Source organism: Nicotiana tabacum, chromosome 4 (assembly GCF_000715075.1).
Source record: "Nicotiana tabacum cultivar K326 chromosome 4, ASM71507v2, whole genome shotgun sequence".
In the NCBI taxonomy this organism is placed as follows: Eukaryota; Viridiplantae; Streptophyta; class Magnoliopsida; order Solanales; family Solanaceae; genus Nicotiana; species Nicotiana tabacum.
The window spans coordinates 54,784,625-54,928,803 of NC_134083.1; the positions used below are offsets into that span (position 1 = coordinate 54,784,625).

The following is a 144,179-nucleotide window of genomic DNA, read 5'->3' on the forward strand; positions in this document are numbered from 1 at the left end:
TTTCTTTTTACTAGATATTCTTTTATGGTCGTATCAACTCTTCACCCTTCGCATGTTATACCAATTCGATGGATCCCACCGGTGGTGGAAGGTTTGGACCGGTAGGTTCAGAAGATCTTGGATATCACGACGCGCGAAACTCGTTTGTGGAAAGAATTGGCCCTTAAATACGGGTGGAAGGCAAAAAATTATGGTAATTTTAGTTTACCTTGCTTCCATTTTTTTGTATATGGAAAACTTGGTTGAACCCTTCTGACTTGTTCATGAAATTAGGTCTACCTACGAGCTCTGTTGTTGTCCCCGAGGAGGATATTTTGGCTGATCCTGCTGATGCAGCGAGGCTGCTTCAGGAAGCACTTACTCGAACAGGAATCTCTGGGCCTATTTCGTGCACAAACACTTCTTTACGGAGTCCCCGGCCGAAGGATAATCAACCAAAGAGAAGACATTCCTCCGCAATCGGGAAAAAGAATTAGAGGGCAAAGACTGATGCTCCCGAGTCATCTTCGGTGGCGATGATGACTGGTCCTCTTTCTGGGTCGGTCATAGACACCGTGATGATTGATGAAGATGAAAAGGAAGCTAGTGATGAGGGAGCTTCTCTACATAGAAGGCGATGATCCTTATTATCTCAACAGGATGCTCGACCTGTTGAGATAGTTACACCAACTGAAGACGATGTCTCGGCACTTTGGGGAGAATCTGATTTGGTAGAAAATGCCAACTCCCGTTTTCGGGCCCCAATTGTTGTAACCGGTATTGCGGGGCTAAGTACCGGGTCCTTGCCGTCTTTGGTTGGCGATAATCCAACAGCCAACACTGCATTTAATGCAGCTGCTTCTCACTCTTCAACTTCATCAGCTTCATCTCCACCTTCACCAACACTAGCAACTGTTACATCACTTCCATCTTCATCCACTCTTCCACCAACAGTTGCTACATCACCTACATCGGCCGCATATGACCATGAAGAAGGTGTTCCTATTCCACAGTCCCCAGTTCATAGGAATTTGGGCAAAATTATGCTGCCCTTTCTGAAGATCTACAAAGGAGGAGGAACGTTGCTCTTTCAGTCCCTACCGAATGCAATTTGCTATCCTGGCCGGTGAAGCTTGCTAATTATCTGAAGCCTTTGGCTTCAGAAAAAGAATGGGAAAAGATTCAGGCACTCTCGGGAGAGTGCTTGTTGAACAATTCCATGCATAACGCCGCAACAGCACATTCTTTTCTTCCTTCATTACTTCTTCTACTTTTGTATGAATATATTCTAACTTTTACTTCTTCTTGTATTATAGGCTAACTTTCTTGCTTCTGAGGGCATTCAAAGGTTGATTTGTGAGAAGGAAGAACTTACTTCTGAACGAAATCAACTTTTGGTAGAATGAGACCAAACAGTTCTACGCCTCTCGGAACTGGAAACCAAAGCTAATGAGGTCGTTGTTTTGGAGGCTCGTTTGCAGCAAAGCGAGCAAGAAGTGGTAGCCCTTAGCCAAGAAATTGGCCCGTTGAGGGTTAGATTTGATGAAGTTAAAGCCAAATGGGCTGAAGTCTAGGACACCGTTCTTGCTGCAACCGAGCGCGAGGTTGCTATTGCCGAAAAAGTAACTAACTTAGAAGTAGCCTTGAACTCCAAAATCAAAGAGCTTGCTGCTGTGGGGTAGAAACACGCCCAACTAGAAGAGAAGTACAAGAAAACTATCGAGCATAATAGGCTCTTTAGTTCAACTATCCGCAACCTTGACGTCAGCCTCAAATATGCTAAGTCCACCCGGGAAAGCCTTTCTGCCGAGGTTACCCAACTCAAAGAAGAACTTAAGCGCCGAGCGGCTTCCCTCGTTGTTGAAAAAACTTATGCCATGTACAACATGAGGAGAAAAACCTTGGAGGAGGACAAAGCTGGTATCATCGACTTTGATGCCGAAATTCCTAAGGCCAGAGAGCTTGAGTTAGATGCTAAAAATGGACTCCTAGTGCAGTCTGATGCTACTGGTTCTTTTGGTTCCAGTTTCGAGTTTTCGGGAACTGAAGATAGATCGGAAGGTGACGATGCTGAAGATCAAATTGGGGAAAACGTCGAGCCATCAGTGGACCCACCTACTTCTCCCGAAAATGCGGACACTTCTCTTCCTCCTAGCTCTAGAGGTGCTGCGGTTTAGATTTTCTTTTCATTTTCCCATTTTGAACTTTTACCATTTTGGCACGTTCTTGTAAATAAAGACATATTTTTGCTCAAGTATTGTTTTAGTCTTACTTTTGTTTGAATATCTATGCAAGTCTTTAATCTTTGCATTTGCTCAAGAATTCTGCGCATGTTTTCCTATTCGCGCTTTACTATGTGTAGTCTCGAATGTGTTTTCCTCGAAGTACTTTGGTTCCAAGCATTATCCCTTTTACGTGAGGGTTTCTATAAGTATTTGCGCAAGTTTAATTTTTGCGTCCTTTTAATATGTGGCTTCGGGTGTATTTTTTCCCGAAGGCATTTTTTATTTCAGGCATAGATTCTTCCATAACCAACCCTTTATCATGAGGGTTTTTATAAGAGAGGGCCCTCTTATGTTTACGGTACTCTTGAAGAGGACGTCTTTTGTTCATTACGGCACTAACATTTGAAGTACTTGTATAACTTTAAAATAACAAAGTTTATTCATCCTTCAGACAAGAAACAAGATAAAAATAAAAGGATTTCATTTTATTCCTTCTATTTTCAAAAAATACATAAGCATTTGCTATGCTGAAAAGAAATTGTCATTACTTGTGGCTATCTTATACAACTTATTTCTATGGGGCTGGCTGTGTAGTCCCTGGTCTTGATGATGCATTTTGTTTCCGGATTTTTGTTTCTCGGTTGATGTGGCAGTCATTGTTGTCGTATCCTCATATCATTCCCCCCAGAGTTGGAATGCGAAGAGTGCGAATTTGAACACTGGAAGTCTTGTATCTTCGAAAATTCCACTAATTAATTGCTAGATAATCCTCAACTTGGTAACATAACTTTACTTCCCCTCAGGAATTTATGCTATCGAGCGAAGGAATATTTAACAACCCTCTAGTGGTTTGTTTTCGTGAACGGTTGGGTAACCTTTGTTTGGTAGCAAACTTAACTTCCCAATGGGAATTTGCTATCGAACCAAAGATTATCTAACCCTCCCCAATTGTAAGCTTTCTTGTTTGCCTTGCTATCAAAGGTCTTGTTGCTGTTGTCTTCATAGTATGCTTTCTGTTGCTGCCTCATTAAAAACTTTACAGAAAAACCCAATCGGGACAAAAACTGAACGAAGGGAAAAAGAGTGCAGCACATACTTTCCGTTTGAATAATGTTCATCTGCAATAATATCTTTTGAGGTGTGCCACGTTCCAGTTGCTAGGCAACTTGTCTCTATTCTGGTTCTCTAACTCGTATGATCCTTTCCCGGTGATAGCTGAAATTCGGTACGGACCTTCTCACGTTGGACCTAGCTTCCCCTCGTTGAGCTCCCGGGTACTTTGGGTTACTTTCCCAAAATAACGGAAGTTGGCTCTTCGATTATAATATCGCTCCATTCTATGTTTTTAAGCTGTCATTCTTACATGCGCCAAGTCCCTGCGTTCCTCAAGCAGTTCCAAGTTGATTAACATTGTTTCGTTGTTCGACTCTTCATCTGCCTGAAAATATCTCAAAGTGGGTTCACCTACTTCCACCTGGATTAAGGCTTCAGCACCGTACACAAGGTAAAATGAGTTTCTCCTCTACTCGATCTGGCCGTTGATCGGTAGGCCCATAGAACTACGGGCATTTCATCGGGCCATTTGCCTTTTGCCGCTTCAAACCTTTTCTTGAGGTTTTGAATAATCACTTTGTTTGTTGACTCCGCTTGACCGTTTGTACTTGGATGATAAGGGGAAGATGTGATCCTCTTTATCTTCAAATCTTCGAGGAACTTTGTAACTTTTGCACCGATAAATTGTGGCACATTGTCGCATGCTATTTCTTTTGGTATTCCGAATCTGCAAATTATATTTTTCCACAGAAAATCGACCACTTCGTGTTTTCCGATCTTTTGATAAGGATCTGCCTCCACCCATTTAGAAAAATAGTCAGCCAAAATTAAAAGAAACCTTACCTTTCCGGGATCCAGTGGTAGCGGTCCGACGATGTCCATCCCCCATTTCATGAATGGCCATGGGAACAGAACCGGATATAAGGGTTCTGCTGATTGGTGTACTAGTGGTGCATAGCGTTGGCACTTATCACATTTTCGTATGAAGTCTTTGGCATCTTGTTCCATGCGAGGCCAGTAATATCCTGTCCGTACCAACTTTAACTCCAAAACATCTGCGCCCGAGTGATTACCGAATATTCCTTAGTGGACTTCTCTCATGACATAGTTCGCTTCTGACGCTCCTAAGCACCGGGCCAGCGGGCCTTGGAAGGATTTTCTATACAATTGGCCTTTATTGAAGATATAACGTGCAACTTTGGCGCGTAACACCCGTGATGCTTTGGGGTCTTCGGGCAACTTCCTGTGCTCGAGATAGTTGATTATTTTATTTCTCCAGTCCCAGACCAGACTAGTCGAATTTACCTCATAATAACCATCTGTATCCAGGACTGAGTTCATCATTTGCACTACCGTCCCAGATTTCAAACCCTTTATTTCCGTTGATGATCCTAATTTTTCTAATGCATCCGCTTCTACGTTATCCTCCCTCGAGATATGAGTACTTGACCACTCCCAGAATCGTGCCAAAAGAGCCTGGACCTTTACCACGTATCGTTGCATACGTTCTTCTTTGGTATCAAAGATCCTGTAGATTTCCGGTAGCAGAACCAATTTGTTTAACCAAAGAATTAGATTCTCAGTCAAAGCCTATTTTTAGAAGTACTCGGGTTACTGATAATCAAGTAATTCAATATTCTCTCAGAAATAAGAAAGGAAATTAGAATAAGAAATGACAAAGTAATCAATAGAAAGCACAAGAAAGTAGTTATATTCCAATAATAATCAGAATGTGTCTGTACAAATGACATTTCTTTCCCTTATATAGAGGTCTTCAAGTACAACGTATTTTCCCTTTTAAGACCGAGTCATTATGAGCATTAATGACATTAATGAAATGTTATAATTGGTAATCGTACTGTTCGTGAAGATTCTGTAATGTTTGTAATTATCCACGCTCATTAATTGAAGATCCATAAATCTGCCCTTTTTACTGTCATGACTGGTGCCTCTTCATATAACTTAAAGAGACTCGAGCAATCATTTCTTTTCACCTCGTAGGTGATTTGTTCGTATTTGCTGCGACTCGTGTCTCTTTTAGTGCTCCTCTCCAGTTGTCGCTTTTCTAGTGATCCACGTGCCTTACCATTTCAATCACATAATTAAATCCACGTGTAATATTTATTTTTACCAATACAGATAGCCCCCCACTTACCAATTATTCAGCAATTGAATATCTGGGAAGTGGATCACATTTATGGCGAGAATGTTTTTGTCGTCGTTTCTTATATACCATTGCATCTTCCTCTGAACCAATTCGTCGTATGACACTTCTATTTAATGTATGTTACAAGTGACAATCATCGATTGGTTATGCAACTCTTCAGCGGATTTTAGGGCTTTTTTGCGACTGCATCAGTCACGAAGTGACTGTTTTCATAATGACGTTTCCACCATTACCCTCTTTACATGACTGTTGCTTCTGTTAAATACATCCTTTGCCTTTGATTTTACAAAAAACTTTATTCAGTGTTCTTTATTCACAACTTACTTTTATTCTTCATTACGTACTATTTCCCCATACAACTATGTCTTCTTCAAATCCTGATCCTCGAAAAGTCGTCATAGTAGATGAACTTCCCCCTTCTTCCGCTCCTATCAGGAGTAGGAGAGGTGGTAGGTTACGTAGTTTAGGGTCAGTGTCTGTACGTGGTTCTCCTTCTCAACATAGTACTACTCCTCCATAATCTTCTAGAACTAGAGCTTCTTCTTCACATAGATCTTCCGCTAGAAGTAGGGATTCTAGTGAACCGCTTCGTGAACCTACTGTCGACGAGATTATTCCCGCTGAACTTTCCTTTTTCACTGATAGAGAATTAATTAAAAATCAGGTCATTTCCATGACTTCTCACGATCGTGCTGATGTTTACCCTTCCCAAATTACTGAGGGTTTAGTTTCTATTGTGCGGAGAGATTGCTATTGGAAATTTGACTTCCCGATTCTGGTCCCCCATGAAAATCAAAGGATCACTTCCTTTAAAGCTGGTTTTTCATTTGTGTATATGTATCCCTTCACATTAGGTTTTAGGCCATATATTGATCCAGTTATCATTGAGTTTTGTCGTTTCTTCGATGTGTGTTTAGGACAGATTGGTCCTACTACCGACGAGATTATTCCCGCTGAACTTTCCTTTGTCACTGATAGAAAATTAATTAAAAATCAGGTCACTTCCATGACTTCTCACGATTGTGGTGATGTTTACCCTTCCCAGATTACTGAGGGTTTAGTTTCTATTGTGCGGAGAGATTGCTATTGGAAATTTGACTTCCCGATTCTGGTCCCCCATGAAAATCAAAGGATCACTTCCTTTAAAGCTAATTTTTTTTGTGTATACGTATCACTTCACATTAAGGTTTAGGCCACCTATTGATCCAGTTATCATTGTGTTTTGTCGTTTCTTCGATTTGTGTTTAGGACATATTACTCCTATTGTATGAAGGGATGTGGCATGCCTTAGATACTTGTCAATTTTGGCTTCTTTACCCTTCACCTTTTACCATCTGATTCATCTTTACTCTCCCAAATTATTTCATCATGGCTGAAGACGACAAAGATCGTGGCTGGTATGCTCGATTTGTTGCTGCTCCTACAAATGGGTTAGTAGGTGAAAAGAACATGCCCTTCCCCGAGAAGTAGAACTTGCACGTAAGTCTTTCTTTCAATCTTTTATTTTTCTTCTTTTTTTGTGAAGAACTTGTAATCTAGTAACTGTTTTACTTTTCTTTTTTAGCAACTATGGGAACTGTTGAGGAGATTCCTGATCTCCGTTGTTGGGTAGAGAAATTGTTAACCGTTGCTCCTATGGAAGAAAGGTCCTGGAAATACCTTTCAAACAGATTTGGATGGAAAGTTAAGACTCACGGTAACTTTCTCTTTCACTTTCTTCCTTACTTCCATGTTTATTTTGGAACTTATTAACCCCTTTCTTTGTTAGGGTTTCCCATTCGAGGTGTGAGTGCTGCTTCAATCACTGCCTCGAGGCTCGCTCTATCAAAGGCTCAAGAGATAATCTTGAGTTCTTCGTCAAAAAGAAAAGCTGATAGACCACAGATCTCTGAGGATGAAGAAGAACGGGACGAAGGCTCGTTGGTTCATAAGCCACGGGCTAGGAGATGGGTCATTTCAGATGACGAAGCTACTCCCCTTCCTAGTTCTGTTCCCATGTCCGAGCCTGAAAATGCTACCTTAGTGAGTTCTGATGAAGATACGCCTGCTGCACCTCGTGACTCTACTGAACAAATCTTTTCTCGTGGGTTTGATGAAGAAAGCTTTGGCTTTATATCTGAGGAAACGCCTCTTGCCACTTTTCATGCCTCTACTCCGATTGAACCTCAGCTACCCATTCCTGCTGCTGCTGCCACTATTCCGCCCGTGGTTATTTTGACTTCCTCGACTGCCCATACTGTTACAACTTCCCATGTTGAAGTTGGTTCCTCCGGTAACAGTAGGGCAATGAAACAAGTTACCATCGAGATTCCTGAAGATGGTAATCTTTTGAAGAAATCTGGCCAAGCTGATGTATGGCTGAAACCACTGATTGGCCCAGTTGAGAAGTCAAAACTGGAAAGTCACGGCTTTCTAACGTGGATGAATGATATTGTGCATTCGTCTTTAAACGTATAAACCTTGTCTTTTTATTTTATGTGATTTCTCTTTTACTGGTATCACATTCCTCTTTTCATTGCGTAGATCAATCTCATTGGAACGGAGATGATGAAAAGGATCATCCACACAGAGCAGTTGATGAATGATTATCACGCTGAGGTGGACAACTAGAAAGAACAATTCGAGGGGCTTCAACTTGAGATGGAGGTTTTAGAGGAAGAAAAGTGCACCTTAGAGCAGCAAGTAAAGGTTATGGCAGCAGAACTTGCGGTTGAGAAAGCCTCATCCAATCAGGTGGGCAATGACAAGAATCTTGTCGAGTCTTCATTTGCTGAGCAGCTTTCCAAGGGTTATGAAGAAATTAGGAACTTAAAGGATTTGCTAAACCAAAAAGAAGCTTACTCTGGGGAGCTTGTTCAAATGCTCAAGCAAACTCAAGAAGATCTTCGTGTATCCTTGGACAAGGTTTAGTTTTTAGAGAGATCTCTTTCCCCCTACAAGCTTCTTACGATGCTGCCATGAATGAGAAGGATGAATTAAGAGCTGAGGTTAAGCAGTGGAAAAAAGATTATGAGGCCCTTGAAGATAAAGTCGCTGTTGATTTTAGCTGGGCTTTTTTGAACACTCGCCTCGAAACGTTAATGGAAGTAAGCCAGGAAGGCTTTGACTTAGATGCTGAGATTGCAAAGACTAGAGAGACGATTGAAAAGACCCAACAGAGTCAAAGCTTTTCTTCACTGAGGTTGGCATTCCCGAGGGTGATGAAATCGCTCCTGGTGAGGCTGTTGTTCAACCTTCTCCTGCTTAAGTTGCTCTTCCTTCTGGTGATGATGCCACTCTTCATCCTACCGGTTCAGATTCCGCCCCACAGTGAAAGTTAAAAGTTTGAAATGTTTCTTTGTTTTTTTTATTTTTCTTATTAGTGGAACATTTGGAGATTTACCCCTCGTCCCATTTGGGGGTAATGTTTTGGAAAATCTTACCCTTATTCCGTTTTGGGGTTTTTTGTATAAGACAATTAGGTTGGAACTAAGTTCATACTTAGTTTTAGCCAAGTTATTATAATATCATCTTCTAAGTTTTTGTTCAACTTCTATGATATTTTATTCCGAGTTTCTGTACTACTCTTTTTTTAGGCATTAAAAATGCTTCAGTACTTCGTAACTTTTTGAAACAAGCACGATTTATAAAAGAGGGCTCTTTTATAAACGACACTTAATGAAGAAGACGTCTCAACTTCATAATGGTGTAAACATACGAAAGAAGAAATAGGAACACACACGTTTCTTTGAATAACTTTGAGGAAGTTTTGTATCTTTCGAACTTTCAAATTGTATAATACTTTACATGTATTCAAGTATCATCTATAACTCTTTCGTAACTGTTTTCTTTACAATAGATTTTACAAAATTCAAGGGTATATCTTGAAACCCATGACTAAATATTGCCATTCGTAAGATTTAGAAATTTATATCCACGAGTATATTTTTCATAGGTTTTTGAATCAGGCTTGCATTTTTGGCTCTTGACTTTGCTCTTAACTTTCAATTTGTTGGGTATACCATAGGCTTGACTTGAATTCTGACTTTTTCAGTCTTCTTTGCCTTCCTATATATATATATATATATATATATATATATATATATATATATATATATATATATATATAAGTGGACGGAAGTGTTTGAGATTTGAAGTATGAAATATCGAGCACTTGATTATTCCTTCCATGTGGTCCATTTCCTGAAAAGGAAAAACATACGGGACTCAGAGGTATATATAATTTAGATGATGACTGCTTAACTCTTTATATTTCCATCAGAAAGGTTGCAACCCTAGACCAGGAATAATGTTGCTTCCGCGTGTCTTTCAGGTCTAATATCATCATTTGGTGTAGGCTAGCTTTTTGCCTATCATCTAAAATTGTTAGTATAATTTTAATTGTTCAAAACAAAATTCGTAATTGAACGATACCTGACCGTGGGTATTTATTTTGCTCAGAAATAGTATTTTTTTAAATGAACAACATTCCAACTCGAGGGTAAAACCTTGCCATCCATGGTTTCTAACTTGTAGGCACCTTTTCCAGCGATACCTCGAACTTTATAGGGTCCTTCCCAATTTGGATTTAACTTTCCTGCTCCGGTTGTTTTCATTGATTGGAAAATCTTTTTAAGAACGAAGTCCCCAATTTTGAAGTACCTGAGGTGAGCCTTTCTGTTGTAGTATCGTTCTATGATTTGCTTTTGTGCTTCCATCCGTATTAAAGCTACTTCTCTTCTTTGTTCGAGTAAGTCCAAGTTTGTTCTTAATTCCTCATCGTTCGACTCTTCCGTTGCCAATGTGAATCTCGTGCTTGGTTCTCCTATTTCAACCGGGATTAAAGCTTCTGAACCGTACACAAGCGAAAATGGAGTTTCTCCCGTGGCTGTTTTTGTTGTGGTTCTATAAGCCCATAACACTCCTGGTAATTCTTTAGGCCAATTCCCTTTTGATATTTCTAGTCTCTTCTTCAAATTATTGATGATAATCTTATTTGTTGACTCAACTTGTCCATTTGCCACGAGATGGTAAGGTGAAGAGGTTATTTATTTGATTTGCCAACTTTGAAAGAACTCCGTGATTTTTGAGCCTATAAATTGTGGGCCATTATCACATACGATTTCTTTTGGAACTCCAAACCGGCATAAAATGTTTCGCCAAATGAAGTATTTCACCTCCTTTTCTCGTACCTATTTGAAAGCTCCTGCCTCTACCCATTTTGAAAAGTAATATGTTAACACTAATAAGAACTGTACCTTTCCTATAGCTTGTGGTAAAGGCCCTACTATATCCATTCCCTATTACATAAATGGCCATGGGAAAATAACTGTATGTAATAACTCTGCAGATCGATGCATATTGTTGGCATATTATTGACACTTATCACATTTGGCTACAAAATTTTCCGCATTTTCTTCCATTTTAGGCTAGTAATATCATGCCCTGATTAGTGTTTTAACTAAGGATCTTCCACCTGCGTGATTTCCGTAATGTCCATCATGTACTTCCCTCATCACGTACTCCGTTTGATTGGGTCCAAGGCACCTTGCTAAAGGACCGCCAAATATTTTTTGATATAAATTATCTCGAATTAGGCAGTAATGAGCAGCTTTTCGTCGAAGCACATGAGATTCTTTCTTGCCTTCAGGTACGATCCCGTACTACAAAAAATTAACAATCTCGTTTCTCCAATCCCAGGTTAAATTATTAAATCTTACCTCATGTTTATCCTGGTCAAGTGTTGAATGAAATAAATATATTACAATAGCATTTTATTCACGCGTTACTTCTGTAACTGAAGCAAGGTTAGCCAACGCGTCTGCTTCTGCGTTTTCTTCCCTGGGTATTTGCACGATCTTCTATGATTGGAATTGCCTGACCAGTTCTCGTGCCTTTTTCCAAGTATTGTTGCATTCGTGCCTCTTTAGCAGTGTAAGTCCCCTGCATCTGATTGACTACCAGTTGAGAGTCACTTTTAATCATGATTTGCTCTATGGAGAGTTCTCGTGCTAGTTCCAAACCTGTAATTACAGCTTCATACTCTGCTTCATTGTTAGTAATAGGGTAACATTTAATTGTTTGTCTTATACATTCACCTGAGGGTGGGATTAAGACAATACCTAAACTGGCTCCTTTGACATTTGAAGAGCCATCAGTAAATAAAGTCCACGTACCTGGATTAGCTCCACTAAAAATTTGTAATTCCTTTTCTACTTCAGGAATTATGTTTGTATTAAAATCTGTGACGAAATCTGCTAAAACTTGAGACTTTATTGCTGTTCTAGGTTGATAAATAATGTCATATTCACTTAGTTCTATTGCCCACTTGGCTAGTCTGCCTGGCAATTCTTGTTTATGCAAAATATTCCTTAATGGATATGCAGTTACTACGAAGATAGGATGTCATTGAAAATATGGTCTCAATTTCCTAGCTGCCATGACTAATGCTAAAGCTAGTTTCTCTAGATGAGGATATCTAGTTTCAGCATCTAATAAAGATTTACTAATATAATAAATAGGAGATTGTTTGCCTTTGTCCTCCCTTACTAAAACTGCACTTACAAATAGTCTTTCTCCATCCCTTAGTTTAGACAGTAGGGGAGGATTTGTTAAGTATGCCTTCAAATCTTTGAGGGCTTGTCGACATTCCTCAGTCCATTCAAACTGATTTTGCTTCTTCAATACTGAAAAGAATTTAACGCTTTTCTCTGAAGATCTTGAAATGAATCTTCCCAAATCTGCAATCCTACATGTCAATCTTTGTGCCCCTTTTTGCTTATGAGTATATCAGGTATTTCTTCAATAGCTTTATCTGTGCAGGATTTACTTCAATTCTTCTATTAGATACGAGAAAGCCTAGAAACTTACCTGAAGCTACGCCAAAAGCGCACTTTTCTGGGTTTAGTTTCATATTATATCTGCGGAGGATCTCGAAGGTAGTTAAAAGATGTTGAAAATGATCTTCCACTTGTGTAGATTTAACCAACATATCATCAATGTACATTCCATCGTCTTCTCCAGGTGTTCTTGGAACATCTTGGTCACCAATCTCTGATACGTGGCTCCAGCATTTTTCAAGCCAAAAGGCATGACTTTGTAATAATAAGCCCCCCTGTTTGTAATAAATAAAGTTTTTTCTTCGTCTAAGGGGTCCATTTTTATTTGATTATAACCAGAATACGCATTTAGAAAGCTTAATAATTCGTGGCCTGCGGTATCATCAATCAATTGATCTATATGCGGTAACGTGAATAAATCCTTCGGGCATGCTTTATTTAAGTTAGTGTAATCCACACAAACTATCCATTTACAGTTCTTTTTCGGAACTACCACAGTATTAGCTAACCAACTAGGATATTTTACCTCGCGTATTGAATCGATCTTTAAGAGTTTCTGTACCTCTTCATCGATCACTTGATTTTTGAATGATCCTTACTTCCTCTTCTTTTGTTTGACAGGTATGAATGATGGATCTTTATTTAATTTATGAGTCATCACCTCCGGAGGTATACCTGCCATATCTGAATGGGACCATGCAAAACAATCCGCGTTAGCTTTTAAATATTCAATTAACTTACCTCTCCTATCTAGGTTTAACCTTGCTCCGATATGAATTCTTCGATCTGGCCATTGTTCGAATAGTGGAACAACTTCAAGCTCCTCAATCGTTGACTTGCACCCACATCTTTTTGACTTGCACTCGTATCTTTTTGACTTGCATTTGTATCTTTTTGACTTGGCCGTATCACCGAATTGATGCTCCTTGAAGTTTGTCAATCTCCTCGAATATGTTGAATTCCCCATTTTGAAGGGAATTTGATAATCTGATGTAATATGGATGGCACAACATCCATATCATGAATCCACGGCCTCCCAAGAATCACATTATAGGCCATATCCGTGTCTATCACTTGAAATTTTATTTCTTTGATGCCCCCTTCTGCGTATGTACTTAGTTCAATCTCGCCCTTTGTAATAACGGTTGAGTTATCAAACCTAGATAAGGAATGTGCTTTTGGAACTACACGATCGCCCATCAGCATTTCGTTCACCACTCGTAATAGAATGATATTCACAGAGCTACCTGAGTCAATCAAAACTCGTTTTACATCAGTATCATGTATAAGTAAAGATATTACCAGTGCATTGTTGTGAGGAATCATTAATCCATCGGCATCTGCATCATCAAAGGTTATGTTGCCGTCTTCCAGAGTTTGGCGAGTTAGTTTCCTGTGAGTTATTATGAACTTTGTTGTTTTTCTCACGGCTGTATAGGTTATGCCGTTGACTTCTTCTCCGCCGTTTATTACATTTACTGTTCTCTTTGGAGACGAAGGTTTTGGGGGCTCTTGCTTATTTTTCATGTAATCTTGTTTGCCTTTCTCGCTGAACAATTTCGTCAGATAGCCCTGCTTCAATAAATGTTCCACCTCACCTTGTAATAATCTGCAGTCTGATGCTCTATGGCCGTGATCATTATGGAACTTGCACCAAAAGTCTGGGTTTCTTCTATTTGGATTTGATCTCATCTCTTTAGGCCATCGTACCTTATCCCCCATGCTTCTTAAAACAACGACCAACTCGGAGGTACTCACGTTAAAATTATAATTCCCAATCCTTGCGTTTGTATTAGCATCTCTGTTACGTTCACCTCATTTTTTTCTGAATCTCGACGATGACGAACCTGAATCTCTATTTGTGAACCTGTGATCAGCCCGCATGTTTTCAAATTTGGAACGAGCTTCTCGCCCCGAAGGTCCCATATAAGGCTCGTACCTATTCTTACCGAACCTCTTCTCAGATTTTGACCGCCTCGAACCTGTTTTTTCTTCAACCCTTGACTGAGCTACGATATCGTCTTCGATCCGTAACTTGGTAATGTACCTATTATAGACATTATTCCATATCGTGGCAGGGAATTCTTGTAGGCTCTCTTTAAGCCTCCTCGTAGCTTCTGAACTTTTCTCGTTTAAATTGCTTGCAAATGCCATGGCTACCCAATTGTCAGGTACTCTTGGTAGCAACATTCTTTCACGTTGGAATCTATCTACGAATTCTCGAAGCAACTATGTATCTCCTTGATTTACTTTGAATATATCCTCCATTCTCTTTTCAACTTTTTGTGCACCCGAGTGTGCTTTTATAAATAGATCTGCAAGCTCAGCAAAAGAGTCAATAGAATTTTCAGGTAAAAGAGAGTGCCATATTAACGCTCCTTTAGTAAGTGTTTCCCCAAACTTTTTTACCAGCACAGATTCAATCTCCTGCTTGGTTAAATCATTGCCTTTTACTCCCATGGTGAATGCAGTAACGTTGTCACGTGGATCGGCCATTTTATCGTATTTCGGGATATCAAGCATTTTGAACTTTTTGGGAATTGGTAATGAAGTTGCGCTTGGTTTCCATGGTTGTTGTGAATATTTGTCGAAATCAACTCCTTTGATCATAGGTGGTACGCCGGGTATTTGCTCAATACGGTCGTTTTGTTCTTTCACCTGTTTCTGCAAGGTTAGTATTAAAGTTTGTAAATCAGAATTATTAGGCGTACCCGGTCTCCCATCACGTGACTCGTTGGGAGTTCCTCCGCTTCCAGAATTAGCCAACCCTGATCATGGAATTTCCACATTTGCAGTATTGTTTGGTGGAGGTGTGGGTGGCACAGCTGGTAGTCCACCCACGAAAGCCTGGAGAGCATCATTCACGTACTCAGTAATTAACTTCTTCACAACATCCTACTCGACAGTTTGTTCATTTCCATATTGTTTATTGTTATGAGTAGTGGATCTTTATGGTGATGCTTCTCTTGTATTGCGTGGGGTTCCTTGAGGTGACAGAACTGGAGTTCCTTCCACTGGCTGGTTGTTGTCATTGACATTCGACATGATTCGGTTAAGAGAGAGTGATTTGGAAAGTAAGAGAAGATTATCAGATTCCCGGCAACAGAACCAATTTGTTTAACCAAAGAATTAGTTTCTCAGTCAAAGCCTATTTTTAGAAGTACTCGGGTTACTGATAATCAAGAAATTCAATATTCTCTTAGAAATAGGAAAGCAAATTAGAATAAGAAATGACAAAGTAATCAATAGAAAGCACAAGAAAATAATTATATTCCAATAATAATCAGAACGTGTCTGTACAAATGATATTTCTTTCCCTTATATAGAGGTCTTCAAGTATAACATTTTTCCCCTTTTAAGACCGATTCATTATGAGCATTAATGACATTAATAAAACGTTATAGTTGGTAATCGTAACCGTTCGTAAAGATTCTGTAACGTTTGTAATCATCCACGCTCATTAATTGAAGATCCATGAATCTGCCCTTTTTACTGTCTTGGTTCATTCCACAGGTACCTCTTCATATAACTTAAAGAGACTCGAGCAACCATTTCTTTTCACCTCGTGAGTGATTTGTTCGTATCTTCTGCGACTCGTGTCTTTTTAGTGCTCCTCTCCAGCTGTCGCTTTTCTAGTGATCCACGTGCCTTTCCATGTCAACCACATAATTAACTCCAAGTGTAACATTTATTTTTACCAATACACAGCTGCGAGTCACATTTGATTTCAATAACCTCGGAATCAAGTCCCCGGGCCAATTCCAGCCCTGCAATCAAAGCTTCATACTCTGCTTCATTGTTAGTTAAAAGGATCGTTCTGATGGCTTGCTTTAAGGTTTCCCCCGAAGGAATGATTAAGACTATTCTGAGTCCAGACCTCTTTACGTTGGAAGCTCCATCCGTAAATAAGGTCCAAACCCCCGATGTCGATTTCGATACTATTACTGCCTCCTTGGTTGCCATAGGCAGTAGTCCCGGACTAAAATCGGCCACGAAGTCAGCCAAGACTTGCGACTTAATTATAGTCCTTGGTTTAGATTCTATATCGAACTCACTCATTTCGACGACCCATTTGGCCAATCTGCCCAAGAGCTCGGGTTTTATGAAGGATGTTCCGCAAAGGAAAAGTAGCCACCACAACTATCGGGTAGCATTGGAAGTAGGGCCTCATCTTCCGAGCGGCGACTACGAGAGCTAAGGTCAGTTTTTCCAAATGTGGGTAGCGAGTTTCTGCTCCCGTTAAAATTTTGCTAACGCAATAAATGGGAAATTGCATACCTTCGTCCTCCCGGACTAAACCACACTTACCGCAACTTCTGAAACCGCGAGGTAAACTAGCAATATTTCACCTTCTTTTGGTTTTGAGAGCAATGGAGGGCTCGATAAGTACTTCTTCAGATCCCTCAGAGCCTGTTGGCACTCCGATGTCCATTAGAAATTATTTTTCTTTTTTGAGCAGTGTGAAGAAGCGATGATATTTTTCCAAAAATCCCAGAAACTTGTGATACCAGAAATCCTAGAAACTTACCAGAACTGACCCCGAACGCGCACTTCTCGGGATTAAGTTTCATGTTATGCTTCCTCAGGATGTCGGATGTTTCTTTCAAATGCTTAAGATGGTCACCTGCATTCAAAGGCTTAACGATCATATCGTCTATATAAACTTCCATAGTCTTTCTTATTTGCTTTTCAAACATCTTATTTACGAGCCGCTGATAAGTGGCTCCGGCGTTTTTCAACCCGAAGGGCATTACATTGTAAACAATATGTACCAAAATTTATTATAAACAAAGTTTTTTCTTGATCTTTCGGGTTCATCTTGATTTGATTGTATCCGGAGTAAGCATCGAGGAAACTCATCAACTCGTGTCTGGCCATGACATCAATCATTTGATCGATATTTGGCAGTGGGAACGAGTCTTTTGGGCACGCCTTATTAAGGTCTTTGTAGTCTACACACATGCGAAAATTATTGTTCTTCTTACGAACTACTACTACATTGGCTAGCCAATCCGGATATCTTACCTCTCGGATCGAACCGATTTTAAGCAAGCAGGTTACCTCTTCTTTGATGAATTTATTCCTGGCCTCGGCAATAGGGCATTTCTTCTGTCTTACCGGAGGTACGTTGGGATCCAAACTCAGCTTGTTCATGGCTATTTCCGTCGGGATACCTGTCATTCCATGCAAAACAATCAACATTAAATTTAAGGAATTCAATAAAACCAGACCTGAGCTCCGGGTGCAGTCATGTCCCCAGATGGAATTTTCTTTCTAGGAATTCCTCGAACAATGCAACTTGCTCCAGTTCCTCTGCCGCGGACTTCGTTGCATCCGTATCTTCTGGAACTTGGAAATATCTCGGCACCTGATATTGTTCTGACGACTCTGCTTCCGAGCTAACTCCTTCTAGCTCAGGAGTAGGTGCCAGTTCCTGTAATTGCTATGTCGTGCATTTCTTCCCTTTGCTACTGGAAACTGAGATTGCATTCATCTTCCTTGCTTCCGGTTGATTACCTCTTATCTTCTTGATTCCTCCAGGCGTCGTATGTTAAGGGTACAACTTTTATCTTGTGTAACCATGGCCTTCCCGGGATGATGTTGTATCCCATGTCACTATCTACTACTTCGAAGAGAGTTGTTTTCATTACTCTTTTAGCATTCCTGAGCAGCAAAATCTCTCCCCGGGTCATCACACTCGCAAGGTTGAATCCAACAAGGAGATTTATTGTCGGAATAATGCTTCCGGTGAGTTTAGCTTGCTCCAATTCTCTCCATTGTATGATATTAGCCGAACTTCCTGAATCCACTTGAACACGTTTAATCTTAAAATCTAATACATTTAAATAAATTACCAGTGTGTCGTTGTGTGGTAACAATAATCCGTCTACGTCCTCCTCCGTGGAAGTGATATCATTTTCCCGAAGTCTTTTACTATGAGTTATTGATACTTTCATCTTCTTCGCTGCTGAAAAGGTGACCCCGTTAATCTCATTCCCTCCGAAGATCATATTGATCGTTTGGCATGGGGGTTCTTCTCCTACTTTCGAAGGTTCTGCGTTGTCTCTGTTACGACCATAATTGTTCTTAGCTCGGTCACTCAAAAATTCTCTGAGGTAACCATTCTTCAATAGTGTAGCCACTTCTTCCCGGAGGTGCCGGCAGTCCCCTGTCCGGTGACAGTTCGTCCCATGGTACTCGTACCATAAGTTGGGATCTCTTTGGCCGGAATCGAATCTCATAGGTCTCGGGAATCATGCTTCTTTAATGTTTCTCATGGCTGACACCAACTCCACTATACTGACGTTAAAGTTATATTCCGATAAATTGGGGTAAGAAGGATCCCGAGACCCCGACGTCTCTTTATCTTGGAGTGATCTATTGTTTCGACCACGATCGGTCCCTTTGTCAACGATGAATTTGTTTGCTGCCCAAAAGTTTCTGCCAAGACCTTCGGTCCGCTCGTAGGGCAAAAACTAGCCCCTCGAAGTCCGTCTGTCCGCGTCGTAGTCATCCTTTGATTTTTCTCTGCTCTTCTCCCGTCCTTTGGCCAATGATGTGGAACCGACCTGGTCATATTGGATCCTTATCTTTGACTAGTACCTGTTGTGGACATCTGCCCAAGTTGTTGCTTGAAACTTAAGCAAGCTCTCCTTCAGATTCCGGGACACGTCTAAGCTTCTAAGATTCAATCCTTTGGTGAATGCTTCAGCTGCCCATTCGTTCGGGACAACCGGGAGCAACATTATTTCTTTCTGGAATCAGGTGACGAACTCTCGTAATAATTCAGATTCTCCCTATGCGATCCTGAATATGTCGGCCTTCCGGGCTTGTACTTTTCTTGCCCCGATAGTGCCTGCTTCAGTTCCATCATAACATGATCCTGCCACGTGAGATGGTCTAGAATGATTGCATGTTGCTCTTGCAGGACCCTCACCGCATCCACGACATGCTCCTCATCAGCATCATCGGGAGTTGTATCCTGAACCTGTCGAGGGTATTGTATGTCATGCACCGGCATGGCGTCATTCTCCTCATTGTGGGTGTCACTGATTGGATCCTCGAAATGAGGCTGATCCCTTCGAATTTCAGGATTGTGCGTGTTTTTAACAATGTTATCTGCCATTTTTTATAATTTTTTTCTAAGACAAAATAATCAAACCGCGTTAGTAAAAAAGGCAATGATCAATTTAATTGCACGACTGTCTAGGCCCCATGGTGGGCGCCAAACTGTTTACCCGTAAAATGATACACAATTGAATTTATACGTGATTTCTAGACAAGTGAACTAATTTGATCCTGAAATAATTACAATAATTGAAGAAATATACAATACTTAGCTTTGAAATGTAGATGAAACAACAGAGATGTCAGTTCCGGGAATAAGGTTTTCAGGCACAACAATGATGAGATCAAAAAGCAAGAAAGTAAGATTGCATTACGCTTTGTATAAAATGTAGTATAAGTTTTGCCAAAAAATTCGTATCCATTATAATGATGAGCTCACTATTTATAGCTATGTCTAGGGAAGGAGGTCCTAAGATCGTGTCCTCCTTTAATATCAATTATGAGGGTCATTGATGAAGACGTAACGGTGAACATAAATGCCAAATTCTCTGTAACGGACCGTCGCTCTTAGTGCTGCAGAATATTTTCTATTAAATGCTACCGGACACAGAGCATTTAATACACCTTTATGAACGTTATCATTTCCGGTGACAAGCCAAATGAATGCGTTCGGTCTTTGGCCTTCCCCGTCTTGGGTTCCACGTGTCCTCCCTTTATACGGCCACGTGTCATATCATATTTCACCCTATATACTAACTGGATTGGATTGGTAGTAACATAAAAATTTTGAGTAGTTTTGGAGTTGAACAATAATGGATAACCAGACTTCAATATGTGTGTGAGAGAGATAAATAGAGAGGGAGAGAGTGTATTTTTTAAAAAGATGGCACAGTTAATAGAGTTTGCACTTACTGTATGAGTTGTACTCCTTCCATTCCTATATACTTGTCTTGTTTCACTTTTCCTTGGTCAATTTGACTAATATATAAAGCTAAATTGAATAAAATTATCTCAATATTTTATAATTAAAACTATATAATTTTCAATTCTTCTCATATCAATATAGTAAAAAAAATACATATTAAATTTTGTGGTCAAAGTTCATGTAGTTTAACTCTCAAGAATCGATAACTAAATGGAAACGGAAGGAGTACTAAGTAGGCGTTTGGACATAAGAATTGTAAAATTTCGAAAAAAAATAAAAAAGTTTTTCAAGTGAAAATAATATTTGAAAATTAGAGTTGTGTTTGGACATGAATATAATTTTGGGTTGTTTTTGAATTTTTGTGAGTCGTCTGAGTGAAAATTTTGAAAAATAATTTTTTGAAGTTTTTCAAATTTTCTAAAAATTTCAAAATTCATTTTCAAGTGAAAATTAAAAATTTTATGGCCAAACACTGATTTCGAAAAAAGTAAAAAAAAAAAAATTCGAAAAAAAAGTGAAATATTTTTCATGGCCAAACGGATTCTAAGTACTATAGATGATAAATTGTTCTTTTTCTTTTTGTCGTTGAACTCAAAGTTGGTGACAGAATAGAGAAATGAAATTTTGGTACGTTTGTGTGGAAAGGGAAAAAGAAAAAAAATAAGCAACTTTTTCGTCCATTCTGTAGAAGTCGTAATTAACTGCACTTTGCAAATGCCTCAGCTTCTATGATCACCTCCCAAACACCTATTACTCAGTCTAGTCTTGTTTGAAGAATTGTCCCAAATAGCCGCCCACCTAATTATTTAAATTAAAAATAACCAGTAAAAATATAATATTTGCATAATTTATATATTATATGTGTATATTAATTGTGTAGATTTTCCCAGAAGTTAGTAAGAAAATCTTTTCTCGATACCAAAATATATGGTTCATTTTTCATATGTCTAGAGTCAAAGATATAACTCTTTGGCCAATATCTTTTACAGCAATTTAATGTTATGTAGAAATGGAAAAATTAACCTGTAGTATTTTCAATATGAAAAAAGAAATAGCAATAGTGCTTTCAAAGCAATTTTAGCCTCTATAATATTTTAAAATGAAATACTTATCTACATTGAATATCATTCTAAATAGATTGGTCAAATATTAATTACTGGAATGCTAAATGTAACAAAAGTTTGGGAGTATAAACACATCACTACTTTTCGTACAAAGTACAAACAAAGATTGACTATTCATTACGTAATAGTTGGACTAACTTACTATGCCCAAAGTATGAAATTAAGTGAGTGTTTGGACATAAAAATTATAAAATTCCGAAAAAATGATTATTTTTTTCAAGTGAAAATGATATTTGAAAATTAGAGTTGTGTTTGGATATGAATATAATTTTGGGCTGTTTTTGAATTTTTGTGACTGATTTGAGTGAAAATTTTAAGAAACAGTTTTTTGGAGTTTTTCAAATTTTCGAAAATTTCAAAATTTATTTTCAAGTGAAAACTGAAAATTTTATGGCCAAACAATGATTTCGAAAAAAAGTAGAATTAATTGCGTTAAAATGTTTAATTTTTTCTTTACAAGTTTTAATACTCAAGTTTAAGGACAACAATATCGAGTAATCGAAGCATTTTTTTTCTTCTTCTTTTGAACGTGAAATGGGAGGAACTAAGAGAATCAATAATTTCATTTAAGCTCATAAGAGAAGGTTTTTGTAAAACATAAACGAATTTTAACAATTAATTTTGCATGAAAATGCAATATCTCGTTGATAAAGTGGGTCGGGTCGCATCCGGGTAACCGCAGCCTCAATGCAAAGGTATAAATAACCAACAACTGCAACGTTCTATCCATTTTTGAAATCTTTGAAACGGCGGTGAGATTTCTCTTGTTAACGTTCTTCAGCGTCACTCTCTCTCTCTCTCTCTCTCTCTCAAAGCACGGAAGAAATGGTATGTCTTTTCAGATTTCTTCACTTCTTGTGTGATTCTTTGATCAATTTTCTTACTAGTACTAATTAATACACCAAGAAATTTAAACTTGCTCCAATCTTAAGTAAATGTTTGCATTTCTGCAAATTCTTCGATTTCCTTCTACTCCATATCTTTGCATGTCCATTTACTTTTTCCAGATTCCTAATTTATAAGAACATATTATGGCGTTTGGATCTGAATGTATTAAGCGTAGACTCAAAACATGTCTTGGCAGTTTATTTTGCGAAAGGCAATCTGATCATCTTTTCAGTTTTATTCTCTTTTTTCCTCTGATCCATTCTTTCAAAATTATGTCCTGCCAATATGAGTTTCTTTTGCACTTTTTTTTTAACATTACATGTTTTTCCTCAGTATTATAGATGTAAATGTTCAGGCATGGTCCGTCCAACTATTTTACTCCTAGTCCTTGCTGCAGGCTGATGCAGGGAATGGATTATTAAGTGAAAAAAGAATTCCAGCAAAACGTAAGCGTAAAGATGTTTCGAATTGGGATACAGCATTTTCTTGTGATGTTCAGAAAGTAACCAAAACAAAACCTGCAAGAGAAGTGAAGAAATCTTGTTATCGTAGCCCTTCTCCTGTAAAAGTTTCTCAAAAAAGGAAAGTCAGTCAGCTTAGTACGAGTGAATTTGATTGGATTGATACGATCAAAGAATGCCCAGTATATCATCCATCGAAGGAAGAATTTGAGGATCCCTTGGCTTATGTGCAGAAAATTGCTCTTGAAGCATCAAAATTTGGTATGTTGACAACTCAAATCCTATTTGTTTCGATGTTAGTATACTTATGTGCAATGTATGTGAAAAGTTGTCGCAGATTCATGAATATAATTTGTTGTTTTGATGTCTAATATACCCTCTAATTGCAGTGTGAAAAAGCTTTAGTGCAACATATGTGTTATATACTACTAACTTTTTTCACTTTTTATTCCTTGAGGTTTCAACCGAGTGAACTATGACGAGAAAATTTGCAACCCTTAGTAATTTACTATCTCTTTATTTTTTTAAAATAATTGATTAATCTAGTTTTATTTTGTTCTAAAAATTGGTTAAACTGGCCATCAATTGGTGATAAGTGCTTACAACTTGGGACGGAGGGGGTGTGACATTATGCTTTGAAGGTTATGAACTGCATATGCTTCCTACAACTCAGGGTGAGATTGGCTCTAGCAGATTGCAACATCATAACGGTGTTTATCTTGGGAGACCGTATTTCTGCTGCCTGTTTGTCACCTCTTTTTGGAATGATTAGGAACCAGAACAGCTCAATAACACACTTTTAATCTATTCTCTATATTCTGTTGTTTTCTAACTGTAAAATGGTTAAGTTGAACTTGTTTTGCTTCACTTATTGTGCTGTGGTAATCATACATTTTTGTCCATCTTCTGCTGATTGACAAGAGTGAGTCGCTCTAGTGGTAAGCACTCTCCATTTCCAACCAAGAGGTTGTGAGTTCGAGTCGCCCCAAGAGCAAGGTGGGGAGTTCTTGGAGGGAGGGAGCCGAGGGTCTATCGGAAACAGCCTCTCTACCCTAGGGTAGGGGTAAGGAAAGGACTGTACAAACTACCCTAACTGTAAAATGGTTAAGTTGAACTTGTTTTGCTTCACTTATTGCCCATCTTCTGCTGATTGACCAGCATTTTATTGAATTTATAGGCATTTGTAAGGTTGTCTCTCCTCTGGGATCTTCTGTTCCACCGGGAGCAGTATTGATGAAAGAGCGAAAAGGTTTTAAGTTTACCACTAAGCTGCAACCTCTGCGACTTGCTGAATGGAATAACAACGATAAGATCTCCTTCTTCATGAGAGGAAGGTACTATATATAATAAGTGATGTTCAGCAGAATAGCCAAGTATCATCACAAAAATGGTGGTACTTCTAAGTTTTATTGCAGCACAAATCACTGCTATCTTAATGTTGGTCATTATCGAAATTGTCTTGTTACTTCTTTTGGATTATATATGGTTGGCATGTGTCATGAGTTTTTTTTGTGTTCCAGAAATTATACTATCCGTGATTTTGAGATAATGGCAAACAAGGCAACAGCTCGTAGATACTGTATATCTGGATGCCTTCCTCCTGCATATGTGGAAAAGGAATTCTGGAAAGAAATGGTACATGCAAAGAAAGGGATGGTTGAGTATGGAATTAATATAGATGGTAGTGCCTTCTCAAGCACTTTCAATGATCCTCTTGGAAGTAGCAAATGGAATTTCAAGGTTCTACATAAATGTTTTCTGCTAGTTTTTTAACGTCCTTCTGCATTCTTCTGTTATCATCTTTCTTCATTGTTATAGATGGACAACATCCTCAGCTTGATGCTACTCATGGATGATTTGAACTGAATTGGAGTTCATATTTTACTATTTTGCGTGTTGCTTCCTTTAGTGCAAGCCCCATTTGATTTGCAAGTGTCTGACTAATCTACATTTTCCTTTTCATCCAATATCTTACTGTTATTCATCTGTGCAGATACTACCTCGGCTGCGAAGATCCACATTACGCTTGATAGTAAACGAAATCCCGGTAATGTATGATTGTATATTATAGGAACAATTCAGCATTATAGTAAATGCTTTAATGTTTTTGATACATTTATTTGTTTCAGGGAGTAACTGAACCCATGCTATACATTGGGATGCTATTTAGTATGTTTGCGTGGCATGTGGAGGATCATTACCTCTATAGGCAAGTCATACTATGGTTACCAACATTCTCTTAGATGTTTCATCCATTTAATCTCTTCAAGTTTTCTTGACTTTTGCCTTTCTCAGCATTAATTATCATCATTGTGGGGCGCCCAAAACTTGGTATGGAGTTCCTGGGCATGCAGCTGTTCAGTTTGAGAATCTTATTCGGCATCATGTCTACAATGAGGAAATTCTATCAGAAAATGGGCTCAATGGAGTCTTTAACGTTCTTCAAGAGAAAACAACAACGGTTTCTCCAAAGATTTTGCTGCAATATGATGTCCCCGTTTACAAGGCTGTGCAAATGCCAGGGGAGTTTGTTATTACCTTCCCTAGAGCATACCATTCAGGATTTAGTCATGGTTAGATCTTGAAGCTCCTAGTCTAACCTGAAATTAATTTTGGGGGATATTACTTTGCCCATACAACTAATTTTCCTTGTTCCTGCAGGCTTTAACTGTGGCGAGGCTGTGAATTTTGCAATTGGTGAATGGTTTCCATTTGGAGCTGAAGCATGTGAACGTTATGCTCTTCTTGGCAAGGTTCCAATTATTCCTTATGAAGAGCTCCTATGTGCAGAAGCAATGAGTCTCCCAGAGTCTTTAACTCACATACCTTATTGCTCAGCAGATTTAGTCTCCCTTCGTTGTGTAATGACTTCATTTTCATGCCTATTGAGATCGTACCACCATGCCCGCTGGTGCTTGAAGAAGTTTAGAACTTCACTTAGAATGTGTTTAAAACCTCGAGGATCATCCGTCTGCGTCCTCTGTAGACGACTATGTTACGTGGCATACATTGAATGCAAATGTTTCGATGGTCCCATATGCCTTTTTCATGGTACCTAGCTAAACACCTCAATGCTTGCTAACATTTCCAATGAGCTTCTACTTTAGAAAATTGCAATTTGATTTACAAGCAACAGGTTCTGCAGGTCGACGCACCATAGGACTTAAAACCTGTTTGCAATTTTTGAGAAACATTTGATCTTTTTTTTTCCTGGTTCCTCCAATCCCCATATCCTCTTTCTTTAACAAAGACAAAACTTTATTATGCAGATTTTGAATCTTTTAACTGTCTGTGTGGAAGTAGCTGCAGCCTCTTTGTTACAGAGGACATTTCAAAAATGGAAGTTGTTGCACAGATGTTTGAGGCTGAGGAAGGAATGCTCTATGAGGTTGAGCAAAAAATGAAGTCTGAACCTTACTTGTGGATGCAGACCTTATCTTCGTGCGTGAAAGGAAAATATAGTCCATATTGCGAGGTATCAATTCTTGCTGAATCCTTGGTGACCAACTTATTTATGTAGCATCATTTTGCTTTCTGGTTTACAGTCTCATGAGCGCTTTACATAGTCTCATGAGCGCTTTCTGATCTCAATATTTATACTTGCCCTTGTCTCTGCCGGACAAGCTCTCTCTAGTTGAAACTCTCCAAAGTTATCAATTCAAATAGCGAGAAGCGAAACAATATATAGTTCATATCACGAGTAAAGAAATTATTGCCTTAAATGACATCTAGAAGTTAGAGGATATCTGTTTGATGCATTGCAACCTTCATGACTTAACAGATAATGCCAATAAATACTCAAAACAATGAGGCCACTTGTATAAAGATGTCCAGGATCGGAAGAACTTCTGCTCTAGACAAGCAAAGGAGGAATAAGAAGAAAAAGGTATAATTTTTTCTCGGTGTCACCAAAAATACTGTACTTTGATCTGTTTGGTGTACCAACATGCCCACAATAGTATATTGAGCATTTTAGCAGGCTGTAATCCTTTGGATTCTGCTCTTTCTGTTTTCAACTTCTGATCTGATGAAGCTATTTTCATGTATTTGATAAAAAGTTGAGTTCTTTGTTCCTTTTGCACGCTTTGCAGGTTTATATTTGTTGGGCCACTGCATAATGCTGTTTATGGCAATCTTGTCTCTTAGTCTCATTTCATCAATATATAATCATTTTTTTTCTCCTTGTCTATAAGTTTCCAACTAGTTTGGAATTGATGTATAGTAATAGTTGTTGTTTTTGTTGTTTCTTAGCTAGTTTGCTTCAGGCACTTGCTATTTCTTTATCAAGATATTAAATAAACTGTGAAGGACCTATATATAAACCAAATGATTAGGTGTTTATGTGGAGATTATACAGTCAGTTAGAGAAGAGAAGTTGCCAGTTAGATTACTACTGCTAGGAGTCTCACCCTGTATTGATGAACAGTGTGACAGAGAATCAATCGAGCGTGAAAGCGAAGGAATGTATCCCTGGAGCTCTATGCTTGTCAACACTCAACAGCAAGAAAATGATACCACGGAAAATAAAGTCTCAAAGATATAGCTCTAGTACTGAAGACGACGGACCATCATTTTCTAAAGGTAAATGCAACCGATGCAAGGAAGTAGGTGACACCAAATGAGAGCCATAAAGCTTCACTAACCTCAATGTAACGTCTCTGTTTATATCAACCAACGTGCCTTTTCTGTTGGTCCAACCATTGAAGGCAAAATATTAGTATCTTGTAACTCTAATTGTGATTTGTAGGCATAATGAAGTTCATATTCACGAGTTTATATTATTTTCAGGTCCAATTCATTAATTTATTGTGTATTTTCGGTCCTTTAAGTGAACGTCACAGCTTCATAGTTGACCTATTGCAGTAGTCATAACTTAAATTATGGTTTCTTCTCTCGTAGTTGCCAATAAGAATATATGAGCATGAATGTGCCATTTGTCGGAAGCACAATTATTGTCCGATCTTCTTTATTCGAAGAAATCAAGTGAGGTACAGACCTCTCAACAACGTCAAATATGTGAAAAATGATGGTTGTATGACTGATTCTTTCAAGCTTTATATAGCCGATGCATCAAACTGATTAGTATAGGTTACATTTCGTTCTTCACATCAGTCATCACGCAAACGACATCAACATCCTCATTCTAGCCAAATGCTGAAATCTTATTTTTTAACCAATACTAGATAGGTATGCCCGTGCAAAGCCCGGGCCCAACACGAAAGTCAATACTATATTCTAAGTTTGCCTCAAACTATATAACTAAAGATCACAAATTTAAGCAATTAGTTTTCATGCTCTGGGTAAAGATAAATTGATGGATGATATTGAAGACGTCAATAATTTGGGATAAATGTATATTTATTTGGCGAACTGACTAAATGAGAAACAAAGGATAGAGAATATGTAAAAAAATCTCTTTTGATTTTTAGATTCTAAGTTCTTGCTTTTTTTCTCCCACTCTTTCTGTGAGGCAAAACCTCACCACACTACACTACACTTCGACATAAGAGAAGAGGATTGGGCGCTTTCTATCTTTGGGATAGGAGTTGGCGGTCTTCTTTAAGAGAACTTCAATCTAATACTCATTATGGATCAACTCATGTTTTCAATCTATTATCATTACGAAGATGCATCACGTCAGGATATGTTGCTCAAATCGAATCATGCAAACATTATGGAAGTTCTTGGATCGTGTAAAATAGTAGTAGTACCAAAGACGGTACGTTATATCAGAAACAGAAAATTGGCCAGTAAGAAGTCACACTGACAAAACTAAAAATATGCAGTCCGTTGGATTAGCAAGATGACTATGGTTCTAGAAAGGTCCAGCTGTTTTAGTGATACATATACTTGATAATAATATCAGTATCATTTATACCATCAACAATTTGTTCTATTTGTGCAAAGGCAAAAATGTGAAAAGTCATACTATTCACTTTCCACAAGAGGAACAAGTTTTTGCAAACAAAATCACTTAACTAATAAAAAATATCACATTGTGTCTCTTATATCACTCTAAACTCACTTGATTAAATTTCCTACACACATGCATCCCAGTGTTTTTCTTAAAAACAACTCAGTCGAGCCACCAATTTTTGAAGTGAAGTCTCAAACACAACCTACAAATAAACCACGAATAAAATATGATGAAATGCAATTTATCATGACTAACCTTTGAAAGGAATCGACATACCCAAAGGACAAATAAAGAAAAGGAAAGGGACATATATTGGTCATAATTATGAAAATAAGTGCGGTATAAAACTAATATATATATATATATATATATATATATATATATATATATATATATATATATATATATATATATATATATATATATATAGAGAGAGAGAGAGAGAGAGAGAGAGAGAGAGATTCACACTTATCAACATGTACCATTTACCAACGTGTAGGGAGAGAATTTATATTTATCATTTTAAAAAAAGCTCCACCAACGTGTTTACTCTTTCAACTTGATCACAACCTATCAACTGATCCACAAAAAGTTAGTCTTTTATTTCATCTTTGTGCATGCGCAATTCAAATACAGAAAGTAACGATATTAATCTCATAATAAAAATCTTGAATATATTGACTGACCTGAGGTTTTTTTGTTTATATAGACTAGACACGCATTTTCATCATTGCACACCTAAGAATTTAGAATGCATTAGAAACAAAAATCAGCAAGTAGAGAATTGAATGATCTTTTGTAAGAGATGGCGAAATATGGCTCTTTTATATAAATCAATATTAATTTTTCTTATTAGATGCAGCAATTCCCCTCAAAGAGAGAATCATATTTATCCATATCCATAAGAAGCACCAGAACTGTGACTTCCTCCATGCTTTTTCTACATGAACTTTCAGATACATTTCTTATAATTGTCATCACTGTAACTGTCAACTGTCCACTTTACCAAATTCTATGCCCTTTACAGTATTTTTCTTAAAACTTTTGGAAATATATTTCAATTGAACGAAAAAAATGACAGTAAAATATCCTAGTTGGTATCTTATTTAGAAAGATATATCCAAATTGATAAGCCTTATGTTTTGAGCACATACGATTTGACATATTATTTGAATCTAAAATCCTTACTCAATATATTAAAAACATATTTTCTTCCCCACTTATCATTCTCCTCTTTAACTGTCCGTAACTACTCTATATATTTTTACTGGTAAGTTATTCCTCTTTTTTTGTGATTTGGACTGCGAATTAGAATTATATTACGTGCCAAAGAAAAGAACGAAAAAGTAAAGTATGTCAATATTTGTTCTTTCAGTTACATCTGAAATGAATTAAACAAATTTTATTATAAAATAGTTGCTCGAAATTAAGAGGATAATTCTATTCATGTAGATTTGCTTGAGGCAACATGTTCTTTTCTAGTAAGTTAGTAGTAAAGAATTTTAAGCATATGCAATATGAATGCGGACACGACATAATAGAATCCTTCTTTAAAGGCATTCCTAATGTGGCTCGTGGCGTGACCGGGCAACAATATCTAGTTTTTAAAAAATCATATCGTGAGTATTTTATAAGCTCACAACCTTCTACATATCATGTTGCCTTAATCAACAAGAGTTAACGTATGTTAGTACATTAAAGATGCTAGCTGAAAATACCCTTTCTTATTATTATTTTCGATTAAACTATAAAATAATTCAAAAACTAATTATCAATTTATCACCTATATGATCTTAAAATCACATACTCTACATCGATTACAACAACGAATTAAGCACATTATATATGCAACTCCTGATAATATTTTAATAATAGAAATACCAAAATAAAGGAAGTAAGAATAAAAAGTTATCATTTCGGATCAATGGATCAACTTCAAACCTCATTCAAAAGGAGATTAGGAAGAAGAATTAAAAGAGAAACAACAGAAGAGACAAATTTTGGTATGAGAAAGAACAAGACTATAAGAGCATAGGTGAGAAATCAATGCGCAAAACAGTCGGGCAATGTAAACAAAAATCTAAAAGGGGATTATATATTAAAATTTTCAATTATCAAAATCTTCACCGGTTTTACACCTCAAAAGAAATCAAAGTTTCAAAAGAGCAACACCTCAATATTAGTAGTCAACATTTATCTTATTAATATAATAAATAAAGAAAAGAAATAAAAACAAAGAAGCACTTCAAAAAACAGCAATTGAAGGGGTTATACCTTAATATTTTAATTCAGCAATATGAAAGCTTCAAAAGTGCTCCATCCCGCAAGAACAAAGCTGAGCGTTTTCTTTGATCGGCACAAGTATTTAGAAAGCAGTAGCACACAATTTTATCATTATTGTAAAACACAATTGCATTTGAAGTCTGATTCCTTCTTGATTCATTAAACCACCGATGTCAAGAGCACAATCTGTCATCGATTTCACCACATTTAGTCAAACTTCAATCTTCTATTTTATTTACTTAATAAGAAATATTAGTCCAAAATGTTGAACAAGTCCCTTTGCATCAGTCTAAGCATAAAGAGTGGAAAGAACTGAAAAGAATTAAAATTACAAGTAAACATAAAAACTTGGCAGATACCTCACCAATTCACTTTTGTCTTAAACTATGGGTAAGAAGATGCTAACCATTAGGATACCGCAGTGAAATAATTAGAAAACAAATAGAAGCAAAGATGAAGGACCATTGGACAAAGTAAAGGTGAGAGAAAGTTGGAGGACTTAGCTGTGGAGGATTATAGATGAAGAATGTCAGAAAGGTTACGTGTTATGAGCAATAAAAATTCAATTAAGGTCAGATGAAATTAAAAATATACCCTTGGTCTACCAACTTCTCTTTTCTATATATTAGATATACACCAAGAATTAGTGAATATAAAATGGCATAATATGGAAAATACCGATCATATGAGTATCATTGTTTGATGGAAGATAAACAATTCCGACCTTAGCTCAGTTGGTAGAGCGGAGGACTGTAGTCGATAAACTCGCAGATAATCCTTAGGTCGCTGGTTCGAATCCGGCAGGTCGGATCCTCATTTTTCATTTTTCCCTTACATTTTTAAGCCCTCACTCCCTCTTCCCTGCCCTCCAGCCACACCAAAATTAGACATACTGAGAGGGAAAAACAGCAGCGTTACTTGAAAGTGCCATGCCACTTTCTGCCTTTTCCATTTGGGGGCAACGTAGGGACTTTCAATTATATTGTTTTTACTAAAAAAAACAACAGGAAAAGAGTTATGAAAATACGAGTAGACCCTAGTTCAGGCTTATTCGTTTAAGTTATATATATCGTCAATTTAAAGAAATTATAAGAAAGCTTATTGCACATATTTTTTGAGTGATCAAATAGTTCAATTTTTTCTACACTAAAGGTTAATGAGATTTGAATTTTTTTTAATCTGAAGTTTATGTTATATAATATTTTTTGACTGATTCAATAGTTCAATTTTTCGTCTTTTGTGTGGACAATTTCAATAAATTCGATTGGCGTCAAAGCTTGAATCAATTTAAAATGACAGGCATGCCATGAGTTTGGTGCAGTATCCAATAAGAATTATTGACAAAATAGAGATAAAGTAGATAATACGCAAACTATGACTATCCCTTACATTGAGAACAAATTGGGCAATTTACCCAACATAATAAGTGTCATGGGCGGCTTTCCAACCATGCCCCATGACCCCTTGGACGCGCCCCGTGGCGTCCTAGCCAGCCTCCCAACGCCCGTCGTCACGGTCGGCCCCGTGGTCTCGGCAGCTCCAAGTGACAAGCGCGCATGTGCCTCTGTCGCCCCACCGATAGCCATCGCCATCGCCCAGCCAACGGCGCCGCGCGCGTAGATAATGCCGCGCGCACAGACCCTGATGCTAAAGACAAAGTTGCTGTTTTGTAGAAGACTAAGTCCTTTTCATTGTAAATATAGAGTAGTTTTGCTGCATTTTCTTTAAGTGTGATTTTTCAGCTTTCATAGGTCTAGTCATGTAACTTTGGTTTATTTTTTTAAGCATTATTAAGGGGGACCAAGCAATCAAAACTTTCAAGCAAGCAAACAATTCTCTGTACTGGTGTCTCTCCCCCCGATACCGTCTTGTTTTTCTGTAATAGCTTTCATTCAATGCAATCAAGCTTTCTTTCATTCTCAATTCTCTTTTCTGCTCTCTTTCAATTGCTCATGACATTGGTTTTCCCGTACGGCACTGACAATCTAGTCTAGCGTACGGAGGGGACCTCAGTTGGCGGACAGCAACCGTACTGACATTGGTTGCTTAGCCTTACGTCGCCCTTCCAAGGAACTTCAGGAAGGCGCCGCGTAACAGTTGGTATCACAGCCTAGGCTCGACATCGGACGAGGGATTACATTGCAATTACCACCATTTCTGACCATGGTGAATTATGGGGATCGCATCGCGACCCTTAAGGGAACGGTTGACGCATTACGGCCCATCATGGAAATGGTGCCTGACCTAAAGACCAGCCTAGTGCAAAGGTTGGACGACCTGGACCGCAGACTGATCCAGGCCGAAGTTGACATAGAAAACATCAGTCGCGACTCTGAAGGTGACCGGCAAACGGCAGCCACAGAGGCAGCTAAAATTTTTGGTAAATTTGAGGTCCTCCAGCAGGAGCGTGCCGAGGATTTAGCCAACAGGGAACAAGAGGCAGACAGGGTGACTGCCATGCAACAAACTATAGACAACTTGACAGGCCAGCTCAATGTTGTCAATGCTGCTTTACAAGGCCTACTTCGAGGAGGCGGAAACCAATTTGGGGGTGGTGTGAACCTCGCCCCTATGGCACAAAAGCTGAAAATTTCTGAGCCAAAGCCATACAGTGGAGCTCGGAATGCCAAAGAAGTGGGAAACTTCATTTTCGACATCGAGCAATACTTCAATGCCGTGGGAGGCCTAGAAGAAGCTAAGAAGGTAGCAACTGCTGCCATGTATCTTCAGGGTGATGCCAAACTCTGGTGGCGGGTGAAGTACAAAGCCATCAAGGCTGGTGAAGATGCCCTTGAGACATGGGCAGAACTGAAGGCAGTCATACGCCTACAGTTCTTCCCCGAAAATGTTGAGTACAATGCCAGGAGAAAGTTACGGGAGCTCCGCCAGACTAAATCCGTGCGAGATTACGTGCGGGAATTCTCTGCGCTCATGCTGAACATCCGTGACATGGGGGACAAAGACAAACTCTTCACCTTCCTGGAAGGGTTGAAACCTTATGCCCGGATGGAGTTGCAGAGACAAAGGGTAGACACGTTGCTTAAGGCAATCCAAGCAGAAGAGTGCCTTGGGGATTACCAAGTAGAAGCCCGGAAGGATAGGCCTCAACAGCCTGTCCGAGGAGGATACAAATGGGGCCAGCCAAACACTGGTGGCCCTAGCAGAAGTGGAGGAGACTAGAGTGCACCCAAATCCAAGGCTCCCTCTTTCGGTAGTACTAGTGCTGCATCTAACAACAATGATCGGGGGAGGAAGCCCCCCTCAGGATGTCGTCATTGCGGCAGACCACATTGGAATAATGAATGCCCACATGCACAGATGAACGCCCATCAAGCTTTTGAGGATGGGACGGATGACGACGCCGATGATGCGGACCAGACCGAGCCAGTAGGTGCATTCAATGCAATTGTTGGCTCCATTTCTGAGCCCTTAGCGGGAACCAGTGCCGGTATCCGCAAGAAGAAGGACCCATGTCCAATTGCCAGGAAAGGAAATAAGAAGGCGAATTTGAGGACTCCTCCTCATCAAGAGAGGACCTTAATGTTCATTGACATGAAGGTAAATGGCAAGCCCATTCAGGCAATGATAGACATGGGTGCCACCCACAACTACTTAGCCTCGACTCAGGTGGAGCGTCTTGGACTAGTTGTAGGAAAGGGCAAAGGTCGTGTGAAGGCTATCAACTCACCACCTCAACCAGTGGGTGGAATAGCCAAAGAAGTACCAGTGAAACTTGGCCCTTATGAAGGAAAGTTCAACCTGCGCGTAGTGATCATAGATGACTTTGAGTTAATAGTGGGGTTGGAATTCCTGAGACAGACCAATACCATGCCCGCACCGTATGCAGACATGCTACTGATGATGGGAGCAAATGGGGCCAAGCCCTGCATTATTCCGTGCATTCCCATGAAGATGGCAGCCGAGAACATCTCGGCCTTGCAGTTGAAGAAGGGGTAAAAAGACATGAACCCACGTTCCTGGCTACCCTCTGCATGGAAGATATAGAATGCTCATCGGGTCCCATTCCTGCACCCGTGAAGGAGTTGCTTCTGGAATTTGAAGACATTATGCCACAAGACATGCCAAAGCGCCTTCCGCCTAGGCGAACTGTAGACCATGAGATTAAGTTGGTGCCGGGTGCGAAGCCACCTGCCCGGGCGCCGTACAGAATGTCACAACCCGAACTCTCCGAGCCTTGGAGACAATTGACGGAAATGCTAGACACAGGGATCATCGTGCCCTCCAAGTCCCCATACGGGTCCCCTGTGCTTTTCCAAAAGAAACATGATGGTAGTTTACGACTCTGCGTGGATTACCGGGCTCTAAACAAATTTACCGTGAAAAACAAGTACCCTATTCCGCTAATGGCAGACTTGTTTGATAGACTGGGTGGTGTGACGGTATTCACCAAAATAGACCTGAGGACAGGTTATTGGCAAGTTCGGATTGCAGATGGTGATGAGCACAAGATGACCTGTGTGACAAGATATGGGTCGTACGACTTCCTGGTTATGCCCTTTGGCTTGACTAACGCGCCAGTCACATTTTGCACCTTGATGAACCAAGTCTTCCGAGAATACATTGATGAATTTGTCATGGTTTATTTGGATGACATTGTGGTATATAGCCAGACACTGGAAGAACACCTGGAGCATTTGCGGAAGGTCCTAGCCCGATTGCGGGAGCACGAATTATATGCGAAGCTATCCAAGTGCTCCTTTGCTCAGAAACAAATTGACTTCCTCGGACATGTCATCGAGGAAGAGAGGATCGGGATGGACCAGCAGAAGATTCAGGCCATTACAGAATGGCTGCCTCCTAAGGATATCCATGCCTTGAGGTCGTTCCTTGGTCTATGCAACTTCTATCGGCGTTTTGTGAAAAATTACTCCCTCATTGCAGTGCCGCTGACAGAACTTCTCAAGAAGGCCATCCCGTGGGATTGGGGCCCCAAGCGGGCAGAGGCCTTCGACGCATTGAAGATGGCTATGTCTAGTAGCCCAGTCTTGGCCCTCCCTGACTTGGCCAAGCCATTCGAAGTGCAAACGGATGCCTCCGACTATGCACTTGGTGGAGTATTGCTACAAGAAGGGCATCCCGTAGCGTACGAGAGCCGGAAACTGAAGGATGCAGAGCGGTGCTATGCCGCCCATGAGAAAGATTATTGACTGTCGTTCATTGCTTACGCCTTTGGAGGCATTATCTACTAGGAGCCCCATTCGTGGTCAAGACAGACAACACAGCCGTTAGCCATTTCATGACCCAGCCAAAGCTGAATGGTCGACAGGCTAGGTGGCAGGAACTCCTAGCGGAATTTCACTTCAACCTGGAGTACCGAAGTGGAAAGACCAATCATGTTGCTGATGCACTCAGTCGGAGAGCTGATCTAGCATCGATGTGTGTACTCGCCGCCCTAAAGGAAAGCGAAGTAACCACCACCATAAAAGACCAGATACAGGATCTACTTATCAAGGATCCTGCTGCACAGTATTTGGTTGATTTGGTAGGACAGGGCAAGACTCGCCAGTTCTACACCGAAGATGGTTTCCTGAAGGTGAAAGGGAATCGACTTTATGTTCCTAAAGGAGGAGATCTGCGACGGGCTCTTCTTGCGGAATTCCACGATACTTTGTGGGCCGGTCATCCTGGCGAGGAACGCACCATGGCATTACTTCGCCGTGCATATTATTGGCCTCAAATGGTCGATGGCGTCGCTCAGTATGTGAAGACTTGTCTAGTATGCCAGAAGGATAAGTCAGACCGTTTGACGCAGGCAGGGCTCTTGGAACCACTAGCTATCCCAAAAAGACCTTGGGAAAGCGTTTCCCTGGACTTCATCACCGGATTGCCCAAGGTCGGAGATCTCACAACTATCTTGGTTGTGGTGGATCGGTTTTTCAAGTATGCTACCTTTATAGCAGCCCCACAATATATATCAGCAGAAGATACAGCTCGACTATTCTTCTCTCATGTCGTCAAGTATTGGGGCTTACCTAAAGACATTGTTAGTGATCGCGACTCACGCTTCACTAGCAATTTTTGGACCCAACTCTTTAAGTGCCTCGGGTCAAAATTGAGTCATAGCTCAAGTTTTCATCCGTAATCTGATGGCCAGACGGAGCGATTCAATGGCATGCTAGAGGAATATCTTCGGCACTTTGTGACCGGATTGCAGAAGAATTGGGTGAAGCTTCTGGATGCTGCTCAACTGTGTTTCAATTCACAAAAGAGCTTGAGTACCAACAAAAGCGCTTTTGAAATTATTACCGGACAGTAACCGCTACTCCCACACACAGTGAACGCACCAAACATGTCAAAATCTCCTCGGGCCGCTAGCTTCTCAAAAGAATGGAAGCAAAATTTGGAGATAGTGCGGAGCTATCTTGTCAAAGCCAAAAAGCGGATGAAGAGGCATGCTGATCAGAATCGCCGCTTTATTGAATACCGGGTGGGAGATAAAGTGATGGTCAAAATCTCAAAGTAGTACTTGTTTGCAGGGGTCCATGACCCTCGCCTATTGCAAAAATATATTGGACCCTTGTCCATTGAAAGGCGCATTGGGAAAGTTGCATACCGTGTGGATACCCCAGCTTGGTGGAAAATCCATCCGGTTTTCCATGTCAGTCTCCTGAAACCTTTTCGGGAAGATATGGAGGATCCTTCACGAAGCCAACTCACAATACTAAGTATTCGAGGCCCCAATTCAACCTGGAAAAGGCGTGCTGAAGCTATTCTTGATGATCGAGTGATTCACGCCTCAATAAAAGATCACTAGGAGTTCTTGGTGAAATGGCAGGGATGTGATGCATAGGAGAATACTTGGGAGAGGGGAACAAACCTCAAAGCCTACAAGAGCCTGATTGATGATTACCTTGCAAGGAAGGCGCCGAGGACGTCGCCAACTCAGGTGGGGGAGAATGTCATGGGCGGCTTTCCAACTATGCCCCATGACCCCTTGGACGCGCCCCGTGGCGTCTTGGCCAGCCTCCCAACGCCCGTCGCCACGGTCGGCCCCGTGGTCTCGGCAGCTCCAAGTGACAAGCGCGCATGTGCCTCTGTCGCCCCACCGATAATCATCGCCATCGCCCAGCCACAGGCAGATGCCAACGGTGCCGCGCGCGCAGACCCTGATGCTAAAGACAAAGTTGCTGCCAACGGACTTGTTGCTGCTTTGTAGAAGACTAAGTCCTTTTCATTGTAAATATATAGTAGTTTTGCTGCATTTTCTTTAAGTGTGATTTTTCAGCTTTCATAGGTCTAGTCATGTAACTTTGGTTTATTTTTCTTAAGCATTATTAAGGGGGACCAAGCAATCAAAACTTTCAAGCAAGCAAACAATTCTCTGTACTGGTGTCTCTCCCCCGACACCTTCTTGTTTTTCTGTAATAGCTTTCATTTAATGCAATCAAGCTTTCTTTCATTCTCAATTCTCTTTTCTGCTCTCTTTTCAATTGCTCATGACATTGGTTTTCCCGTACGGCACTGACAATCTAGTCTAGCGTACGGAGGGGACCTCAGTTGGCGGACAGCAACCGTACTGACATCGGTTGCTTAGCCTTACGTCGCCCTTCCAAGGAACTTCAGGAAGGCGCCGCGTAACATAAGAGATGTAAAGCCGGCTAAAATAATAAAACATGCTCTTATATATTTACCATTAGATTAAATGATATGAGTTTTATGTCTTCAAAAGATGTTATTCGAAATTTATATACAATTAATCAGTACATCTATTTATATATAATGAAATAATTTTTAAATATATCTCCTATTATAATGTCATGGATGGAAAAAACATTGTACTGCAACTTTTCCTCTAAAGAAAAACTGTATAAAGATCACACAAAACAAAACTATATACGGGAGTAATTGATTTGGTGGAAAAGAAAAAAAAAATCAAATGAGTTGTAAAGAAAAAATAAATAAATGCATAATTCACAAGAAACCGAAGAAAGCGCATTTAAAGCGTAGTTGGTATACATACGAAATAGAATACGGAAATACAATTAGCACTTAGCAAAGGAGTAGGTATAAAAGGTAAGGTAGAAGACTTTGGTCTCCATTCTCAAGGAACATCGGAAGATTCCTTCATCTAGAGAGAGAGAGAGAGAGAGAGAGAGAAGTCAGTCGCGTTACGCGTCATCTTCTCATAAACACGCAATCGAACAGTCTTCGATCCTAAGCTTTTCAGTTTCAAGGTAAGTCACTCAGTCCTTGCACTCTCTTTCGTGATCGCCGTATTATTTTTTTTTCCTTGTGTTTTTTTAAAAGGTAGAATTTTGTGCGATCTTGTTGCTGAATTTTGTTCCTAATATACTTCAATTTCAGAGTTATATATCGGAAAAATTGATCTGCTTACCTGGAGTCTTAATTCAGCTCGCCGAAACTTGTACAAATTTGATTATTTTTCTTGCAACTCTGCTGCACTTTGAATTGCTTTTTTTTTTTTTCTATTAATTTATGAAGTATTTTTCATGTAGTTTTCTCTCACGATCAAAAATTTCCAATGACTATAGTCCATTACCGGGATGCTTATTTTGTTTGTTCGAGTCTCGTGGATACTTTTAATTTCTTGATTCTTTTTCGTTATTAAACTGTAGCAATAGACCAGAATTAGGTATTTATGATATCCCAGTAATCTATGGGTTTGAATATTACATGGTTCCTGCAAGGTCAATCGATAAGAAGAAAACTTATGTATCGTTGTTGAGGTCAATAATTTATGCTTCTTCTTTTGTTTTAATTTTCAGTATAACTCTGAGCCTGTTTAGCTGGAGATAGTGTAGAGGCAAGGATTTGAAGAATTTAAGCTAAGAAGTGTCGAAGGAGTGAGTTGCGGAAGATTTAATTGAAAATGAGTGACAACAATTTGTTGGATAAAGTCAGCGCCTTTGGGGAGCGCTTGAAGATTGGGGGAACGGAGGTTGGGCAAAAGATCACTGCTGGAATGAGCTCGATGAGTTTCAAGATGAAGGAGCTTTTCCAAGGCCCAAATCAGGCTGATAAGCTTGTCGAGGAAGCCACAGCTGAAACTCTGGATGAACCTGATTGGGCTATGAATCTTGAGCTTTGTGACATGATTAATCACGATAGAATCAATAGTGTTGAACTGATAAGGGGCGTAAAGAAAAGGATAATGCTGAAGAGCCCTAGGATTCAGTACTTAGGGTTGGTGTTACTTGAAACTATTGCAAAGAATTGCGAGAAGGCATTCTCAGAGATTGCAGCTGAGAGGGTTCTGGATGAGATGGTGAAGCTGATTGATGACCCTCAAACTGTTGTTAACAATCGGAACAAGGCCCTGGTGTTAATTGAAGCTTGGGGAGAATCATCGAGTGAGCTTCGCTATTTACCTGTGTATGAAGAGACTTACAAGGTATCATTACGATTTTCAGTTTCACATTCATTTCATAAATTTTAAGAAGTCAAATGTTTCAGTTGTCTCTTTGTTTTTGTTGACTTGGCATTTTAGACAAGAGCATTGTAGCAAATACATGAATGATTCAAAATGAATGATTCTTTCAGCAATGAAAGAGTAGATACGTACTTTCTGATATTCATTTCTTCACATTCCTGTGTGATATTCTTTTTGTTATTGTTTTAGAGTTTGAGATCCAGAGGGGTACGTTTTCCTGGTCGTGACCATGAAAGCCTAGCTCCGATCTTCACTCCTCCAAGAACAGTGTCAGCTTCAGAACCAGATGTTACTCTGGCACAGCAAATCCAACATGAAATTCCACGGGAGAACTTTTCAGCTGAACAGACAAAGGAGGCATTTGATGTGGCTAGAAATAGTGTAGAGCTTCTGACAACTGTTTTGTCCTCTTCACCTCAACAGGATGCTCTGCAGGTACTTCTATTTTATTCCTATCAACATGTCAATCTCAGGACCTGAAGATATTGTCTTAATACATCCTCAGGGTATCAGTGTGGACTATTATGTTGGGGAAACATTTGGGGTCTATTGTTGACTTTTGTGGTTTCGTGAAGTAAAATAGAGGAATATTTTGTGTTGTGAGGAGAAAATGCATTTTATGTCATATTAGGAAGTAGACACCATTTAAGGCTGACTACAAAGGAAAGTAGGACTGCTTTTTGAGATAGATGGAGAATCATACTATTGACTAAATCAGTCTTATATAATTGGATCACATGAGTTATTTAAGAGTTTTGAAAGAGGTTTATAAAGGTTTTGTGTTACTTCACCCATTACTTTAATGTGTGGATGCTCAGTTTTTTCTTTCATATCATATCACAGCCAAACCTTCGGTAAGTCATTCTTACACTGGTAACTCCATATTGAAGTTCACATGTGAACCAAAAATCAGATTTTCCCACATGAGTTGTCCAAGGGTTTCCATTGAAGTTTGATTTAAGATTTTTGTTCGATGCTCATATTCTTTTTTTCCTGAGAAATCCCTGAAGGCAAGTGAAGCACGATTTTGATAATCTGTGGATAGTGGGCCCGCCCCTCTATCATTCTCCAATTAAATACCAAGCTTTGTCTGCAGTATGATTCGAACCGTGATGTGCGCCTAACCCGCACATTGCTCGAATGCTCTCTTACCACTAGAGCAAGACCTTGGATGCTCATGTTCTTCCACAAAATCAAAATATCTTTTTGGTGTTATTTGTGCCAAAGTTTTTAATATTTTGAAATGTGATCCTAAAATAGTTAGAATAAACATATACTCCCTCTGTTTCAATTTATGTGAACCTATTTCCTCAAAAAGAATGACCTCTTTCCTTATTTGGAAACAATTTACCTTTATGCAATGATTTATAGCCACACAAAATATATGTGCTTCATTCTACACCACAAGTTCAAAAGTCTCCTCTCTTTTCTTAAACTCCGTGCCCAGTCAAATGGGTTCACATAAATTGAAACGGAGGGAGTAGTTTGAGGCTCAAACTCGATCATCCTCAGGGGCTTTTGGTGTTCCTAGCCAATGAGCTCAAACTTTGCAAAATTTATTTAAGTCAAGCTCAAGATTAACTTAAAAATTCATTTAAATGTGCTTAGTTCATGTGTTACTCAAGCGTAGCATAAACATCTAATACTGGGGGTTTATTATTTCATCTTTTTGTTATGTAAAAATATCTTTCTAGCTTTGTGATTTGTGCATTTGTAAATCATGCCTTCTAGGTCTGTGTAGCCTATTTTCTATTAAGAAGTATCAAGTCTAGCTGTATTCAAGTCCAAATGAGCTGGTTGGATTTGCGAAACTAGTGGTAAAGTTGTTGCCCAGTACAAATACTTACATAGTGATGTTGTTTTATGCAAAGAATTCACTTCTTGACCAATTGTCTGAGCAACGATTTATTGATGGATTGATAGTATAAAATTAGTCTTTATAACGGATACAGAGGATTTATAGCAGATCCGAGCTCATCTGTGATTGACGTACAATTATTTGATTGAGATCAATGTGAATTAATACAGAAGAGAAAGTGAAGAAGAATATGAATGGATGATGGCGATGTATAAAGATTCTGAGTTATGTTTGGAAGGAAAAATTGAACTACTGGACAATAATGAACAAGACATCAATTTTGCTTGCTCTCATCTTTTTGTTCCAAAAACTTAAGAAGAGTCACTTATAAAAAAAGTCCCCTTAAAGAAGTGTCATCCATTTAATGAGCGGGAAAGGATTTACAGTATGTTAAAATTGTCAAGTTATTGCAGCCATGTTAGCTGGTTTTTGACATTGCATTTGAAGATTTAAGTTTAGTTTTTCAGTGCAATAGTTTCTGTTTTTACCAGCAAGTTTTGAATTTTGGTGGTCTTACGACTAGCAGCATTGAATAGCTGTTTAGGTTTCTCGTGCAATTTTTTGTAGTTGGTTTTTAGAATGCAGTTGAACACATTGTGTCCTCCACCCGGAGACCGAGTTTTGTTCTTTTCATTTAAAGCTTTTTCTTGCTATATTTGGTGCATTTAGTGTTGGAATGCTGTGATGGAATTATTGTTGCTTGTGCGTTTTGATGAGGACCACTTCTTGTTAGCGACATGCAGGTGTAGAGGAGATCAATTTAAAAAAAATTCAAGCTTTCATGTCAGGGCAGAGATTCAATTTGGGATTGGAATATATGCCCTTTCCTGGTTAATAGTGTTTGAGCTTAATCTTCTGGGTTAAAATAACTGAATATCAGAGCCCATCGGACTAATGCATTGATAGAAAGATTTATCAAGTACTCCTGCAAGCAGGAAATTTTAACATGTTATAATGGTTTGCTAGATATTGGGAGGCTTAGTGTGTACTTGCACAATGTAATTTTATAAGATGGCATCTACATGGTGTAGCATTAAATACTTTCTGATTTATCCCGAAACAAGGAAAAGAATCATCAAGTACTTTAACTGTGTCTTTTTTGTGACCTTATATGTACTTATAAGTTGTTTTATAATGAGTATTAAATGTTACTCTAAACCGTCAGGTAGTATTCCACTGCACCACTATTGTAAAGGTAGTGGCTTAAAAAGGCGGTGCAAGTCCTAGGTAAAGGAAAACTTTAGTATCGTGGTGCATGGTTTGTCGCCACTGTGCATGTTATAAGATTGTTTGCAAGTGTGGTTCTCATTTCTATTCGTTGGTTTCTTAGTTTCTTCCTTCACATGGCTTTCTACAAAGGACATATCTCTAGGTGCGTCATAGTACTTTGCTGGCAAGTGGTTTCACATTTTTAGCTGGTAAAGATCATAATCTTGCTGGCTTGCAATTGAAATATGGCAAGATGTAGCAAATAGTTAGTAATTAGTATATGATTCTTTTGTTTTGATAACCGTGGTGTCCGGGCCAACTTGCACGCACCTCGACTAATCCATGGGGTACTCGGTACCTCCCACCACCAGTATATGTTTTTTTTATCATTGAGGTATTATGTTCCTTTCTTATTCCCTCCGCATTAAGTTGATTGTCTGGCTTATTTTACACTCTTATGAGGGGAAGAGTTGACAATATTACTGTTTATTTGTTATGCGATTACATGGGGCTCATACGTTATTTTGGTGTTTAAGGATCAGAATAAGAAAAATGACCTTTTCTTTTTATAAGTAGGAAAAAAATGACCTTGTTGAGAAGAGTAAAATAGGCCGCGAATGACCTTAGGTGCAAAACAATTGGTGAGCCCAAGGTCGTTTTCTTATAATAGTTGTTTATCAATTGCATGAATTGGACGAATGCCAGTTTTGTTTGACAGTCTGAAGTTAGTAGCTAGGCTTCCATCACTTTGTGCCGAAATTTCTGTTAGAGTGGACTGTTGTTGATGAGCTTTTCTTAAAGTGCTCATCACGTTGTGCCAAAATTTATGTTTGACAGTCTGAAGTTCATAGCTAGCCTTCCATCACTTTGTGCCGAAATTCTGTTAGAATGGACTGTTGTTGATGTGCTTTTCTTAAAGTGCTCTAGCCTTTTTTTTTTAAATTTTAAAAAAGTTTCTTAAAGTGCTATAGACTTGTGTGTACATTTTGAACAGCTGAATCTTTAATTAGTGATATGAGTAAACATTTAAGATTTATAGATTAATCATAGGAGCTACCCTGCAAAACAGCGAAGACACTAGTCAAATCTCTTTAAGATATATTCTCAAAGTAGGCTAGATCGTGAAGATGAATTATAGGAGCTACCCTGCAAAACGCTGCCTTCAGCTTGAGCTGCGTTGTGATCGTGAAGATGTAGTAGGCTAGATCTTTGTCAAGTAACTCAATAACGGAAGTTCCTTTTTTAAACCCCTCAACGTTATTCCATATGGTCAGCGTCAGCATGTATATCTTTTCAGTGTCCAGATTTTGAAATATTTTCTGGTATATGTTTCGTTGAAGGGGCTTCTCAGAAAAGGCCACTATTTTTCTCCCCACCATTAGATGGAAAATGATTTTTGTGCCACCCATGTCACGCTGTTGCTGCATGATAGAGCAATCTCCTTACATAAATTCGCGATTGTGGATTTAGCTTTTTGAATATCGGGGTCATACTCCTCTAATTTGTTGCCTACCTCTCAAATTGTTTTCTGCAGGATGACTTGACAACTACGCTAGTACAACAGTGTCGCCAGTCCCTCAATACTGTTCAGAGAATCATCGAGACTGCTGGAGATAATGAGGCCCTCCTTTTTGAAGCCCTGAATATAAATGATGAAGTCCAAAAGGCCCTCTCGAAGTATGACGAGTTGAAGAAACCTATGGTTGTTTCATCAGAGCCAGAACCTGCCATGATTCCAGTTGCTGTGGAGCCCGATGAGTCCCCCCGTGCTGGAAAAGAAGATGCTCTGATCAGAAAACCAGCAGGCTCCCGGTCTGCAGTCCATGGAGGGAATGATGACATGATGGATGATCTTGATGAGATGATTTTTGGTAAAAAAGCGGGTGGCACATCTGAATCAGGACATGACACAAAGAAGCAGCAATCACCAAAAGATGATCTCATCTCATTTTGAATTCCTTCCCGTGCATTTGACTTAATACTGGAATCCACAGGCTTTGGTGATGTTAATATCAGGCTTGTTCAATTTCTACCAACTCTTGTGCTAATGATTGAAACCTTCATAAATGAATGTAGAAACTTCGTCGATTTGTTCTCACATATACCTGAGTTACTTAAAGTTTTAATGTTGGAACTTTTCGGATTTAACTGCTTGAAAAAGATATACCCTGCTTGTTTTTCATGGATATTGGATGATATTTGTTCTTGATCTCGTGTCAGTGCTTTGAGACATGTCAGTAGTGGCTCCATTTCAGCTGTTCTAAGTGATGCTTACGTGTCTGTGAACTTCCGTTTGAGAATTAAGATATTTATACCCTATACTATGAGAAAATGTTTAAATATATTCCTCGTTATACTTTGGATTCAAATATACTCCATAATTTCGTGATTTGTGGTAACATATTAGATAGTATCAACACCTATTAAGGACATAAAATTAACATAAACATATCCTTCGTAATGTTCAATTAATCAATCGATGAGTCCCTAGTTGGTCTAATACAAATTTGCTTAGTAGTGTTGAATTCAATATCTTAAGTCACTCAGGTCAACATGCGGTTAAATAGTCTTTTCACACAATTCAATCTTCATCCGATCCATTATCCTGCCCCACCATTCCCTTTTTTTGGGTTACTGCCATCTCAAGAAAAATAGTACACTTTTTATTTTCAGTTTGTACATTTAATTAAGAAATGAACTTTCTTGAACTTACCTGTCACAAATTTTAGTGTTATGTCGTAGTGAATTGAATGCTAGAGCAAAATTCTTTTGTTGTATTTAGTTGAATAGGCAGAAACATGCATTAGTTAATCATGATTAAGTAAGATCAATTTGTTTACAAACACATGTTATGTACCTATTGAATGATGAAAATAAAATCTTATGGAAAAGAATTATACGGCACCCAAAGGAAATAAGATATAAAGAATTAAAAGTAAAAATAGATTTTTTAATGTAAAAAAGAAAAAGAAAAAAAAGTGAGGACAGACCACAAATCCAGTGAACCGAAATTACAAAAGAAAAAGAGGAGCGATAGGGACTTGGCAATTTACACTAGCAGATTGGTGAATGGACTAATTCTGTAATCAGTCTGCTATTTCCTATTTTTCTGGTTCCAAGTTCTAACATATATACACTTCAAGGTGTTGAGCAGTGATTCAATTATCTAAATGGCCGGAAGACATTACAGTGCTGCTTCTGGAACCTTCAAACCCAGATCTCCGGTACTACTTTTCCTCCTCGCATTTCTCGCTCTCACTCTTCTCTTCTACATCTTCTCCTCTTCTTCCCCGTCCCGCTATTCCTCCCGAAACCCTAACTCCGAGATCGATTACTCCTTTGTAGCTTCGCTCGAGAAATTTCTAACCAAATCTCCGCTATCCCCGACGGCCGGTGACGATACTGTTTCAGGAACAACGTCAGTTGAGGATGCTAAGAACCTGGACGAATCCGCTTGGAAAAATGAGAATCAAAGGCTTTATGATGAGCCGTTTTACCCTGCTTTTTCGCCTCTCAAAGTATACGTATACGAAATGCCATCGAAATTCACTTACGACTTACTCTGGTTGTTTCATAATACGTATAGAGAGACTTCGAATCTCACCTCTAATGGCAGTCCTGTTCACCGCTTGATTGAACAGGTAATTTTTTAGTGTTCTTTTTAAGTATCATTTATTCGGTTAGTTACATTTGTTTAGCCCATTATGATGAAAGTTTCAATTTTTTGTGTAGCATTCAATTGATTACTGGTTATGGGCCGACTTAATAGCAGCAGAATCAGAGAGGCTATTGAAGAATGTTGTTAGAGTACATAAGCAAGAGGAAGCTGACCTGTTCTACATTCCGTTTTTCACTACCATTAGCTTCTTCTTGATGGAGAAGCAGCAATGCAAGGCTCTTTATAGGGTGTGAGTGCATCTCTTCTATAACGTTTTTCCAATTTCTTATTGATTCTTTACTATTTCTGTTTGAACGTAGAGTTTGAGTTATATGCACAGACGGTGTAAAAAATATTTACATAAACAGAAAGGTAATTGTAGTTTATTATTTAATAAGCATTGATTGGTAACCTAGAATAAATGGTAAGTTACCTGCTATAATAAGTTAAATTGGTGTAAAAATCATATTACACTGTTATATATCTTAAATCCTGACATTCTCTTGCGCGATTTAGTAATTTTTTTTCTTGCTGAATTTTGCTTAATGTTAGATTTTCCGTGATTAGGAGTAATTTAAGCTGCACTCAGTCTGTGCAACTTTTGCTTTTGACTGAAGCACAATCCTGATTATATTTTGGGAATCAGTCTGGTCCAAATTTCTAATACTGCAATCAAAGCTACATTTTCTTTGTTAATCTTATTTCATAGGCATACTAATTCTTTATTTGATGAAGCATACTAATTCTTCTACTGCATCGAGCTCTCAGTCCCATAACCTAGTCTTAGGCGTTTACATTGTGTTCGTTATAATGCTCTGTTTGCAGACTTGGGGGAAAAGGGACAGAAAATTCTCCCGTTGGAAGGAAAACTTGTAAACTTGTCCTACAATTGGTTAATTGACTTAGTTCTGAGTGGGGAACCTAGTATCAATGTGTATTTTAAATGATTGTTCCTTCCCCTCTTCCATTTACGATGCTTGAAACTTGTACCTACACAAATTTTTTGATATAGCCTATCATGATCAAATTTAAAAGAGTAACTGCTAGTTTTCTAGTTTCACATCCTTATGGTTGAACACCTGAACAAACATCTTAAACTTTTGATACTTTTTGTCTATTTAAATAGAACTTCAGATCTGTGATAGGATTAAAGATTTTTTTATGTTAGTGGAAGATGATGCTAGACTTTGTCTAGCCGTGGCATTGTCGTAAGTCAATATTTGTTATTACTTTTCTTAATTTAGGAAGCTTTGAAATGGGTTATGGATCAACCAGCTTGGAATAGATCTGAGGGAAGAGATCACATACTTCCAGTTCATCATCCTTGGTCTTTCAAATCTGTCCGCAAGTTTATGAAGAAAGCTATTTGGTTGCTCCCAGATATGGACTCAACAGGGAACTGGTTAGTATCTTCACTGCTAATTTCTATATCGAAATTATTGTAGCTCTACATCATCTACTGTGGCTACTTTGAACTTCAGGTACAAGCCTGGGCAAGTTTATCTCGAGAAAGACCTGATACTTCCTTATGTTGCCAATGTCGATCTATGTGATGCAAAATGTTTATCTGCATCAAAGAGATCTATGCTGCTATTTTTCCGGGGGAGACTTAAAAGAAATGCTGTAAGATTCACCCTGTATTAATCAGCAAGTTATATTCAGTTTGTTTACCACTTCACATTAAGTTGATGTTACTGCTCATGTTCTAAGTTGGTTAAAGATGGAATCTTATGATGTTTTGGAAAATTTGGGGCTATCCTACGACAGTAAAATAGGTTCTAGGTTACCATGTTAACCTTTAATAATAAATATCCTGACATCTGCAGATTTCAGAATATTTGAGGACAGGGCAAGAAATGGTGGAAAAAGGACTTTCAAGCTAGTTGATGATGCAAACGTCTGTGCAATTGTGAAATCCTAGAATAACAACTTATTTATTTCCTTCCATCTTAAGAGAATATCTCGGTAGGAACTAGTTGCTAAATCGTGCTAGGAACCGGTTGCTTAATATTGCTAGGGCAGAACATGGACAGTCAATCTTGCAACACTGTTCACTCTTTTGAGATTCCCGTTATGAAATAAAGAACTGAAGTTTCTAGTGTAGTTGATGCTACCTTGTAACCTTCCAAAGTTATATATACACAGTACACGACATTCTTGATTATAAATGAATGAGACGGTGAAAGGAAATTTTTTTCCATGCTATACAGCAGGAGGATGCCGAACTATCAATTACTTTGCAGTTGTGAACCAGATTAACAACTTTTCTATTTTCCCTTGTTTTGTATACCATGATTATACTGCTAGGGTGCAGAATGTGATGCCCAACTATTGCCATGTTGTATGGAATGTTTATAACTAGATTTATTACTGCTAGGCTAAATTTTTTTTTTTTTTTGGGGGGGGGGGGGGGAATTGGTTTATAAGGTTTAATTTGTTACTGTAGTAGTTTCCATAGTTACAATTAGAAGCAATGGACTCTGAATCTGCTTTTCCTTAAGCATTCCATGCGCTGTGTTTGTTGTGTTATTCAGAATGAGTATTTTTCCAGAGTGGTTAGAATTATGGTATGTTGTGGCTAATGATATCTTTCTTTTCAGGGTGGGAAGATACGTTCCAAACTTGTGGAAGAGCTCCATGGTACAGATGGAGTACTCATTGAGGAGGGGACTGCTGGAGAAGGAGGAAAAGCAGCAGCACAGAGTGGCATGCGCAAGTAAGATTTAGACTGTCTGAGTGTATCTTTAAATTCTGGAAGTGAAGTTTGTTCATCAGTTCAAACGTTAATTTGTTCTGTTATATTTATTTCCTTGGATAAACAGGAGTATATTTTGCCTAAGTCCAGCTGGTGACACCCCATCATCAGCGAGATTGTTTGATGCAATTGTCAGTGGCTGCATTCCTATCATAGTTAGCGATGAACTAGAGCTTCCTTTTGAGGGGATTCTTGATTATCGGAAGGTATTAGTTACTTTGGAACTCTTATTTCAATCTCTATCAGTCTCTTGGAGAAGTGTTAAAAAGGTGAAATGTTTTTCAAAGCAAATAAGGCTATGGTAATGGCTCTCTTTTTAGAGGAGATTTTTCATCCAGACTTTTGCGAAGCCCCTAGTACAAGGTTAACATGATGAATCCTCTTAATTGGAAACCCATAATAGGAAGTGTTCCTAGTCAACAAAAGCTGCAGTATCAGTTCAAGGCCAGTTGTAATGTTGATGGTGTAAGAGGCAGTTACGTATCTCAATCTATAGTAGTTTTTGGTTGTCTACAAGGAAGTTACATCTATCAATGTGTAGTAGTTTACTAGGGAGCGGCCCATTACTTTTCTAGCAACTACCTCTTCTTCGAGTGTTGTATGACATGGATTTCTGTATTTGAATGTAATTGTACTAAAGCTGGAATTCATCCTTCTTTTCAATCGTAATTACCACCTCTTTACCCAACAAAGTTCATCCCTTCTCGAGAGTGAGCATGGAGGGGAAGAGATGAAGAAATGAAATTGCATACTATGTATGAGGCTCTTGCTCTTGTTTATCACTTTTTCTTTGGCAGATTGCTCTGTTCGTCTCTTCTAGTGATGCTTTGCAACCAGGATGGCTTCTCTCATTTCTAAAAAGTGTTAGTGCAGCTCAAATCAAAGATATGCAAGTGAACTTAGCTAAGGTACGTAGACTTTTAGGTTGAGACTATCTCTTAGAAGTAGCATTGTCTTTCATTTCATAGAATGGCTAGAAAAATAAATGCTTTTCCTTATGAATGCAGTACGCAAGGCATTTTGTTTATTCTCATCCAGCTCAGCCGCTAGGTCCTGAAGATTTAGTCTGGAGAATGGTTCGACATTTGCTTCTCTTTGGTTTGTTGTTATTTTTGTCTTCATTATTATGAAGTACTGGTTTCCTATTTTTATTTTTATTTTTGTGACGGTTGGATTTTTTTGTGCTAACTAACTAAATTCTTTAAGGATTGGTTTCCATTCCTATCATACCACTTTTTTTTTAAAAATCTTTCTGTGGATCAAAATTCAACTTTCTTTGAGTGAATTGCAAAGAAAACACCTTATTCGGGTGAAGTAGGAGAAACACTTTGTATGATATAATCAAATGGATTTCTCTAGGCTGAAAGTCCCATAATTTTTTTGACATTCTTTTTATTCATTGCAGTCATTTACTTGTGTTAAGATTTATAGAGTTGGTCATTGTTACTGCTCATTATATTTCTTGTTGTACATTTTGATTCACTCATGATGCTTCATTGCTAATACTTATCCATGCAATAGGTTGCTTCACTAATCCCTTTCTTTTTGTGAACAGGCTATTATTTAGTATTTTCTTCTTCTTTTTTGGTTGGTTGGAGGGGGGTCTTCATCTATTTTGACTATGCCATCTGCGAGTTGCAGTATGAAAGGTAATAGAGTCCTGAATTTTGCTTTCCTTCATTTTCTGGTGATTCACCAGATGGCAGGTAAGCTGGTCAACATCAAGCTTCACACTAGAAGGTCACAGCGGGCGGTGAAAGGATCCAGAAGCGTGTGCACTTGTGAGTGCCGCCATCCCAATGTTACAAGCCCAGGTCCATTGTCTTGATTGTAGATCACAGATGTTTCTTTTTGTTTTCCTCGTATATTATTTTGCACTTCAACATTTGATGTAGTTCTAAGAGACTTAGCAATATGTGATTCTGATTTATTATTTGTGTCAAATGTTTGCCCAAAGAATATTATGATAGCTTGATTTAGAAACTCAATATCATGCAATATGTATACACTCCTTTAGTGGATTTCTGAAGAATTCTCCACTTTGTGATGGCATGGATTGCTACTTATGGAGGCCTTGAGATGTTGAGGTTTTGAATTTTTTGAGGCGTTAACTATTTTTTTAGGAGTGCGGCATATGTGTTATCTTGGGCCCGGTTCCTTTATTACCAGTAAGGAAGTGATGGTTATATTTGCTGCTATTATCATACAGATCTTTGTCTCCAATTTGGAAATATCAGGTAATGGATACAGCTAGTGGAGTCATAGGATATTGAACTGCTTAGTTAGATGTATACACATGAACGAAAAAAAAAAGTATTTTAACAGTTTACACATGTGGTGAGAGATGGATGCACATGCTTTCTTTTTAATTCCCTCAACTGTAGTGTTGGATGGTAATGGCAAAGGGGATGGGTGCAATGACTATGGTTGGCAAGGCTGCGTATGGGACGTGCGAGGCACATATGATAATAATTTGTTTATATCATGAAATCATGATAGATCGTGCTCATGTTTTTGGATGGTTGCCTTCGCATGTTGCATGAGCTGTGTCACTGGCAATTGTGTAGTTTCCTGGCAACAAGTCACCGACCTTCTTATGTTTTTAGATCCCATCATATAGATGATTTCTTCCTTCGTAAACACCCCCCCCCCCCACCCCCAAAAAAAAAAAAAAAAATTCTCGTCTTGCCCATCTCTTAGTGCATTCCTTTCCGCACGATAAGTAATCATTGCTTCCGCAGAGGAATCTCGGCATCAGATTTGGGACAACTTCTGAAGTGTAATGTAGCCATTCCTTTATACTATTGGAGTAATTTGCATTCCCGACACTGTCATAAGTGGCATATGTAAATGTAAAAAGGCCTTCTTTAGAGTATCATCAGTGGATTTTTGAATCTGAGGGCAAATGGTTCTAGTTCAAGGAGTGCTTATATTTTTCTTTAATTGAACACCTTAATGGTCCCCATAACTATCCCGAAAAGAATATCCAACATATTATTGGTTCACAAAACTATCATCCAGTGGGTTAACAACTATTACAGCCGAGAAAGCGACATACTAAAAGTAACGAAGCCATGACTGCATTTTGCAAGAATTGGCACATTTGCGTATAGAGATAATAGTGGTAAATAGTACTCTAGGATACGAAGAGAGCAAATTGAATGACGTTTTAAGTGGGTAAAGAGTTGTTGCCAGCCAACGTTCCCGCGTCGAACAATTTATATATTTATGTATAAAAAAATAGCATAAAAATTGGGCCAGCCCACCATAGTCAAAGTATTATAGGGAGAGGTAGACAAAACGGTGATCGTGAAGTCCTCATATGCTCCGCTAATTACGCGTTTACCATCATCTCGGCCATGTTGTGTGGCACTTTTGCAATTAGTGTACAACTTTAGGTGCTTTCTTTTAGGGGATTTGCTTCACTATTGATTAGAGTTGACTCTTTTCCCAAATAGGACCATTATTCTCAATTAGGAGTTAGGACATTATCAAATCCAATTGCATTTGCTTTAAATAAATCTTTGGTATAATAATAAATCTTCAAATTGTATTTTGTGTATTTTGATATCTTTTTATAGGATTAAAATCGTTTGCAATTCATTCTATTGAACACATTGTCAGGTAAAAGTAAAGATTTTATGGTTTTAATTGAATTAATAAGTGTCTAATCAATAGGGAATACTTGGTCGTTAGTAATAATCCAATTTGCTTTTACCACTTTTTACTACATGTCAAAGGCCCTTTTTATTTCGCCCTTTTGGTGTAGATCCTTTTTACTTTTTGAAAATCCTAGTCAGCACTAGATATAAGAATAACTTCCATCTTGCCGATAATATCTGATTTGCCCTTTTCCGACACCCCGCACCACGTTTGAGAAAATAAATCAAAATAGACGAAATTTTGCGTCTTCGTCCTAGCCTACACAATATTTAAAAAGGGAAGAAAAAGGACAAAAACACGCCATTACAGAACATCTTGTAGTAAGACACAGTGAAACTTTTCTCTGTAAATTTTCCAAATCTTCTACTTATTCCTATTTATTATTTAAAGCTATAAACAGAGATTGAAGTGAAAAGAGAGCAATAAAAGCTTTAATTGAAAGTAGAGAACCGGCATTCGACTACAAGTTCCTTTAATTTACTTCCAGAGCTATTTAATTCTTCCATTTCAAGCTAAAGTGTACGAAATCCCATTCTTAGTTTCTGATAGAGCTTCAGGCTTTGTGAAGACAGTTGCATAACACATTACTCATTTTGAAAATCTTTCAGATTTAGCATTGGATTGTAAAGATCCACAGACTCTCAATTTGGTAGTAACCAAATTGGTTTTGCTGCAGCGATTCAGTTCTCTTGTAATTTTCAATTCTCAAAATGATGGCTTAGCATTTCTTAAAAAGGTACAACCTGCTTTCCCTATAAGTCTTATAAAGGTCCTTACATTTTAGTAGTGACCAATGAATTAAGTGGTTTTTGTTATTTATTTATGTACTTTAGTTGCTAATTGTTATTTACATCTGGATTTTGGTAATCTATGAAAATATTATTCTGGATCTGATCATCTTGATCTCATTAATCTGATTATGAGACGTGATTGTGCTAGTTTTCTAGCTTTTTGAGTACAATTGAGTTGAAGTTTGACTTCAGTTGAACTTCATGTAAAATTTGTGCATCTTTCTTATAAGTTGCATGCTTATATGGTTCTTATTCAAGCCAAGTATGTGAAAAGGAAAAAATGAGAAGCTAAGATTTGGAATCTCAATCTACCAATTCTTCAAGACTTAAAAGCTCTGTCTTTGGTAGTTATTTCTCATCATTAGCATACTATATTTTCTCAAGAATGCTTAGTAAATTATGATATCAAGATGTCTACATCTGAGTATTTGGTTGTTTCCCCCTGATTGGAAGGATAACGATAGAGCATGTTGATAATGATATTTATCTATGAATTTGGAACTTGAACCAGGTTAATGTTTTCTTTCTTCAGGATCTGGCTTTAAATCCTAATTAGTCTTTGGAAATGGCATCAAAATCATTCAAAGCTAGTAGATCATCTGTGTCAAATTCCTCGGATTTGCCTGATTCGCAGCACGGCAAACCTCCACTTCCTCCACATGTGTCTTTCCAGCGGCGGACTTCCTCAGGCCGATATGTAAACTACTCAAGAGATGATCTTGATAGTGAACTTAGCAGCAGTGACTATATGAACTATATGGTACATCTCCCTCCGACTCCTGACAATCAGCCCATGGATTCTATTTCTCAGAAGGTTGAAGAGCAGTATGTATCAAGTTCACTGTTCACGGGTGGTTTTAATTCTGTTACACGTGCTCATCTCATGGACAAGGTGATTGAATCAGAGGCAAATCATCCCCAAATGGCGGGTGCAAAAGGTTCGTCATGTGCTATCCCAGGATGTGATGCTAAAGTGATGAGTGATGAAAGGGGCATTGATATCGTTCCCTGTGAATGTGATTTCAAGATATGCAGAGACTGTTACCTGGATGCTGTCAAAACTGGTGATGGTATATGTCCGGGGTGTAAGGAGCAATATAAAGTCACTGATTGGGACGAAGCGAATGGAAATGATCGGCCACTTCCTCTGCCTGCGCCAGCTGGGATGTCAAAGATGGAGAGAAGGTTGTCAATTATGAAATCAACTAAGTCGGCATTGATTAGGAGCCATACTGCAGATTTTGATCACAACCGTTGGCTGTTTGAAACAAGGGGCACATATGGGTATGGAAACGCTATATGGCCAAAAGAAGGTGGATTTGCAAATGGAAAAGATGATGATATTGTTGAGCCTACTGAACTGATGAACAAACCATGGAGGCCACTTACGCGCAAATTGAAAATTCCTGCTGCAATCCTAAGTCCTTACAGGTAAGACGTTATTTCCGGTTTTACTCTTCAGAGTCCTTCTCTGCGTTGTTTTAGGATTGATACTAATAGCTGTACGCTCTACTTAATCACCCTTTTTGGGGGTCTGAAAAATAACTAACTGCCTGCTTGCTCTTCTGCTTTTGCTTCATTTGTCCCTGACACGTAATTTTTCCATTGATTTCAGCTACCTTTTAATCGATCGATTAATTTCTAAGTTCTCCATTAAATTTTAATGCATGCATTTTTCTCGTATTACTACCGGTTGTTTCTTTTGCTTCGGTTATCTTTTTATCTTGATGTTGTTACTGCTTCTTTTCCATGGCTTCTCGTTAATGTATTTCTTTTCAACAATGTTGTAACTATGCTTTTCCTTAGCTGAGGGTCTATCGGAAATAATCTCTCTACCTTCATAAGGTAAGGGTGAGGTCTGCGTACACGCTATCCTCCCCACCCCAGACCCCACTTGTAAGATTACACTAGGTTTGTTGTTGTTGTTGTTGCATTTTTCTCCTAACACATGCTATGTGTATTTCACAACTGGGTTAGTCTTGCATGACACATAGCTGGTAAATTTGCAAATCTTTTCCTTTATTCGGTTGCTACTACTTGAACCATTCAGGGGTGCAGATATCAAATGTTTTATCTTTTAATGAACTTTTACTTTCCAAGGAAAAAGATCACTGCTATCTTTATAATGTTTTAGTTGTTATAAGATACAAAAAGAAAAGAAAAATCTGAATGTGTTTCTTATTCTCCTCACCTGAATACTGCTATCACTATTGTTCTAGTGTTTACTGTGAAATGCCTTCTCTTTGATAATCCAAAGGACCCTAGTCAATAAACTGGACGGAAAGAAAAAGTGGTTCATTGCTTTGTCTAGCGTTTATCTCATGCAATGACAATCTACAGGTTCCAGATATTTTGAGCTGATATATACTTTCTTTTCCTATGTTTCAGACTTTTGATTGCTGTTCGGTTTGTTGTACTTGGGCTTTTCTTAACATGGAGAGTGCAACATCCCAACAATGATGCAATTTGGTTGTGGGGGATGTCCGTGGTTTGTGAAATATGGTTTGCTTTCTCATGGATTCTTGACCAATTGCCCAAGCTTTGCCCTATCAACCGTGCGACTGATCTTGGCGTCTTGAAAGACAAATTTGAGTCACCTAGCCCTAACAATCCTACTGGGAGATCTGATCTCCCTGGCATTGATATGTTTGTCTCTACCGCTGATCCAGAGAAGGAACCTCCTCTTGTGACTGCGAATACTATATTGTCCATTCTAGCTGCAGATTATCCTGTGGAAAAGCTTGCTTGCTATGTTTCTGATGATGGAGGGGCTCTTTTGACTTTTGAGGCAATGGCAGAAGCTGCAAGTTTTGCTAATTTATGGGTACCATTTTGTCGTAAACATAACATTGAACCTAGAAATCCAGACAGTTACTTCAGTTTAAAGAAGGATCCATATAAAAACAAGGTAAAGCAAGACTTTGTTAAGGATCGTAGGCGGGCAAAGCGTGAGTATGATGAGTTTAAGGTCCGTATCAATGGCTTGCCAGAGTCCATTCGCCGTAGGTCTGACGCTTATCATGCAAGGGAAGAAATTAAGGCCATGAAGCAACAGAGGCAGAAGACTGAGGATGAACCTGTAGAGAATATAAAGATCCCAAAAGCTACGTGGATGGCAGATGGAACCCATTGGCCTGGGACATGGTTGAATTCTGGACCTGAGCATTCCAAGGGTGATCATGCTGGAATAATACAAGTAAAATTCTCTTAACTCTCTACTCTGAATTCTTTGGAATTCCACCTACAATCACGTTTACAAATTGATAGGTTTATGTAAGCTATTAATATGACCATGTTTCAAATATGCAGGTGATGTTGAAACCTCCAAGTGATGATCCACTGCATGGTAACAGTGAGGATGGGGTTATGGACCTGACTGATGTTGATATCCGTCTTCCCATGCTTGTTTATGTTTCTCGTGAAAAGCGCCCTGGATATGATCACAACAAGAAAGCAGGCGCTATGAATGCCCTGGTTCGAGCGTCCGCGATCATGTCCAATGGTGCATTTATTCTTAACCTTGATTGTGACCATTACATTTACAACTCCCAGGCTATCAGGGAAGGTATGTGTTTCATGATGGATAGGGGAGGGGATCGTCTTTGCTATGTTCAGTTCCCACAGAGGTTTGAGGGCATTGATCCGTCTGATAGGTATGCCAATCGCAATACCGTATTTTTTGATGGTAACATGAGGGCCCTTGATGGGCTACAAGGTCCAATGTATGTGGGAACTGGATGTCTCTTTCGAAGGGTAGCCCTCTATGGTTTTGACCCTCCTCGCTCCAAGGAGCACCAATCCGGTTGCTGTAGCTGCTGCTTTGGTCGCAGAAGAAAGCATGTTAATACACCAGAAGAGCATCGGGCCTTGCGACTAGGTGATTCGGACGATGAAGAAATGAACCTCTCACTGGCTCCTAAGGCTTTTGGGAACTCAGCAGTCCTTATTGATTCAATCCCGGTGGCGGAGTTCCAAGGTCGTCCTTTGGCAGATCATCCAGCTGTGAAGAATGGACGGCCGCCTGGTGCTTTGACAATTCCTCGGGAGCATCTTGATGCATCAACTGTTGCAGAGGCCATCAGTGTCATCTCCTGCTGGTACGAGGAAAAGACAGAGTGGGGACAACGTGTCGGATGGATTTATGGTTCAGTTACTGAAGATGTTGTCACAGGATACAGGATGCACAACAGGGGTTGGAAGTCAGTTTATTGTGTTACCAAACGTGATGCATTCCGAGGGACAGCCCCTATTAATCTCACTGATAGGCTCCATCAGGTCCTTCGATGGGCTACTGGTTCAGTTGAAATCTTCTTCTCCCGAAACAATGCCCTTCTGGCCAGCTCAAAAATGAAATTCTTACAGAAAATTGCTTACCTCAATTGTGGAATCTACCCCTTCACATCAATCTTCTTAATTGTCTACTGCTTCCTACCAGCACTGTCCCTGTTCTCCGGTCAGTTCATTGTCCAAACACTCAATGTCACCTTCCTTGTGTACCTCCTGACTATTACAGTCACCCTCTGCATGCTTGCGGTGCTCGAGGTCAAGTGGTCAGGCATCGAGTTGGAGGAGTTGTGGAGGAACGAGCAGTTCTGGCTGATTGGAGGGACAAGTGCTCACTTAGCTGCTGTGCTTCAGGGGCTCCTGAAAGTTGTTGCTGGCATAGAAATTTCTTTCACCTTGACGTCAAAATCAGCTGGTGATGACGAAGACGATGAATTTGCTGATCTCTATATGGTTAAGTGGACATCCCTCATGATCCCACCCATTACAATCATGATGGTAAACTTGATAGCAATAGCAGTTGGTTTTAGCAGGACAATATACAGTGTTATACCACAGTGGAGCCGTTTATTAGGGGGTGTATTCTTCAGTTTTTGGGTTTTGGCACATCTCTATCCCTTCGCAAAAGGGCTTATGGGCAGAAGAGGCAGGACACCAACCATTGTCTTTGTATGGTCAGGACTTATTGCTATCACCATTTCCCTTCTTTGGGTAGCAATTAATCCTCCAGCTGGCACTACGCAAATTGGAGGATCATTCCAGTTCCCATGATCATCTTATCTTTCGGAAGTTTAAGCAGCCCTGATATCGTGGCAAAAAGTGCTGGTATGTTTGACTCGTTGCATATCAATTGGAGTTGTATTTTTTTTTCATCTCACCAATGAAATTGGTGTCATACAAGCTGCTCAACTATTTTTAGCATAGTGGAAGCAGAACTAAGCAAGTTTAGTTGAGTTGGACTTGGATAGAAAATATTCAGCATTTTTTGTATCATCTTGGACCGGAATTATTCATTTAATTGTTTGGTTTACAACACCATTGATGTTAAGGAATTGCAATATGCATTTTTGTCATTGAACTGTCCCTCTTCACTTCTTTCTTCTGTTAATCATGGAAATTTTGAATATCTGGCATCTGGTTTTGTGAAGCTGATTTAGACTGGAGTAAATTGACTCTAGAGTTCCAAAGTAAGATTAAAAAGCTTTTAAATTTTTCTCTAAATCTTGAGATCTTTCTTCATCTTTTTCTTCTTTTTTTCTTCTTTATTCCTGTTTGAGAACTTGAATCATGTGATATTGGTTAATTCTCTTGTTAGTCAGAGGATTTTATATGGTAGAAGTAACCTAAATTCTTCAATTTCCTCAAATACCCAGAAATTCTCAATTCATCAGTTAAAGTTAAAGTGTTGTCTTTTCCTTTAAATTGTTCAAAAATAACTTAATTATATATAGTTATTTTGTCTAAAAAATTTAACCATCTTCTTCTACTGCCTCTTTCATTTATCTTTTTGATGAAATTTAACTATAGCTTCACAATCTGTGCTAACTAATATTTCTATTATATATATATATATATATATATATATATATATATATATATATATATATATATATATATATATATATATATATATATTGTGTGTGTGTAACTAAGGGCCCGTTTGGCCATAAAAAAATTCACTTTTTTCCGAAATTTGTTCACTTTTTTCCGAAATAAGTGTTTGGCCATAAAATTTTCCATTTTCACTTGAAAATGAATTTCGAAATTTTTCAAAAATTTGAAAAACTCTAAAAAAAGTATTTTTCAAAATTTTCACTTCAGATTATTCACAAAAATTCAAAAACAGCTCAAAATATATGTCCAAACAGAACTCTAATTTTCAAATGCTCCATCCGTTCACTTTTACTTGGCACATTTTGACTTTTCACGCCCCTTAAGAAATAATAAATGAAGTGCATAATTTACCATGATACCCATAATAATTGATGCATTTTATTGAATTTGAGAAAATGATTTGAAATGAAAAAATTGTCTTCTCTTGATATGTGTAAAGTGATAAGTAAAAATCAAAATCTATTTTTAGTATACATGTCAAGTAAAAGTGAAAGGAGGGAGTACCATTTTTACTTGAAAGAAGATTTCACTTTTTTTCTGAATTTTATAATTCTTATGTCCAAACGACCACTAAAACGTCCCACGACCAAAAAGATTTTCATTCATGCAGGCGGAATGAAGTACAGTTGTTGAGCAGCAAATTTGCATGTTTTAGCTAACTTCCCATCTAAATAGTAGAACACCTAATATTTGTATTATCCAATAAAAATAAGATCATCAAATGATCCTCCTTAAAGAATCAAAAGTCATCAATTCATTGATACACCATAAACCAAACATGGCCAACAATCCTAAGACCTTGTTTTTCTTACTCATAATGGTGATTTCTTCAGTTTCTGCCACAAACACTACCTCAAAAACCATAGATATTTTACAAGCCATTGATGAAATGAGAAAAGCCAATTACTTCACTTTTGTCATGCTCATTAACATGGCCCCTCCTGACTTCTTTCAAGGAAACATCACTTTCTTGATGCCAAAAGACAAGACACTCTCCCAAACCTTAATCTCACAAAATGATGTTGCAGATTTCTTGCTCCAACATTCTATCCCTTCCCCTTTACTTCTCGAACACCTCGAACATTTTCCTACAGGTTCTATTATACCAACTTCAAAACCTGACATTGTACTTAAGGTGAACAATTCTGGTAGACAACATTTCTTTCTCAACAATGCTCGAATAGTTAGTCCCAATATATGTACTGGAAATGGCTCTATCATTTGCCATGGCATTGATCAAGTCCTGGAATCTACCACCTTCTCATCTGATCATCATAACTCTACATTTTTACCCGTTCCGTCCCATTGTCCCAATGTCACAACCCCACCGTTTGTGGTGGCAGCTCCTCCTCCTGTCATGTCACTGCCGCCATCAGCAGAGCCAGTAAGGAGTGGAAGTTTTAATAATCCGACCCCATCGTGGACCCCACTGATGAAATCTGGTGCTCAGTCGATACTGCAGCTAAGGGATGCAGTGGTAGCTGGGCTGCTGTTGCTGCTGTTGGTGTGATGTAGTTCATCTGTTTGATTCGAATCTACTAACTAAAATCAAGAATGTGATTAAAGATTGTGTACATGGGGGGCAGATGTGGTTGTGACTTATAGCTAATAGTATTTGATTTCTTGTCTATGAGATTTGTTTGTTTAAAGATTCAAACAGATTATTGTTATGTGATCAGTTTTAGTTCATGAAACTATAGAATGATTTGAAGTTACTTACTTGCAAAATATAGGATTAATCAATTTTATGGTACTAATATAATTGATTGAATTTCATTTAGACAGATATGGATTTGCTTTGACTAAGGTAGATTATGGGAAATAGAAGGAATTTCATTCCTACCATATTTACAAGCTGAAAACAACCCTCCATTTAAAATGTTCAAGAAAAGATGTAGAATGGAACTCGAAAATAAGTGAGCGACTATTGGTACTAGCTTTTTAAATTTTTGCCAAGTTCATATTTTTTACATGAGGTAAGGAGCAATATGATATTAGCTTAAAAAAATAAGTGCGCAATAACAAATTAACTAATGTGGTATTTGTGAAATTAACAAAATTAGTAAGGACTAACTATGAATTTAAGAGCCTTCGCTCCATATGATCGAACTTCCATAAAATCTTGTAACTGCAAGATACTCCTCTTTTAAGAAGCAGATTCCGGAATCAAAATGTGATTTTTTTAAACTCAAAGAACCAAAATATGTGAAAAATAAATTGGTGACCATAATATATATAACGTCCTTTTATAAGGCGCTATACCTTAACGGCCGTTTGCCCAGTTAAGTATAGCGCCCTTATTTAAGGTGTTATATTTGAACGCAAACATGCAGAGAGATAAGAACCAAGATGATGTTGTGGTATTTTGTGCCCTAATGTAGTGCTCGTATTTGTAATGTAGTGCCCTTTTAGTGTAGTAAAATGTAATGCCATTTAACTTAGTATCTTTGTAGTTATTTAAATTAATCATTTAAGTACATGTTAAACCCAAAAATATCTCAAAAAAACCGATAGTTCAAACACAATCTCTCTCCAAACATATAAGATAATAAAATAACATATAAAATTATAATATATTTTAATATTAAGAGCTATACTTAACGTTCTCTGCCCGTTTGCGTTCAAATATAACGCCTTAAATAAGGGCGCTATACTTAACTGGGCAAACGGCCGTTAAGGTATAGCGCCTTATAAAAGGGCGTTATATATATTATGGTCACCAGTTTTTTTTTCCACACATTTTGGTTCTTTGAGTCCAAAAGAACTACATTTTGGTTCCGGACTCTACTATAAAGTAGTATAATATTGTATCCTTCCCGATGAATTTCAGTGATTTTCTTTTAAGCTTTTCGTACTCCCTAAAATGTCACGTAGCAGATCTGGACCACAATCTATAGGTTCCACATCCTAGTAACTTTTATTCTGATCCCGTATATATTAAAAATTATTAAATAATCATAAATATGTTTGTGTGAATTCAATTATTATTATTATTATTATATATGATGTCCATATAAGAACTAATAAACATCAACTCTTAGCTAGATCCGCCTCACTCACTTAATAATAACCAACAATACACATTGATGAAACCAACACAACAACGACTGCCTGCTCAAACCAATTACAGTACACCTTTCAAAGTACCACCACTAGAATTATTGAATTCTTCTTTATGACATGACGAACGAGAAGAAATTAACCCCAAAATTGTCAATTCTAGCTTTTGATAAAATATGGCATTCGACTACTTAATAACATGTCGGATCGGTGGAGGTGCGAATTCCACCATTATCTAGTCTTTCTTCTTCCCTATTTATCCTGTGAAATAAAAGGAAGATGATAAAACGAGATGTACTTTCTTTTTTTCTCTCTCTATCGTTCCATTCTATGTGTGTGATTTTGTTTATATTGTCGGTCTCAAAATCGAATAAAGGAGGAGGATTACGATAATCTGACAGTGAGGAAAAAAACTTGTCTGATTCAAAATGAATCCTCATAATACTTCTTCTTTTTTGGGATTTAGGTATATTTATTTGCATCGTTTTACTCATTCAATTATGTACTATACGGAAATAGAATATTAATGGTCATATGTTATTTTCATAATGAAAGGACATTCCGTTACACAAAGCATCCCGTGTTCATGCAGGTTTGGAAAAATGATGGCTCCCCGGGTGTTATGTAGGCAGTCTACCCTGATGCAAATATCAATACTGTTTTCATAATGGTAGAGTCAAATTTCAAAAAGAAAAAAAAACGTAAGACTTTAATTTATGAATACTAGATCACGTATGTCTAATTCGAGATGAGCATTTCATCTAACAATAAGGTAAAATTTTAATGTATTACTACTATATGGGTTCAGATTCCCTCGACCGCGAAAAACAATTGTGCAAAATAAGTAGAAACAACAAGAACGACATACTGTAATTTTATAAGTGTGATATGGAGAAAGTAGGGTACCCTCGGCTCAAGAAAAATATTTTCAAAATAGGTTTGAAAAATACAAGAATAATAAATTACGATAAAAATACTAAAGAAAAGAAAAAAATTGACAGTAAAATAGTAAATATAACAAATAAGCAAAAAAAAAAAAGTAAAACGAAAAAAATGAAAGATAGAAGAACTGCTCTCCTAGAAAATTAATTCTCATTATCATTGTAGGTGACATTGAAAATGAGAGATGAACTTTGGGGTATCACATCTTGCAGCAACAATAAAAGTCCCACGTGCCAGCAATAACACAAGAGCCATCATTAAAGGATCTCTTTATGCAAAATGCCAAACACTCGTCGTTATAAAATGATGTCGTGCACTCATCATAGCAAAGTGAACTCACTTGTTTTCGATCTGTTCATTTAAGAATTTGAAAAAAAATCAATAATCTTTTTTTATAACTATTTCTAAATGCAATAAACCAGTATGAAATGTAAAAAAGGAGCAAGATAAATGGAAAAAGTGTTACCAAGATTCCTTGCAATAGCCAAACCAATGATAGCTAGAAATACAATGAGAATACATGAGTAGGAGGATCTGCACCAAGCCATTGGAGCTTATGATTTGTATTTGCTTTGTTATGGTCGATATATAAAGCTAATGACTTAGGCTTTGGCAAGTATTTATAATCCTGTTGTGACAAATTTCAAAAGGAAAATATATAGGGAATCCATCTTTTATGGGAAAATCATTATTACAGCATTAAATTTATTAATGCAAGTAATGAGTTTCCAAAATAGCGGAGGTCTCCAAATTATTACGAGGACCCGAGGGCCTTTTTTCTTGGGAGTTTTCTTATGTACAGTGATACCTCTATGTAATAGCATCCTCATATAACAACCATTCATTATAAAAGTCAAGCTTTTTTCGGAACCGATTATTATGTTGTGTTATAATATATGTCCTCTATAACAGCGCTTCACTATAGCACCTAAAAAATATCGGAACAAATGAGGATGTTATAGAGATGTTTGACTATATACTATAATAGACACTTATTTACCTATTTTCTTTAAGTTTTGTAATTTTCAATAAGTATCTAGATTTTTCTTACAAATTGTATATATTCTCCCCTTAAAAGGCTCCCACCCCATTATTAGTGCTTTCAATAAAGGGATTCAATTAAATTCTTTCCTTTTTTCCCTCTTCTCTCCTCTCTCCTCCCCCCTCCCCCTATTCCCTAATTTCTTCGGTTTGTTTGCCTAACACACTCATCCACAAATGGTCCATTCGAAGTTAAAAAGACACATGATTCTCGAGCATACATACATACAATTTCAAATTTTAAGATTTTGTGATTTGTGTGGATTAAATGTTCTTGCAAGTGATTGAGAATAGATTTTGGAGTTTATATCTCAATTTTGAGGAAAATTGGTTAAGTATAGATGTAACGACTCGACCGGTCGTTTTGAGCTCTAGCGTGTCGTTCGGCGGTTTGAGACCTTGAGTAGCTTCACTTCAGGTCTTATGACTTGTACGTGTGGTCAGAATCGAATTTCGGGATATTTCGAGTTGATTCGGGAAGGATATTCTAAATTCAGAAGCTTTAAGTTGGAAGAATTGACTAAGGTTTGCATATATAGTAAACGACTTCGGAATCGGGATTTGAAGGTTCCAATAGGTTTGCATGATAATTTCAGACTTGGACGTATGTTCGGGTCGAGTATCAGGTGACCCAGAATATTTCGGCACTTATCACGAAAAGTTAGTATTTTGAAGGTTTAATAATTCCTAAGTTTGGGTTGGAATGGATTTTTATGTTATCGATGTCCGTTTGGGATTTCGAGCCTGGGAATAGTTTCGTATGGTGATTCTGATCTTATGAGCGTGTCCGGACGTTGATTTGAAGGTCCGTAGGTCATTTCGGCGTCAATTGGCGAAAGTTGGAAATTTGGATGATTTTGAGAAGTTTGACCGGGAGTGGACTTTTTATATCGGGGTCAGATTCCGAAAGTTGAAATAGGTCCGTAATGTCAATTATGACTTGTGTGCAAAATTTAAGGTCAATCGGACGTGATTTGATAGGTTTCGACGTCGATTGTAGAAGTTTGAAGTTTCAAAGTTCATTAAGTTCGAATTGGAGGGTGATTCGTATTTTTAGCGTTGTTTGATGTGATTTAAAGGCTCGACTAAGTTCGTATAATATTTTAGAACTTGTTGGTATGTTTGGTTGGGGTTTCAGGGGCCTCGGGTTCGTTTTGGATGCTTAACGGATTGATTTTTGAACTGAGGGAATGTTGGGATTTTTCTGGTTGCTGGTGTAATCACACATGCGGAAAAAGGGCCACAGGTGCAACGTCGCAAAAGCGGCCAGGCAAACGCAGAAGCGGCTCGCGCAGGTGCACATATCGACAGCAGGAGCAGCTCTCGCAGGTGCGCATATGGACCGTAGAAGCGGCTCTCGCAGGTGCGACCTTCTAGGCCGCAGAAGCGGAAATCAAGACCGGCAGAACCCTTTAAGTTTGAGGGTTCGATATTTTCACCCATTTTTCGAATTTTGGATCTCGGGTTGGGCGACTTTTGAGAGAAATTTCACCATACAACCCGGGATAAGTGTTCTTGACTCCATTGTAATTATATTTCATGAATTAATCTTCATTTTTGGTGTATGATTATCGAATCTTCAAGGGAAATCGAAGAAAATTTTTATAATTTTACAAAAACGAATTTTCTAGTTTTGAATTCCGATTCAGAGTCGGATTTGAGTGAAATTAGTATGGTTGAACTCGTAATTGGATGGGTTATCGGATTTTATGAGTTTAGTGGGGTTCCGAGATGTGGGCAACTTTTCGAGCGGAGTTGAGAATTTTTATAAATTATTAAATTTCAAACATTGGAGTATACATTTTGATTGGTTTGCACATTGTTTGCATAGTTTTGGATTGTCAAGCATCGGTTTAAGGTGTTAGAGTAGTGTTGGAGCCGGTTATGGAACTTCAGAGCGAGGTAAGTCTCTTGTCTAACCTTGTAAGAGGGAATTTACCCCATAAGTGATTTAAATTAATAATTGTTGTTAATTGTGGGGGCTACCTACGTACGAGGTGACGAGAGTCCGTGCGTAGTTATTAATTATGCTATGTTCGGGTAGTTTAGGACTCAAAGCATGGCTTACCTGTAATAATTGCATCCTTTATTTAATTAAAGTGCTAGAATTAGATTGGAAATTGTTAGAGAAAATAGTAAAATACCGAAATTTCACATACTTGAATTTTTGTGCAAATTACTTGATTGTTAATATAAATTGTACATCCTTATGTGTCAGCCTTATAATAACTTCTCATTCCGGAGGTTCATAAGAAAATGTTCTCCTTTCTTGTGGAGCGGGCCGAACGCCTCGGCAGTATAGATGCATATATGGACCGTGCCGCACGTCCCTCAGCAGTGTACACGACACTCTGGATTGGGTCGTACGACCTCGACAGAAATCCTGCTTAATAATAATAATTACACGATACCTTGACATTTATTGCAGCTTGTGAAACTAATTGGTAAATTGAAAATTTATTGAAATTGAAGGAAATAATTATTTCTGCTTGTTAAGGAAATCAATGTTGATCACATAAATCATGTTTATTTAAAGATTTATATTTTTAATATAATTGACCCGTAGTGAGTGTCAAAGTCGACCTCTCATCACTACTTCTTCGAGATTAGAGTTGATACTTACTCGGTATACATTGTTTACGTACTCATGCTACGCTTGTTGCACATTTTTGTGCAGGTACATATATGTTTAGCGATCTTTTGGGCGCAGAGGCACAACTATTGTAGGGACTTACTGTGAGCTGTATTTCCATGTTACGAATCCGCAGCATACAAAGTCTCCATCGGTGTTATTTACATACTCCTGTCTAATTGTATTCCAGACAAATGTTGCATTTATCATATTTCCTAGTTGAAGCTCATGCACTTGTGATATCAGGTCTTGGCACACACATTAGTAGAATTGTGGATTTAAGTATTTTTTTTTCTTGATTTTTTATTTATTCAGAACCTTTGTATTTTTCTTAAATATTGCAAGTAAGAAGAGTTTAATTACTTGAATTTTTTTTGAAAGAATAATATATGTTTATTTCATTAGTTGACTTGCCTAGATGTGATGTTGGGCACCATCATGACCTATAGGTAAAATTGGGTTGTGACAATAGAGTCGAATTTAGGTGAAAATTCAAACCGAAACTCGAAGAAGAAGAAGAAGAAGAAGAAGAAGAAGAAGAAGAAGAAGAAGAAGAAGAAGAAGATTGAAGCTTCTTAATGGATGCCGATGGAGAACCCTTTGCTGCTTCAATTTTAGAGACAAACTTTCGCTATTTTCGTTTATATTGTGAGAGAAGTATCAATTTTAGATGATAAGTAAGAGGGAGAGAGAATGATATATGATTTTTTTTTAAATAGATGAAATTCGAATTTTTCGGAGACAGTTGGTGAAGGAGAGAGAATGAGATACTAAATTTAAGGAATCTTCTATTTTTTTCTTTTTTATGATTTTGTACATAAATGGTAAATATAGATATATAATATAATTATGTACGAACATAAATAAAAGTGATAAATAAGTTTCTGTTATAGTATAACCAGGTAAATTTTTCTTTTTTTTTCTTGAAGATGTCGAGAATCAACCAATGAAAAATTCGTAACTAACGTGACTCACAGGCCCTCTCGTGCAAATAAAATAAGAAAGGAACTCGCCCTTTAACACTAACGGATAAGAGTTGAATGTTGGTGAGATAACTTGGTGAACAAAATAATATGAGAGAAAGTTATCGAACCGAGTTACGGTCGATCGAATAGAGCACGGAATCGACAAGAGCAGTCGAATAAGGTAATTGTCACGACCCCAATTTTTCTCCATAGGATATCGTGATGGCACCTAGTCTGTAAGACTAGGTAAGCCTAACATTTATGCAGAATATAATGAAAATAATAATTAAAGTCTCAATAACTCAACAACTAGTATAAAATAAACTCTGCAACTCAGCATATACAACTTTTCAAAATCTGGTGATAACAAGTCACAAGCTCTACGAATAAGTACTGATCATCCCTATACAACGATGTGTATACAAAGGAAAAGAAATGAAATAAACTAGATATAGGGGGACTCCGAGGCATGCGAATGCCGGCAGGTATAACTTGAAGTCTCCAAAGCTGAACTCGTCTCACTAGTGCCTGGACTGGTAGGAGGTACCTGGATCTGTATAAAAAGATGTGCAGAAGCGTAGCATGAGTACACTACAACGGTACCCAGTAAGTGTCAAGCCTAACCTCGGTAGAGTAGTGACGAGGTCAGGTCAAGACCCTACTAGATAAATAAGAAACAGAACGAGTAATTAACAGTGTAATAATAATAACAATGGAAATGAAATCAGTAAAAAATATACCAAGATTAATTACACTGAACTAAGGCAAATAATGCATCACGGAAGAAAACAAGGAATGTTATGCCAAAAAAACAAAATAACCAAATACAAGTGAAGTAATAGAGAAGTATCAACAAGAGTCGCTACCGAGGTACCGCCTCGTAATCACAAAACAATTAACAGTCTTTCCTTATATCACCGCGGGAGCCTTGCATTTAGTTTTGAAAATTATTTTTCCGAAATAGCTTCCCGCATTTTACCCACCTTATCATACCGCGTGGCTTCAAGTAGTTCTCCTACTAGCAACACGCGTATCAAGCCCACCTTATCTCACCGCATGTGTTTCAACCTCAAAACTTTATACCACCGCATGCGTATCAATATCACAAAGTATTACAAATTACACCTCAAGTGCCCAATATAACAACTTATCAAGAAACCAACAACAATAGTGTTTTCACAACAAAAAGCCCAAGGCTCAACCACAATATGCACAAGTGTCTCACAATAACAACCGGAAGTGAATAACTCAAAAAGAATAGTATTTCACAACTTTACAACTTTTCCTCAATGTAAATCACGACCTTTATAACTCAATACCGATCTCAACAACAAGATATTCCACAATTAACAACTTCAAGTAAAGAACTCAACGGTTAAATTATGAATAAGGAATAGAGGAAACAATGCTTCAACTAAACATGTAAAGGCAATTAACAACTAAGAGGTGAAACAAGTAGAGCACATGATGATAGACTAATGATGATGAATATAACATATTAAGATAACTAATTTAAGGCATGAAAGGAATCTACATAGCTAAAACCGGTTAATTTTCACAATTAGCCTGAGTACACACTCGTCACCTTGCGTACACGGCTTTCACATATCACAATTATCACAAACCAACACAAATCCTAAGAGGTAATTCCCCCACACAAAGTTAGGCAAGACGCTTACCTCAAAACACGCTAACTCAATCTACTAGTAGGTCTTGTCCTCAATTATCCAACTCCGAACGACTCGAATTCAGTCAAAATAATTTCATACCATAAATATAAACTATAGAAAACTATTTTGAACAATAAAGTTACGATCTTTATTAAAAAAAAAAAAGTCAACTCAAAAGGTCAACCTGGGTCCGCGTCTCGGAACCCAATCAAAATTATAAAATCCGAATACTCATTCGATAACGAGTCCAACCATACAAGAATTATTCAAATCCGACCTTAAATCGCCTTTCAAAACCCCAAAATTTAGTCTAGGAAGTTTTCACAATTTTCCCCCAAATTTCCAACTCAAAACACTAATTAAATGATGGAAACAACAATAGATTCGTGTAATATAACCAAAACCGAGTTAGAATCACTTACCCCAACGATTTTCTTGAAAAAATCTCGAAAAATCGCCACTAACCCAGCTCTTTAGGTCCAAGTCAAACCCTCGAACTTGCCACTTTTTTGCCCATTGAATTCGCATATGCGAACGTACAGCCGCATCTGCGGCTCCGCACCTAATTTTCATCGTAGGTGCGGTTCTCACTAAGGGCCTGAGATTCCGCTATTGCGGACCACTAGCTCGCATTTGCGGAGCTTCGACCACATCTGCGGTCCTTCCCCCTGCTCCCTCAACTCCGCTCCTGTGATGCCTCTCTCCACACCAGCGAGTCCACTTCTGCGGAACATGGACTGCAACTACGGTCCCAGCTGGGCATGCCAAAATCTGCTTCTACGGCTCAAGGGTCGCTCCTGTGGCGCCACTCCTGCTACCCAAAATGCGCAGGTGCGATTGCACCAGACACATCAACCTTCAGCAATCACACAAAGTCCAAACTTGTTCCGGATTCAATCCGAATCATACCCGGGGCCCCCGGGACCCTATCCGAACATACCAGCGCTCTCTTTGCTAAGTGCCTCTATGTCACGACCCAACTGGAGGGTCATGACTAGCACCCGGGCCATACTTGCCGAGCACCAACGTACATTTTATCTAACCTTCCTTATTATCTTTAAGGGCCGACAAGATCAATATAAATAGTAGACATGGATCATGAACATCTAACAATTAAAGATAATGTCATGAACATACATACCATGGGACGACAAGACTGTCAAGAAACTATATATAAGGTACGAGCTATCATGATGCCATGAAAGACTATACAACAAAAATAAGCCGAAAAGGCATTCTAAACCATACATAAGTCGACACCTGTCTATGAGCCTCTAAAGGAACATGAGTGCTACAACATTGCCGGAACAGGGCCCCGACATACCCATAATGTCTATAAAAAAAATGCATACCAAGACCACAGCAAGTCCGGAGAAGGGATCTCGCCAATAACCGTTGAACTGGACAGCCTACTGTGGTGGGGGAGCTACGTCTACCTGTCTATCAGGACCTGCAGCACGACATGCAGCGTCCACAAATAAAAAGGACGTCAGTACGAATAAAGTACTGAGTATGTGAGGCAAGAAAGCATAAGTAAGAACAGTAATGTAAACAGGGATAGAGAATATACAACCTGTGACATCTGGGTACCTCTGAGGGCTACTGACATGAAATACATGATACATACATATATATACATAAACTTTTAAAACATACGCCTTTGTGGGCATCACCATCATCATATCATACCCGGCCATAATAGGCTCGGTAAAACGTACCCGGCCATCATAGGGCTCGGTAGAATCGTAACCGGCCATCATAGGGCTCGGTAAAACCCAACTGATCAGTGGTTGCACAATAGGTGCCGTACCCGGCCGACTATAGCGCGGCTCGGTAGAGTAAAATAGATACATATATATGATGCATGCTGGACTCATTGGAATCACATTTTGAACCTTTCGGAGTGACGTAAGGTCGGTATCCTTCGTACATGTTATTAGGATTAACTCTTCATCAAGAATCTTATAAGAATCAGGAACTACCAACAACATTGATAATATAAGAATAAGAGAAGTAACATCAATATCAATCGTTTCATAAGAAGGGCAGCAATGTAAGTATTGCTAGCTTCTAAGAGTAGAGTATCTTTGGGAGCTCGTTCAATACATTATGTACAATCGGAGTCGTGCAAAAGGATGAAGGGGATAGCCTCACATACCTTGTATATACTGCCCAACCTCAAGCTATGCAAATGTCATGACTCCTTAGTCTATAATAAGAAAAATGACACTATCATTATCGTTTAAGCGTCGTAACTATTATGTATCGACCGCAACCTATTTTACGATGAAACGGACAACACCTTCCCTATTTATATGACTTCACACAAGTCAATACAATCACCAAACAGCCCAAACAACATCATTAATAATCATATTGAGCCTCCCAAAACAGTCCACCAACCAACAACATTACTACCAAGCCTTTCGATATATATTTCACAAGTTCTAGCTTCAACGACTTAGCCGCAACTTGGATAATCTTAAATATATATATAGAGTAAGAGGTTCCTTACCTTTAAACAGAAATAACAACTCCAATTTGACCTTAATTTTCCACGAAATATCTCTCCAATTCTGCCACAAGAACAAGGAAGCGAAACTAGCAATCAATTCGGGTTTTTCGGCACTAGAATTACTTTAGAAGACTTGAAATTACCTAGGGTTGATATTAAAAACTTGAAGGAGTATTTACAGAACATAAAACACTTAAAACAACCTCTCACACGAGCTGGAACAACACAAAAATCAGAAACAACAAGAAGAACAAGAAACTTACTAGCGCCAGGGGATTCCCGACATTTGATTTGTGTTGTTTGCCCTTTGTTTGGGTCTTGGATCATGAGAGAACCTTGAGAGACTGTTTTTAGGGTTATAAGGTCTGAATATACTGTAAAATAATGACTTAAAACGGGGTTGAGGTATTTTATATATGTCCATATGTCTTAAACCGCCTTTATGGGCCCCATAGAGAGCAGCTTGGCGCACTCTCGCGAAAACGCGAATATCTCTCTATTCCGAGATCGTATCGATGAATGGTTTAATGCGTTGGAAACTATACTCATAGATCTTCAATTTGATAAGTAGATCACCCCATAATTCTAAGAACATTGGGAGAAAAATGCAGTAACATTTGACCTAAAGTTTAAGTAAAATTATAAACCTAAGTTGCGACAACTTTTATCGACTTTTGTTTCATAACTCGCTTGACTTCAAGACTTATGATGCGGATATTATATGATTCAAATACATTAAAACATGACCTCTTGGGACAATTAATCACCTCTAGTGTTACCCGAAAATACGGGTTACAACATCCTTGATTCGTTTAACTTCAAATACTTGTTAACCACTCTTATACATCCTTGTATCGTTTAAGACCAATAGGATTAACTTCTTATCATCTCAAAGATAATCTCTTCTTGGATTTACGTCGACTAACTTACGGCGTGATCTAAGGTAAGCGAATTTGGGTTGTAACACCCTCTCCCCCTTAGGAACATTCGTCCTCGAATGTAAGGGTTTATGGGGTGTCTAACTCATTGTGGATTCCGACGGAAATTTCCGGCTGAGCTTCCCCTATAAAATGGACACTAGCCAAACTTGCAAGCAGTTAAACCCAACCTATGGCCTTACAAGACTATACAAAGCATTATGGATATGTACATTATCTGCCTATCACCATTTGGTATTAAAAAAAAAGTATTCACAAGCTATTGCTTACCTCATAGAGCCGTTCCACCTTATAATGCATCCTTCTTTCCCCCGGCATCCTCGTTATCTTCACTCTGGAATAGGTAAGGGTATTTAGACTTCATCTCCTCTTCTGCTTTCGATGTCATTTCTTCTATATTCTTGTTCCTCCATAATACTTTGACGGAAGCTACATCCTTTATTCTCATCTTGCGGACTTGTCGATCTAATATAGCCACTGACACTTCATCATATGATAGATCCTCTGTAACTTGTACATCTTTGATAGGGACGACCCGAGAAGGGTCTCCAATACATTTCCTCAACATAGATACATGGAATACCGGGTGTACAAATTCCAATTCGGATGGCAATTCTAACTCATAAGCAACCTGTCCAATTCGTCGAAGAATTTTGTACGGCCTAATATACCGCGGACTCAACTTACCCTTCTTCCCAAAACGCATAACACCCTTCATCGGTGAGATCTTCAGGAAAACCCAATCACCAACCTCAAATTCCAGATCACGACGTCGGACATCGGAATAAGACTTTTGCCTGCTTTGTGCCGTCCTCAGTTGCTCTTGTATCACTTTCACCTTCTCAATGGCTTGGTGAATCAAATCTTGCCCATATAATTCTGTCTCACCGACTTCGAACCATCCAACTGGTGATCTACATCTCCTCCTGTACAGTGCCTCATACGGGGCCATTTTAATACTGGAATGGTAGCTATTATTATAGGCAAATTCTATAAGTGCCAGATGGTCATCCCAATTCCCCTTGAAATCTAGAACACATGCTCGTAGCATATCTTCAAGCGTCTGGATGGTACGTCCAGCCTGTCCGTCAGTCTGCGGATGGAATGCAGTGCTGAGATTTACTTGTGTACCTAAACCCTTCTGAAAAGACCTCCAAAAGTTAGCCGTAAATTGAGATCCTCGGTCTGATATATTAGATACCGATACACCATGAAGCCTAACAATCTCCTTGATATACAACTTCGCATAGTCTTTAGCCGTGTAAGTTGTCTTAACTGGCAGAAAATGGGCAGATTTTGTAAGTCGATCAACTATCACCCAGATGGAGTCAAACTTATGATAAGAGCGAGGTAATCCAATAATGAAGTCCATATTAATCACCTCCCATTTCCATGTCGGAATCTCTATATTCTGAATCAATCCACTAGGTTTCTGATGCTTGATCTTTACTTGTTGACAATTAGGACACTGGGCTACAAATTCTGCAATAGACTTCTTCATGTTATCCCACCAATACTGCTCCTTAATGTCATGATACATCTTTGTCGAGCCAGGATGGATAGAATATCGGGACTGGTGAATCGCAATCATAATCTTCTCTCGCAACCCTGCCACACTAGGTACACATAATCGGCCCTGGTATCTCAGTGTCCCATCTCCTCCGATCTTGAAAGCTGTAATCTTACACTGCTGAATTCCCTCTCTCAATCTTACTAAGGTAGGATCTTCATATTGCCGTGCTTTTACCTCGGCTACCAAAGATGATTCTGCTTTATTCTGTACAGTAACACCTCCATCATCAGAGTCCAACAATCTGATTCTCATATTGGCCAGCTGGTGAAGCTCTTTGGTCAACCCTTGTCTACCTGCCTCAATATGTATTAAGCTTCCCATTGACTTACGGCTGAGAGCGTCTGCCACAACATTAGCTTTACCGGGATGGTACAATATCTCAACATCGTAGTCTTTCAGTAATTCAAGCCACCTACGCTGCCTCAAATTCAACTCCTTCTGCTTGAAGATGTATTGTAAACTCTTGTGATCTGTGTAGATGTCAACATGGATGCCGTATAAGTAGTGTCGCCATATCTTCAAAGCATATATTACTGCAGCCAATTCCAAATCATGAGTCGGGTAATTCTTTTCATGCTTCTTTAATTGCCTTGATGCATAAGCAATCACCTTCCCACATTGCATCAATACGCACCCCAAACATATACCTGAGGCATCACAATATACCACATAACCTTCTGTTCCTTCTGGGAGAGTGAGCACTGGCGCGGATGTCAATCGATTCTTTAGCTCCTGAAAACTATGTTCACAAGCATCAGACCACTGGAACTTGGTAGTTTTCTGTGTTAACTTAGTCAATGGTGCTGATATAGAGGAAAACCCTTCTACAAACCGCCTATAATATCCTGCTAGCCCCAGGAAGCTGCGGACTTCTGACGGTGTTGTAGGTCTCGGCCAATTCTTCACTGCATCGATCTTCTGAGTGTCAATACTAATACCCTCATCAGATATCACATGGCCAAGGAATGCTACTGAGTTCAGCAAGAATTCACATTTAGAGAGCTTAGCATATAACTTATGATCCTGAAGGGTCTGGGCATAAGCCTGAATACGGGAAATATCCATGCCCTCTACCAAGGAGGCTGTTGTGCACTCATTTATCAGATGTGGTCCCAACCCGTTCACGAACAGGTGCACCCTATCACTCATCTCGGCCACCATATGGGGAGTATACCTTGCTAAAGAATCAAACTGTATACTATACTCTCGTACACTCATATTACCCTGTTGAAGGTTCAAGAACTTATCAGCTCTAGCTCGTCGTATCTCAGCTGGCAAGTAGTGACGAAGAAAGGCCTCAGAAAATTCCTTCCACACGGCTGGAGGAGCGTTCGGACCCCTAGATCTCTCCCAACTATCATACCATAAAATCGCTAAATCCCGTAACCGATAAGAAGCCAACTCTACTGCCTCTGTATCACTAGCATGCATAACCCGCAATGTACAATGAACCTGATCAATAAATGTTTGCGGGTCCTCCTTGGGGTTTGATCCGGTAAACACTGGAGGGTCTAGATTAATAAAATCATGAACTCTCGCACTAACCGGTTTATCAGCAGCACCAGTATTCTACCTCTGAGCCTGAGCAGCTACTAATCTACTCAACAACTGCACCGCACTGCGCATATCGTGGTCTGTAGTGCCAGACGGAGGAACTGGATGTACTGGGTGCCTCCTAATATCCTCTGGAGGAGACAGAGAGGTATGAGACGGCATCTCACTCTGAGGCTCACTTTGGCCTGCTATGGCTGGAGGCACCTGAATGTTACCCTCTCCCACAGCTGTATCAAGCCGTTTACTAATCGCTTGCTTCCTAGTCGAAGGCATCGCTAAAAGAAAACAAGGTGAATATTAGATATGAACACTTACGACTCAACTCTACGCACGATCTAGATTCAGGAAGAAGGTAACAACCCTAGATGTCACGTAGCCTCCTGATTATAAATGTGGCGCGCTACACATCCATAATCAAAACTCTACTAGACACGACTCATAGACAACCCCTAGGACAGACTTGCTCTGATACCAAGTTTGTCACGACCCAACTGGAGGGTCATGACTAGCACCCGGGCCATACTTGCCGAGCACCAACGTATATTTTATCTAACCTTCCTTATTATCTTTAAGGGCCGACAAGATCAATATAAATAGTAGACACGGATCATGAACATCCAACAATTAAAGATAATGTCATGAACATACATAACATGGGACGACAAGACTGTCAAGAAACTATATATAAGGTACGAGCTATCATGATGCAATGAAAGACTATACAACAAAAATAAGCCGAAAAGGCATTCTAAACCATACATAAGTCGACACCTGTCTATGAGCCTCTAAAGGAACATGAGTGCTACAACATTGCCGGAACAGGGCCCCGACATACCCATAATGTCTATAAAAAAAATGCATACTAAGACCACGGCAAGTCCGGAGAAGGGATCTCGCCAATAACCGCTGAACTGGACAGCCTACTGTGGTAGGGGAGCTACGTCTACCTGTCTATCAGGACCTGCAGCACGACATGCAGCGTCCACAAATAAAAAGGACGTCAGTACGAATAAAGTACTGAGTATGTGAGGCAAGAAAGCATAAGTAAGAACAGTAATGTAAACAGGGATAGAGAATATACAACCTGTGACATCTGGGTACCTCTGAGGGCTACTGACATGAAATACATGATACATACATATATATACATAAACTTTTAAAACATACGCCTTTGTGGGCATCACCATCATCATATCGTACCCGGCCATAATAGGCTCGGTAAAACGTACTCGGCCATCATAGGGCTCGGTAGAATCGTACCCGGCCACGTGGAGCTCGGTAAAACCCAACTGATCAGTGGTTGCACAATAGGTGCCGTACCCGGCCGACTATAGCGCGGCTCGGTAGAGTAAAATAGATACATATATATGATGCATGCTGGACTCATTGGAATCACATTTTGAAACTTTCGGAGTGACGTAAGGTCGGTATCCTTCGTACATGTTGTTAGGATTAACTCTTCATCAAGAATCTTATAAGAATCAGGAACTACCAACAACATTGATAATATAAGAATAAGAGAAGTAACATCAATATCAATCGTTTCATAAGAAGGGCAGCAATGTAAGTACTGCTAGCTTCTAAGAGTAGAGTATCTTTGGGAGCTCGTTCATTACATTATGTACAATCGGAGTCGTGCAAAAGAATGAAGGGGATAGCCTCACATACCTTGTATATACTTCCCAACCTCAAGCTATGCAAATGTCACGACTCCTTAGTCTATAATAAGAGAAATGACACTATCATTATCGTTTAAGCGTCGTAACTATTATGTATCGACCGCAACCTATATTACGATGAAACGGACAGCATCTCCCCTTTTATATGACTTCACACAAGTCAATACAATCACCAAACAGCCCAAACAACATCATTAATAATCATATTGAGCCTCCCAAAACAGTCCACCAACCAACAACATTACTACCAAGCCTTTCGATATATATTTCACAAGTTCTAGCTTCAACGACTTAGCCGCAACTTAGATAATCTTTAATATATATATAGAGTAAGAGGTTCCTTACCTTTAAACAGAAATAACAACTCCAATTTGACCTTAATTTTCCACGAAATATCTCTCCAATTCTGCCACAAGAACAAGGAAGCGAAACTAGCAATCAATTCGGGTTTTTCGGCACTAGAATTACTTTAGAAGACTTGAAATAACCTAGGGTTGATATTAAAAACTTGAAGGAGTATTTACAGAACATAAAACACTTAAAAAAACCTCCCACACGAGCTGGAACAACACAAAAATCAGAAACAACAAGAAGAACAAGAAACTTACTAGTGCCACGGGATTCCCGACATTTGATTTGTATTGTTTGCCCTTTGTTTGGGTCTTGGATCATGAGAGAACCTTGAGAGACTGTTTTTAGGGTTATAAGGTCTGAATATACTGAAAAATAATGACTTAAAACGGGGTTGAGGTATCTTATATATGTCCATATGTCTTAAACCGCCTTTGTGGGCCCCATAGAGAGCAGCTTGGCGCACTCTCGCGAAAACGCGAATATCTCTCTATTCCGAGATCGTATCGATGAACGATTTAATGCGTTGGAAACTAGACTCATAGATCTTCAATTTGATAGGTAGATCACCCCATAATTCTAAGCACATTGGGAGAAAAATGCAGTAACATTTGACCTAAAGTTTAAGTAAAATTATAAACCTAAGTTGCGACAACTTTTATCGACTTTTGTTTCATAACTCGCTTGACTTCAAGACTTATGATGCGGATATTATATGATTCAAATACATTAAAACATGACCTCTTGGGACAATTAATCACCTTTAGTGTTACCCGAAAATACGGGTTATAACATCCTTGATTTGTTTAACTTCAAATACTTGTTAACCACTCTTATACACCCTTGTATCGTTTAAGACCAATAGGATTAACTTCTTATCATCTCAAAGATAATCTCTTCTTGGATTTATGTCGACTAACTTACGGCGTGATCTAAGGTAAGCGAATTTGGGTTGTAACATACTTGAGGCGAAAAATCACATCAAACAATATCGATTCTACGAATCGTAACCCAATTCAAGCCTATAAAATTATGAACTTCTGAATTCCAAAACTAATGTTGATTCATACCAAAATAATTTCAATTGACTTCAGATTTTGCATACAAGTCATAAATGACATGACAAACCTATTTCAACTTCCAGAATCGAAATCCGACCCCGATATTAATAAAGTCAACTCCCGGTCAAACTTTTCCATCTCCCAAACCTTCAACTTTCTAACTTTCGCCAATTCACGCTGAAACGACCTATGGACATCCAAATCAACATCCGGACATGCTCCTAAGTCCAAAATCACCATACAGAGCTATCAGAACTGTCAAATCTCCATTCCGAAGTCGTCTACATAAAAGTTAAACTACGGTCAACTCTTTCGACTTAAGGCTCCAACTTAGGGACTATGTGTCTCATTACACTCTGAAACTCACCCGAACCAAAACCAAACACCCCTGACAAATCACATAACCATAATACAATATAGAGGAGGCAATAAATAGGGGATCGAGGCTAAAATAATTAAAATGACCGACCGGATCGTTACAGTAACGAGTCTAAGGGACGGATCAGGTCGGCATAGGCTTAATAGTGAACCCTAATAGCCTTCTCCACTTCATGCCTTAGCTCTAGGGGAATGAATATCATACCTGACTTTCTTTCTTTTGGGCAGTCGAACATTAGATCTCTTTATTTAAGTCTTGCTGGCCACTTCCTAACAGAAGAGTGTTGAAAGTACGTCAGACTCATCTCCAGGCCAAAAGAAGTATGATCTCAATCAGGTTCTTTTATAGCTCCTTCTAGTCAAGCCAGTTGAAGCGGTGTTGATCGAGTCAGACACATTTCTCTCAATCACGAGGCAGATCGAAAAGGAATATACATCTTTATACAATTTGCGGCCATTGGCTTTCTAAATTCCGGAGGAATTCTGTCACAAAATTCATGCAGGGCCGGCTCTAAAGTGTTGAGTAGTAAGGCTTGTATCTTAAACCCCCAAATTTTGGAAGCCTCATTTTTTAAAAATAATAAATTTATAGGTATTTAAAAAATGATATTTAGTACTTTTAATACAAAAGTAGAGTTTTTAATATAAAAGAAAAGAAAGCTCTTTAGATATATAGATAAAGTAATAATTTGACTTACTTAAACATGGGTAGATGAATAGTTTTTCGAGCGTTCAATTTTTCACTTCTTACTCCTTCATTATATAACGTGTAAAAAATTTACTCTCCCTTTCTTAATTTGCCCAAGTCAATCTTTCTTTTCTCGATCTCTTCATATTTCAGAAACCCCTACATATTTTCTGTCTTTCTCTTTATTCTTACTCACTTTCTTTCTCTAAGAAATTTAAACTTCCAATAGTTCTATACTTCTATTGCGTGATAAAATCTTATCTAAAATTAACAATATCTCAAGAAAAATTAAATGAGTTGGCTATATTATCAATTGAAAATGAATTATTATGGAAAATTGATTATAAAAAAGATTATTAACACCTTTGTATCTCAAAAAATTAGAAAAATAGATTTTTAATAAAAATATATTGTATAACTTTCTTTTAAAAATTTAGGTCTCGTATTAAACTTTGAGTTTAGGCTAGCTCCGGATATACTTGAGTTGCCCCTGAATTCATGCAACGTAGTAGGGCCTTAAATTCTTTAAGGACTGCTCTATTAAAGTGTCGGTAGGCTACAACCAGCTTACAACTTTTCAATTGTGATAAAAATCCTTATGTATAACACCCCAACTTTTTTGGCTGAGGTGCAATTATTTATTATATGATTTTACTCATGTACTATAAGGAAATAGAATATAATGGTCATATGCTGTTTTCATAATGGTAAAGTCATATTTCACGGAGAAAAAATAAGATAGAGAGTTTAATGATATACTAGATCACGTATGTCTAATTTAGGATGAGCATTTGACCAATTAGGTAAAACTTTAATGGATTATATGTGTTAATTATTATATATCTCGATCCAGATCACTTGATCATCATAATCAATATAATTTGGTGTAACTATTAATGGAGTATGATTTGTATAAATAAAATATATATTTTTCAGAAAATATTGTTCAAAAAACAAGTCGTTTTCTGGCAACCGAATGACTTCCTTTGCTTAATGTTTTTCTCCAATAGTCCATTTGAAATAGTTTCTAAATTTTAAATTTTAAAGAGTTAAATAGTACGTAGGACAAAAATATTTATAAGAGAACTTTTCAGAAAATAGTTTTCGCCATATCAAACGCACCACTATTCGTGAGTGTGGATAATTTTTCATCGATCGCTAGTGATACGATATAGAAGTAGGGGAATGACATTATGTGAGCTAAATTTTCTTTTCCCATCGATCGCTACATCAAGTAGTTATAATGTGATGCAGTATAAAACTAGGGGAATGTCATCAATGAGAATTAATCATTTAGGGGTCATTTGGTAGCTGGTTACTGGATAAAGAATAAATTATGCAATAACATAACTAATATCATGTTTGGTAATATTTAGGTACTTTGTACAAAATTCAGCATAATTTATGTTATATTTGGTTGCTTTTTCGATTGGGGGTATAAGTAATACATGGATAAATTATACGACAAATATATATAAAGTATTATTTATGCAAGATAGAATGTGGAATAACTGATATATGGTATTAGTAATATATAGATTAAACAATCAAATGACCTAAAAATCCTCATATTTATTGAAAATTATACATTGTATAATTAAAATAAAGTAAAAAATTAACAAAAAATAATCTCTACATTATAATCTATAAATTACTAATCCATATATAACTAATCCCTTCTTAATTAAATCATGCATAACAAAACTCTGCAAAACTAATTCTTACATAATTAAATCCTGCGTAATTAATTCATGCATAATTAATTCCTACCTTATTAGTATCTGCATAACTCTAACCAACAACCCCTTAATGACTAGACTAAAACTTTTACTCCTCCGAAAGGAAGTGCAGAGACATAAAATTAATTCAAGATCCACATTGACCATAGAAAAAAACAATCGTTTAAAATAAGCAAAATATATAAAACGAAAAAAAAAAAACTAATCTTGCAGAAAGCTAATTTTCATTATATCATTATAGCTGACATTGAAAATAAGAGATGAATATTCTGTCTATCAAGTTTTGCAGCAACAAAAGAATAAGCCCGATCCCGTAGAGTCAAGAACGCAAGAGCCACCATTAAACGATCTCCTTATGCAAAACGCCAAGCATTCGTTGTTAAAAAATGATTTCGCGCACTGATCATAGCAATGTGGACCTACTTGTTTTTGATCTGTTCATTACCAAAAAAAAATAAAAAAAAAATCTAAATAATCGTTTATTCAACCGCTTAAACTAAGAATTTGAAGGTATAGAAAAAATGGGAACAAGATAAATGGAAAAGGAGTTACCAAGATTCCTTGCAATAGCGAAACCAATAATAGCTAGAAATACAAGGAGAAGACATGAGTAGGAGGACCTGCAAAAAGCCATTGCAGCTAATGATTTGCTTCGTTATGGTCGATGTATATGCAGCTAATGATTTAGTATTTATAATTATGTGTGACAAACGTCAAATGGAAAATATATAGGGAATCCATCTTTTATGGGAAAATCATTATTGCAGCATTAAATTTATTAATGCATGTAATAAATTTCCAAAATAGCGGATGACGGTTTGCAGTCATTAAGTCCTTAAAATAACCTGGGAAAATAAAATATTTAGCTCACACAATAAATTTAAGAAAATTTAGTAAAATATTATCTCTAAATATTCGGCAAGTACAAAGGTCTGCATTTAAATTGAAAGATGTTGGGTTAATATTTTAACAAAAACATGTAATTTGGCTATTTCACTCTTTTGAGCCTAGAGGTATATTCATAGGCTAAAAGTTGATATAAAAATAATTGGTTGGTTTCAGACAACTAAATTTTTTGGAGGACCTACGAATTGGAATCTGTGGTTTATCAACGATATTGTACTTTTCAATAAAATGCAAGAGCAAAATATTCGGCTAGAATAGTTTTAAAGAGATGATTACTCAAATGGTCACTCAACTATCTCAAATTATCTGCTAAAGTCATTTTTCTTTCCTTTGTAACAATAAAGTCACTTAACTATGCTTATAGCACTAAGAAGGTCACTCAACTAGATTTTTCAAAGTTTGGATTGCCAAATATCTACTTTACCCTCTAAATTATAAACATTTATCTTCTTTTTATTTTTTTTTTAACTTTTTAATATTATGATTTTTTTTTTAAAATTTATATTATGGACTTACCTATATAATAAATAAATTTTATTTATAAATTTAAAAAATAAAAAATATTTAAGCATATATAATGCTGGAATAACAAAATAATGAGCATAGTAAAATAATTAATTAGAATAATTTGTTCGTAATAATTTTAGTATTAACAACAAAAATTCAAAAATTTATTTACACAATTGAAAATAAAAAAAATAAAGGTTGTAAAATATATATTTCATGCACGTAATATAAAAATAATTATTTAAATAAAGGTATTTTTATAATATACATTATATATTTTTGAAAATTATGCTCAATTATATTATTATTTCGTCATTATATGAGCTGAAAATTAATTTTTTATTTTTTATTTTATAAATAAAATATATTTATTCTATAGGTAAGTCCACAATATAGATTAAAAAGAGAAAAAAAAATAATATTTAAAAAGTTAAAAAATAATATTTTAGAGGGTAAAATAGGTATTTGACAATCAAAAGTTTGAAAAATCTAGTTGAGTGACTTTTTGAGTGCTATAGGCATAATTAAGTGACTTTGTTGTTACAAACGAAAGAAAAGTGACTTTAGCCGATAATTTGAGATAGTTGAGTAACCATTTGAGTAATGGACTCTAGTTTTAAAGGACTAAAAGTGACAATGGAAGGATGACTTGCCAATACATTGACTTTAGATGTGTTATTACTTGTTTATGGCATATGTTCTTCACATTTTATAAATCTATCTATCTATATCTATCTATATATCTATATCTATCTATATTATTATAAAAGCACGAATAATTTATTCTAATGTTGAGCGACTAAAATATCCCCGAAACTTTGATAGACTTTTATGCCCTTAAATATTTTTATAAATTAAGGATCTAATTGTCAATTACCTAATGATGAAATTCTTTTTTAATTTGAACTCCACATACACTGCGTATAAACTCCTACTCTGAGAACTTCTAATTCAACTAAAAAGTGGTACAGTTGGAAATAATTATGAATTTGAACAAGCTTCTAACACTAATCATGTTTCAACTTTTTATTAATTTACCATATGTATTCTACTTATAATGTGAAAGTTCTGTACCAATCCGATATGAACACACGCACTTTTAAACACTTATCGACATGGAGAAGGACACTTTGTATAATTTATATATGTTTACACTTAAACAAATTAGGTAGTATTTATTGTTTTGGAATATCAATCTTCTAGAGGTAATTTAGTAGTTTTGTTCGTTACATAGTTTTCTCTCAAAGATTAGTTTCATATATCTAACTCAACAAGTTTAGACATAAACGAAGCATCAAACTCGCAGAGGAAGCAAGCGCACAACTGCATGTAGTAGCATTTGAGCTTTGGCGGAATGAGTAATTTACTTCAACAGCTTTGTATGTTAAATCTGGTTAAATTTTTTTTTATATATATATAATTTCATAACATGAGTTCCTTCTCGAGATTAAAAATAAAAGGAACTGTAAGTTGTAACGATCTCAATGGAGAATAAACTATGTCAGCTTGGCTTCTTATTCGAGTGTATTATTTATCCGTCCTGATATGATGACATCTTTTAATAATGCGCTTCATCATGTTACACTCAAAGGACATAAGTCTTTCCAGAGGTAATCTAATTTCTTAATTTCATGAATTTTCTCTTAAATATTAACATAATATATCCAATAGAGAATTCATGAAGTAAATCAGCATGCAATACATTGCTATTGTTGTTCTTTCTTTAAAGGTAATTTTTTAAAAAACTTGATATCTTCTTTATTTTTGGTTGATCTTACGCTTCACTTTAACAGACTCAATGAGAATATCAGTATAAAATTTTAGCACAGTTCTGCAAAGGGTATTGGGACATAGGAGGGTATCACTTATCCAGTTCTCTTTTCTGTTACAAAATTATATTATCATACATTATGTCTTTCTTAAAATACTTGTATAATAAAATCATCTAGAATTAAGGATTTCACTCTTCTCAAGAATTTATTTTAAAATATAAAAGCCTAAAGCAAGTTGTCCAAAGATCTCATAAATCCTATTGTAATACATATTTATACTGTACTTGCCAATCGATACACAACTTGCATCATAAATAATATTAAATAAAGATAATTTCAGAGACCTCGCTTCAGGTTTGACTTCATAACACTAACATCTCTTGTGGTTCACGATATTACGTTTACCTCCCTTTTTTCATATTTGGTGTAACAAAATTATTAATTGACTAAAAATAGACCAGTTTGCCCCTAACGAGTTAATTTTGTTTTTCTTCTCTTTTGTATGACAAAGTTTTTTTTTACTTTTTTTAGTAACCACTTCTACGAACAAAACATTGCCGATATAAGCTTGAGGAAACATTGCCGATATAACCAACAGAAGAACAAAATAACGGAAGGTCGAAATATCCGTAACGGGTCAGATATTTCGACGGGAATCTTGACACGTATCAATAAAGAACCGACAAATCAGCAAATCAGGAGATTTTTACCTTTTATAGAATTGTACCTAAAATAGGACTCCCCTACTATATAAAGGGGGTCTGATTATTTGTAAAAGATATTGTAATACGCATTTCAAAGTATTATACTATTATTCTTTTCAAGTTCTTATTATTCTCTTGTTGTTTTGTTCTGATATCAATTAAAGTATTTTTGGTTCGAGGGTGACTAACCTTCCAAGGCTAAGACTGTTCAACTTAAGTGGTTTGCATTAACTTTTTCATTACTTATTTCAATTGCATTCTAATTTGTCATTTTGTATCAAATTAAATCACATTGCTCTTTGAAGTGTCTCTGCTTTCAGGTTAAAACACAAATTGTCTAACTCTCAATCAATACCCCTACATGTTGACAACGAGTCCGGTCACCACGGTAAAAATAACAACATAGCGCCCGATGACGGAGTACCACCCGTTGATCCCATCGGAATTCCGATCGCAAATCCGATTGACGCTAATTCACATGTGGCTATCGACGCAAACTTGCCTATCGACCCCGAAAATAGCGTCCGTGGTGGAGCCCGATCGGCAACTCAAAATACACAAAACGTTGGAGGAGATGGGATCAGTTTACGGGAAATTTTTAAAATGCTGCAGGCTCAACAAGCGGCGATAGCTCAGATACAAAATCAAAGTTGTGCACCGAGCAAGGTTGAACCCAATCCACCCCGAGAAGTCACCCGCAGGGATGAACCGGTCACAGAAAGGTCAAATGAACATGAATCGGGGGCTAATCCCGAGATCATAAAGATGCTCGAAGAGGTGACAAAATGGATATAATCAGGGGAGAAGAAAATCGAAGCTAATGACAAAAAGGTGAAAACCTACATTTTCAGGGTAGACCAAATCCCTGGAGCACCGCCAATATTAAAAGGCCTGGATTCCAAGAAGTTCGTGCAAAAACCTTTTTCTCTGAGTGCGGCTCTGAAACCGATTCCTAAGAAATTCCGCATGCCCGACATTGTTAAGTATAACGGAATGACCGATCCAAATGAGCATGTAACCTCTTACACATGCACCATCAAAGGGAACGACTTGGGGGATGATGAGATCGAGTCTGTCCTATTGAAGAAGTTCGGGGAGACCCTATCAAAAGGGGCTATGATATGGTATCACAACGTACCTCCTAATTCTATTGATTCATTCTCTATGCTTGTTGATTCTTTCATGAAAGCACATGCCAGTGCCATCTAGGTCGAGACCATGAAATCAGACTTTTTCAAAGTAAAACAGAAGGATAACGAGATGCTCAGAGAGTTCGTGTCCCGATTTCAAATGGAACGAATGGATCTGCCACCGGTCGCTGATGATTGGGCTGTTCAGGCTTTAACCCAAAGGCTCAATGTTCGAAACTTGATGGCTTCACATCAGTTAAAACAAAACCTGATAGAATATCCGGCCATTACTTGGGCCGATGTGCATAACCGGTATCAATCGTTGATTAGAGTAGAAGATGATCAACTCAGGGCCCCTTCGGGGTCTGTTTACCCCATCAGAACCATCGACAGAGTCAAAAGAGACATCAATCGTGAAGCGAGACCAAACAGGGATCGATATCATCCATATAACGAAGACCAGAGAAGCAGTGAGTCCGGGCAGAACTCTATGAGAAACGAAATAAGAAGTGATCAAGGTCAGAGCAACCGAGGACTCATGAGCAAAAACAACTTCGATAGGTCCAATGGGCCTAAAGAAGCACCGAGGCTATCGGAATACTACTTTAATGCCGATGTTGCCGCCATTGTATCAGCTATCGGGTGCATCAAAGATACCAAATGGCCTCAACCTCTACAATACGATCCAAACCAAAGGGATCCTAACCAGATGTGCAAATATCATGGCACTCACGGCCACAAAACGGAGGATTGCCGACAGTTGAGGGAGGAAGTAGCCCGACTATTCAATAACGAGCATCTTCAAGAATTCCTGAGCGAACGAGCCTAGAATCGTTTTAGGAACAAGGATTCTAACAAATAGGTAGAACAAGAAGAACCTCAACATGTCATTAACATGATCATCGGTGGGGTCGATATCCCTCAGGGGTCAATGCTGAAACGCACCAAAGTATCCATCACTAGGGAGAAACGAACTTGAGATTACATATTGGAAGGAACTTTATCTTTCAATGACGAGGACGAGGAAAGGATTGTGCAGCCCCACAATGATGCACTGTAATATTTGTACTCGTAAATAAAATTCAAGTTAAACGTGTGTTAATTGATCCAGGTAGCTCGGCTAACATCATCCGATCGAGGGTCGTAGAGCAGCTCGGTCTACAAGACCAAATCGTGCCTGCAGTCCGAGTTCTAAACGGATTCAACATGGCATGTGAAACCATTAAGGGTGAGATAGTATTACCGGTGAACACTGCCGGGACCATACAGACAGCTAAGTTTTATGTAATCGAAGGAGACATGAGGTACAACGCTTTGTTCGGAAGGCCATGGATCCATAACATGAGGGTAGTACCCTCAACTCCACACCAAGTGTTAAAATTTTCATCACCAGATGGAATTAAAACGGTCTATGGAGAATAGCCAGCCGCAAAGGAGATGTTTGCGGTTGAAGAGGCGATTCTGATATCCGCACTTACAATGACAAAGGGGTCAAGTTCGGTCACAAAACCAGAAACCAAATAGCAATTACCTACACTAGCTCCGATCCAACCAGAAAAATAGGGGACTAATGAAGACGATGATTACGGGGTACCCAGGTCTTTTATAGCCCCTGATGATTCCGACGCCACTAAATCGATGGTCGAGGAGTTGGAATAGGTCATATTGGTCGAGCATCTACCCGATCGACATGTATACCTGGGCACGGGGCTAAATCCAGAGCTCTAGAAAAAACTCATTTAGTTTCTTATAGCTAACATAGATTGTTTCGCTTGGTCCCACCTTGATATGACAGGGATCCCACCGGAGATAACCACTTACAAGCTGAGCCTGGACCCGATGTTCCATCCGGTCAAGCAGAAAAGGAGACCCCAGTCTGATGTCAAACATGCTTTCATCAAGGACGAAGTATCTAAACTCCTTAAAATAGGGTCCATTAGGGAGGTTAAATACCCGGATTGGTTAGCAAATGTAGTAGTAGTCCCTAAAAAGGGAATAAATTAATAATGTGTGTAGACTATAAGGATTTGAATAAGGCATGTCCCAAGGATTCTTTCCCTTTGCCCAACATCGATCGAATAATCGATGCCACGACCGGCCACGAGATCCTCAATTTTCTCGATGCCTACTCCAGGTACAACCAAATACGGATGAACCCAGGTGATCAGGAAAAAACCTCTTTCATCACTAAATACGGCACATACTACTATAACGTGATGCCATTCGATTTAAAGAATGCTGGTGCCACTTACCAACTCCTAGTTAATAGGATGTTCGAGGAACAAATAGGCAAATCAATGGAGGTTTACATTGACGATATGTTGGTTAAGTCCTTGGGAGTAGAGGACCATTTAAAACATTTGTTGGAAACCTTCAGCATATTAAAGAAATATAATATGAAGCTGAACCCGAAGAAATGCACGTTTGGAGTTGGATATCCAACCGAGGAATCGAGATCAACCCCGAAAAAATCAAAGCCATCAAAGACGTCACAGTGGTGGGCAACGTGAAGGCCGTGCAAAGATTAACCGGGCGCATAGCCTCCCCTGGGGCGATTTATTTTGATGTCATCCGACAAGAGCCACCGATTCTTCGCACTATTGAAGAAGAAGAATAACTTCTCATGGACCCCGAAATGCCAACGAGCTTTGGAGGAACTCAAATGATACTTATCGAGCCCACCACTGCTTCACACACCGCAAGAAGATGAACAACTATACTTGTACTTGGCAGTTTCAGAGATAACAGTAAGTGGAGTCCTGGTCGAAAAGAGCATGGTACGCAATTTCCAATTTACTAAATTAGTAGGACCCTTGGTGAGGCCGAAACTAGGTACCCTCACCTAGAAAAACTGGCGCTCGCTTTGTTAAGCGCCTCTAGGAAGCTAAAACCATACTTCCAGTGTCACCCCATATGTGTCATAACTACTTATCCGTTGAGGAACATTATGCATAAGCCCGAGATCTCGGTCCGATTGGCCAAATGGGTTGTGGAAATAAGTGGGTACGATATTGAATACCGACCTTGGACCGCCATTAAGTCTCAAATCTTGGCAGAATTTGTGGCCGACTTTACGCCGGCCCTAATACCCGAGGTCGTAAGAGAGTTATTAATTAACTCAGGGATCTCCTCGGGAATCTGGACCCTCTTTACAAATGGCACCTCAAACGCAAAAGGGTCCGGACTTGGCATCGTATTGAAGCCACCAACATGCAATGTAGTTAGACAATCTATTAAGACTGTGAAATTGACTAACAACGAGGCCGAATATGAGGCCATGATTGCAGGACTTGAACTAGCCAAAAGCTTGGGGGAAGAAGTGATCGAAGTCAAGTGCGACTCCCTCCTTGTGGTAAACCAAGTTTATGGAATATTCGATGTTAGAGAAGAACGAATGCAAATATACTTGGACAAGTTGTAGGTAACATTACATCAGGTAAAAGAATGTACTTTGAAACACGTAACTCGTGATCAAAACAGTGAGGCCGATTCCCTCGCTAACTTAGGGTCATCGGTCGAAGACGATGAGTTCAATTCGGGGGCAGTCATACAACTTATGAGATCAGTGGTGGAAGAAGGACATGCCGAGATCAACTCGACGAGCCTAACTTGGGACTGGAGAAATAAATATGTAGAATATCTTAGGACCGGAAACCTGCCCTCGGATCCAAAAGAATCGAGGGCCTTGCGTACAAAGACAGCCCAATTTAGCCTATCCGAAGATGGAACCCTGTTCAGAAGAGCATTCAATGGCCCACTCGCAATATGTCTAGGGACAGGATATACTGAGTACGTTTTGAGGGAAATCTATGAAGATATATGTGGAAATCATTCGGGCGTTGAATCGTTGGTTCAAAAAATAATTAGAGTCTGTTATTACTGGATCGATATGGAAAAAGACGCGAAGGAGTTCGTACGAAAAATGTGATGAATGTCAAAGGCACGCTCCGATGTTTCATTAGCCCGGGGAGTTGCTGCATTCGGTTTTGTCACCATGGTCATTCATGAAGTGGGGAATGGATATTGTTGGCCCCCTTCCATGGGCTCCTGGTAAGGCTCAATTCATATTATTTATGACTGACTACTTTTCTAAGTGGGTGGAAGCCCAGACATATGAAAAGGTCAGGGAGAAAGAAGTCATCGACTTCATTTGGGATCATATCATATGCCGATTCGGAATGTCGGCCGAGATCGTATGCGACAATGGGAAACAGTTCATCAGCAGCAAGATAAGAAAGTTTTTTGAGGATCATAAGATCAAAAGGATCCTATCAACACCCTACTACCCTAGTGGGAACGGGCGAGCAGAATTGACCAACAAAACCATACTCCAAAACCTCAGAAAGAGATTAACTGACGCCAAAGGAAGATGGAAGGAAATCCTTCCCGAAGTCTTATGGGCATACCAAACGACCTCGAAGTCCAGCACCGGGGCCACCCCATTCTCACTGGTCTATGGCGCAAAAGCTCTAATACCGGTCGAAGTTGGAGAACCAAGTCTCGGGTTCTGATATGCAACCAAGGAATCAAATGACGAGGCTATGAACACGAGCCTAAATCTACTAGATGAAAGGCGCGAAACAGCCCTTGTCCGGTTGGCCGCCCAAAAGTAGCGGATTGAAAGGTATTACCATCGATGGGCTAACCTTCGACACTTCAGTGTCGGGGACTTGGTACTAAGGAAGGTTACACTAAACACCCGAAACCCGAACGAAGGGAAGTTGGGTCCAAACTGGGAAGGCCCTTATCAGATTATTGAGATCACCGGTAAAGGATCATATAAACTCGGAACGATGAACGGTGAGCAACTACAGAATAACTGGATAATGCGAGGTGAAAAACCCATTGGGTAACACCCGAACTAAAAAGGCTACGGCCATACTAAAACGGCTCAGAGACGTCCGAAATCTGTAAAAAGAAACAAGGCCTTCAAAATTTCATAACCGGTGTTAATGGCTACCCTCGGCAAATTATAAGCTAAACTACTTTGGGAAAAACTTTCTGGTAATACCGAACCCCCACGATGCCTTAAAACGAAATAATGTTGAAGGCAAGGTTTGTTCGAACCGCTGAACTTAACCTAACTATTTCATGTTAAGGCATTTTGTTCTTTGCGAATTTAAGTGATAAAGCAAAGGGAAAATTCAAAAGCCGTTGAAGAGAAAAAGCCTTATATACATATCAAAAATTCTTTTTACAACGGCCAAATAACCCCGATGCAAATTCTTTATAAAGGCCGAACGACCTCAACAAAAAGGTAATACAAAAAACAAAAAACAAAAACATCTAAAAAGGTCCTAAGTGGCTTAATCTCCACCATCCTCGAACTCGCCCAAATCTTCAGACTCCTCAAAATCTTCCTTCTCGATCTCAGCCGATAAATCAAATCCCCGAGCGTGAACTTCCTCGAGGGCCTCCCTTCGGGATTACCACTTCATATGCTCAACTATATATTTTATAAGGTCATGAGCTGCTTCGACATCGGCCTTGTACTGGGCCACCATTTCATCAGCTTCGGCTTTGACCACAACGACCTCTGACTTGGTCGTTTTAAGCTCACTGACCACACTTTCTTGATCTAAGACAGCCGAACCTAACCGGGATTGGAGCTCCTCAACCTTTTTGGTCTGAATCTCAGCCCTCTCCTTTGCTGCTCTAAGCTGGACAAATCAGCCTGTTCCTTCCGAGTAACTTCCAGCTCGGCACGGAGGTTCTTAACCTCCCCTTCGAATTTCTCGCTAAGAAGTTTAAAGGCGTCTTTCTTCTTAGTGAGCTCACGAACTTTGGCTTCGAGTTGTTTCAGCTCGTCCCTGTACCTTAAAAAGATCTCGTGATGTGCATCGAGGCCTACGAGCACGAAGAGAAACACTAAGTTATCTATGAAATAATCTAAGTGTAAATGAAAAAATCACTTTGGAAAGCATGAAGTTACCCGGTTTAGTGCCTATTGTGCTTCGTTGAAAAGGCAGGGTACATCCACCTCTTTCATCTTGGCTTTATCATTCTCGGTAACCAAACACTGAATAGAATTGGTCACCCCTACGGGGGCAGAGAGGACTCTGGCATCCTCCGGAAGGGAGATAACAATGGATCACTTCCGATCGGGATTAGCACTTGGGGCAGGGAATCGATCGACCAATTTCGGGCTCGAGGAAGGCCCGCTTGCTTCAGAGGGTGAGCTCTTCCTTGGTATCTCTAAATTTCTAAATCCAGTGGCATCCTCTGTGCACGCCGAATCCACGCCATCAAACAACCACGGAAAGGGTCGTTCACTCTATGGGCCCCCTCGATGGGGCATTCTTTTGCCAATGGGACTCGTTGAACATCGACTCTATGAACGAGGGCAACTCGGCAATATCTATCGGGCCAAGTGCTTCCTGCTGGGCTTTGCCCACATCCCGGGAAGCTTCAGTTCCTGCCTCTTCCTCGGCTTCCCCGACTTGATGAAGATCGGCCTCGCCTCCCTCTGGTTCAGAGGCCCCTTGCCCTTCGAGCTACGATGGCTCGCTGGCCACCAGATCGAAGGCTTCTCCTTCCCCCTCGGACTCATCTCTCAATCGATAGAGTGTGTCCGGAGACAGTACTCGAGCACTGGTGCTTTCCTTGGGTTAACGCGCCAATTTTTCCTTGGCTTCTTCTTCTTAGTGCTCGGAGAACTCGGATCCATTTTTCTTTTCTTCTCTTTATCGTGCCTCAGAGAAGATGGTTTGGTGAGGATATCGTCATCACCTGATGGAGGCCTCATTGCGATATCTTTTGATAAACCTGCCAAAAGAAATAATACGAGTAATAACTCAACAATGCAGAGGGGAAATCAAATGCCACTTAAGAAAAATTTCACCATGGGAACGGGCCTCACATCGGCCATTCGAAAGCTCGTGCTACGAACACTCGGATTAGGTCCTTTGTGTAGCAATGCCCTTGACCCATTCCTTGAGTCGAGGAACTGCATCCGGCATCCGAGCAACAGCTGCACCACCACAAAACATCAATGAGAAGGGAGGAAAAGGAAGAGCGATGAACAAAATCTTTAAAGAAAGATTATACTTACGTGTCATATTCCACTTCTTAAGAAATGGCATATGCTCGGCTGGGATCAAATTCGAGGTCTTCACTTGGACAAAGCGGCCTAACCAGCCTCGATTCTGATCTTCATCGATGCTCGAGAACAGGGCCTTACTGGCCCAACGAGCAAGCTTTATTTGTCTCCCTCGATAAAGTCGGGGACTATATAAGCGCATGAGATGGTCGAGGGTGAAGGGATATCCCTCGATCTTGCTTATGAAAAAACGAACAAGAATTACTATCCTCCTAAAGGAAGGGTGAATTTGACCAAGGGTCACCTCATACCTCTTATAGAAGGCAATAATGACCGGGTCCAAGGGACCCAGCGTGAAGGGATAAGTGTAAATACTTAATAATCCCTCCACGCGAGTAGTGATGGCTTCCTCAGGCTTGGTGTAATGACCCGACCGGTCGTTTTGAGTATTTCAACCCCGCTTCCCCCTTTACTGCTCGAATTGTACTTTACAGTTATTGTGTGAATTGCCGGGGTAAATGGTTCAGGTTCGGTGAGATTTTGGAATGAATTGGAACACTTAGTTCCAAGGTTTAAAGCTTAAGTTAAAATAGTGACCGGATGCGGACTTATGAGTAAATAACCTCGGATTCGAATTTTGATGACTCCAATAGTTCCGTATGGTGATTTTGGACTTAGGAGCGTGTCCGAAAAATTATTTGGAGGTCCGTAGTGGAATTTGGCTTGAATTACCGAAAGTTTAATTTTTGGAAAGTTTGATCGGGGGTTTGACTTTTCGATATCAGTGTCGGAATTCGATTCCGGAAATTTGAATAGGTTTGTAGTGTGAAATGTGACTTGTGTGCAAAATTTGAGGTCAATCGGACGTGATTTGATAGGTTTCGGCGTCGTTTTCAGAATTTGGAAATTTGGAAATTTATTAGGCTTGAATCCGTGTGTAGTTCGAATTTTTGAGGTTGTTAGGTATGATTTGCGGCCTCGAGTTGGTACGTGTTATATTATGGAACTTGTTGGTATGTTCGGACAGGGACCCGAGGGCCTCCGGTGAGTTTCAGATGGTTAACGGATTAAGTTTTTGAATTGGAAGACTGCTGAAACTGAAGCCTTCTGGTATAATCGCAACTGCGGAAAAGTAGTCATAGGTGCGAGTTTGCAAGTGCGAGCAGGGGTGCACTGAAGCGAGGCGCGCATGTGCGGAAGATGCTTCGCAGGTGCGCAATCGCACCTGCGCGAGTAGGAGCGCAGATGCGGGCAGAGGGCTGTGAGGCATTGGTCGCAGGTGCGAGGGAAAATTCCGCACCTGCGTGAGCGCAGATGCGGACGGATGCACGCAGAAGCGGAAACTGGGAAGGCGAGTGGAGTCCGCAAATGCGATGTTTTGCTCGCACAAGCGAATGCGCAGGTGCGCAAATCTTGTCCGCAGATGCGAAAATCGCTGGGGCAGAACCTTAAATTCGAGGGTTCAACATTTTCACCCATTTTCGGATTTTGGAGCTCGGGTTGGGCGATTTTGGAGAGGAAATTTTCCACGCAACTTGGGGTATGTGTTCTTAACTCCCTTGTGATTATATTCCATGAATTAATCTTCATTTTTGGTGTAAGATTATTGAATCTTCAAGAGAAATAGAAGAAAATTTCTATAATGTCACAAAACGAATGTTTCAAGTTTGAATACCGATTTGGAGTCGGATTTGAGTGAAATTAGTATAGTTGAACTTGTAATTGGATGGGTTGTCGTATTTTGTAAGTTTCGTCGGATTTCGAGATGTGGGCCCCACAGGTGAATTTTTGGGGCGTAATTTTGGATTTTATGGAAAATATTAGCGTTTTGATATGGAATTAATTCTTATAAATTGTGTGAACTGAATCAAATTAGTTGTGGTAGATTCGAACCATTCGGGAGTTGATACGCGCATAATGGGATTTCTGGAGCATTGTTTAGCTTGCTCGGCATTGGATTTGGTTTGTTCGAGGTAAGTAACTCTTCTAATCTTGGAGTTGAGGGTATGAACCCTGAATATATGTATTTTGTGAATTGTTGGTAGGTGACGCACATGCTAGGTGACGGGCGTGCACTATAGAAATTGTGACATAATTATTTCTGTGGAATTTGTAGTAAAATAATCTTGGCATTTTCCATGCAGTTTTATGAGTTAAAGATATTAAGCTGTAAAGCATATTAAAAATCATGATTGAGGCTATGTGCCAGTATTATTGGGACCCACAGAGGTCATATTGCTGTGAATTATTTATTTTAAATTGAAAATTCATACTCAGTCATATTCATTTCATTGCATATCATATCTCAGTCTCTGTTGTTATTTATTGATACATCATATCATCATTTTTGGGCTATTTTTCATGACATTGTGAGCCCGAGAGACTGGAGAGATTGAAGACTGAGTGAGGCCGAGGGCCTGATTTTGTGAGGGTATTTATGGGATCGGGATGCACGCCGCATCATGTTGCATATTTATGGGATCGGGCTGCACGCCGTAACATGTTTGATATCGGCCGAGGGCATGATTGTGAGGATGAGTGTGGATCGGGGCTGCCCTCCTGCAGCATACTTTATTATTATAGCACGTGAGTTGTCCGTGCAGCACGTGAGTTGTCCGTGCAGATTATAGCGCTTGGGCTGAAGGAGCCCTTCAGAGTCTATACACACCCCCAGTGAGCGCAGATACCTACTGAGTGCGAGTGCCGAGTGCTGAGTGACTGGGAGGCATGAGTGATTGTGAGGTATGCCCGAGTGGCAAAAGTCATTGTGAGGTATGCCCGAGTGGCAAGAGTGATTGTGAGGTATGCCCGAGTGGCACGAGTGACTGTGAGGTTTGCCCGAGGGGTTGTATATGAGTGATGTTCTGCCCGATGGGCTGTTTATGATTTTATCACTGAGTTGCATCGCATTGGCATGCACACATGACATACATGCATAGAGATGTATTTTTTCTCATGTTGTACAACATCACATCATTCATGATTCTCACACATTTTGACAGATGGTCATAGTGATGCATTGTTTTACACGGGTTATCCAGAAGGAAAATGAAACATATTATTTATTATTGAAAAGATTTTTGGAGAAATTTATTTTTTTCAAACTATTCATATTATTGGTAACTTCGGCAAACGATTTGGGTTTTTATTGATGTATTTGAAAGAAAGAACTACTATTTTTGAAATCATTATTTGGCTGAGTATTTTATCCCTGAGTTACTTCTGGTATTATTTGCTTTATGTTGTTATGGATTGTTGTGGACTATTGGTTTTGGACCCGTCCTTGGTGGAAGCTCATCACTAGTTTCAACCTTCGGCTAGGTTTGTTACTTTCAACCTTAGTACTGATACTACACTTCTGCACATTGCGTGCAGATGTTTGTTGTTGTTGTTGTTGTTGCTGTGCTCGATGGTTGCAGGATTTGAAGATGTACCTGCGTTTCTGTTGTAGCTGCCTCTTGTTTAGGGTAGCCTTAGATTTATAAAATCTCTATTTATGTATTATTCAAACAGATTATGTATTTATTTCATTTCTGCTTTATATACTCTATTCTTAGAAGCTCATGATTTGTACTACCAGTTCTTGGGGATTGTATAAGATCAAGATCTTTATTCACTTAAATTGCTTTAATAATTATCATTGAAATTTGGTTAGTTGGTAATTGGCTTACCTAACAGGATGGGTTAGGTGCCATCACGACTAGTTGGATTTTGGATCGTGACACTTGGGGACCACTACATGCTTATTAGCCTAGTTGCAATCTTTCTTAACCTAGGAAAGGACGTCCTCAGTGCTCGAGCAAATATATCTCGAGACCGGATCACACTGACCCGGTACCGAGGAGGGCTTCTCGGTCTTGAAATCAGCACCGGTCAGGCACCCCTCGGGGATGAATATTTTTAGAGGAGGTTTCGGTGCTGGTTCCTTGGTATTCCTCTACAGCTAGTCACGAGGCAGAGGGAGTTTTTTTTTGGGAACAAATTTTGAAGTCTTCGGCATTTATTTGATAAATGAAGAAAAGAGAGGGAGTTAAAAGATTAAGCTTGATGGTTGGGAATAAAACCAGAGCTGAAGTTCTTATAAAAGGATTTCAGAATAGCCAGAAATTTAGTGCTTGGAAGTGTTGAAATTTCTAAGGAACAAGGGTAGAGAAGATTTAGATGTAAAGTTTGAATGAATGAAGAAGGGGGTATTTATAATTTCCAAATGACGGTTCAAAGCCAGGAGTGGCCGACCAGCAACTGACGAGCATTTAATGCAATTAAGATATGATTGACGACACATTTCGTTTATTTTGTCCTTTCTGACGTGGAGTACCGAGGTGAGAGTCGGAAGCTCATATCGTTTCTTGTCATTTACTCTCCAAAAAATGAGGGGATTATCTATATACAATCAAAATCGGACTCAACTATTACATGGCAGATCGGGCTAGGAATGCGAGGGGTTGAAGATCGACCCCGAGTCTCATCGGACCAGAACACGAGGTCAGAATGTCCGTCCTTGAGAACATCAAGCCCATAATCCCGGATAAGCTCGAGGAAACATTGCCGGTATAACCAACAGAAGACCGAAATAACAGAAGGCCAGAATATATATAACCGATCGGATATTACGGCGGGAATCGCGGCACGTATCAATAAAGAACCGGCAAATCAGAAAACTAGGAGGTTTTTATCTTTTATAGAATTGTACCTAAAGTAGGACTCCCCTACTATATAAAGGGGGTCCTATTACTTGTAAAAGACATTGTGATACGCATCCCAAAGCATTATACTATTATTCTCTTCAAGTTTTTATTATTCTATTATTGTTCTGTTCTGATATCAACTAAAGCATTTTTTTGCTCGAGGGTGGCTAACCTTCAAAGGCTAAGAGTGTTCAACTTAAGTGGTTTGCATTCATTTTTCCATTACTTATTTCAATTGCATTCTAATTTGTCGTTTGTATCAAATTAAATCACGTATCCTTAAAACCACTTACAAATTCCATAGTTATCCGATTTTGAGGTTAAACAAAAAACACAACAATAACAACACGACGCCTTAATACGAACTCTGCCTATGTGAGCTCGCTAACATTGATAGTTCCAAGCCAGCATAAAGGAAGAGGGTTGTGGTAGGTGGCCAGCCAACATAAAACTTGCCAATTCATAATGAATTCATATAAGAAAATATCATAATTATAATTAATAATTTATTTTTGACAGAACTAAAATTTAGAACTTTACTAAAGAATGATTTTGTCAATAGAACAAAATTCTAATCGAGTTGAAATTAGTTTGTTAACCGTTCACAAAATGATTTTCATGTCAAATACCACAACAAAAACAACATCAACAACACGACGCCTCTAATGACCCAACCAGTCGTTTTGCCTTCTAGAACCCCCGTTCTCCTAAATAAGACTCCCTATATATACTTTTACTATTTTGTGACTTACGGCGATAGTTAGTTCAGGAATTTGAAGGGTTCGGGTCGAAATCGGAACACTTGGTTCCTTAGTTTGGCTTTAGAAGGGTAAGTTTTGAGTAAACGACTCCGGAATCAGGATTTGACAGTTCCAATAGATTCTCATGATAATTTTGGACTTGGTCGTATGTTCGAATTGGGTTTTGGATGACCCGGGGGCGTTTCAGCGCTTAATAGTGAAAGTTGGCTATTTGAAGGTTTAAAATTCTTCAAATTTGGTTTGGAGTAGGTTTTAAAGTAATCGAGGTCCCTTTGGAATTCTGAGCCTAGGAATAGTTTTGTATGGTGATTTAAGACTTGCACGTAAAATTTGGTATCATTCCGAGTAGATTAAGTATGTTTCGGCACGTTCAGAGTAAGCTTGAAGAACTTGAAGTTTCTAAGTTGAATCAATTTGGTTTGGGATATGATTCTTATTTTTGATGTTGTTTTATGCGTTCTGAGTATTCTAGCGAGTCCGTTTTATAATTTTAAACTTGTTGATATATTTGGATGGGTCCCGGGGGCCTCGGGTGTTAATCGGACGAGGCTCGGACCAAGTTTGGACTTAGGAGCAGCAGCTGAAGCTTCCTGCTTCTGGTGTGATCGCACCTGCGCTTGGTCAGCCATAAGTGCAAGCTCGCAGATGCGAGCCACGAGCCGCAGAAGCAAACCAGTTGGGGCATCCCATTCATCCGCAGGTGCGGAATTGTTGGCATACCTGCGAGGGCGCAATTGCGAAGGCAGCGACCGCAGAAGCGGAGAATGGCGCAGGTGCGGGAGATGAGTCACACCCGCGGACGCGCAAAAGTCGTCCTTTTGTCCGCAAGTGCGGAATCTGGCCAGGTGGGAGAATTCGCACTTGCGAGGATTTGTACGCAGGTGCGATAATGTCTCCACATGTGCGAAAATCACAAAAGGCAGAACCTTCATTTAAGTCGGGGTTTGAGTATTTTGGACCTATTTTTCTCCATTCTTGGGCGATTCTGGAGCTTTTTGAGAGGGTTGTTCACCTAGAAACTTGGAGGTAAGTTAATTCTACCTATTATGAGTTAAATACATAGATTATTGATAGATTATAACATGTAAATTGTGAAAATCAAGGGTTTAGATGAAAAACCTAGGTTTTGATAAAAATGAGATTTTAACCACGAAAATGGTTATGGAATGGGATGAAAATTGTATATTTGAGTTCTTAAGGTTATGGGTGACGATTCCCTCCGAATATTTCCAGAATCCAGGCACGTAGGCCCGGGGTAAATTTTAGAAATTTTACCAATTTGGGTTGGGTAATTACTCTAATAGATAAATTGTGAAATTTAAGTATTTATTGATTAAATTATATAACATTTGACTAGTTACGAATTTTTCGGCACCAAATTGAGGCTTTAATGCGAAATTGTGATCGGGAAGTGAGCTTTGAGACGAGGTAAGTCTCCTGTCTAACCTTGTAAGAGGGAATTTACCCCATAGGTGTTTTAAACAAATAATTGTTCCTAATTGTGGGGGCAACGTACGTACGAGGTGACGAGAGTCCGTACGTAGCTACTATTATGCTATTGTCCGAGTAGTTTAGGACCCAATTCATGAACTATTTGGAATATTTGCACCATACTTGTTAGTTTAAAATGCCTAAATTATATCGGTATTTGTTGGAGAAATTGTGAAAGATCGCTAGTGAAATTTGTATTATTTTTGTATAACTCAAACATGTTTAAGTCAAATGCTTATAAAATATCCTTCTCTTCTTGTGGAGCAAGCCAAACGCCTTGGCAGTAGATAGATGCATCTATGGTTCGAGTCGCTTGACCCTCGGCAGTGTACATATTATTCCGGTGTCTTGACATTATTATTGCAGCTTGTGAAGATAAATGACTTATTGAAAATTATTAAATTATGAAAGAATTATTTATTCCTTCATGTTAAGGAAATTTGTTATCATTCCCATAAACCGTGTTTATTTAAAAATTCCTATCTTAATATTACTGACCCATAGTAAGTGTCGAAGTCGACCTCTCGTCACTACTTCTTCGAGATTAGACTTCATACTTACTGGGTACACGTTATTTTCGTACTCATGCTACACTTGCTGCACTTTTTGTGCAGGATCTGAGACAAGTGCATCAGGCGGTCCTACCGGGGCGCATCCCAGATATCCCGAGGCTTAGTGGTGAGCTGCTTTCTGAGCCATTCTGCAGCTCCTAGAGCCTCTCCTTTGTATTTGTATTCTGTCTATTTTATGTTCAGACAATAGTTGAGTTTTGTATAATCTACTAGATACTATAAACTTGTGACACCAGGTCTTGGCACACACGCTAGTAGAATTGTGGTTTTGAACTATTACTTGGTTTTAATTATTTAAACCTTTTATTTTCTTAAATCTTTCAAATAAGGAAAGTTTAATTATTCGGAAACTTATTAAAAGAGAAAATATATGTTTAATTTATTAGTTGGCTTGCCTAGCGGTGACGTTGGGCGCCATCACGACCTATAGGTGAAATTGGGTTGTGTCAACGCCTCAATTCCAACTCTGCCTATGTGAGCTCGCTAACATTGTTAATCCTAAGCCAACATAAAGGAAGAGGGTTGTGGTAGGTGGCCAGCCAATATAAAACTTTCCAATTCATAATGAATTCATTTTAGAAAATATTATAATTATAATTAATAATTTATTTTTGACAGAACTAAAATTTACAACTTTGAGGACTTCGATAGGGAAAGCTTCTTCTTTTATTGAGTTAGTTAAATAGAATTGATAATCATCATTCTCATGATTTTATAATTGTCACGACCCAAAATTCCACCACAGGCATTGTAATGGCACTTAGTCTCTAAGATTAGGTAAGCGGATTATAATAACAATTCAAGCCACTTGTTTTTTCTTTTTAAACATATAATTATAATATAAGTGTCAAAACCAACAACGAAAATTTTCAAACAACCTCCCAAGACTGGTAATATTGAGTCACGAACTCTAACTGAATACATGAAATTATCTCGAGGATCGAATTTATAATACTATTCGAATAAGAAATTAACAGTACAATAATATGGAAAGACTCCAAGGGACTGCGACGACCAAGCAGTCCTAACCTTGAATCCTTGCAGTCATACTCTATCTCTGTTCGAATCTGATATCTCCAATACCTGGCTCTGCACAAAAATGTGCAGAAGTATAGTATAAGTACACTACGTCGGTACCCAGTAAGTATCAAGACTAACCTCGGTGGAGTAGTGACGAGGTACAGTCAGGACACTCACTAGTCAAATAACTTGTGCAATATAGCATAAAAAAATAATAGAAAACAAATAGCAGTGATAGCAATACCAATCAACTAGTGATTTAAATAGCAAGGTAGCAAGAACACTATAAATATTGCTCAAACGAATAATAAATACAAGTACAACCAATTAATCAAATCCTTCAAAATATACATCTTTTATCTATAAATTTTTCAAATAAAAATCTTTAGAATGTAATCCGTACAATTAAATATATCCCGAATATACTTCATTCAAATAAATATCTTACTAATATAATTCTTTCAAATAAATATCTTTCAAATATAATTTTTTCAAGTAAATATCTTTCGAATGTAATTCTTTCAAGTAAATACATTTTGAATATAATTCTTTCAAGTAAAAATCAGCATGTGACACCTCATTTAACTTTTCTGGTGTGAGAAATATATTCAGCATATCACATCAAATGGCATGGCAATACCTTCATACACTTGTCTCATTCTCACCCAATAAATATGTGTAGATCAAATCAATTGGCACGACAACACCCTTCGTGCATTTATCTCTTTCTCACCGTGCATACATATAACAGTACCAACTAGGTGGGAGAAATGCCAATAACAATAACAGAAATAAAGTGGGAGGCACATAGGAAGCGACAACGACTACAAGTCACATAAAAAATATAGGTGCACAATAACATCTCAAGATAAAGGCATGAATGTATACACAACGAAAAGATATCACAATATAATGTATGTCTCTTGTCCTCGCCTGCACGAAAACACCCTTCGTGCCATGAAGATATGATAGTATAAAAATAATAGTACGGCATCACCCTTCGTGCTTTTACTCTCATCCTCACATGATAATATAATTAAAATGGCACGGCATCAACCTTTGTGCTTTACACTCTCAAATGGCACGACATCACCCTTCGTTCTTTACACTCTCAAATGGCATGGCATCACCCTTCGTTCTTTACACTCTCAAATGGCACGACATCACCCTTCGTGCTTTACACTCTTCATTACAAAGCACATGTATATCATTAACAAGCAAGGTAGGAAGCATAAATAACATGAGGGAGAGTGTTTAAACGACAACACAATATAACAACTCATATCACAACTTGCCCACCGACCACAACCAACTCCAAAGATACAACAAAATCAATTAATTTCAAAGCAAATAGCCCAAGGCTCCACACAACGTATATAAAACCTCAAAACAACAACAGATATGGAAAAGTAACTTAGCATAGGACAACACCTTCTTTAATCCAAATGTTTGATAAATATATTAACGCCTCTTTTTAAACTTATTTAATTAATTAATTGCAGACGGAAATCCATAATGAAATTAATTCCAAGAAATATCAAATCAACAAACACACGAAATTCACATAAAAATCCAAGTGACCATCACCCAAAATTATCATATAAAATACAAACTCGACAAACAAGGAACGAGGCATGACAATTAAAGGATTTAATACGTTCCAACAATTTTTATAATTTAGTACATAAGGGTGTCTACGAATTTAAACAGATATAATTTGCACATATAAACCAAGTACGTACTCGTCACCTCGTGTACATGGTTTTCAATCACACAATTTCCACATAAGACTCAATGCCTAAGGGGAATTTCCCCCACTCAAGGTTAGACAAGATACTTACATTTTTGAAGTTAGGCCGATATTCTAAAATAGCCTTCTTGCTTGAATTGACCTCCGAACAGCTCAAATCTATCCAAATTGATTGTATAACTTCATTAAAATTCATCGGAAACAATTCCGGATGATAAAACGTCGACTTAAAATTTCACATTACAAAGTCAACCAAAGGTCAATGCAGGGCCCGCCTCTCGGTACCCGGCAAACTTTTGCGAATTCGAACACACATTTCGATACGAGTTCAACCATACCAATTTTATCGAATTCCAATAACAAATCATCCTCCAAATCTTGAATTTCTATTTTTGAAAAGCTTTACAAAAATCTTGATTTCTTCCATTTAAATCTGAGATAAGTGATGAATATAACCATAGGTTCATGAAATATAATCACTTTAGGATATAGAACACTTACTCCAACCAAGCGTGTAAAAAATCCCTCAAGAATCGCCCAAATCCGAGCTCTAAAAATCCAAAACGAAAATGGAAAACTAACCAAGTACAATCCTGATGTTTCTACCTAGTTTCGCACCTGCAGACGAGTTGCCGCATCTGCGGAGCTGCTTTTGCGAGCCAAAATCCGCTTCTGCGGAAGTCCACTAACCAGAGGCCCTCGCACTTGCAGTGTTCTCTTCGCTTCTGCACAATCGCATAAGCGATGACCAATTGCTTATCTGCGAAGCTTCTCGCTTCTGCGCTCCATGTACCGCATGTGCGATCACGCAGGTGCGGGAAAGTCTTCGCACCTGCGACCACTACCCAGACCTGTCCATTTCGCTTCTCCAACCTTAGCCTCGCTTCTGCGATGGGGCATCTACGATCAATTTCATCGTAGATGCGATGACATCAGTGGCTGCCAAAAACTAGCATTCACAAAAATTTCCAAATAATCCGCTAACCTTCTGAAATCCACCTGAAGCCCTCGGGACCTTAACCAAATATACGCCCTAAAATACAATGTGAACTTAGTAGAGGATTCAAACCACGTCAAACAATGCCGAAATTACGAATCATGCCTCGAATCGAATTATGAGTTTTCAAATCTTTCAACTTTTATAATTTGCCCCGAAATGTATCAAATCAATCCGGAATGACTTCACATTTTGCACACAAGTCATAAATGACATAATAGACCTGTTCCAATTTTCAGATTTGAATTTTGACCCCGATATCAATAAAGTCAACTCCCGGTTAAACTTTCTAAAAATCTTCCATTTTCCTACTTTCGCCAAAATACGTCAAATTGTCCAACGGACATCCAAATCCAAATCCGGACATACGCCTAAGTCCGAAATTACCATACGAATCTATTGACATCATCAAAATTCCATTCCGGAGTCGTTTGCTCAAAATTCAAACTCCGATCAACTCTTTTCATTTAAGCTTCAAGAAAGAGAATTGTTCCTTTAATTAAATTCCAAATCATCCGAAAATCAAACTCGACCGCACACGCAAGTCATGATGCACATCACAAAGCTGCTCGAGATCTTAAGTTGCTGAACAAGACACTAATTCACAAAACAACAATTCGGGTCGTTACATTTTCCCCTGTTTAAACATACGTTCATCCTTGAACGTGCTAAGAATCTTTTTGAGGACTTTAATTTACTGAGTGTATTTACTACACACATACTCACGGGTGATTCTATGTCACCGCAAATTTGACATGGATTCGACAATGCCATCTCTGTTAAAGATTATTTCTTTCATCCATACTTATAAATTTTAAAATCAATTTCTTACACTCCACCATTTTAAAAAAAAGCCTGATTTTTACATCAACCCACGGTATTAGTCACAAATGGCTGTAGCTACTCGTGCCTACGCACACATCATACGTATGCCCATAACCACATCTCTGGTCATAATAGTTGTTCATAATTAATTCCAGCATCCTCACATAATCTCATATTAACCAAAATCTCGTGTCAAATTTTCACAACACTGACAACAAAATGTGAGGCATGAAGACCTCATAATTATTTACCCGACTTAACGAGTCACATTTAACGCCACCTGGGCACTCACCTCGTGAGATAAAACTCAATAATTACAGCACGAATATGGCTAAATATGTACAGAAATACATAAAAGAATTATCAAATAAGCCTAACATGCCTGACTCCCTATTAGTACTATAATACAAATTAAATTTCACAAAGGGAGAATTTAAAATACATGAATTTAACCACAAGGATCTCATCCTGATATAACTTCCACCACGGCACGTAGTTCGGGCTAAACATATCAAATCACATCATATAAAATTGCGAGGATCTCGCCCTTAACTCTGAATCACAAGTACTTTGCATACCGTGCCAACTGAATTTTTCCATTTCTTTTCCTTCTTCTTTTTAATAAATCCCATGAAATAATTTCACAACACATAATAAACTCCTATACCGGTAGGACATATAATTCATAAAATTGTAATCAATTATCTTGAAATTACATCAAAACCCACTGTAGTGAATAATAAAAAGTCACTTTTGGACACATAGCACACAATAATGTACAAAATAAAATGATAGACACAGGCTAACACCACCAAATCTCCCAACAGGGATAAACATGGGAGTGGAGTACAAATTCAAAAATCCACCATATAAGGAGCATGAAAGGAGTTCTCACCTTGATAATCAGAATCAAATCAAAATAAGAATAGTACTCCTTTTATTATAAATTATATCATACCTGTAACGAAACCATCTGGTGTATCGGCCTCATAAAATTCATAGCAATTATATTAATGGGTCAGGCCTCCCCCTCTTAGGCTCCCTCTACCCGCCTGTCCTCCACCCCTAACTTGCTGTGCACGTGGAGTATTAACTGGAATAAAGCATGTAGCCTGAGTGTTCTGATGAAATCCACCCCTCCTAAGTTTGGGACAATCTCTCATGATGTTCCTAGTATCACCACACTCATAACAACCCTTCTAAAGTCGCGACTGCTCGTACTGAGTCTGTGCTAGATAACTGAAATAACCATTGTAAGAACCTCGTGCCGGAGGTGCAGTAAAAGTATTAACTGGATCACTACGAGTAATCTGAATAGCGGACTGGGCTGACCAACTGCTCGAGCCTCTACCATTGATGAGTCATAGTTTCAAAGTAGAATTCACTGAATCCTCCCGAGTTCCGAGACCTTTTGACCTCCTTAGACTCATTTTCCTCATATCGAATATGTTCTAACATTCGGGCAATCTCTACTACTTGCTGAAATGGAATGTCAGTCTGTAAATCTCGAGCCATGCTTATTTTAAAATCATAACCGAGCCCTTCAATAAATCCGCGAACTCGCTCTCTAACTGTATGAATCAAGATAGGTGCGTGACGAGCTAACTCACTGAACTTGATAGCATATTCTGACACTATCATGGTGCCATGATGCAACTGTTCAAACTTTGTGCACCATGCATCCCGGAGAGTCTGGGGAACAAATTCTTTCAAAAATATTTCCGAAAATTGAGCCCAAGTTGGTGGTGTTGCATCGGCCGATCTGCCCTCTTCATAAGCTTGCCACCATCGATACGCTGCTCCTGACAACTGTAATATAGTAAAGGCAGCTCCGCTCACCTCCACAATACCCATGGTGCGGAGAATATGGTGACACTTTTCTAGAAATCCCTAGGCATCCTCAGTAGCGGTGCCACTGAAGGTAGGTAGACTATACCTCTTAAATCTCTCAAGTCTCTTTTGTTCTTCTTCTGATGTCTCTAGCCTGAACTCAGGATGAACTGGAATAACAGGTTATACCGGTACTATACCCACAACCTGGCCAATGTGAACCTGCTGCTCTGGAGTACGGGAGGTAGGAGTCTGAACTCCTCTCCCACTCTGTGAAACATTTGGTGAAACAAAGATCAATCCCGCCTTAGTCAATATACCAAACATGTTCAGGAATTGTACTAAAGTCTCCTGAAGTCCGGGGCTAACAATGGGTGCTTCCGGTACCTGTCCCCCAACTGGAGCTACTGAACGGCTCGTGATGATGATTTCATCGAAGAAGAAGTTATCCCGAAATATGCAAAAAAATCAATATTTCTCCTACCGTCAAACCTTCAAAAAACAAGAAGGTTCAAAAATCACCTAAAACTATACCCCAACAGTCATTGGAGAAGGTAAACTTTTAGTAGTTACAATTTTGGTTTTTTTTTAAAGTTACAAAACCTGTTCTCAATCTCATGACTATACATATTTTTTGTTTTTTTTTTGTATTTATTGTAATTTTGTCTACATTGTGTATATTTGTTGTTGGCTATCTACTTTTCTACATTTCCCTCAAAATTGTAGATTTCTTGTATATTATTCAAAAATATTTTGTTAGGGAATGTACTACATGATTTAGTTCGGTTTATTGGTTTTTTCTCTATTTTGTAGATGTTAGTTTCGTTTTCTATAAACAAATTGTATTTATTATGTGTAGTTATTACTTTCTAATTTCTTGCTATAAATATAATTTGTAGCTTCAATGTAGTCTGTTGTTATATGTGTTTACTAATTTTGTAACTTGTATGCAATGTATTTATGTCTTTTTGATTGTAGGTAAATTGTAGTAGAATTGTATTTATTTTATTTTTTGGTCTTCAAACAAGTCTTTTTTTAACTTACTATTTCATTTGGTACAAAATCGAACATTTTTTGCACCACATGATGTTGATTATGGCATCACTAGGTTCCAGACATTATCCGAACCTGTTGTTCCCGGCCAAATCAAGGTGTTATTATTTGAAAATGGGTTAAAGTTGTTTAAGAAGACATGTTTTGGGCATTTTCTTTCCCTGTCCAAAATATGTATCCAAAATCAGGAAATTCACCTTCTCATGAAGTATGAATTGAACGCATCCGGATCTGATTTTTTTATTGCAAAGATAAATGGTGAGAGGCTGAACTTTGGGTTGAGGGGGTTTGACCTCATCACTGGCCTTATATGTTTCACAAAAGTAACGGACTTTGGTTACACAACTAAGTATGACAGTAAAATAATGAGGAGCTATTTTACGAACAAGGAAAAAGTTGAGAAGTCATACTTGAAACAAATTGTAACCAACCGTAGTTGGGTGAATGATGAGGATGCAGTCAAGCTGTGTATTCTCTATCTGATAGAATTCTTCCTTTGTCCTTCATAGAAAGATAATGGTTTGATAGACCATTTTAGGTTCTACTTGGTGGACTCGGGGTAGTATGCGAATTTCGCATGGGATATCGAAGCTTATACATAATTGCTTCAGTCCGTTAGGCACAAGCTCAACCCTTTTGTGCATTTTTATCTCATTCGAGGTTTTGCACTCGCTATGAAAATATGGTTGTATGAGTGTTGCTCTACAGTCAATATTGATATAGCTACAAGGGTTTATAATTCAATTCCCCGCATACTTAACTGGACAGCTAGTAAGGACAAGATATGGATATCTGCATCGGAAGATAGAATGATCAAACCATCATGGATCAAGGTAAATATTTTTCACTTATGAACAGATAATTTAATACAAATTATCTACATATTTTATACATATTATGACTACGTCCCTCACATTTTTTTCTCTCAGTTCACCAACATGCTTGAAGCCCCAGAAGAGCTTTCAAGAATGGATTTGCCAGAAAAAGTTTAATACATCCTAGAAAAAGCCGAAACAAAGGCCGGACATCCGATAGATGCTCCATCTCCATCTTCATCTGGACATAAGCAGGCAATGGGAATAGATGACAAGAAAGATATTGTGAAATAATTAAAAAACATTAAAATAAGATGTTGATAAGGTAACCTATTAAGATAATCCTAGTTGGATTCTTCAATTTATGTTATGCAAATTATTTCTTTAACTCTTTCTATTTTAATACGTAGGTTGGTTCAGACCTTGGAACCTTCAAGAAAGAGGTATACCTAATTTTTTATTTTTAGTCTTCTTTATAAACCTCTAATTGTTAGATACATTATAACAATTTTTCGTTCGTTAGGCTTTTGAAGAACTAGGTAGCATTCGATTGCTACTCAATGATTCCATCAAGTCTGTGTTACAGGCAATTGATGCTAAGGTTTCATTCGAAATATATTCATTTTGGACAATAATTTTTACCATGTTTATGTTTATAATAGTATTCATAAAGTACACAGCCTAACAAATTTCCAATGCAGTTTACTAGTAGTTCTACGAAAAATGATGAGCATTACAAAGAAAAAACAAACAACAGAATCCAGACAGTAGTGCTAAACCAGTGTTGGCCAGCAGCAGTAAAATAGGTTTTTTAACAATTATAACACAATTTGATGACAACTAATCTACATTATATTTATATTATATCTACAATATATCTACATATAGCTTAAATTATAAACAACTACAAACAAATAATCTACATTATATTTTCAATTGTTCTCTTAGATACAGGGCACATGTGTGACATTCAAAATGAGGAGAATGTTCCTGTAGGTGTTGACTTATCTTCCCAATTTCAAGGGGCATTGGAGGAAGAAACTGCAGGTATGATTTAGTATATTTTATCTATATATTGCACAATACATATTACATCAGAGCTACAGAATATCATTTAAACAAATTAACTACAATTCAACTATAATTTATCTATAGTATAGTTTCTGTTTATTACAAATGATCTACAATTTTATTAAGTTGAATACATTTATTGTAATAGAGAATGAAACAACGCATGTGGACTATCCAAAACAAATTAACTTCAATTAAGCTACAATTTATCTACAATATAGTTTATGTTTATTACAAATGATCTATAATTTTATTAAGTTGTACACATTTATTGTAACAGAGATACAAAACATGGCATAGAAGGAGAGCATTTAAACGAGGAGAAGGTAACTTTACCTTTGCAATCTCCCATTCAACAAGCATATGATATACAAAAAGGAGATGATTACAATGAAGATTACACTGGTGTTATATGTTACAATATAATTGTAGGAAAAAAACAACAACTTTCATATAAGTTTCATCTTCCCAAAAGAACTAATGCAACCAACATACAATGTTGTTCTTTCCCTTTTCAGTAGAAAATTTGTAGTTAAAGTATTTAGATATAGTTGGATTATAGTAAAGTTGTAGACAAATTGTTTAGTAGGAAGGAGTCAGCTGGAATTTATTTGTACCAAAATTCTACTACATAGAATATAAAACATCTGTGGCTTTTTCTTGGTTGAAAGTTGTTAGTACTTGATCTCGATATTGGTACTATATAATTTGTTTACAACATAACTACAATTATTTTTACAATAACTATACAAAAATTATAATGACCCAACCGATCATTTTAACTTTTAGAACCACGTTCCCTAAAATGAAACTCCCCGAATGTGCTTTTATTGATTTATGACTTGCGGGGATGGTTGGTTCGGAATTTAAAAGTGTTCGGGTTGAAATCGTAACACTTGGTTCCTTAAGTTAGCCTTAAAAGGCCAAGTTTGACTTCGGTCAACATTATGTAAAAACGACCCCGGAATAAAATTTTGATAATTCCAACAGCTCCGTTTGGTGATTTTGGACTTAGGAGCGTGATCAAAATTTTATTTGGAAGTTCGCAGTGAAATTAGGGTTGAAATGGCTAAAATAGGAATTTAAAGTTTGAAAGTTTGATCGGGGAGTTGACTTTTTGATATCGGGGTCGGAATCCAGTTCTGAAAATTTTCACAACTCCGTTATATCATTTATGACTTGTGTGCAAAATTTGAGATCAATCGGACTTGATTTGATAGGTTTCGACTTCGAATGTAAAAGTTAAAAATTCTAAGTTTCATTAAGCTTGAATTGGAACATAATTCGTGGTTTTAGCGTCGTTTTAGGTGATTTGAGGTTTCAAATAAGTTTTTATGATATTTTAGGAGTTGTTGGTATATTTGGTTGAGGTCCCGAGGGCCTCGGGTGAGTTTCGAATGGTTAACGGATCAATAATTTGACTTAAAATGCTGCTGCAATTTTTCCTTCTGCTGGATATTTTTGGGCTGTGATCGAGTCCAAGATCGAGCCCAGGTATCGAGCCCAGGGTCGACAGCCTGAGGCGAAGCCAGGGACGAGGCTCAGTATCGAAGCCAAGATCGAAGGTCCAGCTCGAGGGGCATGATCGAAGGCAATGCTCGAGGGCCATGATCGAAGGCAATACTCGAGGGCCATGATCGAGACCCAAGATCGAGGGTCACAATCGAAGGCTCAGGCTTGATGCCATGATCAAGGCTATGATCGAAGGACCAGGCTCGATGACATAATCGAGGCCATGACTGAGGTCCAGGCTCGAGCCTGTGATCAAAGCCACGATCGAGGCCTAGGCTCGAGGGCCATGATCTAAGCCACGATCGAAGCCCAGTTTGAGGCCCAATTCCGAAGGCTGCCTAGGCAGTTTTATAAAAAGAAGGCATCCGTCCCATTCGTATTTTTTAACAAATTGGAGCTTGAGTAGAGGCGATTTTGGATAGATTTTCAAGGTCGGATTTAGTCTATATACACAAATATATCATTGGTTTCACCATTTAATTAGTGTTTTGAGATTGAAATTTGGGAAAAATTTTAAAATCTCATAGAAACGAATTTTTGAGATTTCGGTATCGATTCGGAGTCGGATTTGAGTGAAACTGGTATGGTTGGACTCGTAATTGAATGGGTTGTCGGATTTCATAACTTTAACCGAATTTCGAGATGTAGGCCCCACTGACAAATGTTTAATTAATTTTGGGATTTTTAATAAAAATATAGTATTTTCTTATAGAAGTAATTCCTATAAATTTTTTTGATTGTATCGAATTATTGTTGTTTAGATTCGAGCCAATCGAAGTTGGATAATCGAGGAAAAGGCCTACTAGTGGATTAAATTAGAGCAACACGAGGTAAGTCTCTTGTCTAATCTTGTGAGGGGGAAATTTACCCCATCAGTGATTAAATTAAATAATTATTGTTAATTGTGGGGGCTACGTATGTACGAAGTGACGAGAGTCCGTGTATAGCTACTATTAATGCTAAAGTCCGGGTAGTTTAGGACTCAAAGCATGAATTACTTGTGTAAATTATATTTTTTGTTTAAACATAAAAATCAAGTATAAGAGATTTCCATTCTTTAATAATTTTATATTTTTATCTAACAATTCACAATATATATATATATATATATATATATATATATATATATATATATATATATATATATATATATTATCTTATAACAAATATACTCTAATTCCGTAGGTACATAAGAAAATGTTCTCCTTTCTTGTGGAGCGGGCCGAACGCCTCGGCAGGATAGATGCATATATGGATCGTGCCGCACGTCCCTCGGCAGTGTACACGAAACTCTGGATCGGGCCGTACGACCTCAGCAGAAATCGTACTTAATAATAATAATTACACGATACTTGGATAGTTCATTGCAGCTTGCAAAGCTAATTGATAAATTGAAAATCATTGGAATTTAAAGAATTATTATTCCTGCTTGTTAAGAAATTATTGTTATTCCTGTAAATGAGACTAATTGATAAATTGAAAATTTATTGGAAGTAAAGGAATTTAATTAATATATTGAGAATTGTTGCATTTGGAGGAATTTAATTATTTTTGCTGGTTAAATAAATTATTGTAAATTCTGTGAATCATGCTGATTTAGATATTCTAGTTTTATTTTAATTTTTATTATTGACCCATAGTGAGTGTCAAAGTCGGTCATCTCGTCTCTACCACTTCGAGATTAGGCTTGATACTTACTGGGTACACGTTGTTTACGTACTCATACTACACTTGCTGCACATTTTATTGTGCAGACACATATATCTTTAGCATCCTTGTGGGCGCAGAGGTGTGGTTAAAATGCGGGGACTTAGGTGAGCTGCATTCTATATTACGATCCGCAACCAATAGAGTCTTCTTCAGAGTTATTTATATTTTTCTGTCTAATTTGTATTCTGGACAGATGCTGTATTTTATTTTTAATTCCTTAGTAAATGCTCATGTACTTATGACACCGGATCTTGGGAACGGTTACGAATTGTTTAGAAATTTAGTTGCTAAAATTATTTATCATTTACTCTATGAGTTATATCCTTGTTGTTTCATTAAAGAAATTTTGATTTCAAAAATATTAAATTTGTAATTAAGTTAAGTTTGTATTGTTGGCTTACCTGACAGCGGTGTCCGGCGCCATCATGACCTTTAGGTGAGATTGGGCCGTGACAACATGGTATCAGAGCACTAGGTTCACTTAGGTCTCTCGAGTCATGAGCAAGTCTAGTAGAGTCTTGCGTATCGGTACGGAGACGTCTGTACTTATCTTCGAGAAGCTACAGGGCTGTTAGGAGCATTTTTCTTCTTGATTCCTCATCGTGCGATTCGATTCCTTTGAGGCTTATGCCTTTGTTTCTTTCCTACTCGATATTATGCGACGTGAAACACTTGTTATACATCGAGAATTGAGGAATTGTAATGGTACTACATATGTGAGGCATGATGTTTTGTCCCTGCGTAATTGATTGGACTATTGTTGTCATCTTGCAGAACGATGTTCTGTCATTTCAGCTCAGTAGCTATATTTCGGAGGGTTTTGAGGCTACGCACAGGTTACTACAATGTTCATGAGTTATTATCTCGCGAAATTGATGTATGACGGGGTGCTCGTTTATGTACCGACTCAAGGGGTATTCTCAGTATATGATGAAAAGGTTCTACGTTTAATTCCAGCAAAGGGAAGGTAATCGTACTATGAATGTTCAGGTTTGGGGTTGATGGAGTAATGAGTCTTAATATTTTCGAGCGTGGTAAAATTTTCAATTGTGATGTGGTGTCATCGCCTGGTTAAATGCGTTAAGGTTCGCCGGTGTTATGGTTTTCTTTAACTCGCCTTCACGGCGAGGTGTTAGGAATTGGTATTGGGAAAGCAGTTATCGGAAATAGTAGTGTGCAACACTTCAGGATTCAATTGGTATTTCTAATGTCACGACTCAAGGAAGATGATCTTCTAGGATGATTAAGGCTGGTAGCAATTTGTTAGTTCAGGTGTTACAGAAATGGATTTTGATTTGATACAATATTTGGGCAGCGAAGGATGGGGAGGGACATGTGGAAGGTGTCTTGTGGTGGTTAAGTTCCTAGAAGGCCAAGTGTGAGAAACAGAAGTCGAGTAGTTGCTTACAGGAGAGGGTTTGACCAAAATGGGAGAGTGGCAAGGTAGCACATGGGTTACGTGGTAGGATAACTACACAACTTGAGGACATTTTGAAGTGATTTGGAATTCATGATGGACAGTGACTAGGTCTACGGACTTAAGTTGTAATATTGGCTGCTATATTGAGGAAGATTGGGCGTGACAGGAGGGAATTGCTTAATATGAAGAGAGATGCAACATGACTTTGGATTGGGATGTATCGTTGCACCTCTAGTTGACATCCATGAGGAGTGAATGGATTGGTGCAACTGGTGAATGAGCTCGAACTCAGGATGATCTACTAATTTTGTAGTAATTGCACCCAGTGCAACGACGTTGGAATATATCGGCATGTAATTTCCACATACGGGTTATCTCCCGTGAGCAGGTTAGCGGTCGTGTGATGTTGACGAAGCTTCTACGAAGAATTCTACTGGCCACCCAGTAAGAGATTTAATATGTAAATATGGCTAGTGGTTCGGAGCAGTTATTAAAGGTTAATAGAAGGATTTTGAAAAACAAAATTGCGTGGGCAGAATCATGTCAACGATGAAGAAAGAATCTCGGTGGATTCCAGAATTTATGTAATTGTAGCTTCAAGATAGGTGGGAGAGCCCACCGTCTACAATTGGATTGCATGGTTGTCTATTTGTGAGGTTTCTAGTTATCGGTGTATTGGTGGGTCATTTCAACTAAGGAAAGAAAACATCAGTGGTAATTTGAGCAAAGGATTTGGGGGAATGTGTGCCATATTTGACCTTATCGCTTCATGTTCAGACTTTGGGAAGACTTAGAGTTTATGCTTCGTATAGATGTAATGCACAGGGGAAGTGAGACAGTCGAGTGTTTCCTTGATAAAGTGCCCATACGTTAACAAGGCCTTGGAGTTGCTCATGTTTGGGAACAAGTCATAGCAAGTAACTCTCAACAACGGTCGTAGTGGGTTCAAAATTTTAAAGTACGGTGTCTAAGAATATCGAGTCTGTAGTATGGTTGAGTATCGAGCTTTTGCAGCAGATTATGAAACGGGGCTTAAAGTACTCTACGTTATCTTCAGGTTGTAGTGTAGAAGTAGAAAAGCGGAAGAAAATAACTTTAGATTCATAAAAGAAGTATCAGAAGGGGTGTACCAATTGAAGATGTAAAAGTGCGCACAAGGAAGAGTATGAGATGATTCGTGGGTTTTGAAACAGCATGGTCTCATGAAATAATGTCACTCGGGATGAGTGCGGATTTGAATTCGTGATGTAATGAATGGGACTATTATCATTTCTAAGGCAAGTTGAAAACAAATTGAGAAAAGACGGGTCAGCTAACAATGGTTGAATTGGCATGATGGTGGCAATGATCAATTCCTTCAGCGCATTGAGTTATGCATGTGATTTGTGGCAGTACGTGCGAGGCTTGACGGTCGCCGTAATTGATTGTATTTGGAGGAATTCAAGTATTATGGCATGTTATGTGTAGATGGATCCCGAGAGTTATGGTGGTTTAGACCACTACTTGAGGAGTTTATTTCCTGTGGATATGGGAATTCAGTCGCGTGTTGCAATAGTTCTCCTGAATTGAGTTAAGCAAAAGGTTGCTATATGATGAAATGTTGGGTCTGTTAGTGGTTCAAGAGTTATGATGGAATTCTTGTACTCTCGAGTATTGGCATGCTAGGTACAGTGAACGGCATGGGAATATGGAAGTTGAGTATCAAGGTTGTAGTTCGGTTTTGACAAGAGTGTCACAAGCTCGGACGAGCAGAAAAGGATTTAGAGGTTTAAAGCAAGGTGGTATTGTCTTCAGTGTCACCTGAGATCGATGTTATGTGGAAGAGGCTTTGTTTATTGATTTGCGGATCCTTGATTCTCCTTACAATATTAGTATGGCCGGTGGTATGGATGTGCAGACTTTTTATCTGTTGCGAAAGGTCGTGAGAGCGTATTCCACGGAAAGATTGTATAAGTGTGACAAGTAGTTACCTGATTGATTAAATATTTAACAACCAAGTATGAAGATTGTGGCGGTATCGCTAATTCGAGAATTTATGCCTGGAGGGCGCTCGGTTAATTTGGTTGTGGATTGTGAAAGTTTGTTACGGTTATGATGGTTGTTCTTGTGTGTTATGGGAAAAAGGGTTATTATGGATCCTTGAAAGTTTATTAGCCTATTACGGTGCAATCAGAATCGACTTGAGGTATGTGGATGGATTTAAATATGAATACGGGCGTTATATCAGGCCGGACGTGTTCATTTCAGCATAAGCGCTCCCTATGGAGGAGTATTCGAACGTTGGATGTCGTTTCATCGTAGGTTATTTCATGTAATACTATATTGTGCCGTGTGAGTTGTGAAACGGCTTGATAAATTTCTAATGTGTTGAGGTTCCGCGTAGCGATGGTGTTATGTGAGCAGGATGGCTCTCGAGATTCAGATCATATATCGCACCTTAGTTGTGCTTGAGTTTTGTAGCGTATGGCGTTGTCGGTCCTTCCAGGGATGGTGTTATGCACTTAGCGTGCTTGTGTCCGATATTTAGATGTTTTGTAGTAATGAGCATTTTAGCTCGGTAAGTATTTCCTTATAGATTCTTTTTGTGCGGATCGGGTGGCACGCCGCCACAGGTATGTTGTTTGGATCGGGTTGCATGCCGCAATAGTGCGATGTTGAGTACAGCCCCCTATATTCTATTTGGTATGTTTTGTTTCCCATTTTCTGAGGAAGGTTCATGACACCTTTTCAGTTGTCTAATTAGTTATGTGGGTTGAGTAGTTCTTTCCAGAGTTCATAATTAGTTATGACATTCCAGTTTGTAGCATGTTGGCGCATTGTTGGCGTCATACGAGACCTTGGTCAGGGTTTGAGGCGGCTTATTTCCTGCGTAGTTTATACTGGGTGAGACGAGACTATTGGATCTGAAATCAGTGCAATCGGAATTATATAAGGTATATTAAAGAACAAACATCGCTATTCAGCTCAAAATGAGATAATGGTCCTTGTCAGAAGGAGAAACTCAGTAAATTATTGACTCATCAGTTGGTTATGAATTTCTACACATTTCCTCCATCGTGGAAGCATTGCGAGAGTTGGAACATGACTTATATGTATCATGAGATGTGTTGTGGACACCAGATTCGTGGAATCTCGACTATTGTTATCGAGTATGTTATTATGGACATGTGAATGGTGCGGTGCATGGCTTAAATTCAACCAAGGTATGCAATCCTGTATTGGTGCATCGTGTAGTGATTAATACGGTGTTCATAAGTTGGAAACGAGCATGGTGGAAAATTCTGGATGTTAGAATTTGGCTCTAAGGCTTATTTGCCAAAATAAAGGGGAGAATCTTCAGATTGGCTCGAGCTAATGTGCTCAACTGAGTGTGGTAGCACGGGTAGGTGCACGAGGTGTTAAACAATGATTTTGTACAACTCAGGAACAGTCCTTAGCACGTTCGAGGACGAACGTATATTTAAGTGGGAGAGAATATAATGACCCAATCGGTCATTTTAACTTTTAAAACCACGTTCCCTAAAATACAACTCGACGAATGTGCTTTTATTGATTTATGACTTGCGGGGATGGTTGGTTCGGAATTTGGAAGTGTTCGGGTTGAAATCGAAACACTTGGTTCCTTAAGTTAGCCTTAAAAGGCCAAGTTTGACTTCGGTCAACGATATGTGCAAACGACCTCGGAATAGAATTTTGATGATTCCAACAGCTTCGTATGGTGATTTTGGACTTAGGAGAGTGATTGGAATTTTATTTGGAAATCCTTAGTGAAATTAGGCTTGAAATGGCTAAAATAGGAATTTAAAGTTTGGAAGTTTGACCGGAGAGTTGACTTTTTGATATCGGGGTCGGAATCCAGTTCTGAAAATTTTTACAGCTCCGTTATATCATTTATGTCTTGTGTGCAAAATTTGAGGTCAATCAGACTTGATTGTTAGGTTTTGACTTTGAATGTAAAAGTTGGAAATTCTAAGTTTCATTAAGCTTGAATTGGAACATAATTCGTGGTTTTAGCGTCGTTTTAGGTGATTTGAAGTTTCAAATAAGTTTGTATGATGTTTTAGGAGTTGTTGGTATATTTGGTTGAGGTCCCGAGGGCCTCGGGTGAGTTTCGGATGGTTAACGGATCAAAAATTTGACTTAAAAAGCTGTTGCAATTTTTCCTTCTGCTGGATATTTTTGGGCTATGATCGAGCCCAAGATCGAGCCTGGGTTGACGGCCTGAGGCGAAGCCAGGGACGAGGCTCAGTATCGAAGCCAAGATCAAAGGTCCAGCTCGAGGGGCATGATCGAAGGCAATGCTCGAGGGCCATGATCGAAGGCAATACTCGAGGACCATGATCGAAGGCTCAGGCTCGATACCATGATCAAGGCTATGATCGAAGGACCAGACTCGATGCCGTAATCGAGGCCATGACCGAGGTCCAGGCTCGAGCCTGTGATCGAAGCCACGATCGAGGCCTAGGCTCGAGGGCCTTGATCTAAGCCACGATCGAGGCCTAGTTCGAGGCCCAATTCCGAAGGCTGCCTAGGTAGTTTTATAAAAAGAAGGCATTCGTCCTATTCGCCATTTTTAACAAATTGGAGCTTGAGCAGCAATTTTGGATAGAATTTCAAGGAAAGACATTGGGGAAAGTTATTCTAACTCGGATTTAGTCTATATACACAAATATATCATTGGTTTCACCATTTAATTAGTGTTTTGAGATTGAAATTTGGGAAATTTTTTTAAATCTCATAGAAACGAATTTTCGCGATTTTGGTATCAATTCGGAGTCTGATTTGAGTGAAATTGGTATAGTTGGACTCGTAATTGAATGGGTTGTCGGATTTCATAACTTTAACCGGATTTCGAGATGTGGGCCCCACTGACGAATATTTAATTAATTTTGGGATTTTTAATGAAAATGTAGTGTTTTCTTATAGAAGTGATTCCTATAAATTTTAGTAATTGTATCGAATTATTGTTGGTTAGATTCGAGCCAATCAAAGTTGGATAATCGAGGAAAAGGCCTACTAGTGGATTAAATTGGAGCAAGACGAGGTAAGTCTCTTGTCTAATCTTGTGAGGGGGAAATTACCCCATAGGTGATTAAATTAAATAATTGTTGCTAATTGTGGGGGCTACGTACGCACGAGGTGATGAGAGTCCGTGCGTAGCTACTATTAATGCTAAAGTCCGGGTAGTTTAGGACTCAAAGCATGAATTACTTGTGTAAATTATATTCTTTGTTTAATTAATATTAATTGATATATATGAATATATTGTGAATTGTTAGATAAAGATATTAAAGGATGAAAATCTCATATGCTTGATTTTCTATGATGAAAATCTCTTATACTTGATTTTTCTGTTTAAATTAATTAATTGTTAAGAGAAATTGTTCTTCCTCCTGAATTTATCTTATAATAAATATACTCTCATTCCGGAGGTACATAAGAAAATATTCTCCTTTCTTGTAGAGCGGGCCGAACGCCTCGGCAGGATAGATGCATCTATGGATCGTGTCGCACGTCCCTCGGTAGTGTACACGAAACTCTGGAACGGGCCGTACGACCTCGGCAGAAATCGTGTTTAATAATAATAATTACACGATACTTGGATAGTTTATTATAGCTTGCGAAACTAATTGATAAATTGAAAATCTTTGAAAATTAAAGAATTATTATTCATGCTTGTTAAGGAATTATTATTTTTCCTGTAAATGAAACTAATTGATAAATTAAAAATTTATTGGAATTGAAAGAATTTAATTAATATATTGAGAATTGTTGCATTTGAAGGAATTTAATTATTTCTGTTAGTTAAATAAATTATTGTAAATTCTGTGAATAATGCTGATTTAGATATTCTAGTTTTATTTTAATTTTTATTATTGACTCATAGTGAGTGTCAAAGTCGGTCATCTCGTCTCTACCACTTCGAGATTAAGCTTGATACTTACTAGGTACACGTTGTTTATGTACTCATACTATACTTACTGCACAGTTTATTGTGCAGACACAGATATCTCTAGCATCCTTGTGGGCGCAGAGGTGTGGTTAAAATGCGGGGACTTAGGTGAGGTGCATTCTATATTACGATCCGCAGCCAACAGAGTCTCCTTCAGAGTTATTTATATTTTCCTGTCTAATTTGAATTCTAGAGAGATGCTGTATTTTATTTTTAATTCCTTAGTAAATTCTCATTTACTTGTGACACCGGGTTTTGGGAACGGTTACGAATTGTTTAGAAATTTAGTTGCTAAAATTATTTATCATTTACTCTATGAGTTATATCCTTGTAGTTTCATTAAAGAAATTTTTATTTCAAAAATACTAAATGTGTAATTAAGTAAAGTTTGTATTGTTGGCTTACCTGACAGCGGTGTCCGGCGCCATCACGAACTTTAGGTGAGATTGGGTCGTGACAAAAATACATAATCTATTCAATTTAGTTGTGTTGTTAGTAAAGGCTGAAAGTAATAAATAAACCCAGTATTTGAATAAAATAACTACAAACCAATTGCATTAAGAGTTGAAATCTGTTTAGCAAGCATTCATTCTATGAGACAATGCTTATTCAATTTAGAAACACATTTACACCACAACTATAATTCTCCATAATAGAACAAATAAAACTTCATCTCTTAAAGGACAAATTATCATCAACAGTACTAAGTAAAAAATTTTTTAAACTGTATCAATTTTTTTTTTTTTGGAGCATTCTTACAAGATCTTTTGTTATTCCCTTCTACTCCGCAGTTGCCACATAAAACCTTGTACTTCTTTACATTTGCTTCATCATATGTTTTGTATCTTTGTTTTTGCAGTCTCCCTGGCTGCCTTTTCCCCGTAGGTGGCTTTACAACTTCTTCAGCTATATGTTGTGGCACATGCAAGCATAATGTGGCATGCTGGTATAAATAGTAGAAGTTGGCTTCAAGATACTCTCATCCCAGTCCGAAACAACACATATATTTGGATTTTCACCATATGTATGTTTGAATATCTCAAAACACCACCTCCATGATGCGTCATTTTCTGAATCAACAACGGCATATGCTAGTGATAATATGCTACCTATCACACAGGTAGCAAAAAGAAATTCCATTTCTGTAATAAAACTTAAGAAGGTACCATCAACTACTAAAACTGGCATACAATGATCTCAATCCTTTATGAAATTTCACTACCGACCCCGGATAAGTCTTCTCCAGAATATATAAATAACTCGGCAAGCGGCTGCAGGAATCAACAGGATGACCTCTCAAAAATTCCAAAGCATTTTCTTTGCTCTCCACGCTTGCATGTATGTTAAGTTCATACCATGATCCGACAACATGTCAGTTTGTATGTCTTTGGTGTGTATATTGCCTTAGGATCCGCATATTTTGGCATCACCGTGCTGCCAACTACCATGGTAGTTGGTTTGTGTTGTATGTATGTGTTGTCCATCAAAGAGCATGTGTGCAAGCTATTGAATTTTTGAACCTTGAGCAATGCTGATTCATTTATGCTGGTGGACTTGAAGTGCCACGTACAATTATCACAAACACATGAGAGGCAATAGCTACAGAATAAAAACAATTCAAAAAATATTATTGAAATTGTAGCTACAAAAGATTTTTTTAAACAATTTATATACAAAAAAACTACAACTTATCCATAATATGAATTTGACAAATAAAATGTTCATACCTTCTTACACTAGACCTTTTCACCCTAAATTAAAACTTATTCATGATAGAATAGTGCTTCATTGCAGTGATAATTATTTGCTTGTCTTGTCTAAACTTGGCCAACTTCAATTACATTTGGCGTATGTTCTGTTATGATGATACTTTCATATTCCACAATTGCCGGAGATGTTTGCATATCAATCAACTTCACTGTTCATGATAGTTCTCCAATTGTATTACAATTACTTGACAATTGTACCATGTTAGTATTACGATAATCAGAAGAACCTATACTCAATTAAAAGTATAGCAATCCAGACCTCTGTATATTCATGTGGTTCAGTATTTGAAATAATGCTTGTAGAGACATAACAGTTGAACTACATTTGTTAGGTAGTAAAATTTTAGATAATTTGTAGAAAAAATATAAAACACTTGAAATTGAAAAAACATTAACACTGGAAAAATAGAGCAAACCTGAAATTGTGCTCGTATTCGACATGCTACATTCCAAATAGAAACCAAGCACCGTTATATACAGCGGATACATTCCTAAGTTTTTGTTTTCCTTTTTCGTATCCATATACACTCGGACTCCCATATCTCTCCGAATTTCCATTAGAGGACAATGTTCATTGACCGTGTATTTGATTTCGATAATTTTTGCGGAGGTATCAATCATTAGATGCTCTGCAATTCCGAAATTCAATAGACTATAATTTGAATCGTCATTGACTACAATTCCGTCAACATCAAAATCTTTGTATCTCCCAACGCTATCCCATTGCCCATTGAGCTGAAGCACAATCACTAATTTTGACATTATGTCGCGAAATTCAATTCGATTATAGCTAATTGTTTACATTGAATTGTTCAAAACCATTGTTTATGGAAAACGAGAGGAAACCAGAAAAAAACAGAGAATAGAAGGATGCAATGATAACCACTGAAAATATGCGTAATAGAAGGATTCTACGAATATGTTGCCTTCATAATTGGTACGAGGATTGCGTCAGTAAAATCTCTAAGCGATCCCAAAATTCCCGCGCCTAAATAAGGAAAAATATCCCAAAAAGGATTCTAGTTTAAACAAATGTATAGATTTTTTAGCTAAACTGTGTTTAGGTCGGGTAAATTCAAAAACATGTACATTTTTTGTAATATGATTTGAAATAGTGTATAAGAACGAAACAATCCCAAAAAGTAATTGCGTCATATCAAATCTTATATCATAGGAAAATAAAATGCACAAAAATGGAAATATGTACAGTAAAAAGTGGTAAGGACAATTGTTTTGGTAAATAAACATAAAATTCTTTTATTTATCAAAAATATAAGTCGGGACTCAATATTGTGCAATTGGATGACCCGTCTTGCTCCAATTTTACTTCTTCTTTTTTCCTTGTATTTTTATTGCCTTAACGACGTGATCCAGAATACCACAAACGTTTAGGACTATTTTCTTAAGAATCTGATTTTCTACCCCAGGATTGTTGCCAGATTCAATGTTTACTATATAGCTTATACATTGATTATACACAGTTACATATATATTACATGAATTATACATTTATTACACATCCGTCAACTATTTTTAATTTAAGAAATTATGTGGATTGTTATTGGATGGGGGTAAATTTGAAAACCTAGGAATCTTCCCCATCTTAAGATGTGGAGCACATGGGCTGATGTAGAAAGCCCAAATGCGAATTTGGCCGAACTCAATAGTTTTGCTCATTAGTATATTTGTATTAAAAGTTTCATTAAATATATACACATATTAAAATTAAAATTCAGTTATTAATATTTGAAGTAATCGTTCTAAAATTTAGAATACACAAAGTCCATTAAAAGAAATCCCCAATTCTTTGTAAACTATCTGAAATGCATATTTAGCCCCATTGAGCATGGCTTGTGATGACCCGATAAGTAATCTTTAAATTTAACATTCAATTCTGTGCTCTGAAACCTCGAATAGCACCATTCAGCATTCTTCGACTTGTGTGCGCGGTCCGTATAATCTTTTGGAAAGCTTTTATGTGAAATTGATAAAAATGTGAAATAGTGCTTTACAACTCATTTAAGTTGACTTCGATCAACGTTTTGAGCAAACGGGCATGGATCAGTATTTTAACGGTCTTGGTGGGTCCGTATCGTGATTTGGGACTTGGGCATATGCCCAAAATCAAATTCAGAAGTCCCTAACTCGAATTATCGCCATTTGACGAGAACTAGAAACTTAAAGGTTAAAGATTTCCAACGTTTGACCGTAGATTTAAGTTTGTCGATATCGGACTCAGATTGAGATTCCGAGAGCTAGAATAGCTCTGTTATATCATTTGAACTTACCTGCAAAATTTGAGGTTATTCAGGATTGATTTGACATGTTTCGACGCGAGTTATAGAATTGAAAATTTCATGTCACGACCCAAAATCCACTATAGGTCGTGATGGCACCTAACGCCGTCGCCAGGTAAGCCAACGTTGATTTATCAATTTATTTACTAATTTTATTACTTTCGAGATCATAATATCCATTACTTAGATAGTGTAAAATAAAATTTACAGGGGTAAAATGATAATAACTACGTGATCTACAATAACAAATAACCAATAGAAATCCCCAAAATCCGGTATCATAAGTGCATGAGTAATTTCGAAGGAGTACAATAATAATACAATGTCTGTCCCAAATATAATAAGAAAGAATAAAATAAATAGTATAATGGAGACTCGGTGGACTGCGATGCGTAGCCTGAAATGCAACTCACATTAAGTCTCCTCAACAGGTGCGCCTACGCGCCAAGGTGATCATCAAATAAACCTGTCAGATCCTGCACATTGAGTGCAGAAGTGCAGCATGAGTACGTAAATCAACGCATAGCTAGTAAGTATCTACCCTAATCCCCGAGAAGTAGTGACAAGGGGTCGACATCGATACTTACTAAAGATCAAATAAAATAATATAATAAAATATGAGCAGATATGAAGCATATGGAAATGATGGGGCAAATATGTAAGTTACATAATCTTCCAATTACTTCTCTTAAGTAAGAATTTCTAAATCTTGTATTCTACCTTAGCAGCTCAGAAAATGTCAAGTGTCATTATCAAATAAATAAGAAATACCCTATAAATGCCGGGCATCAGTGAAAAGATTAACTCGTGAATATTTAGACTACTAGCGATATAACGCACGATTCTGCTGAGGTCGTTCGGCCCGATCCGGAATAATATGTACATTGCCGAGGGTCGTGCGACACAAACCATAGATGCATCTATATACTGCCGAGGCTTTCGGCCTGTTCCACAAGAAAAGGAAGGAAATTACCGAATTACGAGACACATGTTTACAATACAGCACATGAGTATAAAACGAATATAATCTTTACCACTTCTCAAATAACGCGCCTAAAACTCAAAGTGTCAAGGCTTGGCCTAGCGTACATATATTTATTTCTAAATCGATTTCAATTATAACTTCAATTAATTAAGCCAGCAGAATGAGTCAAAATAATTCAAATATTACATGATAAGATCCTAAGTCTACCCGGACATAAATATGTTATAGCTACGTACGGACTCTCGTCACCTCGTGCGTACGTAGCACCCACAACTAGTTGTACATAACAATAATTATCAACTAGAGGGTAATTTCCCCCTCACAAAGTTAGACAGGAGACTTATCTCGCTTTGAAGTTCCATAACCGGCTCCGAAGCCTCTCTAACACCTCAAACCGATTCCCGTCAATCCAAAATTAGTCAAACAATGTGCAAACCAATCAAAATATACTCTAACACACATAATTAATCAATTTAAATAATTCCCAACTCCATTCGAAAAGTCGATAAAGTCAAACCTCGAGCCCACGTGCCCGGATTCTGAAACTTTTCGAAGATAAACCTTACCCATAACATTAGTAACTCAAATATATACTTTATTCTTAATTCTATTTCCAAAATCGTGGTCAAAATCCAAAATTATCAATTCTAGATTTTCTACAAAAATCTCACAATTTTCCTAAATTTTTCACGTTAAATCCACATATAAACCTTATATTTAGCTCAAAACAAGTGAGAAATTACTTACCTTGTGTTACATGATGAAAACTCCTCAAAATAGCCCAAGAACCGAGCTCCAAAAATCCCAAATGAAAATGACGAAATGATCAAGTTCAATCCCTTATGTTCTGCCCAGTTTTCCCTTATGCGGATCACTTGACCGCATTTGCTGTCCCGCTTCTGTGAATTTCCCATCGCTTATGTGATCCAGGACTTCCAGCCCACTTCCGCATCTGCGTTCTCCCATGCACAGATACGCAGATGCGCATCTGCACCTGTGCCCCGGGGCTTCCTCTCCCCTTCTCGCACCTGCGACCCCTATCCGCATTTGTAACCTCGCAGGTGTGGACAACCCTTCACACTTGCGATCAGTGCCCAGCTTCGCCCAAACCGCACCTGCAACCATTTCCTCGCTTTTGTGGTCACGCACCTGCGGTCAAACTTGCGCAGGTGCGATTACACCAGAACTGGTGCACTTCAGCCATTCTTTAAGCTTTCAACTTAATCCGTTAACCATCCGAAACCACCCCTTGACCCCCGGGACCTCAACCAAACCTACCAAAAAGTCCTAAAACACAATATGAACTTAGTCGAGCCTTTAAATCACATCAAACCATGCTAAAACCACGAATCGCACCCCAATTCAAGCTTAATAAACTTTAGAACTTTAAACTTCTACATTTGTTACCGAAACCTATCAAATCAAGTCCGGTTGACCTCAAATTTTGCACACAAGTCATGATTGACATTACGGACCTACTCCCACTTTCGGAATCGGAATCCGGCCCCGATAACAAAAAATTCACTCCCGGTCAAATTTCCTAAAAATCATCTAATTTCTAACTTTTGCCAATTAACGCTGAAATGACTGACGGACCTTCAAATCATCATCCGGACACGCTCCTAAGACCACAATCATCATACGAAGCTGTTGGAACCTTCAAATCCCGATTCTGAGGTCGTTTACTTAAAATCCAAACCTTAGTCAATTCTTCTAACTTAAAGCTTCCGAAATTAAAAATTTCTTTCCAAATCAATTCCGAACTTCCCGAAATTCAATTTTGACCACACGTAAAAGTCACAATACCTGAAGTGAAGCTACTCAAGGCCTCAAACTACCGAACGACGCGCTAGAGATCAAAACGACCAGTCATGTCGTTATATTCTCCCCCACTTAAACATACCTTCATTCTCGAACGTGCTAAGGACTGCTCCATAGTTGTCCAAAATTACTATTTAAGACCTTATGCACCTACTCATGCCGCCACAATCCAGTTGAACACATTAGCTCGAGTCAGACTGAAGATCCTCCCTTTTATTTAATCCATAAGCCTTGGAACCAAATTCCAACCTCCTAGTTTCTCTACAAGACCTGATTCTAACATACGAACACCGTACCAATCACCACACACTGTACCAAAACATGATCGTGCACTTATGCTGAAATCACACCATACACCACATAAGTCGGTTTCCCATAATAGCATCCTCCGACCATAATAGCCGCAATTTCACAAATCTGATGCCCACAATACACAACATAACACATATAAGCCATGTTCCGAATTCTCGCAATACTGCCACGACGAAAGAGACGTGTAGAAATTCATAACCACCTATCGAATCAATAAACCATGGATTCTCTCCTCCGGACAAGAACCATTACCTCATTTTGAACTGAGTAATGATATTTTCTCTTTAATGTACCTTATATAAATCTGATCGCACTAATATTAGGTCCAACAACCTCGTCTCACCCAGTACAAGCTGCTCAGGCAATAAGCCATCTCAAAAACTGCCAAAATTCTTATATGACGCCCACAACGTGCCAACAAGCTACAACTCAAATGCGATACATAAGGAAGAACGAACTCTGGAGAAGGACTACCCAGCCCGCGTAACAAATAAAACGTCTGAATAGATGCTATGAACCTACCTCATGGATGAAAACAAGGCACACAAAATAAGTGTAAGGAATTATGCTCAACATCTCACTATTTCAGCGTACAACCCGATCCGACATGACATTGTTGCGGCGCGCAACCCGATCCACATAGCATGCCCATGGTGGCGTGCCACCCGATCCAGGAAATATACCCGTGGCAGCATGCCACTTGATCCAGACAATATACCCGTGGCGGTATGCCACCCGATCCACACATAACATCAAGAAGAGAAACAAAACACGCACATCAAGTCGTAACGCTTATACTTACGAAATGCCCGAATATTGACCATAAGCACGCCAAGTGCATAATACAAAACTTGGGGAGATGGATAGCATCATACGCTACAAAACCCAAGAACAACTACGGTGCAATGATGACCTGCATCTCGAGAGCCATCCTTCTCACATAACACCATAAGCTACACGGGACCTCAACACGTGTACGAATAATCAAGTCGTCTCACAACCCATATGAAACAATATAGATTTATATGGAATAGCTGACGACGGGAATAACATCCAATGCCCGACGCCTCCTCTGTAAGAAATGCTATGATGAACGAACACATTCGACCTGGCGTAGAGCACACACTCACATTAGACCCACCAACGGACTTCACACTGATTCTGATCATACCATACTGGGCTAATAACCTTCCAAAGATTCACAATGTCCCTATTCATGACACATAAGAACATCCGTCAAATCCGAAACAAACTCCCACAGTCCACAACCAAGGGAATAGAACGCCTTTCAGGCATAAACTCTCGTATTTGCGATATTACCATAACCTCCATACTTGGTTTTAATCTTTAACAATCAAGTGACTAACATGCCACACTTATACAAATCTCCCAGTGGAGTACACTCCCATGACCTTCCGCTCAAGTAGCAAAGTCCGCATATACGTACCACCAAACGTACTATTTCTGTAAGGAAAATCAACATCCACAAATCAATACACAATGCCTCTTACACAGAACACCATTCTCAGGCAACATTAAGATAATGCCAACTTACTTAAAACATCTAAATTCTTTCCTGCTCATCTGAGCTTGTGACATTCTTATCAACACCGAACCGCAACCTTGATCCTCAACTTCCAATTCCTATGTCGCTCACTACACCTATCGTGACGTTATGCGATAATACAAGTATTTACCATAACCCTTGAACTACTAGTGGAATAAACACTTCATTGGCTAGAAACCATTCACTTAACTCATTTTAGAAGAATCAATGCAGCACGCAACTGAATTCCTAAACCGTACAAAATACAAACCTCAAGTCGTGATCTAGACCGTCATGACTCTTCCGAAATCCCTTTACACAACAAAGCCATTTGAATCAAATACCTCCCAAATCAATCAAGGTATGGTGGCTGTCAAGCCCGCACGTACAACCACCAACCACATGTATAACTTCACACGCCGAAGGAACTGATCATTGCCACAATCATGCTGATTCAGCCATTACTAACCGACCCAACTTCTTTCAATTTACTCTGGACTTACCTCAGAAATAATAATACCTCCATTCAAAACACAGGAACCCAACCCAGACTCATCCCGAGTGACCCAAATCGCGAGACCACATCGTCTTGATGCCCATGAACCATCTCATACCCTTCTCAAGCGCACAATAGCATCTTCAACTGGTACATCCATTTTACAAGACCTTCCGCAAATCCGAAGCTATTTCTTCCTTAACTCCAATACTGCACCGCATACCTGACGGTGACATAGAATATTCCAAGTCCCATTCATAATCCACTGTGAAGACTCGATCCTTAACCACACAATGGACCCAAAATCCTTAGGCACTGCACTTTAATTCTTGAACCCACTAGAACCATTGTTGAGAGTCACCCACTTTGACCTGATCTCGAATATCACCAAACTTCAACACTCTGCTAGCACATGAACACACTCTCAAAGAAGCAACTAGCTGAATTCTTTTCCTTATACATCACATCCATGAGAAGCATAAACTCGGAGTCTTCCTAAATCCTGCACCTCAATCGATAAGGCGAAGTATAGCACATATTCATCGAGTTCCTTGTTCGACTTATTCCTGACATCTCCTTTTTCTTAGTCATAAATAATCCACCAATACACCGATAATCAAAAACCACACAAACATACACCCACGCGATCCAATCGTAGATGGTGGGCTCCCCCACTTAGCTTTAAGCTACCACCACATATTGTAGAGCCCGCGACGATTTCTCCTTATCAATTACCATGATCTTGCACCGTTAACCCGCCAAATTTCTCTAAGTCTTTTGTTAAGCTCTTCATGAACATTCCGAATCATCAGTCACAATCACACATTCGACCTCTTACCGAGTAGCAAGTAGTATTCTTCGCAGAAGCTTCACCAATATCACGCAACTGCTAACCTGCTCACAAGAGATAACCCACATGTGGAATTCCTTACCGACATTTTCCAACAACGTTGCACTGGGTACAACTATCACGTAATCAGTAAGTTCTTATGAGCCCATGCTCACCCACCAGCTGTATAAGTTTGTTCCTTCCCCATTGACACCAATTGGAAGTTCAACAATACCTTCCAAACTCAAGTCATATTGCATCTGAAACGATAATCAAATCTTCACACCCCTCTTCATTTCAAGCAAACTCCTTTCTTCCATATTCAAACCATGTCCGTACAGTAACCATCATTCCAAGTAAATCCGTAGACCAAATCACCTTCTATCATGATTCCCAAACCATTCTACACTTTTTCAAGGCACGCGACTAGCCTACCGTAGAATCCATATGCTAATCTGCCACTCTTACTTCGGTTAAACCATCTCCTTTAAGCAACTCCTCGACCTATGTTGTTTGTACTTGACCGGCTAGAAATTCAACTACTGCGAGACACTTCCCGCCATGTCCTCCCTCATACTTTGTTGCCCAACTGTTGCCTCGTACCAACTCCATATCTTTAGCACATGAACTAATGAATTGCTACCAACTCTAAACCTCCTGGAAGATCATCCTTCTCGAGCCATCAACATTAGAATCACCAATTCGGTTTGGAACCGCTACACACCGCTATCTCTGACAACCGCGTCTTAGGAACCATTTCACAACACCCTGTCCGAAGGCAAAATCAAAGAAGACCATAACACCGGTGAATCCTTAATGCATTCTAACAAGGACGACAATACCATATCACAAATGAGAATTCCACCACGCTCAAAAATATCAAGTCTCGATACTCCATCAACCAAAGCCTGAACGTCCATAGTCCGATTGCCCTTCCTTTGCTGGAGTTAAATGTTGAACCTCTAAGTCATGCACTGAGAAATCCTCCTTTTGAGCCATTCACTGACACGATCTATAAATAAGTACTCTACCATTACACCAACATTGTTTGATAACAATGCATAAACATCATAGCTATTCGTGCACAGTCTTGAAATCATAGGGAATATAGATACTGAGCTGGAACAAAAGAACATCCTTCCATAAGGAGACGATAATAGTCTGCCCGAACACGCAGGGAAAAATATCCTGCACCATGTCTGCAGTACCAATACAACTCATGGACGTCAAATTGACAACAAGCACTTCACGTCGCATAAGATTGAGTAGGAAGGAAATAAAGGCACACGCTTTAATGGAATCAAACAGCACAATGAGGAAATCAAGAAGGGAAGTGCTCCTAACAGCCCTGTAGCCTCCTGATGACAAGTACATACGTCTCCATACCGATCTGCAAGACTCTACTAGACTTGCTCATGACTCATGAGACCCAAGGGAACCTAATGCTCTGATACCAAACTGTCACGACCCAAAATCTACTATAGGTCGTGATGGCTCCTAACGCCATCGTCAGGCAAGCCAACGTTGATTTATCAATTTATTTACTCATTTTATTACTTTCGAGATCATAATCTTCATTACTTAAATAGTGTAAAATGGAATTTATAGGGGTAAAATGATAATAACTACGTGATCTACAATAACGAACAACCAGTAGAAATCTCCAAAATCCGGTTTAACAAGTGCATGAGCAATTTGTAAGGAGTACAATAATAATACAACGTCTGTACCGAATGTAATAAGACAAAAAAAAAACAATAGTAAAATGGAGACTCGGTGGACTGCGATGCGTAGCCTGAAATGCAACTCACATTAAGTCTCCTCAACAGGTGCGCCTACACGCTAAGGTGATCATCAAATAAACCTGTCAGATCCTACATATTTAGTGCAGAAGTGCAGCATGAGTACGTAAATCAATGCGTACCCAGAAAATATCTAGCCTAACCCCGGATAAGTAGTGACAAGGGGTCGACATTGACACTTACTAAAGGTCCAATAAAATAATATAATAAAACATGAGTAGATATGAAGCATATGGCAATGATGGAGCAAATATATAAGTTACATAATCTTCCAATTACTTCTCTTAACCAAGAAGCTCATATCTCATATTCTACCTTAACAGCTCAGAAAATGTTAAGTGCCATTATCAAATAAATAAGGAATTCCCTATAAATGTCGGGCATCAGTGGAAAAATTAGCTCGTGAATATTCGGACAACTAGTGATATAACGCACGATTCTACCGAGGTCGTTCGGCCTGATCCAGAATAATGTGTACACTGCCGAGGGTCGTGTATCTATACACTGTCGAGGAGTTCGGCCCGCTCCACAAGAAAAGGAAGGAAGTTACCGAATTACGAGACACGTGTTTACAGTATAGCACATGAGCATAAAATGAATATAATCTTTACCAGTTCTCAAATAACTCGCCCAAAACTCTAAGTGTCAAGTCTTAACCTAGCGTACATATATTTATTTCTAAATCAATTTCAATTATAACTTCAATTAATTAAGCCAGCAGAATGAGTCCAAATAATTCAAATATTACATGATAAGATCCTAAGTCTACCCAGACATAAACATGTTGTAGCTACGTACGGAATCTCATCACCTCGTGCGTACGTAGCACTCACAACTAGTTGCACATAACAATAATTATCATCTAGGGGATAGTTTTCCCCTCACAGAGTTAGACAGGAGACTAACCTCGCTCCGAAGTTACATAACCGGCTCTAAAGCCTCTCTAACACCTCAAACCGATGCCCGTTGATCCAAAGCTAGTCAAACAATGTGGAAACCAATCAAAATATACTCTAACACCCATAATTACTCAATTTAAACAATTCCCAACTCTGCTCGAAAAGTCGATAAAGTCAACCATCGGGCCCACATGCCCGGATTACGAAAATATTCGAAGATAAACCTTACCCATAACATTACTCACTCAAATATATACTTTATTTTTGATTCCATTTCCAAAATCGTGGTCAAAATCCAAAATTATCAATTCAATACTTTCTACCAAAATAACACAATTTTCCTCCATAAATCCATATATAAACCTTACATTTAGCTCACAACAAGTGGAAAATTACTTACCTTGTGTTACATGATGAAAAATCCTCAAAATCGTCCAATAACCAAGCTCCAAAAATCTCAAATGAAAATGACGAAATGAACAAGTTCGATCCCTTATGTTCTGCCCAGTTTTCGCTTATGCGGATCACTTGATCGCATTTGCAGTCCCGCTTCTGCTGATTTACCATCACTTCTGTGATCCAGGACTTCCAGCCCACTTCTGCATATGCGGTCTCCCATGCACATATGCGCATCCGCATCTGCGGATATACTTCGACACCTGCGTCCTCGGGCTTCTTCTCCCCTTCTCGCACCTGCGACCCCTCTCCGCATCTACGACCTCGCAGGTGCGGACAACCCTTCTCACCTGCGATCACTGCCCATCTTCTCCCAAACTGCACTTGCAACCATTTCCTCGCTTCTGCGGTCAAACTTGTGGAGGTGCAATTGCTCCAGAATTGGTGCACTTCAGCCATTCTTTAAGCTTTCAACTTGATCTGTTAATCATTCGAAACCACCACGCATATGCGGTCTCCCATGCATATATGCGCATCCGCATCTGTGGATATACTTCGACACCTGCGCCATCGGGCTTCTTCTCCCCTTCTCGCACCTGCGACCCCTCTCCGTATCTACGACCTCACAGGTGCGGACAACCCTTCGCACCTGCGATCACTGCCCATCTTCTCCCAAACCGCACTTGCAACAATTTCCTCGCTTCTGCGGTCACGCACCTGCGGTCAAACTTGTGCAGGTGCGATTGCTCCAGAAGTGGTCAAACTTTCGCCAATTGACGCTGAAATGACCTATGGACCTCCAAATCAACATCCGGACACGCTCCTAAGACCAAAATCATCATACGAACCTATTTGAACCTTCAAATCCCGATTCCGAGATCGTTTACTCAAAAGTCAAACCTTAGTCAATTCTTCCAACATAAAGCTTCCTAAATTAGAACTTTCTTTCCAAATCAACTCTGAACTTCCCGAAATTCAATTCCTACTACACGTACAAGTCAAAACACATGAAGTGAAGCTACTCAAGGCCTCAAACCACTGAACGATGTGCTAGAGATCAAAACGACCGGTTAGATTATTACATTTCATAAACGCATAAGTCCGAGTCGAGGTACGATTCATAGTATCGACGTTGTTTGACGTGATTTGAGACCTCGAGTAGGTCCGCGTTATATTATAGGACTGCTTGGTATATTTGGACGGGTTTCTAGCGGCTCAAATAAGTTTCGGGGTGTTTTTGGACCATTTCTAAGCCATTTTTAGCTGTTGGTTTTTGGCTACAGCACTATGCAGTGCGATCGCATGGAATTGGTCGCGATCACGATGAGTAAAATGGGAAAAATTGGCCAGTGCATCGTGATCGCGGAAGGCCTTTCGCGATCGCGTAGAGAAAAATTCTATTATCACTGACCCGATTTTGGAAGCTTATATCTTGCAATCTATAAGGAATTGGAGATGATCCAAAAATTAAAGTTGTACTCCTTGATGTCTAGTTTTCAGAAAATCAAACTATTTGTCATTTGGAGTTTTGTACAAAACGTTATGACTAATACATTACATGTTGTCTGAGAAGAATTTTGGGAAGAGTAATAGAAGTTTGTGGTTCGCGATCGCAGGGAAATGGCCGCGATCACATAGAGTAAAAATGTTCTTGAAATTTTTGTTTCGCGGTCACGAAGGGTAAATACTTGGGCAGCAGAACTTATGTTCTGAAAATGAGACGAATTTCCATTTTTGATGATTTGGAGCTTGGGGAGAGGCGAGTTTCGCAAGATTTTAAAGGAAAACATCGGGGTAAGAGTTCCTAACTCAATTTTGATTAAATTACACGAATCTATTATTGTTTTTATTAACAAATTAGTGTTTTGGGTTAAAAATGGTAGAAAACTTTATAGATGTTAATTGAGGACTTGAAGGCCGAGTTATGGTCGAATTTGAGTAATTTTGGTATGGTTGAACTCGTAACGGAATAGGTGTTCAGATTCCTTAAATTTTCGTCGAGTTTCGAAAAGTGGGCCCCATGTTGACTTTTGGTTGACTTTTTCGAAAATGACTTAAATGAAGTCTCTGTCGAATTGTGAATAATTACTAAAGCTCAATTTGAATTGTTGGTAAATAAATTCCTAGGTTTGATTGGTTTGGAGACTAATTCGAAAGGAAAAGTCGTGGTCGAGTGATCACTTGAATTGCGAAACAAGGTAAGTGTCGTGGTTAACCTTGACTTGAGGGAATAGAACCGTTGAATTATGTGTTATGTGAATTTCATATGTAGCGACGTATAAACAAAGTGACGAGTGTCTATATATCGTCAAATTGCTTGTTTTCATATTTTTACGTATTTCACTAATTGCCTTATTTCATGAATTAATTGTTATATTAAATGATTTTCTTATTTTCATTGCCTACTATTATGCCTTGATTTCATGCCTTAATTGCTACCTGCTTAATTGACTTTTTGTGTCATAATTGCTACTTGGCATTTAGCATTTTATATATTAAATTGCATATCTCCTCTGTGATTCTACACTCATTTATTACCTGTCCCTATTAGTTTCCTACATAAATTATAATTGTTGTATACCTTGTTTCCTAATAGTTTCATATTAATTGTGGCATTTATTGAAGTTGTCTTACGTATAAGTGTTGTTAATTTACATTGTGAGATCGGGTTGCACGACGCAACGAAATTTATTTGAAAGATTATATTGTGGGATCGAGTTGCACGCCGCAACGAAATTAATTGAAAGTTTATATTGTGGGATCGGGTTGCACGCCGCAACAGAATTTATTTAAAGTTTATATTGAAGGATCGAGTTGCACGCCGCAATGAAATTTAATTGAAAGATTATATTGTGGTAACGGGTTGCACGCCGCAACAGAATGATAAAAGAAATAATTGATTGTTGATATGACTTACATGTCTTGCCTCTATTCCTGTTATTATCATTATTATTGCGTACAAGTTAATGTAAGCGACCTGCCTTAGCCTCGTCACTATTTCGTCGAGGTTAGGCTCGGCACTTACAGAGTACATGGGACCGGTTGTACTCATACTACACTCTACACTTCTTGTGCAGATACTAAAGTTGGTCCCGGCGGCGTACTGTAGACTTGCTTGGATTCAGCTACCAGAGGAGACTTGAGGTATAGCTGTACAGCGTTCGCAGCTCTGAAGTCCCCTTTCACTTTATCTTAGCTGTGTACTTTCTTTCAGACAACCTTGTTTTTCTTCAGACCCTTATTTGTATTATTCTAGAAGCTCGTGCACTTGTGATACCAGTTCTGGGATAGTATTTTGACATCGTTATTGTTTAGGTTTGTTCACTGTAATTCAGACTTTATTCTAGTTGTTTGGTTTCTTTATTATTAATTAAAATGAATTATTAAAAATGGTTAACATTATTCTAACGTTGGTTTGCCTAGCAAGTAAAATAATAGGCGTCATCACAGTTTCGAATGTGGGAATTTCAAATCGTGACATTTGTATATTTTTTTTCGCGTGTCTTAATTAGGTCCTCTTAGAAGAACATAAAATGTGGGGGCAAATAACTGTGTAACTAACAGACAAAAAGTGTATCCACAATATTAATTGAAACAATAACTGTGTCTTGGGCGAGCTAATATTTATTGTCACAAAATCAAAATGCATTTGGTTAATGAGTGGTCGTGGAAACGCATGACACGCTATACAATTCATTTGTGGCTACAACTTCATTTCATTTTTGATCTTATTGCTGAACCATATTGAAAGAAGTGGTAGTATTAAAGACGAATGTCATTTTTGATTAAGCAATGGAATCGAATGACGATTGATGCAGCTTTGACAAGCAAGATTTCACATGAGGTCAACTTGCAGTGAAGCAACCATTCAACGTGCTTCGGACGAATTCAACAATAGCAGTAATGGTCCCACGATTTTTACTAAAGTAAAGTCTAACATATAAGGAGTAGATTTATGGATGGTTATTTAATTTTGTATTCATTATCAAAATATTATCTATTCTTTCTTTTGTTACATAATTTATCAAAATAACTTTGACTGATTTTTGTAACAAGTCCACCTGAAATGTGAGGGAAACCGACAAAAATGGTTCTTATGTTTGGAAGCAGGTTCAAAATGACCCTTATAAATATTATTTAGCGAATTGATCCTAAAGTGAACCCTTTTTAATTTTTATTGAATATCTAATAAACCCTTCTTAAATACCAATATAGTCCCATTAAATCTAGTGGTGGACCAAAAGTTTTAAGATTATAGGTGCTCTACCACCTTAAATATAGAGTTACTATTAAAAACGAATTATAAACGTGAAACCAGTTGAAAAGTACGAAAATAATAATAATGTGTTTTAGCAATGTAAGCATATCACACCCTTTCAAACTAATTTAAATAGTTAGTATTTGATCCCTTAAACGATGAAGAAAAATTGACAATTTATCTGAAAGTCGAACCACCGAATGAGTGAAAAATCACTAATCATCATAATCGAGTTTAATGCTACTAACCTACATTCACCTTGAAAATTAGTTAACTCCTTTCATGATATATAAATTTCAGATCTTCAGGCCGCATGATTGACAACAAAAAATAAAATCAATATCTCATATCTAATTGCAAGTTAGACTAAATAATTCGATGGGATGGACTCGTCAAATAAAATCAAAAATTACACAAGACACTAGAAGTAGATTTTAAAATAACAGTGACAGTACTTCAAAAAATTACACCTATAACCCATAAATAGCAGACATTATAAAATACACTTTTAAATGTGATTCCATATTAAACTTCTTTTTGCAAATTTTTTAAATAATAATTATAGCTTATTAAGTACTGACGAATCCAAAACTGCACACTACCGCTAAGGAGTATATTTAAGGGCCCATTTTGGACTTACTTCTAAGTATAAGGATCATTTTTGTTATTTTTTCTTATATTTCATTAAGGTTCTTTACAAATAATCTTTGTGATAAGTGAAGCAAAGTAAATGAGGGGGGCAAAAAGATATCCACCTTTGATTTCTTCTCCGCCTGCTGACTGTTACTCGGCTTGATGCTTCTATTTCTTATTTGTAGATTATAGATTAAGAAATAATTTTTATATAACAAAAAAAAAAGAATAGTGACTTTTGGGTACTATTGGCCCAGCATGAAAAAGGACGCCTCAGACTTCGTGAGAAAATACGAACAGTGCCAAAAGTACGTCCCAATGATTCACCAAGCAGGTGAACACCTCCACTCAGTTACCTCCCCGAGGTCGTTCATCAAATAGAGAATGGACATTATGGGCCCCCTTCCATAAGGAGAGACGCCTTACTCTTTGGTCTATGGGATCGAGACAGTAATACCGGTTGAAGTCGGAGAACCCAGCCTATGGAACTCCCACGAATGCGGTATGAATAACGATGAGAGCAGAAGGCAGGAACTCGACGAAATCGACGAGCGAAGAAAGCAAAATGCTATTACAACAAGAAAGCAAAGGTCCGGTCGCTTAAAGTCGGGGACTACGTGTTGAAAGCCAAAACTCAAGCGAGCAAAGACCCCCGGGAAGGCAAGCTGGGAACAAAATCGGATGGTCCGTACAAAATCACATCCAAAGAAAATAAGGGTTCATTCCAACTAGAGACAATGAAATGAAAGCAGCTACCAAATAATTGGATATCAGTGTAACGACCCGGCCGATCATTTTGGGTATTACAGCCCTGTTCCTCTATTTATTGCTCATTTTATGCTTTACAGTTGTTATGTGACTTGCCGGAAAAATTGGTTCGGGTACCGTGAGGTTTCAGAATGAATTGAGATATTTAGTCTCAAGGATGAAAGCTTAAGATGAAATAATTGATCGAATGTTGACTTATGTGTAAACGACTCCGGAATAGAGTTTTGATAATTCCCATTTTCTAGCCTAACTTCCCACCTTTCACGTTCCTTTCCCTCACGTCTCCTCACAACACACACCTCACTTTCTACCTCCCCACTCTTCCTCTCTAACAACTCACACACCATACTATATAATATAATTGGCTTTTAACATTAGGTGGGGACGAATAGGAAAAAGAAACAATTGAGTACATAAAAAACGAAAAGAGAGAATTTAGAGTCGTGCAATAAGAAAAGAGTGAACAACATTTTCCACCCAAAGAACATTTTGTTTTCATTGCCATTATCATGCTTCACTCTTCATCATGTGAAGGCAATGATACTCGTGTTTTTCAGCCATATATCAGCTTTAAAACCTCATTGTTTCGTCACCTAAAACCATCTCCAAAATAATACAAAAATACTACCAAAAACTCCTCCAAAGCAGCCACAAAAATCTGTTGTGAAACAGCCCAAATCAGTCACTAAACAGCCCCAAAAACAGCACAAAACAACCACCAATATCGACTCAAAAACTGTCCAAAAAATACTAACGCCAAACATATCTGAAAATCTGTTTAGAAATCATCTGAAAATTAGTCTGAACAGTCACAAAAATCAGCCGAGCTCCACCTGAAATTGAGGTAAGTCACTTGTAATCATTGTTAGTCAACAATATTGAATTATCATTGAGTATTTCGTCTAGATTACGTATTTTTGATGTGAAATTCGAGGATTTGAAGGCCAAGTTGATGTCGGAATTTGGTAAATTTGGTATGGTTGGACTCGTGGTTGAATGGACGTTCATATTTTGTAACTTTTATCGGGTTCCGATATGTGAGACCCACTAATGATTTTTGAGTTAAATTTCAAATTTTGTTGGAAAATTTAGTAATTTCATATGGAATTGATTCCTATAATTTGTGTTGATTGTATCAGATTATTATGACTAGATTCGAAGCGTTCGGAGGCTGATTCACGAGTCAAGGTCTTTCTAGCGGAGTGATTTGAGTTGCCTGAGGTAAGTATCGTATTTAAACTTGGTTAAGGCACTAGTTGTCTAAATTGTTGTGATAGCCACGTACTTTTGAGTGCGCACATGTGTGGGGATGGTCCCATGTGCAGGCATCAAGGTTTGGGTTGTGCTCGGGGCTCCTATAAGCCCAGAAATGACTGTTAAGCTTCGAGCTTCGATAACAAATATGTGGTAACATTTTATGCGATCTGATTAAATCATGATGTGTTTACTCAGAGGTTTAAATCTCGGGACAAACTTGATAAATGCTTTTCATTGATGAAATTCCCGGATTAGTGATGATAGCACACTTTGCATAGGCCTACACTTTAGCATGTCATTTATACTAGTCCAGGGACATAAGAATCTTAATTCATTTATTATATACTTGTACCCTTGATTTATTGCTACTGTATAATACTTTGGCACGTGAGTTGTCCGTGGACCACGTGAGTCGTCCATACGGATCCATATATTGATATTTTGGCACGTGAGTTATCCGTGTGGATTTATATATTATATTATTGGCACGTGAGTTGTCCGTGTTGTACGTGAGTTGTTTGTGCAGATTATATTGTTGGCACGTGAGTTGTTCGTGCAATGTGTGAAACTTGTATTTTCTTGATCTTTATCTAATTTACTTGATTTCTTTACCCTACATGCCAAAATATTGTTGAGCAGGATATAGTTGTACTGATTTAACTGCTAAATTCAACAAATTAAGCTTTTCTTACCTTGCCTTATTTATTTGTGATACTTATTTAATTGGCTGTACTCACACTACATCCTGCACCTCGTGTGCAGATCCAGGTACTTTCGAATACGACGGTTGCTAGATTTGGGGATTCATCTGTTGGAGACTATCGAGGTAGCTGCTTGGCGTCCGCAAACCTTAACTCTCTTCCCTTTCAGTTATTTGTGTTGTTCTATATTTTCAGACAATATTTTTATCAGCCAGACTGTGTTATCATTTAAATGCTCATGTACTCAGTGGCAGCGAGTTTTGGGAGTGTATTTATACCAGTATTTGTGAGATTTTATATTAAATTTAAATATTATATATTCAAACTTAAAGATATTTGTGGTTTATTGAGGTTGTCCGCTTGCCTAGTATTAACATAGGCGCCATCACTACAGGTGTGATTTTCGGTCGTGACAAGTTAGTATTAGAGCCTAGGTTACATAGGTCTCACGAGTCAAGTGCAGGTTTAGTAGAATCTTGCGGATCGGTACAGAGACATTTGTACTTATCTTCGAGAAGCTGCCGAATCCTTAGGAAAAATTTCACTTGTATTATGTCGTGCGAATTTGTTGATTCCGGAAACTAAAATTCTGTTATTCTATTCTCTCATAGATGGTGAGGACACGTACTACCGGATCGGACGGTCAGCCACCAGTTAGGGCCACGAGAGGTCAGGGCCATGGTAGAGGTCGAGGTATAGCTCGCACAGCAGTTAGAGCAGCACCTGTAGAACCACCAGTTGCTCCAGCTCGGGAGCAGGTTCCAGATATAGTTGGGCCGGCGGGACCAGCTCATGCACCATGTATGCCTATTGTGACTACGGGCCTTCAGGAGACCTTAGCCCACATATTGACTATTTGCACTGGCCTTGCCCGGGAGGTTTTGGCTCAGGCCGCACTAGCCACTTCTCAGGCCGGGGGAGGTACTCATACCCCTGTCGCATGTAC

At 38.4% G+C, this 144,179-nt stretch overlaps 6 protein-coding genes and 1 non-coding gene across 12 annotated transcripts; all 7 read left to right on the forward strand.

Moving 5' to 3' along the window:
* Window positions 1-19,609: 19,609 nt before the first annotated feature.
* On the forward strand, window positions 19,610-25,767 carry LOC107771772 (lysine-specific demethylase JMJ13-like). Its single transcript, XM_075250823.1, has 8 exons — window positions 19,610-19,669; window positions 22,645-22,969; window positions 23,886-24,042; window positions 24,229-24,448; window positions 24,702-24,755; window positions 24,838-24,877; window positions 24,967-25,281; window positions 25,370-25,767. Exons 1-8 carry the CDS (start codon window positions 19,610-19,612, stop codon window positions 25,765-25,767), a joined length of 1,569 nt encoding a protein of 522 aa, XP_075106924.1.
* A 31-nt stretch (window positions 25,768-25,798) lies between these two features.
* LOC142179928 (uncharacterized) lies at window positions 25,799-27,450 on the forward strand. The gene is made up of 4 exons (XM_075250824.1): window positions 25,799-25,844; window positions 25,978-26,183; window positions 26,490-26,594; window positions 27,135-27,450. Exons 1-4 carry the CDS (start codon window positions 25,799-25,801, stop codon window positions 27,249-27,251), a joined length of 474 nt encoding a protein of 157 aa, XP_075106925.1. The 3' UTR covers window positions 27,252-27,450.
* Window positions 27,451-31,627: 4,177 nt separating this feature from the next.
* Window positions 31,628-31,718, forward strand: TRNAY-GUA (transfer RNA tyrosine (anticodon GUA)). The gene is given in 2 exon segments: window positions 31,628-31,664; window positions 31,683-31,718. It is a non-coding gene; the product is annotated as a tRNA-Tyr (tRNA).
* Window positions 31,719-38,964: 7,246 nt separating this feature from the next.
* On the forward strand, window positions 38,965-45,535 carry LOC107817777 (TOM1-like protein 1). 3 transcript variants are annotated; one of them, XM_016643649.2, is made up of 4 exons: window positions 38,965-39,103; window positions 39,656-40,281; window positions 40,510-40,755; window positions 44,922-45,535. In XM_016643649.2, the coding sequence occupies exons 2-4, from the start codon at window positions 39,760-39,762 to the stop codon at window positions 45,339-45,341; spliced, it is 1,188 nt and encodes a 395-aa protein (XP_016499135.1). In that variant the 5' UTR covers window positions 38,965-39,103; window positions 39,656-39,759; the 3' UTR covers window positions 45,342-45,535. The 3 variants fall into 3 exon arrangements, with proteins under 3 accessions (XP_016499135.1, XP_016499137.1, XP_016499136.1); XM_016643651.2 differs by lacking the exon at window positions 38,965-39,103 and adding an exon at window positions 39,111-39,176; XM_016643650.2 differs by lacking the exon at window positions 38,965-39,103 and adding an exon at window positions 39,156-39,294.
* An 866-nt stretch (window positions 45,536-46,401) lies between these two features.
* LOC107817776 (putative arabinosyltransferase ARAD1) lies at window positions 46,402-51,844 on the forward strand. Of its 3 annotated transcripts, none has more exons than XM_016643644.2 (9): window positions 46,402-47,028; window positions 47,120-47,293; window positions 48,290-48,447; window positions 48,527-48,668; window positions 49,646-49,761; window positions 49,868-50,006; window positions 50,598-50,708; window positions 50,808-50,876; window positions 51,500-51,844. In XM_016643644.2, exons 1-9 carry the CDS (start codon window positions 46,558-46,560, stop codon window positions 51,626-51,628), a joined length of 1,509 nt encoding a protein of 502 aa, XP_016499130.1. In that variant the 5' UTR covers window positions 46,402-46,557; the 3' UTR covers window positions 51,629-51,844. The 3 variants fall into 3 exon arrangements, with proteins under 3 accessions (XP_016499130.1, XP_016499134.1, XP_016499133.1); XM_016643648.2 differs by having other exon boundaries at window positions 46,403-47,028; window positions 51,356-51,844; XM_016643647.2 differs by having other exon boundaries at window positions 46,403-47,028; window positions 50,808-50,898; window positions 51,500-51,638.
* A 1,918-nt stretch (window positions 51,845-53,762) lies between these two features.
* Window positions 53,763-59,616, forward strand: LOC107805552 (cellulose synthase-like protein D3). 2 transcript variants are annotated; one of them, XM_016629614.2, is made up of 5 exons: window positions 53,763-53,982; window positions 54,072-54,199; window positions 54,787-55,685; window positions 56,643-57,450; window positions 57,564-59,616. In XM_016629614.2, exons 3-5 carry the CDS (start codon window positions 54,820-54,822, stop codon window positions 59,307-59,309), a joined length of 3,420 nt encoding a protein of 1,139 aa, XP_016485100.1. In that variant the 5' UTR covers window positions 53,763-53,982; window positions 54,072-54,199; window positions 54,787-54,819; the 3' UTR covers window positions 59,310-59,616. The 2 variants fall into 2 exon arrangements, with proteins under 2 accessions (XP_016485100.1, XP_075107984.1); XM_075251883.1 differs by having other exon boundaries at window positions 53,857-54,199.
* A 949-nt stretch (window positions 59,617-60,565) lies between these two features.
* LOC107805551 (uncharacterized) lies at window positions 60,566-61,867 on the forward strand. The gene has a single exon (XM_016629613.2). It carries the CDS (start codon window positions 60,874-60,876, stop codon window positions 61,660-61,662), a length of 789 nt encoding a protein of 262 aa, XP_016485099.1. The 5' UTR covers window positions 60,566-60,873; the 3' UTR covers window positions 61,663-61,867.
* The last annotated feature ends 82,312 nt before the right edge of the window (window positions 61,868-144,179 follow it).

Bases quoted from the DNA above. Each gene is read 5' to 3' on its own strand.
- LOC107805552 (XM_016629614.2), top strand. From the start codon at position 54,820: ATGGCATCAAAATCATTCAAAGCTAGTAGATCATCTGTGTCAAATTCC. The intron at 55,686-56,642 runs GTAAGACGTTAT...CCTATGTTTCAG, and splicing joins GCAATCCTAAGTCCTTACAG to ACTTTTGATTGCTGTTCGGT. The intron at 57,451-57,563 runs GTAAAATTCTCT...TCAAATATGCAG, and splicing joins ATCATGCTGGAATAATACAA to GTGATGTTGAAACCTCCAAG.
- LOC107817776 (XM_016643644.2), top strand. From the start codon at position 46,558: ATGGCCGGAAGACATTACAGTGCTGCTTCTGGAACCTTCAAACCCAGA. The intron at 48,448-48,526 runs GTTAGTATCTTC...TTTGAACTTCAG, and splicing joins ATGGACTCAACAGGGAACTG to GTACAAGCCTGGGCAAGTTT. The intron at 50,709-50,807 runs GTACGTAGACTT...TTATGAATGCAG, and splicing joins TGCAAGTGAACTTAGCTAAG to TACGCAAGGCATTTTGTTTA.
- LOC107805551 (XM_016629613.2), top strand. From the start codon at position 60,874: ATGATCCTCCTTAAAGAATCAAAAGTCATCAATTCATTGATACACCAT.
- LOC107817777 (XM_016643649.2), top strand. From the start codon at position 39,760: ATGAGTGACAACAATTTGTTGGATAAAGTCAGCGCCTTTGGGGAGCGC. The intron at 40,282-40,509 runs GTATCATTACGA...TTATTGTTTTAG, and splicing joins TGTATGAAGAGACTTACAAG to AGTTTGAGATCCAGAGGGGT. The intron at 40,756-44,921 runs GTACTTCTATTT...TGTTTTCTGCAG, and splicing joins CTCAACAGGATGCTCTGCAG to GATGACTTGACAACTACGCT.
- LOC107771772 (XM_075250823.1), top strand. From the start codon at position 19,610: ATGTCAGTTCCGGGAATAAGGTTTTCAGGCACAACAATGATGAGATCA. The intron at 24,449-24,701 runs GTTCTACATAAA...TCATCTGTGCAG, and splicing joins GTAGCAAATGGAATTTCAAG to ATACTACCTCGGCTGCGAAG. The intron at 24,756-24,837 runs GTAATGTATGAT...TATTTGTTTCAG, and splicing joins TGATAGTAAACGAAATCCCG to GGAGTAACTGAACCCATGCT.
- LOC142179928 (XM_075250824.1), top strand. From the start codon at position 25,799: ATGAGCTTCTACTTTAGAAAATTGCAATTTGATTTACAAGCAACAG. The intron at 25,845-25,977 runs GTTCTGCAGGTC...TTTATTATGCAG, and splicing joins ATTTGATTTACAAGCAACAG to ATTTTGAATCTTTTAACTGT. The intron at 26,595-27,134 runs GTATAATTTTTT...ATTGATGAACAG, and splicing joins GGAGGAATAAGAAGAAAAAG to TGTGACAGAGAATCAATCGA.